Below are 144,179 nucleotides of genomic sequence, written 5' to 3' on the forward strand. Positions count from 1 at the left end.
CCTGCATAGCCAAGACAATCCGAAGAGGCATCAGACTTTGTGACATCAAACTATACTACAAGGATACAGTAAGAAAAGCAGCATGGTGATGGTACCAGAACAGATATATAGACCAATGAAACGGAGCAGAGTCCTCAGAAATAACACCACCACCACACATCTACTGCCACTTGAAATTTGACAAACCTGACAAAAATAAGCAATGGGGAAAGGATTCCCTATTCAATAAATGGTATAGATAAAACTGGCTACCCATATGCAGGGAGCTGAAACTATATGCCTTCCTTACACCTTATATAAAAATTAACTCAAAATGGCTAAAGACTTAAATGTAAGACCTAAAGCCATAAACACACAGAATAAAATCTAGGAAATACCATTCAGGACATAGGCATGGACAAAGACTTCATGACTAAAACATCAAAAGCAATGGCAACAAAAGCCAAAATAGACAAATAGGATCTAATTAAACTTAAGAGCTTCTGCACAGCAAAAGAAACCATCATTAAGGTGAACTGGCAACCAACAGAATGGGAAAAAGTTTTTGCAATCTACCCATCTGACAAAGGGCTAATATCCAGAATCTACAAAAAACTTAAAACAAATTTACAAGAAAAATAAAACATCAAAAAATGGGCACAGGATAAGAACAGGCCCCTTTCAAAGAAGACGATTATGTTGCCAACAAACATATGAAAAAATGATCATCACTGATCATTAGAGAAATGAAAATCAAAACCTGAGTGAGATACCATCTCACACCAGTTAGGGTGGTGATCATTAAAAAATCAGGAGACAACTGATGCTGGAGATGATGTGAAGAAACAGGAACGCTTTTAACACTGTTGGTAGGAGCGTAAATTAGTTCAACCATTGTGGAAGACAGTGCAGCAATGCCTGCAGGCGTCCCCAAACTTTTTCTGAGGGAGCCAGTTCACTGTCCCTCAGACAATTGGAGGGCCGGCACATATTGTGCTCCTCTCACTGACCACCAATAAAAGAGGTGCCCCTTCCTGAAGTGTGGTGGCGGGGGGGGGGGGGGGGCAGATAAATGGCCTCAGGGGACCACATGCGGCCAGTGGGCCATAGTTTGGGGACACCAGGCCTAAAGGATCTAGAACTAGAAATTCCATTTGACCCAGCAATCCCATTACTGGGTATATACCAAAAGGATTATAAATCATCCTACTATAAAGACACATGCAAATATATGTTTATTGTGGCACTGTTCTCAATAGCAAAAACTTGGAACCAACTCAATGCCCATCAATTATAGAATGGATAAAGGAAATGTGGCATATGTACACCATGGAATACTATGCAGCCATAAAAAAGGATGAGTTCATGTCCTTTCCAGGGACAAGGATGAAGCTGGAAACCATTATTCTTAACAAACTAACACAAGAACAGAAAACCAAACACAGCATGTTCTCACTTTTAAGTGTGAGAACACATGGACACAGGGAGGGGAACATCTCATACCTGGGCCTGTCAGGGGGTAGGGGAACAAGGGAAGGCATAGCATTAGGAGAAACACCTAATGTAGATAACAGGTTGATGGGTATAACAAACCACCATGGCACATGTATACCTATGTAACAAACCTGAACATTCTGCACATGTGCCCCAGAACTTAAAGTATAATAAAAGAAAAAATTTTAAAAAACAATTCCAAAAATCTAAATATTCTCAAATTCCATGATACGTTTTTTGCAAATATTGATTATAAATATTATAAATGTCCCATGGTTGACACTGTCTATATACCTGATTAGAGATTAAAAAAATATCGTAGGCTTATATTTTACCAGGTTTTTGTATTCTTTTTTATGAGAAAGTATTTCTAGATTTCTTAGTGCTCATATGTATTTTCTATTGTATGAGAGAAATTACCAGAATAATTCCTAGAATGACTCTGATTATTGTGGTCATGTAAACCAGGAGTCCCCAACATTTTAGCACCAGGGAGCAGTTTCATGGAAGACAATTTTTCTACAGACTGGTGGGGGGGATAGTTTTGGGATGAAACTGTTCCACCTCAGATCATCAGCATTGTTTACTATCATTTCCGTACTGTACTATTGAATACTAGAACGTATTCCTTCTATCTAACTGATTCCTTAGTAATTGTTGTTTCAGAGGTGTTTGGAATTCATTTCTGACATGATTTGGATGTATTTTCCCTTCCAAATCTCATGTTGAAATGTGATCCCCAGTGTTGGAGGTGAGGCCTGGTGGGATATGTTTGGGTCATAGGATCATATCCCTCATAAATGGCTTGATGCCCACCCTATGATAATGAGTTAGTTGTGGCTTTGTTAGTTCATATTTGTTCAGAAAGTCTGGGACTCCACACCCAATGCCTCGCCTCTCACTATGTGATATGCTGGCTTCCTGTCACGTTCCACCATGACTGTAAGCTTTCTGAGGCCTCACTAGAGGCAGATGCTGTCATGATGTTTCTTGTACAGACTGCAGAGTATGAGTCAAATAAACCTCTTTCTTTATAAATTACCCAATCTCAGATATTCATTTATAGCAACAGAGAACACAGAAAATTGGTACCAAGGAGTAGGGCATTGCTATAAACATACCTGAAGATGGGGGAGTGGCTCTGGAGCTAGGCAGAGGCAGAAAGAGTTTGGAGGACTCAAAAGAAGATAGGATGGTGAGTGAATTTGGAATTTCTTAGGTAATGGTTAAATGGTTGTGACCAAAATGGTGACAGAAATATGAATAGTAAAGGAGAGGCTGATGAGTTCTCAGATGAAAATTAGGAGTTTATTGGGAATCGTAGTAAAGATCACCTTTGTTACACCCTAGCAAGCAGCATGGATGCATTATGTCCATGTCCTAGGGATCTGTGGAGGGCTGAACTTAAAAATAATAACTTAGGTTATCTGGTGGAAGAGATATCTAAGCAGCAAATCATTCAAGATGTGATCTGACTGCTTCTAACAACCTACGATCTGATACAAGAGCAAGGAATAACTTAAAGTTGAAATTTATCGTTAAAAGGGAAGCAAAGTTTGAAAGTTTAGAAAATTCACTGCCTGGCTATGTGGTAGAGAAGAAAAGAGCATTTTCCAGAAAGAAATACAAACAGGCTGTGGAGCAACCACTTACTAGAGATATGCACATGACTAAAAGGAAGCCAAGACAAGGGAAAAAAAACCCTCAAAGACGTTTCAGACATTTTTGAGGAAGCCCCTCCCATCCCAGGTTCGGAGGGCTGGGAGGAATAAATAAATTGTTCTGGACATCAGACCTGAAACTCTGCTGCCCTGTGCAGCTTCAGGACATTTCTCTCAGAATCCTGACAGCTCTGGCTTCAATCGTATCTCAAAGATCTCCAGATACAGCTCAGGTCACTGGTCCAGAGGGCAGTAGGCATAATATTGGAGGCTTCCTTGTGTGTTTCATCTGAAGGTGTACAGAATGCAAGAGTGAAAGGGGACTTACTGGTCTCTACCAAGATTTCAGTGGAAGTACCAGAAAGCCTGGGTGCCTACGCAGAAGCCTGCCACGGGGGCGGAGCTATGGCAGAGAACCTCTATTAGAGCAGTGCTCCGGGGAAATATGGGGTTGAAGAGCTCATGCAGAGTCCCCAGTGGGCACTGCCTAGTCAGTCTGTGGGAGCAGACTCTCTGCCCTCCAGACCCCAGAAAGGTAGAAGCACCTGTAGTCAGCACCCTGAGCCTAGAAATGCCACAAGCATTGGACTCCAATCCATGCGAGCAGCTGTAGAGCTGCACACTGCAACAGGATTACGTAGGAGCCTTAAAGTTTGATCTCTGCCCTGCTGCTGGGTTTTGGACTTGTGTGGAGCCTGTTGCTCCTTTCTTCTGGCTGGTTCCTCCCTTTTGGAATGGGAATGTTTAGCCACTTTCTGTACCACCATTGTATCTTAGAAGTAAGTAAACTGTTTTGATTTTACATGCTCATAGGTGGAAGAAACTTGCTTTTAGTCTCAGATGAGATCTTGACTTTTAAGTTAATACTTGAAATGAGTTGAGACTTTTGGGAACAATTGCGAAGGGGTAATTATATTTCACAATGTGGGAATGATACGAGATTTGAGGGGCAGAAGGATAAGGTTTCGCTTTTTGGTCCCGTCCAAATCTCAAGTTAAAATGTTGACGGTGGGGACTAGTGGGAGTTGTTTGCGTCATGAGAGCAGATGCATCACAGATGGCTTTGTGTTCTCATGATAATGAGTTGGAACTGGCTCTGTTTGTTCACATGATAGCTGATGCTTTATAAAAGCCTGAGACCTTCCCCCTCTCTCTTATCCCTACTCTCACCATGTGATACATTGACTCCTGCTTTTCCTTTCACCATGTTTGTAAGCTTCCTGAGGCCTCACCAGAAGGAGATCCTGGCATTATGCTTCTTATAGAGCCTACAGAACTGTGAGCCAAATAAGCCTATTTTCTTTGCAAATTAATCACCCTCAGATATTCCTATATAACAGTGCAAAAGAACTTAATACAATTTGCCTGAATAATGGGATTATAATACAATTGGTTTGAAAGAGGAGGCTGACAGACTGCTTTAGGTATTCCTATCCTATACGTTTTCTGGTAAATTCAAACATAGAAATCTCCTCCTGTGTTGATGTATTTAATGACATAATAGTATGAAACATCTTTTAATCAGGCATCACATACAATGATTTAGGCATCAGGTATCATCATCATCATAATATCACTATTGAACATAACCAAAAGTGCCCTCAATAATTTCAAATCTTATAATAGCAATTTCTTTTTAAAAAGGCAGAAATGATGATTCAATTTCTTATTAGTTTTATATCAATTTTTATGTATTTTATTAATATTTTAAAAGTTATAATTGCCACATAATTATGCATATTTTGGAGGTACAATGTGATGTTTCATTGCATGTATACATTGTATAATGACCACATCAGACTAATTACCACATTCATCACCTTAAACATTTATCATTTCTTTATGATAATAGCATTCAACGTTTTTTATTCTTTCTGTCTTAAAATATACAATACTATGTTATTAACTGTAGTCACTCTACTGAGTAACAGAACACCAGAACTTATTCTTCTTGCCTAACTGTACTTTATCAGAATCTTTTGATGCAAAAACTAGCCACGATTGTTTTCTGATTAATATATTTTGTAGACAACTTTTACAGTATTTTTCATAAATGTATTACTTTCTCTAAACTAAGAATATTGAAACTTCAAGTTTTTAGAAAAACAAAAATTTTTCCCTAAGCAAAAATCTACTTTTGTATCCAATGACAAATGTATGGTGTGACTACTATCCAATACCTATTTATTTTTTGTACTTTTATGTCCCCATTTCTTTTTCTCCACTATACTACATGGTAATATTATCCTGAACATTTATCTTGGCATTCCTTAAAACCAGCACAGTGCTTGATGCTCATGTTATTTATTGAATACCTAAAATATTAAAAACACATATTAACAGTTTTACCAAACTGTTAATGACTCATAGGCAGTATACCATCAAAAGCACTACCCAAGGCAAATAAAGTAGTTACCAGAAATTGGATACTGGTCTTTAATATCCAAGTTAATACTCAATGTAAAATAGTTATTACCTCATAAACCAGAAACACCTCCCATTATTACTGAAGTCCTATGGTGCCTGTATTGGAAGGCTTCAATTATTAACAAAAGTTGCTGCTGAAGAGAGAACAAACAACTTTGCTGGACAAAAATTCAATAACAAATGAGTGACCCAATTGCTAGAATAATTTCCCTAAGGAGAAATAATTTTCATGAAGTTAGCCAAAGAGCTCATGTCTTTTTTATGTGTACCTATATTCCATAGAATATTGATTTCTTTATCAACCCTCAGAGAGCTTGACCTCCTTATAACCATGCACGTGTGCTTCCATCTGAAGTGCCACTGAGAGAGGCTGTTCACTTGAATCATTTTCTCTACTTCTTCTAGGCTCTCCTTGAGAATAAACACACATACATATTTATGGTGTACTTTCATTCATTTTAGGGATCAAAAATAGCTGCCTAATAAAAGCAATGATGTGTTTAATAATGAATAGCAAATCTCAGCATCAGATGCATGCTTTAACCCCTAATCCTTAAGCTTTATGGAAGCGTCCTGATCTAATCATCCTCATAAGGATAAGACATTTAACTTTATGCTGATTGATCTGAATTTAAAAACATAAGAAACATTAAATTTGGATGGCCCTATGATATATTAACTCTGAATTCTGTCATTTTAATTTGTCTCTGAAAGTGTATATCATTCCATATTTTCAAGGAAGTGAGACTTCAAGCCACATTTAGTCAGAAGTATGAACTTGGTAACCTTTATTTTCCGTACCTTGCCTTCATTCTATGGCACCTTTGATTTTCCATGCCCATATCTTCCTACATAAGTTTAGGATGTCATTAAGTTCTCACTTTGGATTTCTTATTCTAGTTTAAGCATTGTATACATCTAATTTATTTTGAACATTGAAAATAAGAAATGTTATATAGTTCACAAAATTATTTAATCTTATACACACAAAGCTTAACGAACAAAATAAACAGGAATGGCTGAATTCAGGCTTCAGGAGCAGACGACTTTTGTTGTTGTTTGTTTGAGTATGCTTCCCTCAAAATATTACATACAATGAGTCATATTTCCCAACAAATGAATGCTTTATGAATATAACTAACTTATCTCTGGTGTTACATTATGCAGTTATAATTCACACATTAACCAAACTTTCCTACAGACATTATTACTTTCTATATGTAGCATTGTCCAGTAAAACTCTATGTATTCACTCTTTGAATGAAAGGAATTTCTTTCTATATTTTTAATTTAATTCACTTTTCTGTAAAATGCAGCCAGGCCATATCAGCCTAAATGAATATACAGCTGATTTTAAATACTGCAAGAATATTTTTGAGGTCTTATAATATAAAATATCAAATTTTAGATAATAGGTGAAATTCAAAGAAAATCCTTACATGTTTTCTCTTATGAAGAAGCTTGATTGATAATTGTTTTCTTAGGTAGAATGTGGTGTCAAATAGTAGAGATGAAAAATTTTGAGAGAGAGGAATATCATTTCTTATTGGAGTGATGACAAATACTTAATGCATAGTGTGACTTCTTATTTGGTCTTCAAAATAAGTAGAATTGAATTGTGCCAAAAGAAGAGAAGGGAAATAATATTACTTTGTAAACCAAAAGTCTGTACAGAGGGAAATAATATTACTTTGTAAACCAAAAGTCTATAAATTATCTGCAAATTCAGTGCAATCCCTATCAAAATTCCAAAGGCATTTTTCATAGTTACAGATAAAACAATCCTAACATTACTATGGAACCAGAAAGATCCCCAGTAGTGAAAATATTCTTGAGAAAAAGAGGACAGTGTCATGAAAACTTGATATCAAGGTATATTACAAAGCTATACCAATTAAAACAGACAGATAGATGAATAAAACAGAATAGACAGCCCAGAAATGAATGCATGCATATATAGTCAAGTAACCTTTAACAAAGGCACCAAGAACATAACGGGAAACGACAGTCACTTTAGTGAGAGATGTTGGGAAAACTAAATGTCCACATGCAAACAAAACTGGATATTTATCTTGTGCCACTTATGAAATTAATTCAAAATGGATAAAAGACTCAATTGTAAGACCTAAAACCATAAACAAAGAGAAACACCTCCTTGACATTGATCTGGGCAATGATATTTGGATACCGCACCAAAAGTACAGTCAACAAAAGTAAAAATAAACAAACAAGACTACATTAAACTGAAAAGCTTCTGCACAGCAGAGAAAACAATTAACAACATAGAAAAGTAAACCAAAAATTGGGAGAAAATATTTGCAAACAATATGTCTGATAAGGGATTAATATCTATGATCTAAAATATATAAGAAATACATACAGTTCAATAGCAATACATAAATAAAAATTAAAACTCAAATAATTTGGTTTAAAAATAGGCAAATTCCCCAAATAGACATGTTTTCAAAGAAGATATACAAATGCCAAATAGATACCTAAAAATTGCTCATTATCACTAATCAGAGAAATGCAAATCAAAGCTTGAATAACATATCACGTCACACCTGTTAGAATGGCTATCATAAAAAATCAAAAGATAACAAATGGTGAGGCTGTACAGAAAAGGGAATCGTTATACATTATTGGTGGAAATGTAAATTGATGTACTCATGAAAACTAATAGAAGTGTTTCTCAAAAGATTAGAAATAAAGCTATCTTGTCATTCAGTTTTTCTACTTTTCAGTATACAAACAAAGAAATCATTATATTAAGAAACATCTCCATGCCCTTGTTCATTTTTCACAATAGCCCAGTTAGGGAAACAAACTGTGTCCATCAATGAATTAATAGATATGGTGAACATTACTCAGCCATTAAAAAAAAATTCTATTTGTGACAACATTATAAACATGAAGGACATTATGCTAAGTGAAATCAACCAGATACTGAAAAAAAAATCATATGACCTCACTTATATGTGAAATCTTACAAAAAATAGGGAATTCAAGAATAAAGAACATAATGAATGTGGGGCTGAAGACAGAGAGAGGTGAACGTTTATGAAATTTTAGTTGAAGATGAATATATTCTGATGATTCAATGTGCAGCATGGTGAGTGACTGTAGTTACTGCCTCTGTATTATATACCTGACATTTGCTATAACAGTAGATCTTAATAATTTTCACCAAAAAACATAAGGAAACCAGGTGAGGTGAATTGACTTGATTGCAGTAACCATTTTACAATGTATGTATGTATTTATCATATCATTTTGTAACCTTTAAATATATACAATTTTTAATTTATCTAATGTGCCTCAATAAGTTGATAATAAATGAAGTGTTGGCCATGAAAAACACCAATAACATTATTTTGTGGGAGTATACCACACTGTGGAACTAAAGTTTAACAGAGAATTGAGAATTAAAGAATGCAGATCACTGAAAGTCATTTATGGAAACTGAGATTTATTTCAAAGGTAATAAAAGTCCTATTTAAATCCAATTTTATACAATTTTAAAAAGAAAATTTACAATATGGTCATTTTCACAAACTTTATCATAAAATGTCCAAGGATGTAGTTGTACTTATTGCAGTGAGACAGGAGGAAAGAGACTAAAAGCCAAGTTAACTATAAAAATAGTGTCCCAGCTGGGCTCAATGACTCATGCCTATAATCCCAGCACTTTGGGAGGCTGAGGCGGGTGGATCATGAGGTCAGGAGTTCAAGACCTGCCTGTCCAAGTTATTGAAACACTGTCTCTATTAAAAATACAAAAATTAGCCAGGCATTGTGGTGGGTGCCTGTAATTCCAGCTACTCGGGAGGCTGAGACAGAGAACTGGTTACACCCAGGAGACAGAGGTTGCAGTGAGCTGAGATCATGCCACTGCACTCCCACCTGGGCAACAGAGCAAGACTCTATCTCAAAAAAAAAAAAAAAAAATAGCGTTCCATGTATTAGTAAGTACTGTGAAGAAAAATACACCTGAATAAAGAAATAGAGAGGAATAAATGGTAGAGAGTAAGTTAGGTGAGCATGGAAAAATTCCTAAATTAGGAGAAAAATATATTCTATGTTGTGTATAAGACAAGAGTTCATTAACTGAGATATAAATTTGAGATTCTTCCAGTATAAACAACAGTTTGAGCCAAGTGACTGGATGAGCTCTCTAAGGGAAAGAACAACTAGAGAATAATGGATTGGAGGCTGGGGACTGAGAAAATACAAGGAGTAGAGTTAAGAAGGAAGACAAAATACAGCCAGTGAATGAAAATGGACTGGAACCTCAGTGAAATTTGAGGAAGATAATCAAAATTGTATTTAAACCAATCAAATTGTTTTTTTTATGTAGAGTGACGAGTTGATTCAATTGGTGTTGACTGATGAATGAACAATGATTATTTTAAATTTCCTTTGGATTTGGCAAGTGCATGGGCAACTGGTAACTGAAATTTGTGAGATGTGTGGTTGATCTGGATTCAAGAAATAATGTGGGATACTCTATAGTAGATCTAATGTAGACAATTTCTCTAGTGACCCTTATTATAAAGGAAAAGATGGTATTTAGCGACTTTTTTGTTCTTTTATTACTATTGCTTTATATACATGATTACAGCATACTTTTATGTTGAGGAAGTTAACTATTACAGAGAAGGGAGAGAAGCACAGCTTAAGGGAAAGATTCTTTAGGAAAACATTCTTAATTAAGTCAGTCTTTTTGTTTTTTAAACTCTACAGTTACAAACTCTGACTCACCCTTTGTCATCAGTGCACTTCTGACATAATTCACTGATTAGATGCAAAGTAATTTATAGGTTTTGTATATATTCCAAAAATGAGTAAATGCATACCTCTGAAAATGGACACGGCTCCATGGTGAGCTAAAGCACACATATAAATAACAATGCAATCCAAATAAATGAAATGTGTCTGTGATAATTTCCATTAAATGTATCTCAGACTTTATATTCCTATTTGTGATCATTCTCATTCTTCTTTCTTTACTATATATAATTCTTTTATCTTCTAAAAAATATTAGAGTTAATGGCAAACTCTGGTGGAGATTTTATAAAAAGGAGAATTACTAGAAACTACTCTTAAGTAAGAACATATCTACAAATATATGTTCAAGGCACACAGAGAGAAATATATGTGATAATTACATTTCTGTCTTTTTCTATTTCTCAAATGTTACCTTCCAGAGTAACTATACTTCTAAATGTTAATAATTTTATCTTTTACCTGAGAGTCTATGAAATGATAACATATTATCAGCTCAATTACAGTCTCTTTTTATGAGATGTTATTGTCTTACTAACTCATTTATTTCATTTTATTTTTAAGAGGTACAATATTATATTATGTTTCAGATTCGTGTTTAAAAACTAAAATTTACCATATTAAATTTTTATAATTTCTTAAGCTAGGTTAATACATTTTCATTTTAAATGATTTCCTGAGAATCATTATCTGACTTTCAGAGACGAAGAATTTCTGTTCTCAAGCTTTCTCTATTTATATTTTACATAATTAAAATGTTCATGCTCAGAGAACAAATTGGACGCCATTATTAAATTAAGCATTATTATGTGTAGAATTGAAAGAAAAGTGTGTACTGCCAATGGGCATTTCAAATTGCTAAATTCTGATAACATTCTAGATACTAAAAACATCCAAAATTAGAGCCAGATAAAAGCAATATATTTTTGGCAAGGGTAACCCAAATTAATGTTTTTATTTGTAAGGACTAAATAAACGTGTTTTATCATAATTGCATTTTATGATAATTGATATCACATTGAAATGATACTCTAGTCAAAACTGAATAAGCCACTCAGAAGTGTTCAGTGAATTGAATGGTTTAGATGATCAATCTCTGAGCAGATATGGAAGCTGTAAGGCAATCACATAAGGAAGCATAGATTTTAAAGTATGTGTGACTAAAGTTTCCCTAAGATATTCTGCTGCTCTACATAACTGACTGACCTGAAATGACTGTAATTTATATTAAACGTTTTAGTATTTCATTCTGCAGATTGGCATGTGACAGAAATGTTTAAGGTGATAAGATCCTACCTACTCTGAGCTTCAGTAAAGCAGGAGAGAAGGGAAATTTTTAATGACTTTTGAAGTATGTTTTTAGCCTGAAGTGGAAAGTCTTTGGGAGTGCAATAATATTTCCAGATCCATTCTATCTATACAAACGGTAGTCTATGTTTATGTGTACCCAACTCATAAATTATACTTTTCTCAAACTGTTAAATACATTCAAAAATGATGTTTCAAACTATTCATTTTTTTCACATCTGTGTCTACTACATAGTATAGAACATTTTCTCTATTATTGCTAAACATTCTACAAAGTAAATATTTCAATATTTTTCTAACACTTTCTCATAGTAAACAACATTCTTAGTGCCAGCTAGCTATGTGAGAAGTATGAACCTAGACATTGTTAAATTATGAGTCCAGTAGAAACAGATTCAAGTGTGCTGTTGCTGTTTTATTGAAAATTATTTGTATATTTTTTCTTTTATTAAATATGATAATGTTTTTATTTTTTTGTTTAGGTCAGTAGTTTGTTTCTCATGAATATTTGACAAGCATCTAATTTCTTCTACTTCTACAGAATTCAGTTAAAACATGCTGTTACGTTAGAAAGAAATTGACATATAGATATTCAGTATAGACTAAGTATTTTCTTAGAAATGAAAACCCCCTAAGAGTGATAGTACTGCAACAATACTGCTAAATAATATAGTCTTGCATCTAAATAATAGTCTTGGGCTTTCCAGAATCCATATGACATATTGATATCCATATAGTTTTATCAGTAAAGGGCACTGTGAGGTTAGTATCCTTATATGAAGAAACACCAGGCAACTTGTTCTCTCTCTCTATCTCTCTCTCTCTCTCTCTCTCTCTCTGTCTCTTTCTAATATGTGAAAACACAGTAATAAACTGACTGTCTGCAAGCCAAGAAGAGAGCCCTCACCAGAACCCAGCCATTCTGGCACCTTGATCTTGGACATACAGCCTTTAGAATGGTGAGTAATATTTAGAAATGTGAGAAACAATTCACTGTTATCTTACTACCCCCACTAAAAAACAGCAGAATCCATCAAGAAAATGTCTCTACTGCAAAATTTTAAAGCATGATAATATCAAGATCTACATTAGAAACATTATATAATAAAACATCTTTCTGTCATCTGACCAAGGAATTAATAGAAAATTTAATGTCATTTACTATTTTTACACTCATAAAAAATTTTTGTATTTCTATGCCTGCTTTATGAAATTATATAATTGTTTAGAAATTTGAGTTTTTGACACAAAGTTACGCCTAATGTTTATTTGGGGGCCATTATAGTTAAGACAATACTTTAATTTTGAAATTCTTTATAGAATAATGAAAACAGCCCAATTATATAACATTCTTGTTATAAAAATACCAAACTTTCTTTTTTTTTTTTTTTTTTTTTTCAAACTTTCTTTATTATATATTTTATTTTACACTTGCCCTGTTGAGGCCACATCTGTATCTGTAAATATTTTTCCTCTACTGTCTTTGACTCCATTTAATTTTTCTTTCAACTTTCCCACGATTAAACAGATATCATTTTCAAGTGATTTTTGCCAAATGAACTCCTCTATTTTTAGTTTTTAAAAGCCAAAGACAAGCTGCAGTTTAAATTTTAATTTTGCACATATGTTCAACATCTGCCTTTTCCCTATTTCAGCTCTAACCCACATGTCAGGACATGAAAGGTAGGAAAACAGTTAGCTTTTTTCTTACACTGACTTCAGTCCTATCAAACTATATTCCACTTCCTCTAGTTTTTTGCCTTAACTCTTGTGACCTTATTCCCTGTTCGTACCTTGCAAATTTCACATCACTTAGCAGCAGGCGATGCCATTTTTCATTACCTCTCTCTGGTTTCTGTTGACTCTTCTCATATGAGAGATGCACACACATAGCAAGGGGAAGTTTTGTTTGCTATAAATGATGGGGTTAATGGATTTGGGTGTGGTCATGTGCTTTACTCCAGCATATATCTGCTTATCCAATAAACATCTAAAATTAAATAACCTCCTATTAAGAACCATTAATAATGTATTTTATAAAATGCATTTTAAGATCAGTTTTTAGTTTATTGATAATATTGATATTTCTTCAGAAAAAATAATGCAACTTTATGATAAGTGAGTATTTACCTATTCTTTCCCTGAATTATACTGCAAAACATCATACTAAGAGACAACCATTTAATGGTCCAATTGCTACTCTAATTTGTAATCTCCTTCCAATAGGGGAAATTTTATGTCTCCTTTCCATTTTTTGTGAATCAGATAGCTAAAATACCCTATGGGGAGCAGTCTGTGATCAGAAACAAAAAATAAGTAATGAAGCCACCACCAAGAGAACAATATGTGTGTATGCAAAATTAAATTGATCCCTCCACTATCAGTTTGTAATTACAGTTATAGAACTATTATGCAAACCAGGCATAACTTTTATCCACTACATACGTGGTTTCATATTTTTACATTAAAATGTCTGACCTATATAAACATCTTCACAATACATTGCATAATGTATAAGCATAGTGTTATCACCTGTCACAATACTGTTTTTTAAGGCCTTCATCTTTTTCTCAACAGTGATTTCAGAGGCCACATTTGTCATATACCAAATTCTATTTGTACTTTCCATGTATTACTGTACTTTTTGTATAATTCCACTGTTAATATCACTATTCAGGCATCAAACTCATGCTGTTTAAATTAAATAAGATTTTTGGTATGTTTTAATATATGAGAGAGTAACTACTCCCTTATTTCTGTCCATTTTCAATGTTTTCATGTCTAATTTTTTCAGTTATTTTCTCGTATAAAATTTTAACTTGGATAGAAAACAATAATTGGCATTTTTGCTTGAATGAAATTAAAGTTACACATAAACTTGCAGATAAATGATTTATTTTTGAAGTTAAGCTATCTTCTAATAATATGGGATAGGCTTCCATTTGTTCAAATCTATTTTGTGTTTTTCAGTAGATTTTTAACTTTTTCTTATGTAGTTCTTAAAGATTTATTGAGTCAGACCTCAACAGCACAAGCAACCAATGCAAAAAAAAAAAAAGACAAATAGGAGCACATCAAGCTAAAAAGCTCCTGCACAGCAAAGAAACAACCAATAAAGTGAACAGATAACTAAGAGAATGAGACAAAATATTTACAAATTATTCAATTGACATAGGATTAATAACCAGAATATACAAATAACTCAAACAATTTAGCAAAAACCAAATAACCAGATTACAAATGGGCAAGGGATCTGAATAGACATTTCTCAAAAGAAGACATACAAATGGCCAACAGATATGAAAAAATGTTCAGTATCACTAATCATCAGAGAAATGCTAATCAAAACAACAATGAGATTTCATCTCAGTCCATTTAAAATTGCTTGTATAAAAAGACAACAATGAGTGTTGGTGACAATATGGAGAAAGAGGACCTCTTACACATAATACATTGCTGATGGGAATATAAATAAGCAGAGTCATTATGGAAAACAGTAAGATGAATCCTCAAAAAACTAAAAATAGTTACCATATGATTTAGCAATCTTACTGTTGAGTATAAATCCAAAAGAAAGAAAATCTATCTATCAAATAAGTATCTACACTCCCATGCTTATTGAAGGACTACTCACAATAGCGAAGATGTGAAGTCAGCCTGTCTATCAATTGAAGAATGTATAAGGAAAATGTGGTAAATATATGCAATGGAATATAATTCAGCCATAAAAAAAAAGGAAATCCTGTCATTTGCAACAACATCAATGGAAGTGGAATGAAATAGGCCAGGCACAGAAAGAAACGTATTTTACATCCTCACTCATATGTGGGACCTAATTATAATAATAATAATCTTATGGAGTTAGTAGGTTAATGATTACCAGAGGATGGAAAGGCCAATGGGAAAGGGAGGATAAAGAAGGGCTTGTCAATAGGTACGAAAATACAGTTAGAATAAGTTCTCATGTCTGGTACCACAAAAGGTGACTATACTTAACAATAATTATTACTGTTAAGTCACAATAATAGTTATAATTGTTAAGTCACAATAATAATTATTGTTAAGTATAGTCACCTTTTGTGGTACCAGACATGAGATCTTATCAAAATAAATAGAGGCATGAATCTGCAGTATTCCCAACACAAAAAATTAAGAAATGATAAATGTTTGATGTGATTAATATTCCAGTTACCTTGATTTGATAATAGCACATTGTATAACTGTATTAAAATATTTCATTACAAATAAAGGTTTTTTGTCAATTTTATTTGTAGATCCTTTATTTTGTTGCCTTCTGAAAAAGTTTTCCCTTTCAATCTTTTCTGTTTATGCTTACATATGTGAAAATCATTGCTTGATATATTAATTACATTATCTGCAGCCTTACAATTGTGTTTTTGTTGAACTCATTAAGCTTCTCTCAAAATTCTTTTATATCTATTTTCCCTTTGTCTTTATTATATGAATTAGTGCTTTTCTCGTTTTGAAATGGGTGCTTAATTTTACCAGTTTTGATAGTTGTGCTAAAGAAAATGTCTTTCAATAATTCATTAATTTTATAATTTTTCTATTTTTAGTATTCAAACATTAATTTCTGCCTTATGTTTCTTATTTCTTTTTTGGGGTGAGGGAGGCTGATTCTCACCTTATTGCCCAAGTTGAAGTGCAGTGGCTCCCCTCTGGGCTCACTGGAACCTCTTCCTACAGGGTTCAAAGGATTCTCCTGCCTCAGCCTCTCTAGTAGCTGGGATTACAGACGTGTGCCAACAAACCCAGCTAATTTTGGAATTTTGGGTAGAGACAGGGTTTTGCCATGTTGGTCCAGCTCATTTGGGAAAACTGGCCTCAAATGATCTATCCACTTCACTTCCCAAAGTGTTGGGATTACAGGGGTGAGCCACTGCACCAGGCCCTATTGTTCTCTTTTCTTGCTTCTACTTTCTTTCATGGTTTGTTTTCTTGTGATTTTCTTTCTTTTATGGTTTGCATAGTCTAAATTTTAATCTGATTTATATCTTAATAGTTTCATTTATTAAATTAATTTCTTAATTTGTTACATTTTTCATTGCATTGCATTTATTTTATATTCGTATAATTTTATATTTAGTTTTAAATGCAAACATAGTAAAGTGTTCAGAATTCAAGTTTTTAATTCAATAAATTACTATAAGCATACATCTCACATGTTGGTTTAAAATATTCCCATCTCTCCACAATTTTTTCCCAAGTTCATTTCTAGTTAATATCATGTCTAAGACTAATTTATTTGCCTTTAACTTTAGAAATTTTTGCCATTTTTTCAATATTTGCTAATGTAAAATCCCCAACAATATTTTCCTTGTTTTTAAGTTACTGTTAGCTTTTACATTTAGATTTATGTGGAGTCACAATTTATGGTTGGTTTTGTTTTCCATGTTTATATATGGAAAACTATATGAAATGATACATGCAATATATTTGGAATATATATGGAAATATAAAATATATATATAATATGTATATAAAATTTTTGTAGAACCATTTGTTGGAAGGACTTTTTTATATCCTAGTGAATGTTCTTTGTCAAAAATTTAAGAAACTGATCATGCATTGTTCTATTTCTGTTCCAGTAATTTATTTATTTGAATGCTAATGCCAAACTGTCTTAATTTCTTTTGATTGCTTTACATATTTTTTTTTTTTCTTTTAAGAGACAGAGTCTCACTCTGTCACCCAGGCTGGAGTGGAGTGCTGGGATCCTGCCTCACTGCAACCTCCACCTCCCAGGTTCAAGCAATTCTCCTGCCTCAGCTTCCTGAGTAGTTGGAACTACAGGTACACACCACAACACGCAGCTAATTAATTGTATTTTAGTAAAGACGGGGTTTCATCACGTTGCCCAGGCTGGTCTTGACACCTGAGCTCAGGCAATCGGCCTGCCTCAGCCTCCCAAAGTATTAGGATTACAGGCATGAGCCACCACACCCGGCCTACAAAAATTCTTAAACTCTAATAATGTAAGTTCTACAAATTTGCTGTTTGTTCATTTTAGGTTATTTATATTTCCATAAACATTTTAGAATCAACTTTTTGAACTGAAAAGCAAACAAACAGCAACAAGCAATAAGCCCTGGTAATTTTGATAGGGGATCAATTGAATCAGGAAATCAATTGAGCAGAATTTATATCTTACCGGTGTTGTGTATTCTTCTCAATGATCATAATAAAGTTTTGCATTTATTTATTTGTTCTATAATTTCTCTAAGCATATTTTGCCAAATGTAGTTAAAATTTGTTTTTCAATGTTTTTACTCTTAAATGTTTTACGTTTTAAATAATATTATACATGGCATTGTTTTCAAAGTTTTATTTATACTTAACATATACAAATGCTGCTATTTTATATCTATCCTGTATTATGTGACTTTCCTAAATTTATTGTTCTTGTAGCTTAAAAAAAAGATTTCCTCTGAATATTCTACACAATCATCTCTTTTAAAAACTATAGTTTGAATTCTTTTTCTTTTCAATCTGTATGCCTACTATTCTTTTTCAATGGCCTATAACATGTAGTAATACTCCCAGTATAATGTTGATTGGATGTGGTAATAATGGACATCTTTGTCTTATTCTTGACGTTAGGAGAAAACGCCTAGTAATTCACCATTAACTATAATGTTACAGTAAGTTTTTATGGATAACTTTTATCAATTTAAGTTCTCTTTTATTTCTAATATGCTGAGTTTATTTATCATAAATGAATTTTCAGTCAGGCAAATGGCTCCTGCCTGTAATATCAGCACTTTGAGAGATCACAGTTGGTGGATTGCTTGAGCTCAGGAGTTTGAGACTAGGCTGGGCAATATGGTAAAATCCTGTCTCTACAAGAAAAATTATACATATGCAAAATGAGCTGGGAGTGGTGGTATGCACCTGTAGTCCCAACTACTTGTGGGGCTGAGGTGGAAGGATCACTTGTGCCAGGGAGGTTCAGGCTGCAGTGAGCTGTATTCACAGCACCGCATTCCAGCCTGGGAGACAAAATGACACTCTGTCTCATACATACATACATACATACATACATACATATGTATATACATACATAGATTTTCAATTTGGTACAGTGCCTTTGCTGAATCTACTGAGATTACCACATGATGCCTGCTTAAATTTATAAACATAATGAAATATATTGATGGATTTTTTTGAATTTTAAATGAACTTTGTACTCCTGGGATTAAAACCATTTAATCACGATTGACTTTTCTTCCTATATATGGCTTAATTTATTTGCTTATATTTTGTTTATATTCATGTCTACACATGAACTCTACTAATCTGTAAAAAATGCTTTAAAATGCTTTTATGTCAGATTTATTCTAGACCTGTAAAATGAGTTGGAAAGTACTTATTCTTTCTTTTTTCCTTCTTATTTTACTTTGATTATTCTTTAAAAATGTCATTTATCTATTAGATATTTAATAATATTCACCAGTAAAGTTATCAGAATCTAGGGTTTATATGGAGGCAAAAGAAAAACACTTACAAATTGAATTTTATTTTATATAAGACGACTTAACTTTCTCTATTTCTTCTTGAGTCCGTTTTGGTAAGCTGAAATTTTAAAGAATTTTTCCAATCCATCTACATTACAAAATATTTAGCATAATTTTAAAAATATTTTCATGTCTTGTTTAATGTCTGGAAGTCCTGTGATTTTTGTTTGCCGTTTTCTTCCTAATGATAGTAATTTTCCCTTCCTTCCTTCCTCCCTCCTCCCTTTTTTCTTTCCTTCCTTCCTCCCTTCCTTCTTTTCTACCTCCCTTCCTTCCTCCCCTTCTTCCTTCTTTCCTCCTTTCTCCCTTTTTACTTTTCCTCCTGCCTTCCTTTCTTCTTTCATTCCTCCCTTTCTTCCTCCCTCTCTCCTTCCTCCCTCCCTCCTTTCCTTTCTTCCTCTCTCCTTCCCTCCCTCCCTCCTTTCTTTCCTTCCTTTCTTCCTTCTTTCCTTCCTTCCTCCTTCCTTCCTTTCTTTTTTTGTCTTTCTGTCCTTTCCTTTTCAGTCCTGATGAGGCTTGAGATTCACTGATTCTTTCAGTTGCTGTTTTGTTCACTACTTTGCCCACTATCCTATGCTTTCACCAGACTTTGTATTTGTGTTCAAGGTTGATAATAGTTATACACACAAATGTTTGCTGATAGAAGCCATTTCACCTTATAAAATGTACATTATCTAGTATGTTTTACATATATTTATAAAATGATTTTTTAAATAATCAATTTTTCTTTTAGATAGAGGTTTGCTCTTGTTGCCCAGGCTGAAGTTCAGTGGTGCGATCTTAGCTCACTGCAACCTCCACCTCCTGGGTTCAAGTGATTCTCCTGCCTCAGCATCCTGAGTTGGGATTACAGGTATGTGCCACCACACCCAGCTAATTTTTTTGTATTTGTAGTGGAAATGGAGTTTCATCATGTTGGCCAGGGTGGCCCCGAACTCCTGACCTCAGGTGATCCACCCGCCTGCACTCTCAAAGTGCTGAGATTACAGGCATGAGCCACTGCACCCAGCCTAAAATTCACAGCTTTTTAAATGCATTCCATAGATTTTTTAGATGCAATGTTCATTTTTTATTTAATTATGTGACTTGTGTTTAAATTTCTCCCTTGACCCTAATATAATTTTGAATTTACAAGTGTTTAAATCTCTTTATTTGATTGTTTGCTTCATTATATTACCTTATGCTAGTATTACATTGAGATAATCCTGTGTTGGACCTTCTACTTATTCGTCATAAAACTGATTCTTCCTTCCTGGATTAGGATAATGTGAGCATTAATGCATGTTAAAAGTATACTTAGAAAAATTTTATTCTCTATTATCAGCACATGAACTTTGATATATATCCAAAATATCTGCTTTATATCTTTTTCCATTTAGCAATTCAATATCCTTAGTTATGTCTGTCACCTAAGCTGTGCAGGAATGTAAGTGCAGTGTTAAATCTCTTATTGTCAATGTGCCTATATTTATTTCTTCTTATATTTAATATATTAAAATATTTAATATTGTGATTTTTCTCCCCCAAATTTGGTGTAATACTAATTAAAACCTCAGCAGATTTCTTTCTGTAGAAAATAGCATACTGGTTTTATGATGTACATGAAAATAAAAGGTTTTGAATAGCCAGAACAAAGTTGAGGGATTGTACAATGTTTTCCAAGACTTTTTGTAAAGCTACACTAATCAAGACAATGTCAATTTGTCATAAACATATAGAAAAATTAAAAGCAGCATAGAAAGTCTTAAATAGGTTCATTTATGCTCAATTAATTTTGACTAAATTACCAAGACAACTAAATGTGGAAGAGTTTTTATTTTTTTTTCAAGAAGTGTTGCTAGGACAATGTAATAAAACCATTGCAACTGCCTTGCACTGCTTGCAGAAATGTAAGATGGTATAATGACTTTAGAAAAGAATCTGGTAGCAAAACTTGGATCTACCATATGGCTCAATTATTTTGCTCCTAGGTATGTACATGAGGTAAATTAAAATATATGACCACACAAAGATTTACACATGAATGTTTATAGCAAGTGGAGACATTTAATTGCACAAAACTAAAAGAAGAAGAAGAAGAAGGAGAAGAAGGAGGAGGAGGAGGAGAAGAAGAAGAAACTTAAATGCTTGTCAAAAGGTTAGTGTTTCAACAATGAAATACCACTTAATAGAAAAGGAAGATGCAATTGACACATGCAACATAGATGAATCTTAAACTGATTATATTTACTAAATGATTTCTGACCAAAACCAAACCAAAACAAAACAAAACCTTACATATTCTATTATTCCATTTATATGAAATTCTAGGTACTATAAACTAAAACATTATGATATAAAGTAACCAGTTACCACCTGGGATGAAGGAGTGTATGAATTATAAAAGAGCATGAGGAAACTCTTACAGGAAATCACTATTATCTTGATTGTAGTAATAATTTCCTAGAATTACACATACATTAAACTCATCAAAATATACATTGTATCTATGGCCAGTTTATTTTATACCAATTACACATTAAAGTATCCACAGACAACGAAGCTTACCTCTAACTTATTTTCTTCCAAGCAACCACTTTTAAGAAGATTGTGGTGCTAAAGTGAAAGGTAAAACACTGCAGCTTCTAACAGAGACTATCTCCATAGCCTTGGGCAGCAAAGTATTTCTTGAGTAAGACAAACAAATTGCTTAACACACAAAAAAAATGCTAATAAATTGACCAGAAGACCTGAAAATATGATAAATATCCTGAAAAAATCAATTCAGATAATAGGAAAATATATTTGCGTAATATCTGGCCAACAAAGATGGTTTTATTCAGATTTAATAGAACCCAAAATATCAATTTATAAAAGACAGAATACTCAATAGCATAATGGAAAAAAGTATTGAACAAGTACTTCAAACAACAGAATATTTTAAGGACTAATAAATTTATGAAAATATTTTCAAACCAATTAAATCATACAATGGAACTGCTTCTCTACGTGAAAAACTAAACATGCAACAGAAAGACTAATAAAAAGACTGAAGGACAAGTATTGGCAAGTGCAGCAGAAACTCTCATATACTGTTGATGAGTACAGATATTGCTACAACTATCATGAAAAAATTGTTTGGAATTTCCTACTGAAGTAAAAATATACATTACCGGCCAGGCGCGGTGGCTCAAGCCTGTAATCCCAGCACTTTGGGAGGCCGAGGCGGGTGGATCATGAGGTCAAGAGATCGAGACCATCCCGGTCAACATGGTGAAACCCTGTCTCTACTAAAAATACAAAAAATGAACTGGGCATGGTGGCACGTGCCTGTAGTCCCAGCTACTCAGGAGGCTGAGGCAGGAGAATTGCCTGAACTCAGGAGGTGGAGGTTGTGGTGAGCCTATATTGTGCCATTGCACTCGAGCCTGGATAACAAGAGTGAAACTCCGTCTCAAAAAAAAAAAAAAAAAAAAAAAAATATATATATATATATATATATATATATATATATATATGCGCATTACCTCTCACCCAATAATTGTACTCCAGAGGTTATACCAAACAGAATTGCAGGTGTATAAAGGACATGTATAGATTCTTCATAACAGGGTTCTTTATGATCTTAAAAACTTGTAACAACCCAAATATTAATAATAGAATAGATATATAAACTATGATCTTTTTATGCAATGCAAAACTGTATACCTGTATGATACAGTATATATGTAAACTACTCATGCGGAACATAGATAAATGTCACAAACATTATTTTGTGCAAAGAAAGCCAGACACAAATAATAAAAGCTGGAATATTCTATTTACTTATATGGAGACATTGCTGGAAAGACTAATACAGATTGTTAAAAGACAGAATTGTGGCTAACACCGTCAATTTAGTTTATTATTATTTTATAATGACTTTATTATATCACATTATTTTTAATTTTAGACTGCAAAAGGACTAATGATAGAGGGAGCTTTATCAGAAAATTTGGATTTTCACCTCTTTGGTTTTAGTTATCTTGATCACTTTGTGATAATTCATTGTACTATATATTTATGTTTTGTGCATTTTCCTCTATGTGCATTATATTCAACATAAAATTAAACTAAAACAATAAACTAACAAATAGAGATGAAACGTGGTTAAAGCAGTACACTAGTTTGGGAGATACCAGGAATAAAGCAAACTGTGAAGCGTTGACCTTTTATGTATTTTTTTTTTTCAACAACAGAGGGAGAAAGAAATCAGAGTAAGAAAATGAGTGAGCAATTTCCAAAAAGAACACAGCACATCTTTTGAGTCATTAAGAAATAAAATAATGCATAGAAAAGTAAACTTGGAGTATTTTGAGCTGAAGTCCCCATGGACTTGAGGAGATTAACTGATTAATCTTTGGGGAAAATACTTCTTGCCCCTCTTTGCAGAGGGAAATAAAACATTAGCATCATGAACTCAAAAAGATTTTTATTAAGAGCACAAGAGCAAGATTTATGAAACCTTTATTTCTGCTTTATCCTTACTCTTCTCTCTAATAGTCACTGACCTCCCTCCCACACCTTTATTTTTTTAATTATTTATACTAGATTACATTCTTCAGTTTCACAGGTGATACGCATGGAGTTCTTTGCTTAAATTGGTGATTGATTGAGTTGTATCATTATATCATATTCAATGTATGCCTTATTCCACATGTAACTACCTGCACCTCCTCCCACAGGCCTTAGTCAATTGCCTTACTTCTAAGCCAGAAAAGCCCTTCTGATGGCTCATGCCATTTAGCAGGTAAAAGCAACATCTGTTTTCTGTGTTGCTGCAGCCACCATAGAACTAGTAGCTCTCATATACAGTGTCAGCTGACAAGCGACCATCTGCTTTTCCCCCAGGGAAACTGCATGCCCAAGCTCTGGCTTCTTCAGGGGATGCCTGGAAGGGCTGCACAACAGAACATGGAAGTGCTAGGAAGGTAATGTCCTGTGGAGTAATTCTGAGCAAGTGAAAGAGAACCTAGGACAATCCAGAAACGGGATGATGCCATAAACATCTCTGGATACATGACACTTCAATTAGAAAGCAGATGTGCTTATTGGGAAGCTGTAGCCAATTAGTTAACACACCACATTAAATTTTCTTTTTCCTGCCTTTTTTTTCCCAATTTTGCAATCCATTTTCCCTGGGATTGCATCCCTCCAATAAGGCATTATCATGTAAGCTTTGGCTTCAAGCATTGTTTTTCTTAAGGAGTCCAAGTTAAATCAATCATTCATGCTATTTTGTTCTAACCTTTTCTCTAAACAATAACAGGGTTAAGGCGTAAAGTTTGTGCTAAAATGGAGACTTTTTTAGAAGCAAATTAATCTATATGGTGATGGAACTCAGACCCTTTGCTCATTATCTCATTAATCATCTGTATTATGTGACTAAGCTAAATGATTCAACCAACTATGAATAAAATGTAAAAAATAAGATAACTGGAAGAAAAAAAATCCTGGTACTTGGCAAGAAATTACTATAGAAAAAAATGCTTGGGTGAATGAACTACATGACTACATTGTTATTCTTGCTGCTGACTTGTTTCCTAGCAGTACGATATTACTGTTAGCCCTATATTAGCACAGAGTCAAACACAATGCATTACATTACATAATGTACTATAGTCCATTGAAGCAAATTTTGCTGGACAAACTTGGGACAAGTCTTAAGTATATGATTTTTACGGTACTGTCTTTTTAAATGTTTTTAGAGCATTAAGAACTGTGCTGACCAAGGCAGACAAAGATGACATAAAGATCAGTAGCAGCTCACTGGCATTAAGTCATTTATCAAATGCTGACAAATCACTGATAATTTGTATTGATTCTCGAGCTGGGCTTAGTGAACTGAAAAGCCAAATCCAAATACACACTGAACTAGAATTGGAAACTTGACTGCCTCTGTAAAATCAAAGCCAAGTTAAGCTGAAACTTTACCTTATTTCTGTACATTCAGCTCCGCATTTTCTGTTAAATTGAATAAAACATTTAGCTTAATTGCTGTAAACTCAAGATAGTTTTTGCTGTTAGGGACCAAAACATTGCCAAGAGTCACAGTGGATTCCAAATTTGTGTTTTTTAATGGAACCTTTCTACCAGGGCCAAAGTTTAATGGCTTGAAACCAGCAAAATTTCACTTGTTTAAATATGGTTTCAAAACTCATCTTTTGAAATTCTTGTTGTTTTTTAAACACATGCTATAAAGTGCTATGTTTAATATTTTACATAACATACTGAAAATAAACACACATTTTATATGCTTTTTGTCAGTAATCTGTTGGTTTGCATGTACATATAAAAGCTCTTAATGTTTTGTATATTGGATTATGCAATATAATGGTGTTGCACAAAATATGTATCCTTGGATTCAATAGTTATAACACAAATCTATAAGAATTAATTATATTCAAATATCAGAGGAAAGTTAAGCTCATAAATTTGCATTTCTTAAATAAAGACACAACAAAAGAACAGAAAACCAAACACCACATGTTCTCATTCATAAATGGGAGCTGAACAATGAGAACACATGGACACAAGGAGGGAAACATCACTACTGGGGCCTATAAGCAGGTGGGGGGTTTGGGGAGGGATAGTATTAGGAGATATACCTGATGTAGATGGCGGGGTGATGGGTGCATCAAACCACCATGGCACATGTGTAAGTCTGTAACAAACCTGGACGTTCTGCACATGGACCCCGGAACTTAAAGTATAATTAAAAAATAAAAAAGAAGTATTTCACATAAACATGAGTCTGAAAGAAAGTGTTTTCTGATTTATTAGGCAGAGCATAAGCTCTCCATAAATACACTTGGTCAGTTTTACACTTACATAGACACTGAGGCATTTGGATTTATGAACTCAGATTTCTGCAGTAAAAGTTCTACTCTAAGTACTATTTGATTGAAGGAGTAAATGATGTGGCTCTCATTGATTATCTTTATACAAAGGGTGAAAATTACTACTTTTCTATCAAATTACTTGTGGGTTTAAATTATTTCTTTAATAAAAAATGGGTATAAACTAATATTTTAATAACAGAAAATGTCTGTCTTTCTGTGGTTTTAATCCCATCAAGAATTTATATCCTTGAAACTTACTGCATTTTAAAAATAATATATTTCTTGAAAACAGGAACATTCCTTCAAAGTGGTAATGTGTGTAGAATTAAGAAAGAATGCACATTGTCATGGAGAATTTGGCCCTTGTAGATCTACCATCTGTCACACAGGGTTTTGGCATGGGTTAAGGAAGAGGCTTTCTTGGGAAAAGGGAAATCACAAGGCCAGGTCAACAACATGAAGATCCCCCAGTCTTCAGTCTCTATTGACTCAGGGATAGAGGTGCCAGGCCAGGCTGACCACTGGATATGGAGTAGTTTTTATGCTTGTGAGAAAGACCCTCTTCCACGGTGAGCTCCCCTTTAATATGTCAGTTGAAGGCAAGAAAATTCACCAATTGGAGGATACACTCACAGCTCAATATCGGGCAGTATTGATTTGGGTGGCAACCATTTATGGGGACTGTCGGGAAGACCAGCTGATCTGCATCTGGGAACTCAGTAGGAGTAGGCCCTTAGAGTTGGTGGTTGGTGATTATAACAATCCCTGGGTTAAAGAGGCCAAAATTATCATGGGAAGCTAAGCTTGGGCAGCAGCACTGAAGTTGAAAGAAGTGAGACCCACCTCTCTTGTCAACTTGTCTAGGCAACTCAAAATTCTCACTTGAGGTCATTTTTCAGAGAATCTTCTTTCTTGCAAAGCATATTTTATCATACTTGATAAACACACTGGAATTTTAAAAAGCTAAACCGACAAAGCTAAGCTCTGGGAAGATTTATTAAGTGCATTTAACTTAATTTATTTTGACTTTGACCTTTACAAAATAGCTGATGATTCAAAACAAGAGGGAAAGAACGTCTAGTACATTTTGAAGTATGATAAGCTTAGCTAGTTGCTTTAAAAATAAAGGGAGATTATGTGTTTTGTAGGAGGAAAAATTGATTTTGTTAGTTTTGTAATCAATGACGTTATTTTGTAAAAATTAAGAAGATGGTTATAAGAAAAATTTTTATAGAGAAATATTTGTTTTTAGAAAAATTTTATATAGTTTTTGCTTTCAGCTTACAAATATTTTAAGGGCATTATTATCCTAAACAATTACTGGTATCTAAGATTTTAAAGAAGATGAAACAGCTATGATATCATTATATTAAAATACCATTCTTGTCAAATCAGAATTTATATCTTCACCACATCTTCCTCAAAATAAAATATGCAATTCATACAGTCAATAGATGAAGAAAATATTTATCTTTGAAATCCAGAATTTAAATAGTTATCTTTGAAAAACAAGAAAAAGAAATGTAATAAGTGTTCAAAATATTAGTAATTTTGCAGTTTTTTATTTGATTTTGCAATGTACCAGTACCTTAGCTTTGAAACAGGTTTTTCACAAGCAATGCAAATGGCTTTAAAAGAAAGTCATCGAGAACAAATTGTTACAGTTTAAGTTTCTAGCTCATTTTTTAGGGAATTACTGCTTATTTGTGTATTTTAATTTTATGAATTCAAACCCTTGAATTATAAATTTATGTAATGATGGAAGAAGCACTCTCTTTGAAATAGGTTTTGTTTTGGCTTGCCTTTAAAAAATTACATGCATAGAGCTGTATACCAGCTCTTGCAAAACAACAGCTGTTTCACTTATGGGCTTCTCTATAAAATCCATGAGAAATGAAAGAGCTGTGACATTTGGGCAGAGTTCAGTCCAAATATATTTACATGACAAGGACTCTTACTTTCTGTTTCTGTTGACACCGACCATGCAGAGGCACAATTTAGTCACATTCCCTAATATAGAATATTTGTGTTTATAGAATATCACAGTCCATGTGTGGTCGGAGCATTTCCATTAACTGAAGCCACATGCCCTACAGCCTGCTGCTTCAATGACTGCCAATATTTTGCAATAAGAACAAAGTTCCAGGTGCATCCACATTACATTACTAATTCTATATCAACCAGATGGAAAAAAATGCAAAAGTCTCCGAATTACCCTTCATATTTGCTATATCTATGACATTTATTCCCTGAGTCTCCAAGTTTACCTCGAGAGACAAATGTATATTTAACATTTCTATCTCAGATGAATATACAAAAGTTTATTCGCTAATGAAAGTAAGTCCAAAATCAGAAACTTACCAATACAACTTAGGGAACTAAGCCAGAAATTAACTGCTTATTTAACTGTGAAATAAAACTTTTCCACACTCTCTGTGGAACTAAAAAGTATCATATTTTCTGGCCAGATATTAATGATTTTTTGAAAAGTAGTTAAAACCCAACACTAAGGATAAAACAAATTTAAAAAACTTAACTTCAGGAAAATAAATGCCTATAGCTTGAAAATCAGACATCTAAAATATTCCTGATAGTGGATTTAAGACCAGTTTTAAAAGAAAGCATACACAGCAGTCCAAACATATTAGAGCTGACGTACAATTTCAAAGCCTGTTATTGGCTAATAAAATAAATTTTGTTTAACAATACATTTAGGAAGGTACAATTATCTAATGGATTCAAATATTCAGAGAGGCTAAGTTTATCTTCCGAGGTCACAAAATTTTTACTCAACGCCCTTTTCTCTTTTCTCACTATCATTATTTTTTCTATCGTTAGCCCTGTCTTTTCGAAAATTTCCCAGACAAGATTCAAAACCAATTTATTTAATTCATTGAAAGATAGATACATCATCCCTGCTAATTTTCAAGAGAAGTAGTTTTATTTTCTATACCTACTTTCTTAAATTAGGATGTTTCAAATGTTGGTTAATTCTCTTTTGATTCACTTTAAGTCACAGGTTACTAAACTGTATGCACTTTACTGGTAAGGACTTAAAACTGGACAATTTTAACAATATTAAAGCTTCTAATACATAAACATTAATTCATTTATGTCTTCTTTAGTTTATTTCATTAATATTTTACAGTTTTCAGTGTACACGTCTTTCACCTCCTTGGTTCGATTTATTTCTAAGTATTAATTGTTTGTGACTATTGTAAATGGGATTGTTCTCTTAAATTTTTTTTCTAGAAAGCTCATTATTATAAGTGTACAGAAATACTACTGATGTGTGGATATTAATTTTGTATACTGAAACTTTACTGAACTTGTTTATCAGTTCTAACAGTTTTTGGGTGGAATATGTAGGCTCTTCTATATATCTAACATCATGTCATATGCAAGCGTACAATTTATTTTTTTTCTTTCTCAAATGGTTGCCTTTTATTTCTTATCTCCTGCCTAATTTCTCTAGAGAGGACTTTCAGTAATATATTGAATAGGAGTGGTGAGAGAAGTCATTTTGTTTTAGATATTTGAGAAAAACCTTTCACTTTTTCTTATTAAGTATGATGTTAGCTGTGGGTTTGTCATATATAGCTTTTATTGTGTTGAGGTACCTTTTTGTACCTAAACCGTTGAGAGTTATCATGAAAGGATGTTGAATTTTGTCAAATTCTTTTTCTGCCTCTAACAAGATGATCATAAGATTTTTGCTTCTCTTTTTTTTAAATGTGGTATATTTGCTGATTTGTGAATTCATAACCATCCTTGCATCCCAGGATAAATATGACTTAATCATGCTGAATGATCCTTTTAATGTGTTGTTGAGTGTGTTTTGCTTGCATATTGTTGAGGATTTACGCAATCATATTCATCACGGATATTGATCTACAGTTTTAACAATTTTTTAGTTTGTTTTTGTGACATCCTTATTTGGATTTGTTATCAGGGAAATGCTGGCTTCATAGAAAGAGTTTGGAAGTATACCCTCCCATTTGATTTTTTTTGGATGAGTCTGAAAAGAATTGGTATTGCTTCTTATTTAAATGCTTGGTAGAATTCAGCATTGACTTCAGATCTGGGCTTTTCTTTGATGGGAGACTTTTCTTGTTGATTTAATCTCTTCACTCATTATTGGTGTGTTCAGATTTTTCATTTATTCATGAATCAGTCTTTGTAATATGTATGTGTCTAGGAATGTATTCACTTTTCCTAGGTTATCCAATTTTTTGTTATATAATTATTCATAATAGTCTTTTATAATCCTTCGTGTCTCTGTGCTGTCACTTGTGATGTCCCCTCTATCCATTCTAGTTCTTTATTTGAATTATCTGTCTAGCTGAAAGTTTTTAAATTTTGTTTACCTTTTTAAAAAATCAAATCTTAGTTTTTTAATCTTTGTACTTTTTTTCTAGTCTCTATTTCATTTATTTCTGCTCTGATCTTCATTATTTATTTTCTTCTGCCAATATTGGACTTAGATTTTTCTTTGTTCTAGTTCCTTGAGGTACAACATTAGGTTATATGCAATCTTTCCTCTTTTTTGATGTAGATATTTATTATTATAAACTTTACTTTTAGAATTGCCATGGCTGGATCTTGTACATTTTGTTATGTTTCCATATTTGTTTGTCTGAAGATATTTTTAAATTTTCTATTTAATATCTTTATTCACTCATTGATTGTTCAGAAACATGTTGTTTATTTCAACTTATTGGAGAATTTTCCAAAATTCCTTCTGTCATTGATTTCTAATTTTATGCTGTTATGGTTAGAAAAGGCATTTGATACAATTATAACCTTCTTACATTTGCTAAGATTTGTATTATGGCCTACCTTATGATCTATCCTAGAGAAAGTTCCATGTGTCCTTGGGAAGAATATGTATTCTGTTGCTGTAGAATGGAATGCTAAGCATATGCCTTAGTTCTATTTAAAGTATTTAACTCCAATGTGTCCTTATTAATTTTCTGTCTGGATGATTTATCCAATACAGAAGGTGGCATACTGAGGTCACCTACTATTAGTGTATTACAATTTACTTCTCCTTTTAGAATCTTTAATACTTACTTTAGATATTCAGATGCTTCACTGTTGAATGCATATATATTTACAATTGTTATATTCTCATTATGAGTTGATCTTTTTAACATTATATAATGACTGCCTTTGTCTCATTCTATAGTTTTTTATTTTTAATTGAAAGTATATTTTCTGTGGTATAAGTATCTGTGATCCCTGTTCTTTTTTGGTTTCTATTTGAATGGAGTATCTTTTTTCCAAATGTCCAATCAAGGGATGACATATTTTTCCATTCTTTTACATTCAGTCCTGGTGTGTCCTTAAAACTGAAGGGCAGCTCTTGCATCTATATTTGTTGGGTCTTTTTATTCATTAGCTTTATGTGTTTTTATTGGACAATTTAATCCATTTAATATTTAATAATTTAAACAATTTATATTCAGGGTAATTGTTGATAGGTAAGAATTTACTACCAGTATTTTGTCAATTGTTTTCTGTTTTATTACATAATTTGTTCTTTATCTCTTGCTGACTTCTTTGTGGTTCAGTGGTTTTCTGTAATACTCTTTTGAATCTGTTTTATTTTTGTTTTGTGTATCTCATGTAGATTTTTGCTTTTTTGTTATAATTATTACAAAGAAGATCTTAAACTTATTATCAGTTGATTTCAAGCTGATAACAACTTAACCATGATTGCATACAAACTTATACTTTTACTCCCTCCTCATTTTATGTTTTTGATATCTAAATTTACATCATTTTATAGTAAGTATCCCTTGATTGATAGACGATGTTAGCTATAGTTGTTAATAATGCTGTTATTGGCCCTCATACTAAATCTAAAAATGCATTACAGTCCTAGAGTATGCTGAATATTTCTTGGTATTATTTATTCTATTGAATTTTCAGTATTCTTAAGTTTTATGTTATTATTTAGTGGCCTTTTTTCAGGTAAAGAACTCTCATTCACACTTCCTGTAAGGGAGACTGACCTAAGTTTTTGTCTCTCTGAGAAAGTTTTCATTTCTACCTCAATTCTGAAAGATAATTTTCTGGGTAGAGTACAATTAGCTGGAAAGTTTCTTTTTTCTTCAGCACTTTGAAGATATCATCTCACTCTCCACTGACTTATAGAGATTTGTTAAGAAATCTGATGATGCTCATGTTGAAATTCCTTTGCATGTCAAGTATTTATCTCTTGCTGTATGCATAATTTTTTAATCTTTGATTTCTGGTTGCTTGATTATATGTCGTGATGAACTACTCTTCAGGTTGAATTTGAATGAGATCTGTGGTCTCCCTCTACCTGGATGTTGGACTATTTCCTCAGATTAGGACATTTTTCATCCATTATTAACTTTCAAAATATGCTTGACAGCCTTTATTCTTCTCTTTTCTTTATTTAATTCCTATCTTGCATAGTTTAGGTTTCTTGAAGGTGTCCCACAATTCCTGTAGGTTTTCTTTATCTTTTTCATTCTTTTTTTTTCTTTTTTCTCCTCTGATTAAGTAATTTAAAATATTCTGTCTTCATGCCCATTAATTATTTCTTTAGCTTGATCAAGCTATTAAAACTTTTTACTGCATTTTAAATTCAGTCTATGTTTTTCATCTCTACAGTTTCTATTTTTTGTTGTTTCTATTTTTTTTCAGCCTGTTCATTTGTGCTCATGTATCATTTTCCAATTATTATTTAAGTAATTACCTTTATACTCTTAGAGTTTACTCAATATTCTTAAGAGAATTATTTTAATATTTTCGTCATTTATCTTATGGATTTCTCTTTCTTTGGAGTCTATTGCTGGAGCTCTGTTAGTTCTTTTGATGGTGGCATTATTTCCCTAGTTTTTGTAATCCTTGTGTCCTTGTGTTGTTGCTGGCAAATTTCTGAAGACAACCTCTTTTCATTGTTTTCAAAGATATTTTTTGGCAGGAATAGACCTCCACTATTCTAGCATATGATTCTGGATGCGCTAGCTAGCAGAGACCCTGAACAGGCAGAGCTTGCTTTTAGTTTCTCTGGCTGGCCTGCTGCCATTGCTCTAAATTTGGGTTCTGCTCATTGGCAAGACCACTGGTTCAGCCCTGAAATCAGATTGAGTTGCTGGATTCACACTGCCACTGTGATCTGGCTAGGTCACAGTGTTTACTCCTTGTTCAGAGAAGGTACCACTATTTGAATTCAGTAATTGTTTAGAGTTGCAGAAGGGACCTCATGGTGAAGTAGATCAAGATGGATGCACTAATTGCTATACTCAATATAAATGCATTGTTGGATTTCTCTTCCCTAATGAAGTTTGGGAGTGGCTTTGAAGTTGCAGCGAGTGCTGGTTTAACTCCTAGGTGAGGCAGAAGTAATGCTTGACTGTTGTCATGATTTAAGGCAGTGGTCGTGTTTCTTCCTGTGTGCGTCCCTGGGCCTGAAATCCTGCTATCTTGGTGTTCTAGCCAGGGAGCATGCCCCAACTTTTCTGAAAGCAATCAGCTGGGCTTTGCGGATGGGCTATGTGATCACAAATGATAGCTCTGATTAAGCACTCCTGCAGGCAAGTAAGTTGAGCTTTTACTAAACTCCGCATGCTGTTCTCTGTGGGTCCCACTTTTTTGTTTCATTTTTATCTGGCCCTAGCTATCTTTCCATTCACTTCCTTCTGTGTTTTTCATTCCCGGTTAGGTGAGAGTGGATTGAGCTTCCTGTCAAGTATCTCAAAATGCGAGGAAAGCTGAGTGTCCACCTTCCCAGTTCTCTTTTTCCACTGTGGAAACCATGGGCCCTAAGGATTCATTCCTCTCTGTGGCACTTTAACAACTGACTGGAGGGGTGGTGCAATGCAGGCGAAGTGACAGTATTTCTCTCAACTTTTCGATGTAAATTTTTATTCAATCCTGTGGAACATACAAGTTTCTCAGGCTCATTCCCATGTTTGAGGTTTTAACCTGGTATTTTTGCCTGTGAATAATTTCAAGTTGATCTTTTATGTCAGAGAGAGTGAACCCTGCTACCTCCTATTCTGCCATCTTGCTGGTGTCACATTAAAAAGCCAACTTTTATAAAAACTTTTTTGTAAGCTAGAATGATGCTAAGTAGTTTACATGTACTACACATTGAGTACTCATATGGTCCATTTTCCAGATAAGAAAACTCGGACAGAAGGTAAAATATTACTAGCCCATATCACAGAGCAAGAATAGCCAGAATTTCAATTTGGGTTCAAATGACTCCATTACTTACTTATACGTATCATCCATGCTCAAGATAAATTGCAAACCTTGTACTGAATAGCCTTCTTCTTGTACCTTCTACCTATTACTATTTGCTATCAAGGATTTGTCGAACTGTAATTTCTGTGGTCATCATTATGTGAATAGCATTTTATATCCTTTGTAGTTTAGAAAATTGTGACATTCAGAAATTATTTCCAAATTACAACTCCTTCCTTTAGCACACCCTTTTGAAAAGCATCATAAACCAATTCACATGATGAGAATTAGCATAGTCACTTCATTTAAATCAAAAATTAAATTTAAGTAATTAAACTAACAATTATAGTTTATTTTCTTATTTCATAAAGAAATATCACACCATCCACATTATACACTGTATTTCTCAAAAATTTTGACAGTTGTAAAGACACACAATCATTAAACTGTGTTTGATAATCTTTCTCTAAAAATTAATAAGTAATGAAACTGAAATATATTTGCTATTGTTAGACTCACATGCTTAGTAAAACTCTTGCTAACCTCGGAATAATGAGTGCACTAGCTAAAGTCATATAGAAAGGTAAAGTTATTGACCTTAAATATTATTATGTCTTACTATAAAATATACCTCTACAGACATGAAAGCAGCTTTTCTCAGCATATTCATCTCAATCTAATATTGTTAGCAAACACAAAATTTTGAGCTTGTAGGTCCTTAAAGTTAAGCAGGTAAGGTTGACTTCAATTTGTTTATGCATTCTAAAACACACAGAAACATCTATTCATAAACAGTAATCGTTCAAATTACAAACAATAAAACGTGTAAACACTGACATTTGGCCAATAGCTTTTCTTTTTCTTCTTTCGTTTTTATGATATACAACTAGAAATGAAGAGGGCAGAGTTTGTACAACTCATAGGAACAGGAGATAGGGAAATACCAGGTAGAAGAGGGCAGTTCCTCGCAAAGGCCCCACCCTCAATCCTGGATCTCATGGCCCTAAATGAGAACAGGAATTCCTGTTTTCATGCCCCAAAAGTTGTCTTTTTTTCTGCCACGCCCCCTATCTTGCACCCATATAAATCCCAAACCCAAAGCTCCAGAGCAGACCAGCAGGCGAGGAGATGAGGACAAAAGCAGACCGAAGGCAGAACAATGCTGCAGAGAAGGAGAGAAGAAAGAGGGACATCTGAGTGAGTCTATTGCTTGTTGCTGTTTATTGGCAAATGTTTTTCAATGCATTTCAAAAATTGGTCCTAGGCTGGGCTCAGTGGCTTATGCCTATAATCCCAGCACTTTTGGGGGCTGCGCGGGTTGCATTACTTGAAGCCGAGAGTTCAAGACCAGCCTATAGTGAGACCCATCTCTAACAATAAATAATAATAGTAAACCACACATGGTGGTGCCTGTCTATATTCCCGGCTACTCAGGAGAGTGAGGTGGGAGGATGGCTTGAACCCAGAAGTCCCAAGTAACTGGTATGTGCCACCAGACCTGGATTTTTTTTTATTTATTTGTAGAGATCAGGTCTCACTATATTGCCTAGACTTGTCTTAAACTTCTGGCCTCAAGTAATCCTTCTGTTTCCACCTCCCAAACTGTGGGGAATACAAGCATTGGCCACTGCATCCAGCTGCCTTTTACTTTTTATGAAAGTTTTTCTATAGATTTCTATGTGGTTAATTTCTTCTCATCTTAAATACCCTTCATAAAAGATGTAATGCATTTCTTTACCTTCCCAAGAGCCAGCGCTTCTTCATCTTCTTCATTTTTTGTTGTTTTTAAATACAATTATAATTAGCTTTGTGATGTTAATTTTTCAATGATTTATCACTGTAAAATATAAAAATGTTATGGTTAGGTCCTATAACTTGATTACAATGTCATCCTATTATCTAGATGAGTCCCTGGAAATGTTAAGAACTCATGACAACGTATTGTGCAACTAATATATTGCATCCCTATACAAGCATTTGCTTAATAGTTCTATTGCTTCACGGTATAGAAATAAATACTTTTTTTGTTATTTTTAGGAAAGAAAATTAAGTACATTGCCATAGAACTGTGTACCAGAGTGACAGCTGTGACATCTTTAATGTAATTTTAAACAATCTTTCCATATTAATAGTGGGTGCTACTACTCTGGATTTATTCAATTCACATATCACATAATTGATATTCACCAAAATATCAATTATGCTCATGAAAAGTTATATACTATGAATTTAGAGAAAGGAAAAAAGCTCCTAGTAAGTACAGTCCTCATCTCAAAGATTATTTTTCTTTAATTGCTTTGATTTCTGATAAAATTTTTGTGTTTAAGCAGTTAAACTGGATTTCTGAGACAGAGTAAGAATTTTCTGATAAAATTTATGAAACAATTTTTCACAATTTCATAGCCTTTCTTTGCCAGTCAACTATACACTTTACATGAGTCAATGGGAGTTGTTTCAGAGTATTGAAACATAATGATTATGGATTTATACTAACAAATGCAGTTAGTGTTTGAATAGCTGGGTATTTTCTAACTGCTGTAATTGCCTTGAGACTAGCATAGTTTGAAGAAGTTATCAGCCATTCAAATTGTTTCATTTGTTTTTGCTGTGCTCCATTTGGCATCATGCAACAAGGTTACACATATTCAACTTGTAAATACGCCGTTTATATCTTCAAGAGAAAAAAAAAAAAACTAACCCCTAATGAAGGGTACCTCTAGGGAGGGAGAAAGAACTAGTGCATGACACATTCGTAAACATGTAGCCTCTACAATACTATACCAATTATATGACTATCTGAATATGTTATTTTTTTCAATATAGCAGGGGAACCTTCGTTTCTTACAAACAAAAGAAAGTAAAGACCTTTGCATTCTCTATTGGCACATATATAAAATGTCTTGGTAATCAGGTATTAAGACAGAATGCTTTCCAACTGAAAGGTAAAATGTGGAATGAATAAGAGCATTATACAAGTGTTCAATTCTTCATTCAATATATTCAGTGTACAATGGACCTATTGACAAAATACTAGATTTTGCTCTGAGATTTTTAAATTATTTTAAATGCAATTCTGTGCCTTATGTATAGTATCATGCTGTTTTTGTTACTATGAATAATGAGAAGCTCAAGATAAATTTATAATTCTATAGGCTTAAGGACATAAGAATAAAATGAGATCTAACAGGGCAGAGCAAAGCACTGTATTGAAAGATGTTCCCAGCCAGAAAAATTACTTCCAGGTGATTTTTATTATCAAATCAAGTCAATACATGAAACAAGATAGCATTACATTACTTCTTTTTAAAAAATAGTTCTCACTAGTTAAGAGGGGCCTATGAAAGTTCACATGTGGTTGAAGGCTACTTTTTTGTATGGGGATGCAAAGCAAGAAATATGTTAGTTTTATTAAATGTGGAAACAAATAGAATAAATACATGGTTCTAAATATTAAAATATATTAACATAGCATGTGCATCTTGGAGTTTGGATTGTAAAGCATGCAATACTTAGTCTTAACATTTTAGAAGTATAATTTTTGAGCTGTTCTCAGTACACTTTAAAACATATAAATATAGATATGGATATATAAAATGCAGACTAGTAAGATTTTGTTTCACTTTGAATAAATGCTTAGTTTAATATAATCTAGGCATTTAATAATGTTTATTCAAAGTGAAACAAAATAGTTTCATATAAACTAAGCATTTAATAATATTTGTTTAATATATATCATCCATATATATATATGGATATATAAAATATCTACTAGTGCAATATAGTAAGATTTTGTTTCACTTTGTATAAACAAGTATTATTAAGTGCTTAGTTATAAAATTAGTTTTGGTTATACATTGATATTTTTGCTAAAATCTCTTCATTGAACAAATATTGAGCATGTTGCAATTGCTATGATAACACTTAGTCCTGGGAATACATCACTGAAAAATAAAGAGACACATGATATCTTGCCATCATAAAGTTTATAATGTAAAAAGGAAAAAAATAATCAGAGCTAATGGTGGCCCACATTTATTAATACACATACCTATTTTCTTGAGTTAGAGAGACATCTCAGTGACGGATCCACCCTTTTCCATGAAATATTTGATTTGTGGCTATGTTCAATTTTAAACTTCCAGGCCATTTGAAAATATTTGACATATATTTCATCATAGCACATACAATTCTATAACACTAAAATTGTTAACACATTTTTCTTTACAGTTGACCTCACATATTTTAGAACAGCACCCATGCTTTAATTATCTTTGTGTTCCAGCATAAAGTTTTAGTATGCTAGATGAATGAATTCCAGAACTCTGATATACAACCTTGGTGTCAATAGTTAACAATACAGTAATGTACATTTCAAACTTTATTAAGAGGATTGACCTCACATTAAGGGTTTTTACCGCAAAATAAAACATGTAAGTACACACAAAGACAAAGTAGACACAAGGAAACTGGAAGGTGTTGGGTATTTTTATTACCTTTATTGTGGTCATAGTATTGAAGTGTTTATATAAATTCAAATTTATCACATTGTGATAAAATATGTGGAGATCAAATATGTGGAGTTCTTCGTATAACAATTATAGTTAAAATAAATAATAAGCTGGTAAAAATCATTACAAAAATTATATTTGTTAATTAGGCATGAGTAAAGCTCGGATAGGACAGTACTAAAGTTCTTTTGTAAAATCATAAAACATAAGATTATGTATTCCACAATTTAAAACAGAATAGCTCCTCCTAAGAGACATACTGTACTCAAAGTTTGGAATAACAGATTTTTAGATGTAAGGAGCCAGATTTTAGAGACATTCAGTGCCTGGTTCAAAATAATAAGCCAAGTTTAGAAATGAGACACCCAACTCCAAATGAGGTGTTCTTCATACTACAACTATTAAGAAAAAATATTCAAATCTGTAAATAAAGGAAAGGGACTGTAAATAGTTATTTCAGTTTTGTGCTGGATATTATCTAGCAGGTCCAAATGGGGATTATCTGATTCTCTACAGGTGTATACCTTCGTTTGATTTTCTATTCATTGATACTATAGCAAAGCAACCAATTCAAATCTAATAGTAATGTAAATAATTCTTGTCTAATAGAAAGGATAAAGGTTATGGTTTATTACTCTGTAGGACATTCACTGGAAATTACTATAATTAAAAATGTATTTCTGGCCGGGCGCGGTGGCTCAAGCCTGTAATCCCAGCACTTTGGGAGGCTGAGGCGGGTGGATCACGAGGTCAAGAGATCGAGACCATCCTGGTCAACATGGTGAAACCCCGTCTCTACTAAAAATACAAAAAGTTAGCTGGGCATGGTGGCGCGTGCCTGTAATCCCAGCTACTCAGGAGGCTGAGACAGGAGAATTGCCTGAACCCAGGAGGCGGAGGTTGCGGTGAGCCGAGATTGCGCCATTGCACTCCAGCCTGGGTAACAAGAGCGAAACTCCGTCTCAAAAAAAAAAAAAATGTATTTCTGGATGCTATGATGCTATTTTGATGTATTTATATGTATTCCAGCTCTTCAAATGATATTTGAACCAGGTTTACCATCTTACTATTCCCCTCATTCATAAGAAAATATATCTTTGAAAAAATGTTTATTTTTTTCTCTCATCAGACTGATGCTTCTAACTTTTCGAAATTTACACTTTGATATCACATTTAATGCTGACTTTGTCCAGGAACTCACCCCTTCCTTCTCTGAGAACTGCTTTTTTCCCCACCACACTCATGTCACTGGGGTAGGGCCACCTTCACAGTCTATTGCTTTCCTGGCCGTAAGTGTAGGCACATGTTGCAGGAATATGTTCCAGTTATAATATTACATGTTATTGGTCTAATCTTGCACATGTTAAATTAAAACAGATCTTTCTTTTTCTTCAAATGTGTTTATTTCCCTGTAAGAGCTCAAAAAAAAGGCCAAGTTGGGTCATAGAGCTAGCCGAGTAAGTATCAAGAATTCCTGCCACATGTTCCTCACCACATTGAGAAGTAGAAAACAGAAAGGGGAGAGAAGAGATTTTGGTGATTTAATTTTCTGGATCAATTTTTGCCCGAAACCATATTATTTCTAGTCTTCTAAAATCAGGAGAAAAAAAAATACACATTTGCTTAAGGGAGTTTGATTTGTTTCTCTATTTCTTACAGCCAAAGAATTATAACTAGACAGTAAAGCAAAGGAAATATTGAAACCTATATTTAGAAAACAAATATACTACATATGAACATAGTTTACATACAGTTATAAAGGCCTAAGCAGGCTGGGCGTGGTTGCTCACGCCTGTAATCCCAGCACTTTGGGAGGGCAAGGTGGGTGTATCACAAGGTCAGTAGTTTGAGACCAGCCTGACCATCATGGTGAAACCCTGTCTCTACTAAAAATACAAAACTTAGCCAGGCGTGGTAGAAGGTGCCTATAATCCCAGCTACTGGGGAGGCTGAGGCAGGAGAATCACTTGAACCCAGGTGTTGGAGGTTGCAGTGAGCTAAGACCACGCCATTGCACTCCAGCCTGGGAGACAGAGTGAGACCCCCCATCTCCAAACAAAGCAAAGCAAAACAAAAGACCTAAACATCATAGTTAATTTATGAGAATTGTCATAATTATAACTCTTTGAAGAAATATTCAAAATGAATATCTTATTACTGATACTATACTAGAATCTCTTCTGTCCAACAATAAAATGACGCATAGTGAGATTGCATTCATATTAATTTAGAGCAAATACTAGAAAATTTTATTGAAAATTTAAAAACCTAATGACAAAAAAATCAGAACAGGTGAGATAATAGTTGACAGCTCAGGAATTTCTATGTTTGCTAAATATTTTAATGTAACTTTGGAAGTAAAATACACCATTTTGAATGAAAGTATACCCAATATATTCATGAAGCATTTCATTTTTGACACCTCAAGATTCTGTATATAGTAAAATGTTGAAGCTTTTGAGGCTATAAAGTACAGAGTTATTTGGGAAATGTTAATAAATAGAGTGCATAATGAAAATAAAAAATGTAACTGTTTAAATTTTTTATGAAGGCGTATTTTGTCCTTTTAAAAGACCATTTTGCTTCTGTTACAAAACATTGGGGAAATGATTATGCTACTATAAAATTGCATATAATACATTTTCTTTCATATGAAAAATGAATTGCAAATTTTACCTGAGTGAAATATTTTAAAATGTCATTTTTTTTCTTTAAAATATGTTGAAGATATTAGAGCTTTCATAACCGATCATAGTGTTTTTATGTGGGCCGCAGCTGAGGTTTTTGTTTTTATTTTTATTTTTTCTCTTGTTACACCAAGTATATATGCTAGAACTGTCTTCTTTACCCTTAACTGGTGCCTAACTTTTGTCAGATACAATCTCATGTAGGCTTTTCTACTTAACAGTAAAGCAGGAAGTAAATCTTGAGTGAATCGTGGCAATCAATGAAATCTTTACAACTGTTGTTCTTTTTCCCATTATTCTCATTATCATGAAACATTTACTTATGGTTTATAAACATACTCCTCTAAAATTTTGACATATAACTTTTATTTTATTATGTTTTTGATTTTTAATTGTTTAAATTTTGTTTATTTATGGAAAAAGAGTCACACTATGTTGCCCAGGCTGGTCTTGAACTCCTGGCCTCAAGCAATTCTCCTGCCTCAGGCGTATATCTTTTAAAGCACCTAAACTGTATTATGGTGATTCAGTTGCATGAAAGACTTTAACCACATTCTGATTTCTGGAGAGCAGAGACAATATATTACTCATCATGTTTTGTCCATGGGGCCATGCACTATGTTATAAAAATATTAAATCTATCTAACTAATTAGTTAATTAATAAAATAGTTCCTCAACCTACTCTTCTCTGAAGAAATGAGTTCTAAACACAGCCAACTTCTAATTGACTTCTGTCAATATTCCTATGTTACACTTAACTCTTTTTCAGGTATACCATCCTATTGGCTATTTATAAGGTATTGCATAAGTTAAATTAAAATGATAATTCTACTACCTCTCAAGAATTTATCTTTTTAACCCATTGCTATTCTGCTATATTTTGTAGAGGTTTTTCAGCTTGCATAAGAAAAACATCTGCAAAATATATGCAGGGTGAAGAGAGAGTAGGTAAATTCACCATTACACTTTGTAGAACCTCTTTCTGAAAGCTTGAGCTGTCAACTGTTAAATTTGTTGGCCAGGCATGGTGGCTTATGCCTGTAATTCTAGCACTTTGGGAGGCCTGGGTGGGTGGATCACCTGAGATCAGGAGTTCGAGACCAGCCTGGCCAACATGGCGAAACCCTGTCTCTACCAATACAAAAATTAGCTAGGCATGGTGATGGGCTCTTATAATCCCAGCTACTCAGGAGACTGAGGTAGGAGAATCACTTGAACCAGAAGGCAGAGGTTGCAGTGAGCCGAGATAGTGCCATTGCACTCCAGCCTGGGCAACAAGAGCAAAACTAGGTCTCAGGAAGAAAAAAAAAAAAGGTTTAGCGGAGATGTGAGATTTTGTTTCATTTCACAGAAGTTAATTTTTGCTTCCTTAATGGATCTTATTTTGTATTATATATTTTTAAAAGTTTATTATAGAATGGAGTAATCAAATAATAAAATTACAGGGATAGTCACTATAAAGATGTAAATATTCATGATACTGTTTGATTCTTTCTCATTACATGTACCTGTGGCACATATATTCACAGATGCACAGGTATGTGTGTGTGTATCTGTGTGTGTATATATAGATATGCCACAGGTACATTTTCTAATTCATGCAGGTTTTTTTTTTTTTTTTTTTTTTTTTCCATTTTGAGACGGAGTTTCGCTCTTGTTACCCAGACTGGAGTGCAATGGCGCGATCTCGGCTCACTGCAACCTCTGCCTCCTGGGTTCAGGCAATTCTCCCGCCTCAGCCTCCTAAGTAGCTGTGATTACAGGCACGCGCCACCATGCCCAGCTAATTTTTTGTATTTTTAGTAGAGACGGGGTTTCTCCATGTTGACCAGGATGGTCTCGATCTCTTGACCTCGTGATCCACCTGCTTCGGCCTCCCAAAGTGCTGGGATTACAGGCTTGAGCCACTGCGGCCGGCGTATTCATGCAGTTTTTACATGTGCATAACATATGGCAACCAATACTCTACATGAGCTCCTATCTTGATTTTTAAATGATCTTCAAGTGTTGCTGCCTTCAATGGGTCAATGATTACAGTATTTGGTAAAACCACACATATAGGCTGTTAATCTCTGTGATTATGAAAGTTTCTTGTATAGTTGTGCATCTTTCTTCCAAAAATTACAAAACTAGATATTACTAAATCCACATCAAATAGGTTGGATTTTTATATTTCAGTGGAAATAGTAACAGTCATATATTTTAAATGAGAGTACATGAAAAACTATAAACTACTGTTCATTCCTAGTGCAGATATATTAGATAATTTAAAGACCCCGAGGAAATCTAACTTTAATCTATCCCCACAAGTGCACAGGACGTTTTTTATAGGTGCTAGGGGAATCAGAGTCAGACGAAGTCCATATATTTACCTGCTCTTTTTAGCAAATAAACAACTGTTAGTATTGAATAGAACTGGCATTACATATAGGCAAGTCAGGGGATCCTTCAAGTGAATTAAATTTACTTAGTTTCATCCAAGTCTATATAAAAAGCTGTCCCTACCTCCTCCCTAGAAAATAAATAAAATAAAATAAAGCAAAAAGTATTTTAGCTACTTAAAGAGAAAGCCTTGGAGCAATTTACTGTATGTAGTGATGGAATAAGCGAGCAATTGAAATCAGTTCTGTTTCTGCCAGTAGGTGTCACTTAACTTCCTGGAAGAATGTCCTTCCTGTAAATTACACATTTGGATTTGAGCTCTATGGTTCCTTTCAGAACTAATATTTATGATTATGTGTCTAGAAATAAGACACAGAAAATAGGCCTAAATGTTTATTTCATTGGATAGACAAATGACATCCCTAGCAAATGTATTCTTCTCAATGGACTCACTCCAGACAGTCTGCAGGTTTTGCACTGGATGTTCTTTCTGTCTGGAACATTTTTTCCTCACATTATCCCTTTTGGCTACTTTTCTCACTACTGTGAAGTCTTTGCCTATTTATCCTCATATAAACTAGGTCCACTTCTGACCATCCTACATAAAATTGTAAACTACCTTCAACCTCTCCTAAACAGTATCTCTATTCCCTTTATCCTACTTTCCTTTTCTTTTTTCATGCGACCTTTCTTCTTTGAATACGCTATATTAGTTACTTACTTATTGGACTCATGTTGAAGTTTCTGTATTCTCTCTGCTAGAGTCCAATCTCTCCAAGGGCAAGAGTCTTCGTTTAAATCACTATGATATACACAGCATTAAATAAACATTTGTGAATTCATGAATATCTTAGCGATAAATACTTGCTGACATTAAACTTTAAAATAATTTGGATACAGAGTATGCATCTTCAAAATAATAAGTCTCTGCTCTCTCAAAGGAGATGGGGAAAACTGTAGAAAATATGTGATGATTTAAACAAATAGAAATGGAGAAAACCGTAATATGCTTATTTTAAATTTTGGAAATATAATACTTTATTCTAAAGAAACCCTGATTAGAAAGTAAGGGGAAAGGGGGGAAAATGGAAAAGATGGAATTTTTAAAAAGCTGTCTCTGTTTTTGTTTTGTTTTGTTTTGTTTTGTTTTTTGTTTTTTGTTTTTTGTTTTTTTTGGTGTGAGGAGAGGACAACAAATCTCAACTATTGAGCACACTCACCCACACTCCCACTCTACCATTCATTGGAGGCTTTGCCTTACCTGAGAAACCTCAGATGCCAAGAAACATAGTTTGAGACATGCCATATTAAGAATAGAATTATTTACTAAAAGCTAGAAGAAAAGTTGAGTGAAGATAATGATGGGATAGTTAGCTAATGTCAGATTTTGAAGAGTTTTAAGTGCATGGCTTGGTAGATTTAGACTTTATTTTAAAAGCATAGGAACCATTACACTCTGTTGATGGAAATGTAAATTAGTGCAACTGTTATGAAAAACAATATGGAGGAGACTTCTTAAAATATTAAATTTATAACAACATTTGAACCACCAATTCCACTAGTGGATATCTATGCAAAGGAAATAAAATCAGTATTCAAAGAAATATCTTCATTCTCATATTTATTGCAGCATTATTTCAAGATATAGAAGGAACCTAAGTATGTCCACCATCAGCTGAATGGATATATAAAATATAATATATATACACAGTGGAATATGACTCAGCCATTACAAAATAATAATATCCTACCATTTGAGACAACAGGGATAAAGCTGAAGAACATTACATTAAGTAAAATCAGCCAGAAACACAAAAATACTGCATAATCTCACTCGCATGTGTAATCTAAAAAGATTGATCTCATAACAATAGAGAGAAGAACATTATGGGTGGGTAAGTGGCAGAAAGAAGAGGGGGGATGTGGGTCAAAGGAAAAATAATTATAATTAGGCAGAAGGAATATATAAAAGTATATTCAGAATAGGCAAAAATATAGAGACCGAAAATAGATTAAGTGATTGCCTGAGTCTGGGAGATGGATGAAAGAGGAGACATGATGATAAGAGAGAAAAATAAGGAATGACTACCAATGATTATAGAGTTTCTTTTTTATGTGATGAAATTATTCTAGAATTGATTGTGGTGATGGCTGTATGACTCTGAGAACATACCAAGAACCACTGAATTATGCACTTTAAATTGATGAATTATGTGACATACATCTCAGTAAAACTTTTTAAGTAAAATAATTACTGAGTTTTTGGAAAAATAGTTAAGAAATAAAAGTGCAGGAAATTAGGGAAGTGATTTTATCAAATCTATTAATCCAAATATTTGTACATTCTAGAATTGTAGGTAGCATTTTAAAATGTTTTCTAAATGAATGAGATATTCATAATTTTTTATAAGATAATTTACTTAGAGATTTTACACTGTGTATCTCTAACTTGTTAATGTGGACTATACAGAGAAAAACCACTCCTTCCCTTACCGAGACTTCCCTAACCACATCTATTGCATGGCTTTATATTAGAGCAGAATATCAAAATATAATCAACAGACTTTCAACTTTATTATATTTCTTATGTCTTAAAGTTATTAAATAAATTAATAAGTAATTTCCAGTGTTTGAACCTTCAAAATCACATTCAACTAGGCTGACATACTAAAGCAACCAGACCGGATTAATATTTCCTTTAGAGCACAAAGACTTGCAGTGAGCTTTTTATATTTACTGACCTTTTTATTAGCTGTTCTAAACATATACAAATGAGCTGTAACATGGCTAAACTACTCATTTTAGCTGTCTTAGTCATCAAGATGGACCACTGAGTGATTGATTCAGTTTCAAAACATTTGTATAGATTGAGTGCTGTGACCAACATGAACCTAAATTACCTATCCTGGCATCCAACCAAAACATCTCTGACAGTTCAATGCAGAGTTAGGCAAATAGAGTCACGCTCATATGCTTTCATTCAAAATGTTGAACCATTATTTTTATTAATAGCCTTTTTAGTACAATATGAGGCCAATTGCACAGGTTGTCATTCAACTCATAAAATTCACAGTATGATAAAATCACCTGACCTTATGCTAAAACAAAAAATGTTAATGATTAACCACAACATGAGAATTTTCTGTAATCTATGTTCAGGTAAAGTAACTGCAAAATGGAATACTGATGAGCAGAATTCCCTTGTTTGAGAGGTCGATTCACTTCACTTTTCTACTCTCTCAATGGTTTATGTAAAACTCAAAACTCTGCTTCTTGTGTAGCTCAAAGGCATATTATTGACTCATACAGCATTTTAATGAAAGTAAAATTTTATATTACAAGTTTTAAAAGATAATGTATTCTAATTTTATTATGACTATTTAATAATGTAAAATGATAGTGTAACAAGTTTCCAGGTATACTATTAATAACAAATTACTTTTATATATGTTGTAAAATACAATATTAGAAAAAAGAGAAACTTAAATTTTCTTAAATAGCATATTAATTACTTTCAAAATAATACAAGCATACTCTCTGAAAAATGAGAAATGCCTAAAATATGTAAAATGAAAGGACTGACTAGATATATACATATAATTTTGATATATTTTTATATTCTATATTATTTTAAATTTATTACAAGGCCACATCACTATGTTTTCCTTTGAAATTAAGCCAGTATGATGACATAATGATTTCCACTGTGAAACATGAAGAGTTTTATAAAACTAAAGGTTTTTAGTAAGGTATACATTGTTTTGAATTAACTTAATAAGCACAATTTTAGTAAACTACTGTATTCAAGAAAAAGCACACGAAATCTGGAAATACGTGGTTTGTTTCTCAATGTCTCAACCATTCTGCTTTTAGATAGCTTAACTTATGCAATCAATTAATAACTGACGAAGGTTTAATGATAAAATCAAATTACATTTGATGCATATATTGTCATGCCAGTAAAATCTCATGATTACTTTAATGTCTCTGAAACTCCACCAGTTTGAATATCTTAGACAATGTTGCAAAACTTTTATATACATAAATGCAATCCCGACCTGCCAAATAGTAAGATCTCAACATTTTCTCTTTGGGGCATTTCTTTGGAATATAGTTCCCAATGTGAAGAGCTGAATTTTATTCATAATTTAGTAAACAGCTCTTGCTTTCACTTTCTTTGCACTCTTACCATTCTTGTCAGCTCCTGCCTGAACTGATAATTTTGTTTCTGAAACTTGCTGCTTAGCTTGTCTGAAGTGGTATTGCATGTTCTGCTGCAATGCTCTCCTGGGAGCTTCCATCTCATTCATCTTTAATGTAAATGTGCAATCCTTGGAGTAGTCTTTCTCTCTGCTGTTGCTGACTAAGGTTTCACATAACTTCCCTGAGTCTCTCTCAATTTAACACCATCTGAACTGCTCCACACTCCAATTAAGAGTTCCTTCATGATGATAATATATTTTGCACATATACTCAATGCTGAAGTTGTTTGCTCTGCCAGTAAGTCTATCATTTCTTCTTAGGGACACTGAACACAGGGTTGATCAACAAAGTGTATTCAGTCACTAGTAAAGGATTCTTGGTTTCACGGCAGAGAGAGCTTCCTCAGCAGGTAGGTGCCCATAATCAGATAGAATCTTTCTCTCGCACTTTTGCTAAGTCTTCTGATCCATGCCAGAGTTCTCAATATAAGTGATTTTGTTTCTTTTATGAAACCTATTATCCTTCCTTGCAACCCTCTTTCCATTGAGGACTTTAGAGTCCATTAGACTCATTAGTCTTATTTATCCATAGTTAAGAAGTAGAGAAAAGCAGGGTAAGATTCATTCCCTTCGGCCATGAAAATCAGAATATGTGACAAGATTTGTATTATTGGTATATTTAAGCTTCAGCTTCAAACCAACCCGTAACCATGATACATTGATTTAAACTATTCCAACTTATCATTTACCGGATGGACACTTTAATCAGGCAGTCTTGATTAGTGCTATAATAAAGTTGCAAGTGAAACACTAAGTGAAATTATTTCCAGCTGTGTGTTAGAGGCAGCGGGAGGAGAGGAGGATGGCGAAAACTTCTTGAAATAATTTCAATGGCAACCAACATTTATTATTTACTTATTGGTAATAAGGTTAAGTAAGATGAAGATAAATGAAATATCTCCCACCCCTCAAGAAAATCCCAAGTTGTAGGATAAAAGGAAAAAGCAATAATACTGCAAAATTATGACAATGATGTATTGCCTAGCCATGTTTTTATGCATTTATAACTTGTATTAGTAGAAAATTAATATATACTACATCTTAAATAAGAATAATAATAAAAAACACAACAATAGTTACTGGAAAGTTAAGTATTAAAATGCAATCTCCTTTCTCTTCCTTTCTCTGTTTCCCTCTGCTTATTACCCTCTCTCCCTTCCTCTCTCGCTTTCTTTAATCCTATTTTTTGTGCCTCTTGGCTATTGAAAGAAATCTAAGAAGTACAAGTTTACTTAAAACAATGAAAAATTTAAGTTTATAAACAAGTTGAGGCTGAGGTTAGAGTAAGGTGACCAGTAATAAAGATAATGGGTTTCCGAAAGAACTAAAGTTCTTTATTATTTATTTTCTCTAAAGAGAAAATAAGTGATTTTGAAAACGTCGGAGAAAGTAGCAATTTCAGAACAGTTAGAAGAGAGACTTTCTGGCAAGATTTACTTTTCATTATACTATAAATTTGTCAGAACCCACAGGAGATATTCAGATAATTCTTATAATGTTTATCAATTATTTCAGGTATAACTTACGTACAATGCAATTTATGCAGAGCTTAAAAGCACAGTTCAATTAAATTTTAACAACCGGCCGGGCGCGGTGGCTCAAGCTTGTAATCCCAGCACTTTAGGAGGCCGAGGCGGGTGGATCACGAGGTCGAGAGATCGAGACCATCCTGGTCAACATGGTGAAACCCCGTCTCTACTAAAAATACAAAAAATTAGCTGGGCATGGTGGCACGTGCCTGTAATCCCAGCTACTCAGGAGGCTGACGCAGGAGAATTGCCTGAACCCGGGAGGCGGAGGTTGCGGTGAGCCGAGATCACGCCATTGCACTCCAGTCTGGGTAACAAGAGCGAAACTCCGTCTCAAAAAAAAAAAAAAAAAAAAAAATTAACAACCGTGTATATATATCCACATGCCTAAAGCCAAAGTCAAGGTACAGGATATTTCCATCAATCACTCAAAAAGATTGTGAAGCTAATTTACAATAAATCCCATAACACTAACAGGCCTCTGGAACCATATCCCCAATACCACACACCAACCATAGCAAAACAGTAATTTACTTTCTATTATTGTTAAGTTAGTCTTTGCCTTTGACAAAATTTTATTTGGATTAAATTATACACCTTTTGCCTTGCTTCTTTACCTGTCTTAAAGATTTTGACATTCATGTAAGTTGTCATATATATCAACAACCCATTACTTTTATTCTTTATTGTTTTTATTTTTTTCACCAATTAAAAGAAAGCTGGAAGAAATAGTTCATTAATTTTTAATTGTGAAATAGTATCTCCACTATGGTTAAGCCACAATTTGTCTATTATAAATTTCTCTTCCAAATATTGATTTTTCTACCTAGTTTCTGTCCATTATGAATCTTTTATGATCTTCCATGTTTAAGTTTTCATATAGTCCTAAGTTTTCATTTCTCTTGGGCAAATACTTTTGAGTGCAGTTGCTGGGTCACATGGTATATTTATGTGCTACATTATGAAAACTGTCAAACCATTTTCCAAAAGATTTGTACCATAAGAATTCCAATTTCAGTATATCTTTACCAATACTTAATATGGTCATAATTTTTTCAGTTTTAGCTAGTACAGAGAATATGTAATGATGTTTCATTGTGGTTCCAGTGGGCATTTATATGAATAGCAATAATTTGTCTCAGCATCTGTAGCATCATGTAGCTTGGGACCATTTGTATAGCTTCCATTTTGTATGTCCAAATGTTTGTCTGTTTTAAAATGCAATCATTTGCCTTCTTATAATTAGTTATGCTTTCAGTAAATAGAACTTTTAAAAATGTTTGCGTGTCAAATATTTTATTCAGTGACTTGTTTTTTATGCTTTTAATCATGTCTTTCAAAAGAACAAAAGTTTTATTATATTTCTGATGAATTTATCACATTTTCAAAATGTCTGATGTTATTATGTCAAATGTAAGAAATTTTTGTCTATCCAAAGATCAAAAAGATTTTAGTATTTCCTTTCTCCTAGTCCTTTTATAAAATGAGGTAAGGTTCTTTGTTTAATTTGGGTTAATTTTTTTTAATGTTTCAAGTAAAATTGAGGTTCACTTATTATAATATTGAATTATTTTAGCACCATTATTTTGTTATATTTTACATTCAGTCTGGTTTTGTAATTAGGGTAATGGTGACTTTATTAAATAGATATAGAACTTTATTTTTTTAGCTCGTGTACGTTTGGTATCATGATTTTCTTAAAAATTTGATAAACATAACCAATGAAGAAATCTGTGCTTATAATTTTTTTTGTAAGATGATGTTAAATAAAATTAAATCTCATACATAGACATGGGATTAGTCAAATTTTGTATTAATTCTTGAATCAATGTTGGTAGTGTGTAACTTTCAAGGAATTTACCTATATTTGTCAAAACTGTTAAATTTATTGGAAAAATATGTTTAATTATTTTTTATTTTAATTATCTGTTAATAGTGTTAACTCTTCTGTCATTTCTGATATTTTAATTTGCATCACGTATTTTTTATTAATATATCAAAATATGTTAGTTTTAGTGATCTTTTCAACCTCTTTTTGTTTCAACTGTTTTTCTATTGTCTATATTCTATTTTACTGAATTCTTTTTCCTACTTATTTTGAGTTGAATTATTTTCCTTTCACTTTATCTTAGGGTTGAATATTAGATAATTCATCTTAGACTTTCTTACTTTTTAAATATACAATTAAACATATATATTTTTTATAAATACTACTTTAGGTGCAGACCCCAATTTTTGGAATGTTCTGTTTTATTTCTATTCAAATTAAAATATTTTTAAAATTTTATTTTACTTCATTTGCTATTGAGAAATGTATTCTTTTATTTTCATGTACTTTAGAATATTTTGGGTATGTTTTTTATTAATTTACTTGTAATATATTTATACTGAGGTCAGAAATCATACTTAGTATAATTTCTATTATTTGACATTTACTGAGAATTGTTAAATTGCCAAGCATATGGTTTACTAGCTATATTTTTTATTTTCTTTATTAGTAGTTGCTCTAGGGTTTACAATGTATCACTAAGCTTCTTAACATCATAGCCTACCTCCAACTAATATTACCACATCATTTACGTCATGAGAACCTTATCACAGGATACCACCTTGTATGTTCATGTCTTTGTACTAGTGTTGACACAATTTTTTTAAAAAACTAGGTTATCAATCCCACTATGTTATATTTGCCTTTAACAGGTAAATATGTATTAAAGAGATTAAAAATCAGCAAACATCTTTTATAATTACTTAAATATTTTCTACATTTGGAGCTATTCATTTCTTAAATGGATGATTTCATTTGATACTGTTCTTGTTTGAGCTAAATTACTTCCTTTTACATATCTTATAGCGCAGGTCTGGTGGAGCTAAGTCCTGTCAAGTTTTGTTTATTTAACAATGCCATTTTTTGCTTATTTTGAAAGCTATTTTAAGGGACTATAGAAACCTAAGTTGACCTTTTTCCCTTTATCTTGGTGAGCCTTATTAACAAAAAACTTTTAATTTTGAAACAATTACAGATTCAAAGGAATTAGCAAAGAAATGAGCATCAAAGCTCTATGCTTCTTCACTCAGTCTCCTCCAGTGTTAACATTTTGCAAATCTATTTTTACAGTATCAAAAATAGGAAAAGGACATTGGCATAATCCACACAGTGTTTTCAAATTTCCCTAGTTATATATTCATTCACTTGTGTGTCTTTTAGTATGTATGTGTGTTTGTATGTAGTTCTATAAAATTGCATTATATGTGTAGCTTCATGTAGCTACTACCACATTCGAGAAAAGAAATTAACCATCTTCAGAATCCTCCCTTATTCTTTTATAGTCATTCCTATCCACTCCACCCTTAACCCATGACAACCATGGATGTTTTTCTACTCCTCTATAGTGATGAGGTTTAATTAATAATATATAAATGGCATTGAACAGTATGTGTTAATTTTGAATTAACTTTCTTCATTTACCCTAATTCCTTTAAGTTGCACCTGTTTTTTGGTTGGTTTCTTTTTGCTGATAAGTAGTATTTTATATGTTTTTACAAGAGTTTGTGGAACCACAGAACTTTAGACAAACTGAGTTTTTCTCTAATCCCTAGGTATATTAAATACGGCATTCTATTATTTTCTGGATACAATATCATTGTTTCTGATGAAAGTATTCCTTATATTTTATTTTCTCTACACAATATGTATTTAAATTTTTTCTGTTATAAAAAATATTATCTTTATCACTGATTTTCTGAAAATACATTATAGTGTCTGTATATGTCCACAGTGTGAAACTCCATGAGCTGAGGCAAAGAAAAAAATGCCGAAAAAGAATGATTACTGGGAAATCATGAAAGAAACAATACCTAGAACTCTTAGAGGATTGTGAATCCTTCAAGTCTATACCTGCCAGAGTGGAAAAACTTAATAAACATTTAGGCCATTTACTACATGCCAGAAAAGTTCACTCTTTATTAATAGAGTAACAATATCACTAGAATATAAATTTCACTCCAGAATTGCACTAGAAAAAGTATGTTTATCCACCTTGGGATTCACAGATTAAATTGGAACTACAGATTTATAGTTTTCATCTAATTTGAAAACTTTGTGCCATTACTTCTGTTAATATGTTAGTCCCTCTTCCATCCTTCCAATTACACATATATTAGAACACTTAATATTTTCCCAAAGTTCACTGATACAGTTAATTGTGTTTTCAGTCTTTTCCTCTTTGTGATTACCTGGGATAATTTTATTGATATATCTTCAAGTTCACTGATATTTACTTTTACTGTGTGTACTCTGCTGATAATTCTTGTCAGCAAAATATTTATTTCAGATATTTGGGATTTTTTTATATTTTGCATTTTTCTTATTTATTTTTGAATTATTTTACATAATTATAATTTTCATGGGTCTGAATCAATGTTTCTGTTGGCTATTTTTGTCCTTTTGATGAATAGTATTTTCCTACCTCTTTGCCTGATTTGGAAATATTATTGTTAAGAGCAGGAGTCACCAATACCCAGGCCACAGACTGTTATTGGTCCTTGGCCTGTTAAGAACCAGGCCACACAAGAGGTGAGCAGAGAGCGTTTGTGCCTGAGCTTTGCCTCCTGTCAGATCAGTGACAGCATGAGATTCTCACAAGAGCTCAAACCCTATTGTGAACTGCACATACAAGGAATGTAGTTTGCATGCTCCTTATGAGAATCTAATGCCTGATGATCTAAGGTAGAACAATTTTATCCAAAAACTTTTCTTGCCCACACCCCTATCCCTGGTACCAAAAAGTTTGGAGACCACTGGTTTAAGGAATAGTATTGATTTTATATTTTCAAAAACTGGATTAAAATAATTTGTAAAGTGCATTTAACTTTGCTCTGGTAGGCAGGCAGGTTATTTACATATCACCTTGAACCTTTTGAAGCTTCTTTCTATGTTATGTGTTAGTGCTGTTTTAGAGTAAAATCCATAGTCCAGAGCTAGCTTTACTCTGCTACTAAGGAATGAAGTTTTCTGGTGTATAATGAATGGCTTAAATGTTTATGACATTGTTTCCTCTGGTTGGTATGAACTTGAGTGATTCACAAGCCTCTAGGAGTTCTAGAAATTATTTGGCCCATGGCTTTTCAATAATTATTATTTTTGGGGCATGTGTTCTTTGCCTGACTTTATACGGTTTCACCCTTTGTATATACAGAATGATATTCAGCCAGAGACAGAAGATGATGCTTTACTGATTTCTGAAGCTTTGTGTGTGCACATGTCTCTTCTCCAGCCCTTTACTCTAAAAATTCTTGTTGAGTCTGCCTCCAAGCAATCTGTTATTTGTCTTTTCACCGTAACAAGACTGCTAGGCTCTGTCTGGTCTCACCTCACTGCTTTGCAGTCTGGAAACAGTTTCTAGGCATACAGCAGGGCTCTCACAGGTCTCACCTAATTTGTTTTCCTTCTATCAGAGATAGATTACAAAATTTTCCAAATGAAAAATTTTGCCATCCAAACCATAGCACTGACCCAAGTGCACAGGACTTGCAGCAGGAAGAGCTATAAGCAGCAATTGTAATAATCCAGATTAAGATGACTGGGTTTTGTAGCATCGCAATAATTGGGAATATGCTTTAAATTATAGTTCTATTTTCAAATCTGATATTCAAAGGTAGGTTTATCTTATTCCAAAATATATGTGGCTTTTGGTTTTTTCCTGTACTTTAGAGTCTCCATATAGTTATCTAACATAGATACAAATAGTATACAAGTTACAAATTGTATACAACAGGTTGCATATAATTTGTTGAGGTAATTAGTTGCTACTTCATGGTAAATTTTAAATTCTCTGACTTCAGCTATTTGTTTCAAATAAAAACAATCAACCTTGACACAGACACACATGTGTGTACATGTAATTTTCAATATTTAAGTTGAGACTGCACTAGAATCAAAGGTCATGGGGCTTTAAATTTTTAATGCAAATAATTATGGGCAAAATGAAAAAGAAAATTAAATGGAAGCAAATTAGATGGGTGATAGGTTATGCTCTTATCAGTGTGGAAGTCAATAAGAGTCTCAAAGCACATCTGAAAGTACATAGAGAGTAAAATATGAAGTAATAAGTAAGTGTTGAGAAAGTAGAGGTAAAAGGTGATGGAAAAAACATTGAACTTAATGCCATAACATCTACAAAGGAAATAAAGTAGCACAAATTGAAAAAAAGAGTTTTGGGCCATTTCTGTAATTTGATTATTCCTTTTAATTAAACTAACCTTGAAAACATATATTCTACATAATTATAGAAAACATTCTGATTTTAATTCAAATCTTCTAATAACAGAAAGTTTAAAAAAAGAATAGAATCATAATATCTGTAATACTGTACAATTTTTTTTTATCCAACAGATTATGGAATAGATGTAGCTGCTGAAAAGGAAGAAGAGTCCACCATGTTCATGTTTCGTTTATCCTCAGCAACCCATCTCAATCATTTTCAACAGAATCATAAAGAACTTAACCAGAATAATGAATAGGAAAAATGTGCTTTCTCTTTTTCGATAATCAAAGAAATATTTTTGGTGAAGTTTTAAGAATGATTCACTTGGTGTACAGAAGACTTTATTTATCTTGATTGCTGAGACATTGGAATTATGTGTGTAGAGTACTGATATATGCAACAACAGTGTATAGTGACAAATATGCAACCGATTCGTTAGTCTTAAGCTGTTTTCTTTCTGTTTTCGATTTCTGATTTTAAAAAATTGGTATACTCATCTTCTGGAATTTTTTTTTTATTATTTTTATCTGTACATCATAATTCTTTACCAAAATTTTGCCCATTATTTTATGGAGTAGCCCTTCCTGCTCTCTCATAGAAGATGGGATGATAGATAGGTCCTGCTGTTTGCAGAGTCAGAACCAAACTATGTAATCTATTTTCTTGGAGTCAGATCTTACAAATGTGGTACATGATTCCATGATTAGCTAATGTAAAATAACATATAAGATATTCTTACTAGATAATATGAAGCGGTAGGGTAATTGAGTGTAGGACATTTATTGTATGAAGAAAAATTCGCATTGCAAAATTCATTTTTCTTCATCAGTTTGCATCTACTACTGTGATTACAGCTAAATTGTTAGTTATATGATAGTATGATTCATTATATTAATTACTCCATTTTCTCCCAATGAATCTGTGTAAATAATTAAAGAGAATTCTTATGTCAAATAACATTAGTGAAGTAATATATCAAACACTTCTTATAGAAAATTAACAAACTCATGTATTAACTGTTTATATACACATTACAAAACGTTTGATAGCATCATTGTTGTAAATAATATTTATATCTATCATGGCTTACTTTGTGGCAAGTATTTTAAAGGGTAATTTACATTATCTTATGTGGCCATATATTTAATTCCCTTAATTGTCTAAACATCCCTATAATAAATACATTTATATAATTTAAGAGTATATATAAATATATTATGTATTATAAATAACATAATGTATATGTACATATTATATGGCCACTGATAAATGGTAAGTGGTAAAGCTGAGAACACAGCTTAGATTTTGCTGAAGGAGGCAGGCATGGTCTTCCGTAAGTGAGTCTACTATATAAATCTACATTTGCAAAATACATTAATGCGGTACTTAAAACTTACATTCCACATTTTTAATACCAAGCCAGCATGTTACTTATTTATAACAAATTTATCAGAACAAGCCATAATATCTTGTGTAACTTTTCAAATTTTTTATTTTATATGATTATACAATAGAACCTTCAGGAAACCTATTGTAATTGATGATACTGTGTTAATGATTTGAGCCTGGACTCAAGCATACCTAAATTTAAACTAGAATTCCTAATCTTATTAACAGTCCAAATTTAGGCAAGTGTCAAACCCACTTATGTCTGTGAAATATGGGTAATAATAATGCATGACCTTGCCAAAATTAAATGTGGTAACAAATCTCAAATAACTGTGAAGTAGTCATTTTTCTTTATTTCTATAGCTAGCTATATGCTTGATAACATAAATTGTAATACATGCATGTAAACATAGTGCTAAATTTAACCAATGAAAATTCTTAATATTTAAGGAACTGTTCTATGATTTATGGGGCATTAACATAATCAAAAATTTTAAAAAGACCTTTTAACATGTACATGAATGGAGGTATTATGCTATAAGCAAATATGAAGACTCAGGATTCTACCAACCACTCCGTAAAAATAAAAATGATTGATGAATCTCATAATTTCAATTTAAAAATTCAGCTGCAAAATATAAGCTTTTCAATTGTCATATTACATCACTCTAATTTATGTAGTTGATGCTCAGTTCTTAGTGACAGACAATTTATCAAGACTCTATATTGACATTTGGTAAATTCAACAAGGGATTCAAAAATGCATTTCAAACTTTAATTTCTTGTGACCATTCTGTTACTCAGAAGTCACAGAAACCTTTAAAAAAATTCTGCTTTAATTTATAAATTCCCACTACTGGGCAATTGAAAATTGTATTAATATATAATGAACATTTAAATACAATCTTACTACACTTCTTGGAAGTACTGATGACCAAATGTCTTTTAAAACTTGAATTTAATTTTCTTTTTTTTTTTTTTTTTTGAGACGGAGTTTCGCTCTTGTTACCCAGGCTGGAGTGCAATGGCGCAATCTCGGCTCACCACAACTTCCGCCTCCCGGGTTCAGGCAATTCTCCTGCCTCAGCCTCCGGAGTAGCTGGGATTGCAGGCACGCGCCACCATGCCCAGCTAATTTTTTGTATTTTTAGGGGTTTCACCGTGTCGACCAGGATGGTCTCGATCTGTTGACCTCGTGATCCACCTGCCTCGGCCTCCCAAAGTGCTGTGATTATAGGCTTGAGCCACCGCGCCCGGCCTTAATTTTAGTTTTTACATAGTCCAAACAAAAAAAAAGTGTCTTAATCATGTTCTGCAGTATCATTCGGTGTTTCTTATAATAAGAACTAAATGTACTTATATAGAACATTTAGAAAAAAATTTTATGTCAAAAATATGCAATGACAATTCTAACACGAAGGTAACTACTACTCACACTTCAATGTGTATCTGTATCTGCAGATCAACTGCAACCAAAAATGAGATATAGTTTATTGTTTCTTAATACTCCCATAAAAAATACTCCTTGGAGAAATGATTGAGTCTGAGATGAAAGCAAAAAAGTATATATAACATGAGCCTGAGAACCTTTTCGTGTCAGATAACACAATTGAAAAAAAAAAAAAAATTGCAATCAGGTAGTATGCCAAAGGACATAAGAAACAATCAGAAAGTCTTTCACGGCCAAAACTGAAATCATTTGAGTATAAAATTGCATTGGTGGTCAGGGGCGGTGGCTGATGCTTCTAATCCTCATTTTGGGAAGCTGAGGCAGGCAGATCACAAAGTCAGGAGATGGAGATGATCCTGGCTAACACGGTGAAACCATGTCTCTACTAAAAATACAAAACAAAATTAGCCAGGCTTGGTGGCACGCACCTGTAGGCCCAGCTACTCAGGAGGCTGAGGCAGGAGTATCGCTTGATCCTGGGAGGCAGAGATTTCAGTGAGCCGAGATAGTGCCACTGCACCCCACCCTGAACAATAGAGTGAGACTCTGTCAAAAAATAAAAATACTTGGGATTATAATCCTAAGTATAAAATAAATACTCATAAATCCACCCTGATACAAATAAATGCTTACATAAAAAAATAAATGGCAAAGACGAGACAAATCCCCAAGGCAGAATATTAAATAATTTATGAAAATTATCTGTTCTAGGAGGCAGAGTATAACTCAGACTCCTTGCATGTAGACTAAGCTTAAAAGTTTTGTTTCACAAAGACTACAATATGGAAAATAGGGAGAAGATTCCCTGTACGATAGAGAATCTTGACAAACACTATCTGAGCCAAGTACTCACATTCATCATTAGTGGTGATGTCATACCAACTGTGGTGGTTAATATTGTTAACTTGATTAGTTTGACACAAAGTATTGTTCCAGGGTCTGTCAGTGAGGATGATGCGAAAGAAATTTTTTTTTCTTTTTTTTTGTGGTGGGGGGGAAGAGAGAAAAAGAGAGAAAGAAAAAAAAAATGAAAGAGAGAAAGGGGAAGAGAAAGAGGGAGAGAGAATGGGAGTCATGTTTTATTGCCCAGGCTAGAATGCAGTCTAAAAATGGGTATTGAAAATCTCTTTTCTGCCAATAATTGTGCTTAACAATGGAGACAGGAAGGAATAAGGGAGGAAAATAACAAACAAGCAGCCAACCAATATTTCATTTAAACCTGTGAAATCCTATGCAATTACTGAGGAGTGATTTACTTCCAATTATGTAGTCACTTTTAGAGTAGGTGTGATGTGGTACTGACAAGAATGTATGTTTTGTGGATTTGGGGTGGAGAATTCTTTAAATGTTTATTAAGTTTACTTGTTCCAGGTCTGAGTTCAAGTCCTGGTTATCCTTGTAAATTTTGTCTCGTTGATCTAATATTGACTTGACAATGGGGTGTTGAAGTCTCCCACTATTATTGTGTGGGAGTCTAAGTCTCTTTATAAGTCATTAAGAACTTGCCGTATGTATCTGGTTGCTCCTGTATTGGGTACGTTTATATTTAGGATAATTAGCTCTTCTTGTTGCATTGATCCTTTTACCATTATGTAATGTCCTTCTTTGCCTCTTTTGATCTTTGTTGCTTTAAAGTCTATTTTATCAGAGGCAAGAATTGCAACTCCTGCTTTTTATTTATTTATTTATTTATTTTAGCTCTCCATTTGGTTGGTAAATCTTCCTCCATCCCTTTGTTTTGAGTCAGTGTGTATCCTTGCATATGAGCTGGGTCTGGATGCAGCATACTGTTGGGTTTTGGCTTTTTATCCAATTTGCCTGTCTGTGTCTTTTGATTGGTACATTTAGTCGATTTAAATTTAGGATTAATAATAATATATGTTAGTTTAATAGTGCCATTTGATGCTAGCTGGCTGTTTTGCCCATTAGTTGATGTAGATTCTTCATTATGTTGATGCTGTTTACCTTTTGGTATATTTTTGGAATGGCTGATACTGGTTGTTCCTTTCTATGTGTAGTGCTTCTCTCAGAAGCTCTTTTAAAGCAGGCCTGGTCGTGATGAAATCTCTCAATACTTGCTTGTTCATAAAAGATTTTATTTTTCCTTCACTTATGAAGCTGAGTTTGACTGGATATGAAATTCTGGATTGAAGGTTCTTTTCTTTAAGGATGTTGAGTATCGGCCCCCACTCTCTTCTGGCTTATAGGGTTTCTGCTGAGAGATCTTCTGTGAGTCTGATAGGCTTCCCTTTGTGGGTAACCCAGCCTTTCTCTCTGGCTGCCCTTAGCATTTTCTCTTTCATTTCAACTCCGGTGAATCTGACAATTATGTGCCTTGGGGTTGCTCTTCTTGAGGAATATCTATGTAGTGTTCTCTGTATTACCTGGAGTTGAATATTGTCCTGCCTTGCTAGGTGAGGAAAATTTTCCTGAATAATGTCCTGAAGAATATTTGCCAGCTTGGATTCATTCTCTTCGTCACATTCAGGTATACCTATCAAACGTAGATTAGGTCTTTCCACATAGTCCCATATTTGTTGGAGTCTTTGTTCATTCCTTTTTATCCTTTTTTTCTCTAATCTTGTCTTCTTTTATTTCATTGAGTTGGTCTTTGACCTCTCATATCCTTTCTTCTGCCTGATCAATTCGACTGTTAAAACTTGTGCATACAAAAAATAAAAATTAAAAGAAAAAAAAACTGTGCATACTTCATGAAGTTCTCATATTTTGTTTTTCAGCTCCGTTAATTCACTTATATTCCTTTCTAAATTGTCTATTCTCGTTAGCATTTCGTCAAACTTTTTCAAGGTTCTTAGTTCCTTTACATTGGGTTAGAACATGTTCTTTTAGCTCACAGAAGTTTCTTATCCACCTTCTGAAGCCTGAGTCTGCCAATTGATCACACTCATTCTCCATCAGGCATTGTTCCCTTGCTGACGAGGCGCTGCAATCCTCTGAAGGAGGAGAGGCATTCTGATTTCGGATGCTTTCAGCCATCTTGCACTGGTTTCTTCCCATTTTTGTGGATTTATCTACCTGTCATCTTTGTAATTGCTGACTTTCAGATTGGGTCTCTGAGTGGACGTCCAGCTTGGTGGTGGTGATGTTATTTCTGTTTTCTTTCGACGGACGCCCCTCCCCCACAGAGCTGGACCTTCTTGGATTCAGCTGTGCTTGCTGTGAAACTCTCAATGGTCAGCGTTTCCAATTGTTTTTGTGGGGGTGGGACCAGCTGAGCTTGATCACCTGGCTGCCCGCCTCCGAGCCGCCTTTTTTTCTTTTCCTAATTGAAGGGTCGATTCTCTCCCAGGTGCCCCAGTTGCCCATTGAAAAGGCCCCGGGATCTACGCAATTTCCCGTGCCGCGACAGCTGAAACAGCTGCAGTGAGATTCGTGGCGTTTTTCTGCCCGGGAATCTCCCAGTCTGGCTCCCAGGTTCAGTCCTCCTTCAGTCACCTGAATGGGTGACTCTGCCTTCCCGAAGCTCCAAATGCCAACTATAAGGGCACCCAGTCTCACGTACTCCGCACTGAGAACCACTGCACCAGGACGCCAGCAAAACAGCCGTGCAGGCCAAAAGAGTCGAGCTGGCGACTCATGGGACACCTCCGCTGGGAATCTCCTGGTCCATAGGCAACAAAAATTCGTCTGGAAGTCTGGCGTCCACTTCCTGTGCCTTCACTGGGAGCTGCAACCCTGCTCCCTGCACCTTCACTGGGAGCTGCAACCCTGAGCTGCTGCTAGTCAGCTATCTTGGATCTCTCTCAATGCCAAAGAAAATTAACACTTGAATCAGTGCACTGGGAGAGGCAGATACACCTTCAGTCTGCATTGCCACCATCTAGTTAGCTGCCAGCACAGCTAGATAAGGTAGGCAGAAGAATCTAGAGGGACTTGATTTGCTGAGTTTTTCAGTCTTCTCCTTTCTCCTGTGCTAGATGCTTCCTGCCTTCAAACCTCAGACTCGAAGTTCTTCAGCTTTTGGACTCTTGGACTTAGACCAGTGGTTTGCCAGGGGCTCTTGGGCCTTTGGCCACAGACTGAAGGCTGCACCGTTGGCTTCCCACCATTTGAAGTTCTGGGACTATAACTGGCTTCCTTGCTCCTCAACTTGCAGACAGCCTATTGTGGGACCTCGCCATGTGATCCTGTGAGTCAATACTCCTTAAAATACTCCTCTTCATATTTACACCTATGCTATTCTGTCCCTTTAGAGAACCCTGACTAATATATGATGGTAGGTGCCTTTGATACCAGCTTATCAAAAGGGCACTTTTTCTCTGTGTTCTTCCTCCCCAAAATCATAACCTCAGACTCATGAGAAAAACATCAGACAAATCCCAATAGAAGGGCATTCTACAATATATTTGACCACCACAACTAAAAACTGTGATGGTCATCAAAAACAAGAAAAGTATGATAAACTGTCACAGCCAAGAGGCACCAAAGAAAAAATGATAAAAAAAATATATATAAAATGGTATTATCTCCAAAATTCTAGAAGAAAAAGGAAAAGACATTGGGTAAAATCTAAGAAAACTGAATAAAATATGGAATATAAATCTTACATTTATATGGTACATTTGTTACCCATGATCGAGTATAAATAATATATTATTTATACTTCTAAAAAGTACCCTTTATTTAATAAAACAAAAATGTTTACAATTATTTCTACAGCAGTAAAGTGTTCATTGAATCTATTTCCTATAATTTATTCAAACATGGCTTATACTAAACATGTGGGTTTATTCTAGCTTTTGTCATTAATTCATCCATTTGAAAAATATGTACTAAGTATTTGATTTAAGCTGTAATAAAATTTGTGACCCTATAAATAAACAGTTAGAAATAAGCCCCTATATAAGCCATACAATAGCATGCTTGCAATTAGAGAGGGACACAGGCAAAAGAAAATTAAGTGAAGAAAAGGCAAGCAAGTAAAAATAAAAGTAGGTATATATTTGGTGGGAGGAGAATGAGGAGCTATTATAAATAACAGCCCCATTGTCTCCAGCCTTACATTCTGATTGCTCTATAGACAAAGTGTTTAGGACTGAAAGAAGAAACATGTCTTAGGATTTTACTGCACTGACCCAGGAAAGAAATGATGGTAACTTTGGGCTTAGATTAGGGTGGTGGCAGAAGATATAATAAGGAAGGACAGGTATCTAAATGTGTTAAAAGATGATGCCAAAATAATCCTTTCATTGTTTAGACGTGTGGGAGAAAAAGAGACATCAAAGACTTTTTTTTTTTTTTTTGCATAAAGATGTGGATATTGATACATAATTTTAAGCATTTTAATACTTTTGATTAATTGTCCATACATTTAGAAACATAAACTCCCGTCAATAAGAGTTTTATCTGTTTCCCCAGAACGAATAGCAAATAATGTTTATTTTTTATTAAAAGAAGTCCAGAAGTAAGTAGACCAGTGCTTTTGTGGACCCTCCATAATTATCAGAAACTCAAGTTCTTTGTACTTTACTGCTTTTTTTATGTTTTTATTTTACTGACTTTAATCCTTAAGGACAAAAAGGGTTGTCCCTGTGTCACATTTTACAGGAAGGAGCAAGGAGGAAAGGACAAAGAGGAAGCACTTTCTAGAGACCTTTGCCACTTATCAACCTTACCCGAAATCTCATATCACAATTGCTTTCATACATTATTTGATAAAACTCTTATCACATGGCCAAACCTAGTTACAAAGGGTCATTAGAAATAGGTCTCTTAATCAATTGCATTGTCATCCATACAAATTAGGAAAGGAAATTTACTAAAGAAGAAAATGTATCCTGAGTAGACATTCAGTAATCTCAGTTCTATTCGGTGACAATGAAAATGTTATATTTATTTAAACTATTTTCAATGTTAAACATCTACTACTGTTTTGTTTTCTTTCACCTCTTTCATATAAAAATTTAATATTTGTCATATATTTAATAGCCATTAGTGTTTATTTACTTCTGGCATTAAAAATGTATGAAAAGTTCTTAATTTACGAGAAGATCTTGAGAGACAAAGAGCAGTAAAAAACAAAACAACTTCCATTCAACTGATGATTATTGGATGGTAGGAGGAAATTTACTTTGTGGCTTGAAAAGAACCAGTTGCAGGTATATTACTGCTCATTTCATGACTTATTTTTTGAAGAACAAAAATATTACTCGATTCAATGTAATGTACAAGAAACTACAAGTTCCCTGTTAAATATTATTCCTGGGATATAAACTAGTATATCTCTAGAAGGACATTAATCAAAGTAATTATATTATCTAGTGAAAGAAAATAACACGTTTCTATGAATTAACTTATTTAAATAGCTGTTACAAAAAATAATGGGTCTCAGGGTTAAAACTAAGGTAAATCACCAAAGAGAAAAGGAGAAGAAAATATGGGAACTGTTCCATAGTAACTCATGTTACGTTTTTTTTCTTATATCCTATTTCTCATCAGAGATTTACATACTTAAACATGGTAGGGTCCTAAGGATACAGAGATATTGAAGATTAATTTTCAATCTTTATCAAAAACATCCTTGCATATAATACATCATAAAATCTTTTAACTTCTAATACTTCAAGTTAAAACCATGTAAAGCATAAATATATTGTTACAGCATTACAAAAATAATAAAATTAAATATTTTTTTCTGAAATAAAAATGTCAGTTTTTTTGTAAGCACCAGGAAACATAGAAAGTGATCCTAAATATGCCTCGTCACTCTCTATGATCATATAATTTTGTTTAACTTCCAGGAGACATGAAAATACCAAGCCATAAAAAAGTATTTTGGCAGGTTTGGCCTTATTAATACAACTAATGTTCTTGAAATCTGCTTTCCTCTTTCTTTGTGGTTATAAGTAAAATTATTTATTAAGACAGTGAAGCTTATTTCTCTCACCTCTTGATGATATTAGGTAAGGAAGAAAAAGGAGAGTCAAATATTTATGAGAATTTTTCATTAATATATAAATAAATCTTTTAAGCCTGTTTTTTAAATCTGTCTCCATAAGGATAGGGTAAAATGTCAGGTGTCTAAACAGGTGCAGACCAAGATACGACAGCCAAAAAATAATGAGAATAAAACAGTGTTATAAGCTCATAACTAGTTGAGAAATTATGCAGTTTGGTCCAGAATTTTCTTGGCTGCCAAATTAAGGCAACAAGCCAACAGAAAGTCAGTTAAATAGCAGAACCTACCTAAGAGGAAGTTATTTTTGGAAACAAAAATTGGAAATAAGCACAGATAAAATAAAGCCTAATCCCATTTTTTTTTTTTTTCAAGATGGAGTTTCACTCTGTTGCCCAGGCTGGATTGAAATGGCGCTATCTGGGCTTACTGCAGCTTCCGCCTCCAGTGTTCAAGCAATTCTCCTGCCTCAGCCTCCCGAGTAGCTGGGATTACAGGTACCTGCCACCACACCTGGCTCATTTTTGTATTTTTAGTAGAGACAGGATTTCACCATGTTGGCCAGGCTAATCTTAAACTGCTAACCTCAGGTGATTTACCCACCTTGGCCTCCAAAAGTGCTGAGATTACAGGTGAGAGCCATCACACCTGGCCTCCACATTTCAATATGTAGGATATTTTGGGGAGTTGGGGGGAAGACAGTAATGTTAAAATTAGTGAATGACAATCTCATTTAATGGTATTCAATTATGAGGTCAAAAGTTAGAGATACATGTCTGTAGAAGTTAAATATGTACCCTGTGGTTGACTTTAGGTTTTGTGAGCCAGAAAGTGAAATACTTAGTGCTTTTCTGCTCCACTGTCTCATAGACTCAGAAATATCCACAACCCCTACTTAATGTGTTTTACATTTTTCAGAGGATCATTTTCAATCAAAGGGAAAATTCAGAATATCATAACAGTGGCAATACCATAAATCTTAAATAATAATTTGTTTTCTCTAATTTGTAGAAATCTATTGATTTAGTACTTTGTGCATCAAAGTTCCTCATTATTTAATGTATTTTTATGTATCGATACAGGATTTAAAGTCATATGTAGAAAGATTCTAAGAGTGGTATTCTCTTTGGACAAAAGGGAACCTTAAATGATAAATTTTCAAATTATGTCTATAGAATGCCGCACGTTTTCATCCTGTTCATAGCCTAGGCAGCAACCAAGAAGAGGTGATTGATGTTTGTTTTGTTTGTTTGTTTGTTTGTTTGTTTTTTGGAGGCACTGTATTCAATGACCAGACTGACTTACTAAAGTGTCTGGGCCAAAAGGAGGTGAAGTAAATAGAATAAGAAATCTTTTTGAGTCAATTTGAGAAGGATATTCCACTGTGCAGCAATAGAAAATGCCTGTAGATGATTGGGAAGATTGGCTGAATATTTTAACTATCAGTCTACTGTTGAATTCTTCTGTGATAAAAGAATACCATTGTTGTACTTGAATTGTTAATAACAAAATTGATAGCACTGTTAACAAAGTAGAAAAAATTGATACAGATTAATTTCAAGGGCCTCACTTTGAAATTGGGGTGATTTGGTTGAACTGGAAAAGTAGTATATGACCTGACAAAGCATCAACTGTGGTATGATTTGATACAAACTCTGAGCCATGGTCAAAGTCTGATGTGGTCCGTCTTCAAATATGAAGCAGACAGGGGCACCACCCAATGCCATGAGTCCTCTTCCACTGGGAAACAATCTAATAAATTTTTGATGGGAGACATAAGTCTGGCATACAGTGGTAGCTTAGTTTATGATGGTGAATATGATTCAGAGATCTGCTTGATGGTGAATCTGGTCCATAATGGTAGCAGTCTGAGGAGTGTAGGCTTGATTAACACCTTGACTCTAGTAAGTCTCATTAGCAAATGGTCTTTCGCCATGGACATTTACATGAGTGACCTTAATATTTTCATAAGCAGTCATAACTTTTCCCCACATTTCATGGTCTCAAAAGATGTTTTTAATTTGCCTGGATTTTATTTTTCCAAGTGGCACACCAAACAGGGAAGCAATTGAAAACAGCCTAACAATCAAAAGAAAAATATAACAAGGTTCATCTATGTAAATACTGGCCAGACCAGTGAGAATGGCCTGGAGTTCTGCCCAATGAGTGGAGCAACACATCTGTCTGTAGTTTGTATGGCTTAAAAACAGCAGTCTCAGCAGTCCAGTGGATATTATTGGCCCTCAGCTTAATCAAACCATCAGTGTAGTCTCAGGCATTTAGGGAAACCTCTATAAATCTAGGGGCTCAGTGAGTCCACAGCTTTTCCTTAGGCAAAGAAGTAAGTGATAGTTTTTCCTAAATTAAGTGTTGTTACTGTTACTATATAATGCCAAGTTACTGGAGCCAAGTGAGCTATATTCTTGAATACACCATGTGTGTTTTACAAAGTGAGGCTGCTTGGACCCTTTTCTCTCTTTTTTTTTTTTAATTGCATTTTAGGTTTTGGGGTACATGTGAAGAACATGCAAGATTGTTGCATAGGTACACACATGGCAGTGTGGTTTGCTGTCTTCCATCCCCTCACCTGTATCTGTCATTTCTCCCCATGCTATCTCTTCCCACCTCCCCACCCCCCCGTCCCTCCCCCATTTCCCCCCAACGGAACCCAGTGTGTAGTGCTCCCCTCCCTGTGTCCATGTGTTCAACACCCGTCTATGAGTGAGAATATACGGTGTTTGATTTTCTGCTCTTGTGTCAGTTTGCTGAGAATGATGGTTTCCAGGTTCATCCATGTCCCTACAAAGGACGTGAACTCATCGTTTTTGATGGCTGCGTAATATTCCATGGTGTATATGTACCACATTTTCCCTATCCAGACTATCATCGTTGGGCATTTGGGTTGGTTCCAGGTCTTTGCTATTGTAAACAGTGCTGCAATGAACATTCGTGTGCACGTGGCTTGGGCCCTTTTCATGTCATTAAGCCTGAGTTTACTCACCCAACAAACAGAATATTATTTTAACTGGTGTAACTAGTAACTGAGAAAGGGAATCTCATTAAATCTGATGTCACTAATAACTGTGTCTGGGAGGTGATGAGGCTTTGCATTTTCTTTCATTTAGAGTGGCTGACAGCACAGCCTGCACAGCTCAACCAGAACTCCAGGTGCCCTGGCAGAGGCACCCCTTGATAGACAGGCCAATGACAAAAATAATTATCTACAGAGACATGTAGCTCAAACGGGTCATTAGAAATGTGGGTCCACAAAAGCACTAGCATTTCTTTATGTTTGTTGTCCCCTTATTTGGAGTCTTTCCTCTGGCAATTATGAGCTTTCAGAGTACAGACATGATACATATCAATACCTATAAGAATGTAGCAACGGACGTCACAGCAATAGTACATTAAATTGATCTACTGCATCATAAGATTACTTTAGCTTCCCTTCTCCACTGTGATCACTACTCAAATCCTATTTGTCAAATTTAGGCATCTCTTTCTCCCACAGGATCAGGTAGGATGGTTAATGGGATGCTTATAATTTGTTAATGTCATAAAAGTTTGCGTCCATTTCTTGTGTTTGAGGTTTTCCAAAAAATGTTCAGCTGTTACATATGGGTTTTGGTCCCTTAGGTGATAGAAATAGCTTATTCCTAGATATAATTACTTATCTTCATAAAGTATCTCTGTTTAGGGTACAGGTGTATGGAAGAATCAATGGGAAAGAGGAATAGAGGAGCCCTATTCCATTCATCATGAATGTTTTGTTGTTGTTTTGGGTTTTTTGTTTATTTGTTTTTATTGTGTTAAAGTACACGTAACATAAAATTCCATATTGAGCAATCACGGCTTTGTATTTGCTTTTGGGTTTAGTGTGGCTGCCAGCACAGCTCAAGCAACTATACTTGTAATGGTTTGGTCTTCATAAAACTCTACATCTTTATTGATAACGCAGTTTATTTCAGCTTTTGGGTTCCATGACCCAACAACTACAATCATACTGCTTTCAGCAGGAGGCATAGATATTGATGCCACTGTGTCATAACATCTATTCTTCCTTCTGTCCACAACAGTAAAAACAACCAAAGTGCCATTCAGTAGGCTTCCTTCTGAGGAATTAAGTCAACTTCTCTTCCTGGGTCCACAAGGGGTGTGGTTTCAAAGGCAAGAACTTCCCAGCACTGTCCCTCCATCCACCTCCCCAACCAGGAAACTAGAGTTATTTGTCTAACTTTCCTGCACATGGCTAGGTAAAATTCCGTGTGAGCTTCCTTGGTTCAGAAAGCCCACCAAAAACCCTGGAAGGAAGGGCTCTATTGTGGGCCCAAGCAACCAATCTGGGATCAGCCTCAAAGATCAATCACTCCAGGGGAAGTGTGAAAGAACTTCTCTCATTGGACAAGAACATGAATGGGGCAGGAATAACTTCAAAGTTAAAACTCCACTGCCCCTTACCTGTGCAGACTCCTTCTCTTGATCCCCTCCCACTTCAACATGGGAGCTGTCTTTCCCTCTCTACGTGTGCAGATTTCCCTCTCTAGGATCCCCTCCCACAACAGCATGGGAGCTCTCTCTATTTCTCTCTGCCTAATAAATTGCTCTCTAGAAAACTTTTTGGGTTCATGACATTTATATAAAAATGGTAAGCCCACCGCACCTCCAAGGTCTCTTTCCCCATTCCTGGACGGGAAGGCCCAGAACCTGGAACACCTGGTTATACTTCTATCCTACTTTATTCTGTTCATTCTCTAAAATTCATTAACTGATGAGAGAGTGGGGATTCCTTACTACCACCACACATTACCACATAGGCAAGAGTATTTTCTACAAGACCCCAGCAATTCTTTTTGTATCTCCTAAAATGGCACTCATGCTTTTTATCCAACAATCTATATTTCTGTCAACATGTCATCCCCATTGACCAAATATCCAAGAGCTGTGAAGCGTTTAAGATTTTACTCGCAAGCTAACACAGTTACCCTGTCACAGTTGGATGTGTGTGATATGAGACACTTAGATCAGAAACCATAATATTTTACTATTCACAGAAACAATATTAGCTAAAGCATCATTGTTTTTACTCCTGTTTTGTAAGTCCGGTTCCCACAGAGTGATGCAAAGAGGGTTAGGTGATGCCTATACATGCAGTGAGTTTCATTGCAGAAGAGGAACTCTAAGTTTAGGAAATCTGACTTTTGGGATTAATAGAAAATAAGTATTCCTGACCTTTGTTCTGGAAGAAAGGGACATATATCTTTGTTATACTAAACAGTAAGCAAATTTGTTTTTGGTTTGGAGTAAGAAAATTTATATATTTTTTAGATGGCCTACTATATAAACATCCTTGGAAAGAGTCTAGAACAAAGTCATCCACAACTTCTGCTTGTAAGAAGTGTTGAAACATAGAAATCCATAGAAATTTTTTTTCTCCAAACAGAAATAAAGATGCATTAAGATAATCAAAAGCTTACAGAATGCATTGCCAAAATAGATACTTTTAGACCAAATTAAATTAAACGTAGCTACTTTGACCATTTGACACCTGACAAAGGACATTGTAAGCTCTTAGAAAGTGGTGAGGTCTGAGATAAATTTCAACTGAAACTAAGTCTCCATATTTTTTAATCTTCAGCAATTGTCTATGAAATGTTTTTATTATATTGAGAGTGTGTGTGTGTGTGTGTGTGTGTGTGTGTGTGTGTGTGTGTGTGTTTTGAGAAAGTGTCTTATTTTGTCATCCAGGCTGGAGTACAGTGGCATGATCACCGGCTCCCTGCAGCCTGTACCTCACAGGCTCAATTGATGCTCCCACCTCAGCCTCAAATTTTGTGTTTTGATAGAAAGTAATAAAGAATAGCTATGAATTATAAAGAGTAAATTATCAAACATCATGTCAAATACAAGGTGACATTAATAATACTAATTTTTATTTTCTAAAACTCAAAGTATAAAATTTGTTAAATTTACTTGTTTTATTTCACTTTTAACATTCCATTTTCTCACGTAAAAAATATATGTGCAGATTCGTTTTTAAAATAGCATGTTTATAGTTAAATGAATATTAGATCTTACTTTTTACAACAGATATTCATGCTAATTTTCCAACTGGGATAAAACCAAATTTTTCTTATCGTTGTATAACAGGGGTCCCCAACCCTTAGGGCACTGTCTGAAACCAGTCCATGGCCTGTGAGGAACCGGGCTGCACAGCAGGTGTTGAGTGGAGAGCTTCATTTGTATTTACAGCTGCTCCCAGTTACTCCCATTACTGCCTAAGCTCTGCCTCCTGTCAGATCAGCCTTGGAATTAGATTCTCATAGGAGTGTAAACCCTGTGATGAAATGCACATACAAGGAATCTGGGTTTTCTGCTCCTTAGGAGAATCTAATGCCTGATAATGTGTCATTGTCTCCCATTACCCCCAGATGGGACCATCTAGTTGGAGGAAAACAAGCTTTGGGCTCCCCCCAATTCTTCATTATGGTGCTTTGTATAATTATTTCATTACATGGTGCAGAATAATAATAGAAATAAAGTCCACAATAAATGTAATGTGATTGAATCATCCCTAAATCACCCTTCCAAACACTGGTCCATAGAAAAATGTTCTATGAAACTGGTATCTGGTGCCAAAATTGTTGGGGACTGCTGTTACATAAGATGCAATTCTCAGGCTGATTTAATTAGCTAGAAGTTTATTGTTACATAACAAATGATATCCTGCAAAGATCATAAGAATTATACCCTATTTTTCATAATTACATAATATTCATTATCATGCTATTTCCCTTTTAAATTAATTGAACTTATTAAAGGTAATTATTTGCTATGTAATAGTGTTTGCAGTTGTATTATAGACTATTTCTTATTCAAATATTATGATTTGATATAGCAATATGCTATTATTTAATAGCTTAAATTGCTCTCAGTAAAATGGGTTGAAGTGAAAAGTTTCATTTTCTGCTAAAGATTAAAATGAAAATAATGGTAGATTGTAATTGCCAAAATTCAGAATCAACCAAGATGTCCTTTAATAGGTGAATGTGGAACATCCATAGAATGACGTATTTATTTAGCAATAAAGAAATGAACTATCAAATCCCAAAAAGACAAGAACTTTAAATGCATATTCCTAAGCCAGAAAATCATTTAGCAACTCAAGAAAGCTATTATGACTCCAAGTATAGGGCATTTTGGAAAAGGGAAAACTATAGTGACAGTAGCAAAGACATTAGTGGGCGTCATGGGTTTGAGGAGTGGGAAGGTTATGCACAGGAGATTCTTAGAGCAGTGTAACTATTCTATATCACATCATATTAGTATATACATGCTATTATACATTTGTCAAAACCCGGAGAATATACAATGCTGAGTGAACTTTCAGGTAAATTATGGGTTTTAGTTAATAATAATGTATCTATATCAGTTCATCATTGGTAGCCAGTCATAATTTAACAATCAATATATAACAAATCAAAAAGCACAACACTAATGAAAGATGATAATCATAGAGAAAACCTTGGGGAATATGAGATGGAGTATGGCAGCTCTGTATTTTCCACTTCTTTTTCCTATAAACCTAAAACTGCACAATATATAAAGTCTATTAATGAAAAAAGTAGTGAAGAAAAACCTTGAGTCTTCACTGAGTTACTCACTCTTTCCTACAATATGGGCAAATTCAGTATATTGGAGAATATTGTTGACAGGTATGATGAAATAGAAATTTCTTTGGCTACAAAATATTCTCATAAAAATCCATTTGACTGAAAATTTATTTTTGGAATATATACTTCATTAGAAGTTTCTAAACTTTCTTCAATTTCTGAGGACCTATGCTAATATAGCCATCCAAAAGGCAGATACTTTACTGGAAGTAATAAATGACTTTTAAACTGATTAAAATAATAAAACACATTAGATGTGGTTCAATGATGGCACTGGCTTCCTTTCTCTGTAATGTCAGCTTTATCTTTTTGCCAACTTTCCCATGATGGCAAATAAAAACATTAGTTGCACATTCATCTGTATACCTTAAACTCACAGTTCTCTTCAAATTTAAAAATATATTTTATAATTTACTTATCTTTCTTCTATGTTTTCTTTGATTACATTTGTCTTTTATTTGAAGAACCTGTTCTTGGTCTTAGCTATCAGTTCTACAAAAAGGGAGATTTAATTTTCTCATTGTAAATTTTCTTTATCTTTTTACATCCCCACCCAGGTAGTAAGCATAATACTCAATACGGTAATTTTTAAAACCTCAGCTTTCTCCCTTCACACCCAAGTAAGGCCCTAGTGTCTTCTATTTGTTTTCTTTGTGTCTATATGTACTCAATGCTCTCACTAAGAGAACATGAGATGTTTTGTTTTCTGCCCCTGTGTTACTTCACTTAGAATAACGGTTTCTAGTTTCATCCATGTTGCTGGAAATGACACAATATATTCTATTTTAATGGCTGCATGTTATTGATAGCAGTGGTGGTTCATCTGCAAATGTCACTTACATGCTGCTGGCTGCAGTTGGCAGGAGCTGGAAACAGGTGAAGTCCCACCCCCTGTCAAGTTAGAGGGGCGGGATTCCCACCCTTCTGGGCAGCTGCAGATGGTCAGTCATTGCTATGGACCCGGCCACCTTTGCATTCTCAGAGGCTCAGAGGGCCCCCCTGTCCTTGCAAGCTCAGAAGTGCCACTCTCACTTCCTGGCCTCTCTCCACTCCCTGCACAAACTCCAATTTTGGAAGGCAGCTATGCTCACCACTAAACCACCAATTTCCCATTCCTAGTGTTCAGGACAGTGCTGACACACCAGCCCCCTGCTGCTTGAGCCCCCTCCAGACTTGGAGCACCAAGGAGCACAGGAGGAAGGCTGAAGTGGGACTGAAGGTGGTTAGGTGTGAGCCTCCAGGCAGTCCTCCACACAAACAGCCTAGGCACCATGGGGCACTATAGATGGCACATTAATGGTGGCAGGAGGCAGACAAGCTCCTGGGAAGAAAGGGGCAGGTGCCCAGTGAAACCCTACCTGCAGGCCAGGGATGACCTGAGGCCTTGAGGCCAGGGTGCCAATTCTGCACACCACAGTGAGAACCGGTGCTTTTTGCAATCCTGCCCATGGCTCCCCATAGACAAATCAGCATGCACTTCCTCTCCTCTGAAGCCCATAAAAATCCTGGACTCAGCCCCACTCCAATAGACAACAGAAAGACCTGTCTGCAGAGAGAAGCTCCCTATTTTGAGTGTCTTCTCTGCTTAGAGCTGAGCGGATGATTGGATGATCTGATAGCAGAGAGGAGCTATTGACCATGGGTCTCCTGGGAGCTGTTCTGTTGTTCAATAAAGCATCTCTTTGCCTTGCTCACCCTCCACTTGTCCATATACATCATTCTTAAACATGGGACAAGAAGTCAGGACCCACTTAATAGCAGGGCTGGAAGAGCAGTAACAAAAGCAGGGCTGAAGCATGTCCCTTGCCTGCCATTTGCAGGCAACAACAATGAAAAGAGAGAGAGAGTGAGAGAGAGAGAGAGAAGCTCTGCAACCCTTTAGGGAGCCCAGACCTAGGAGCTCCCCAAGCCAGGGCTGTGACACCCTGTTTGGGGCTTTGCAGTTCCTGGCATTTCCAAGCTTCTGGGTGCCACTGTGTTTCCTGGTGCCACCCATGAAAGCTGCTTGCAGAACCCCTGGTTGCTCTGCAGCCTCACAGGGAGCTGGGACCTCTGCTAGTACCTGGAGATGCCTACCCTGCTGCAGCTGGTGTGCCTGGCTGTGTGCAGTGGCTGGACCGCATGCTCACTTGTTCACCCATCACTCACTTCTCTGTCCCTAGCTAGCCTTTGGCAGGCATGGTATCCAGGCCAGTAGCATGAACCAAGTGCAGCCTGCCAAGTTGAGTAGACAAAACAAGCCCAGCAAGCCTGAGTAAAACTTGGACAAAGATGCCACCAGCCACAGAAGTTTCTAGTCAGAAAAGTGACACTGCAAGAATCCCGTAATGGTATTCCATGGTGTATACATATCACACTTTCTTTATCCGATCTACCATTTATGGGAATTTAGGTTGATTCCATTTCTTTGCTATTGTGCATAGTGCTGCAATGAACATGCATATAGATTTGTCTTCATGCTAGGATGATTTATAATCCTTTACATATATACCCAATAATGGAATTGCTAAGTCAAAAGCATTTTCTTCTTTGAGTTCTTTGAGAAATTACCAAACTGCTTTCCACAATGGGTGAACCAATTTATATTCCAACCAGTAGTGTAAAACCATTCCCTTGTCTCTGCAACCTTGCCAGCATCTACTTTTGTTTGATTTTTTTAATAATGGCCAGTCTGACTTGTATGAGATAGTATCTCACTGTGGTTTTGATTTGCATTTCTCTAATGATTAGTGATGTTTAGCCATTTTTAATATGCATGTTTGCTAATGTATGTCTTCTTTTGAAAAGTGTCTGTTAATATACTTTGTCCACTTTTTAATGGGACTATTTGTTTTATTCTTATAAATTTTTTTTTTATACAGAGAGATATTCTAGATACTACATCTCTGCTAGATGTGCAGTTTAAATATTTTCTTCCACTCTATAGGATTACTGTTTACTCTATTGATAGTTTCATTTTCTGTGCAGAAGCTCTTTAATTAAGTCCCCTTTGTCAGTTTCTATTTTTGTTGTGTTTGCTTTTAGTGTCTTTGTTATAAAATATTTGCCAAATCCTATATTCAGAATGGTATTTCCTAGATTATCTTTCAGGTTTTTAATAGCCTTAAGGTTACATTTAAGTTTTTAACCCACTTTGAGTTGATTACTGTATGTAGTGTAAGGAAGGGGTCCGGTTTCCATTGTCTGCATATGGCTAGCCAGTTAGCTCAGCTCCACTGATGGAGTAGGGAGTCATTTGCATATTTACTTTTATGTCAGTTTTGTCAAAGATCAAATAATTGGAGGTTTGCAGCAGCATTGTTTCTAGGCTCTCCATTCTGTTCCATTGGTTATATGTCTGTTTTTGTACCACTACCATACTGTTTTGGTTACTACTGTCTTGTAGTATAGTTAGAAGTTGGGTAACATAATGCCTCCAGCTTTGTTCTTTTTGCTTAGGATTTCCTTGGCAATTCAAACTATTTTTGGTTATATATGAACTTTAGAAATTCCTTTCTGATTTTGTGAAGAATATCATTGCTAGTTTGAGAATAATAGCATTTAATCTGAAAATTGCTTTGAGCAGAATGGTCACTTAAATATAACATTGATTCTTTATAGTCATGAGAATGAAATGTTTTTCCATTTGTTTGTGTAAACTTTAATTTCTTATAGCAGTGTTTTGTAATTATCATTATAGAGATCTTTCACCTCTCTGGTAGCTGTATTCTTAGGTATTTTATTCTGTTTGTGGTTATCCAGAATGGGACTGTATTCTTGATTTAGCTCTCAACTTGGAAGTTGTTGATGTGTAGATATGCTACCAGTTTCTGCACATTGACTTTTTATCCTGAAGTTTTGCTGAAATTGTTTATCAGGTCAAAGTGCTTTGGGGCAAATACTATGAGATGTCTGCAAAAAGGGATAACTTGATTTCCTTTCTTCGTATTTGGATAGATCTTATTTATTTCCCTTGCTTGTAGCTCTGGCCAGGACTTCCAGTGCTATGTTGGTTAAGAGTGATGAGAAAGGGCATATTTGTCTTGTTCTGGTTTTCAAGGGAAATGGTTCCAGCTTTTGCTCATTCAGTATAATTTTGGCTATGGGTTTGTCATAGATGGCTCTTATTATTTCGAAGTAGGTGCCTTTAATGCCTAGTTTGTTAGGGATTTTTAATAAGAAGGGAAGTTTAATTATATTAAAAGTTTTTTCCACATCTATTGAGATGATCTTTTTTTTTGTCTTTAGTTCTGTTTATGTGATGAATCACATTTATTGATTTGTGTATACTGGACCGATTTTGCATATCAGGGACAAAGCCTACTTTTTCCTGGTATATTAACTTTCTGATGCGCTGCTGGATTCAGTTTGCTAATATTTTGTTGAATTAGTTGTATTTCTGCATCTATGTTGATAAAGGATATTGGCCTGAAGTTTGTGTTGTTGTTACATCTCTGACTGTTTTGGTATCATGATGATGCTGGCCTCATAGAATGAGTTGGGTTTCATAGAATTCTCGGTTTTTTTTGGAATAGTTTCAGTAGGAATGGCACCAGGTCTTCTTTATACATCTGGTAGAACTCAGCTGTAAATCCATCTGTCCTAGATTTATTCTGGTTGGTAGGCTTTTTATTACTATTATTATTTTGCAAATCACTATTAGTCTGTTCAGGGATTCAGTTTCTTTTTGGTTCATTATTGGGAGGTTCTGTTTTTCCTGAACTTTATCCATTTCTTCTGAAACTTCTCTGGGTGCATAGAAGTATTCATAATAGTTTCTGGGTTTTTAAAATTATTATTTCTATGAGATCAATGTCAGTGTTCCCTTTGCTATTTCTGATTGTATTTATTTGGATCTTCTCTTTTTCTAGCTAGAGGTTTATCTTATTTATTCATTCACGAAACAATTTGTGGATTCATTGATCTTTTATTATGTTTTGTTTATGTACCTCAATTTCCTTCATTTCAGCTGTGATATTAGTAATTTTTTCTTCTTCTAGCTTTAGGGTTTATTTGCTCCTGTTTCTCTAGTTTGTCTGGATGTGATGTTAGGTTGTTAGTTTTAGATCTTTCTAACATTTTGATGTTGGCATATGGCACTGAATCCAGCAACACATCAAAAGTGTCCTCTTAAGACTAATTGTGTCCTAGAGAGTCTGATATCTTATGTCTTTGTTCTCATTTGTTTCAAAGAATATGTTGATTTCTGCCTTAAATTCATTGTTTACCCTAAGGTCATTTAGAATCAAGTTGCTTAACTTCTATACAATTGTATGATTTTGAGTGATTTTCTTAGTGTTAATTTTTATTTTTTTATTATGCTGTGGTCTGAGAATGTGATTGGAATGGTTTAGGGTTTTCTTTTATTTTTTTCCTGAGGATTCTTTTATGTCCAATTGTCTGGGTGATTTCAGAATATTTGCCATATGGTGATGAAAAGAATTTATAATCTTTGGTTGGAAAGCTCTGTAGATGTCTATTATATCCATTTGGTCAAGTGTTGAGTTCAGGTTCTGACTATCTTTTTTTAAAATTGTACTTTGGCCTTTGGGGTACATATACACATCCTGCAACTTGCAGGATTGTTGCATAGGTACATACATGCCATGGTGGTTTGCTGTCTCCATCTCCTCCCATTCCCCCATCACCTACATCAGGCATTTCTCCCAGTGTTATCCCTCCTGATCCTCCCCACCCCACCACTCTCCCCTTCCCTCCACTCCCCCACCTAGCCCATTGAGTGTTGTTCCTTTCCCTGTGCCCAAGTGTTCTCTATTTTCTGCCTCAATGATGTATCTAACAATGTAAGTAAAATGTTGAAGTCTCCCACTGTTACTGTGTGAAAATCTAAATCTCTTTGTAGATCTTTGCGTTCGTCGGGGTTCCTTAGAGGGACAGAACTAACAGGACAGATGTATATATAAAGGGGAATTTATTAAGGAGTATTGACTCACATGATCACAAAGTGAGGTCCCACAATAGGCCATCAGAAAGCTGAGGAACAAGAAAGTCAGCCTGAGTCCCAAAACTTCATAAGTAGGGAAGCCAACAGTGCAGCCTCTGTCTGTTGTGGAAGGTCCAAGAGTGGCAGAAAACGTCCAGCACAAGAGTAAGAAGGAGGTCAGAAGTCTCATTCAGCAAGTCTGCTCTTTTCATTCCTGCTTTTATGCCAGCAGCTGATTAGATGGTGCCCAACCAGACTGAGGGTGGGTCTGCCTCTCCCTGTCTACTGACTCAAATGTTAATCTCCTTTGCCAACACCCTCACAAACACACCCAGAAACAATTATTTGCATCCTTCAAAACAATCAAATTGACATTCAATATTAACGATGAGAGTTTCTAAGAACTTGTTTTATAAATCTGGGTGCTGCTGTGTTGGGGCTTCTTTTTGAATTGAATCCTTTACCATGTGTAATGCTCTTGTCTTTTTTGAACCTGGTTGATTTTAAGTCTGTGTTGTCTGAGATAAAAATAGTGACCCTTGATTTTTTTCTGTTTTTGTTGTTTGCTTTTTCTTTATCTGCTTGGTAGATTTTTCTCCATCCCTTTACTTTGAGCTTATGAGTGTCATTGTTTGGGCTGTAGGCTTCTTGAAGAGAGTCTATCATTGGCTTTGGTCCTTTATCCAGCATGCTACTCTGTGCCTTTTAATTGTGGCATTTAGGCCATTTACTTTCAAGGTTAATATTGTTATAACTGAATTTGATCTTGTTCTTGTGCTGTTAGCTGGTTATAATGCACACTTTTTGTGTGGTTGCTTTACAGAGTCAATAGTTTGTGTGCTGAAGCATGTTTTGTAGTGGCTGGCAGCAGCCTTTCTTTTCCATATTTGCCACTCATTTTAAGGCCCCTTGTAAGGCATGTCTGGTGGTAGTGGACTCCTTTAGTATTTGCTTGTCTAAAATGAATCTCATTTCTCCTTCACTTTTGAAGCTTAAAATTTAGCTTCATATGAAATTATTGGTTGAAAATTCTTTTTTGTAAGAATATTGAGTATAGTCTCCCAGTCTCTTCTGGTTTCTTGCATTTCTGCTGAACATTTTGCTGTTAGCCTGAAGAAGTTCCCTTTGAAGTTTACCTGCCCCTTCTCTCTAGCTGGCTTTAACATTTTTTTTCATTTATTTTGACCTTGGAGAGTCTGATGATTACGTGTCTTGAGAATGTTTTTTATTTTTTCTGTTTAGTGTCCCTCAGGGCTTCTCTGCATTTCCTGAATTTGAATGTTGGCCTCTCTAGCAAATTTGGAGAAATTTTCATGGATGATATCCGGAAATATGTTTTCCAAGTAACTTATTTTCTCCACATCCCTTTCAGGGAAGCCAATGAGTCATAGATTTGGTCTCTTTATATAATTCCATATTTCTCAGATGTTTTGTTCATTTTTTTTTTCTTGTCTGAATGAATTAGTTTACAGAGCCCATATTGTAGCTCTGAGATTCTTTCCTCGGCTTGGGGTATTCTGCTACAATACTTGAAATTATATTATGAAATTCTTGTAATGTGGTTTCTACACTCTATAAGATGAGGTTGGTTATTTCTTATCGTGGCCATTTTGTCTATCAGCCCGTATACCTTTCTACTGTAATCCTTGGATTCCATGTCAACTTTCTCTTGAATCTCAGTGACATTTATTCCTATCCATATTTGGAATTCTATTCCTGTCATTTCTGTCATTTAAACCTGATTAAGTATCCATGCTGGGGAACTGGTGCAGTCAGTTGAAGGGAAAAAAAAAACACTTCACTTTTCTGAGTTGCCAGGGTTCTTGTGCTGGTTCTTTCTCTTCTCTGTGGGCTGATGTAGCTTTGACGGTGTCGTAATTTGAATACAGTCAGTTGGCATTCTTTATGCATGTTTTAAGAATACTGAGCTTTGAGCAGGATCTTTATCGGTAGCTGAGTTCTTGTCCTTGGTTTCTCAGAGGAGTATATTAGCAAAGTATTTTCGGTGTTGAAGCTTGGGCTGGAATCCAGTACATGGTGCTTCAGCATATTGGCCAGAAGGTAGGCTCTAGCTCACGCATGTGGCTTCTCTGTATTTCTTCTTGATTGCAGCCACACTCCCTCTCAATTCTCTGAAAGTGTGGGCTCCTTTTCCACTCAAGAGCTGGCTTCAGATCTCAGCTTGGCACTCCTGGGCTGCACATCATTACCCTGGGGCAAACTCAGGCCTTATGTTCCTTCCCAGCTTGGAGGCAGCAGGGAAAGAAACCTTGGCAGTGGCTGTGGCAGATGGTGTTTCACTTGTCTCTTCGGGCTCCACGCCAGAAAAATATAGAGCCACTGCCAGTCAGTGCATTTGGACTGGGATGGAGTGACTGCACTGATGGCTCAAGCTGGGGGACCTTGCTTGGTGATGAGTGAGGTGGGGGGTGGGGTGCTTACTGGGGGACTGACTGGCCTCTTCTCCTTAGGGTAGCTGTGACTTGCTGGATATGTGGTTAAAGCACCCAGGGGCTTTGCTGCTTTCCCGGTCTGAGGGCAGCAAGGGCAGTACCACTGCAGCAGCAGAAAGGCTACTGGCTGCCTTTGAGAGCCCCACTTCCGAAAAAGGCAGAGCTGCTGTTACTAGGAATGTTCAGCTAGGGGGTGTGGGGGGCAGCTGTGCTGCTGGCACTGGTGGTCTGAGGTGGGACCCCGTTGCTGAAAAGAATTGGGTTTTGGATCACAGGAAGGAGAGACTGGGCTACTCTCTGTGTGGTGACTGTGCCATGCTAGCGGTGCAAGTAAAGCCCACAGGCCCTTTGTTTCTTCTCCAGGTCAAGAGCAGCAGGGCAGAACCAGAGGCAGTGCCAGAGGAGGGATCAGTTGCCTCTGGGAGCCCATCCCCCAGGAAACAGAACTATTAGCAGTGAAAATATTCACCTAGGGTAGAGAACTGTTCTGCTGTCCCAAGCCACCAGCCCTGCTTGCTAAAGAGTGGGGGGCAGGAGGCTCATAAGGAAGAGAGACTGGGCTCCTTTTCACATGGTGGCTGCAGCATGCTGGAGGTTCTAATGGACCTCGATCAGGCCTACGTTTTTTTCTTGCAGCCCAAGGGCAGTAAGGGAGGTACCGCTCCAGCTGCAATGACAAAGGAGCTAAGGATTGTCTCTAGGATTTCATCTTCAGTGCAATGCAGAGCCACCACCAACTAAAATGTTCAGGAGGGGATAAGGTGATTGCAAAAGGGCCCAGATCAAGAGTCACTGCCCAGTGAAAAGTAGTGGATGTAGGGATGCTTGTCTGCTTTTCCATAGGTGGCTGTGCTGTGCTGGGGGGTCTGCATCAGGTCCCCCTCTACTTGCTGCCTCTTGAGCCTCAAGGGAGGGCAATGAGAGGGAACACTATGGGGAAGCAAAAATGGTGGCCTACTTGCCCCAAGATCTTTTCTGCAGAAAAGCAGAGTTGCTATCAGCCTGAGAGCCAAGGTAAGGAGTTGCTGAGGTCCCAGGTTAGTAATCCCTGCCCAGCGAGGAGTAATAGGAATGGTCAACTGCATGGGAAAGAGTCTGGTTGTGTACCTAGGGTTGCGGGACCGGATGGGGCTCAGCTCCCTCCCGTATTTGACATGCCTGAGGATCTTGGCCTCTCTTTGTCCCCAAAATAGGGAAGGGGACTGGTGGCGCAGTGAGCTTACAGTTCAAGTAAATATTGGACCCAAAGAGTTTAGAAGAAAGCGATTTATTAGACAGAGAGAGAGATAAACCTCCCATGCTGCTGTGGGAGGGAAATTCAAAGGGGACAGGTGCACAGTTAGGAAAAAAACAGCTCCCAGTTGTTGTGGGAGGGTATCCCAGAAAGGGAAATCCTCGCAGGTAAGGGGCAGTGGAGTTTTAACCTTGAAGATATTCCCGCCCCATTCATGTTCTTGTCCAATGAGAGGAGTTCTTTCAAACTTGCTCTGGCATGATTGATCTTCAACTCATGCTGGACTGGCTGTCTGGCCCAGAACAGAGGCCCTTCCTCCCAGACCTTTTCCTGTGCTTTTTAAAACAAAGGAGCCCACTGGAAATTTTACCTAGCCTGCATGCAGAAAAGTTAGACAAAGAACTTCAGGTTCCGGGATGGGGAGGTGGATAGAGGCATGGTGCTGGGAAGTTCTTGCCTTTGAAACCACGCCCCTTGTGAATCCGGGAAGACAGGTTTTTTCCTTTAACACAGTCCCTCAGTTGCTTTTCTGTAAGGTGGCTGCGCTTTTCTAGGGTTCCGTGATAGTTCCTAATTACTTCCTACACTACAGAGCCTGAAGACAACAGGATGGGGCTTGCAAAGCAGCGGAGAATGGTGGCTGCCTCTGCCTCTGTGAGCTCTGTCCCAGGGAAGCAAAGAGTTGCTGTCAGCCTGAGAGCCCAAGCAGTGGATGGCTAAGTTCCCAGGTCAGGAGGCCCTGCCCAGTAAGAAGTAGGTGGCTGCACTGTGTAGGGGGTCTAGAATAGTTCCTAATCACTGAGCACCCTCCTGAACCTGAGGGTAGCTAGAGGGAGGCTTGCAGAGCAGCAAAAATGGTGGCCCGCCTCTCCCTCTGAGAGTTCCATCCCAGGGAAGTACAGAGCTGTTCGTGGGCCAAGAACTCGCATGGTTGAGGTGACCTGAGGTATCCAAGCCAGAGAACTTTATGCTACAAAGCGCTGCAGAGGCCTTCAGTCCATCGCTGCTCAGCCCCATGGATTTGGCCCCTTTCCTAGGGGAGTAGGAGGGAGTCTGGTCTCCCATGTCACTTGAGCTGCAGTTGCTGGTGCCAGGGTGCCTGGAGGCTCTCAGGAGCCATGTATGCCTCAGCAGTAGCTCTTCCTGTACTCCATGTCACTCTCTGTGTCAGTCTGGAGGCCCCTGTGGTGGAGCCCATGGATGCATCCCTCCCGACTCCAGGGATGCAGAGGTCTGTGGCAGCAGTTTGGTTCCCTGAAGAGTCTCACTCACTGTTTCTGTGTTGTGGGCAGACATTCCCTGCCCCACACCTCTTCTAGGCGACAGTTGTCCTGTCTTGCTCTTCTCTGTTTACCATCAGTCACACTGTTTCCCTGATGAATCATAATGTCTCCACATGTCTGTTACAGTTGAAGAACTAGTGTCCACTCATCACTCTTTCTTTTCTCTGTGAGAGCCAAGCACACAAGCTGCTTCTAGTCAGCCATCTTGACCTGACATTTGCTATTTTCTGGTTTACATAAGGCAGTCCTTATTCATGCTGCTTAAATAACTGAGTACTTTTCTTCTTTCCTTAAAGTTTCAGTATTAGTTTCTAGCAATACTTTATTCATGATATAAGAAAGTTATAAAAGTGTTACTCTAGAAATTCAGTAAAATATTTTACGGTACCGATTATGAGCAATATTTTTAGGTGGTGCATGATTCTTAAGAAAATGCATTTCTCATTGTTAGGTACAAGGTTATAACAATGCACAGTTATTTATGAAAATAATTCAAGTTCTTTAATTTCTTAATGATTTACTTTTGCCTCCTTGACCTATCACAGTATTATGGTAATGCATGACATTTTAATACTACTCATGGGTTTTCCCATATTTCTGACAATGCTTTCTTTTTAGGGAATAATGCTGTATAATTCTCTGTGTAGTGTTTCAACAAGTCTTATGGTTCTACCTTGTATCAATATGCAATTAACTTTTTTGTACAATTATTTTTATTTTGGTAATATCTAACATGAGACCTACTTTCTTAAATTTCGAGATACACAATACAGTATTTTTAACTAGAACAATGTCATACAGCAGAGCTCTAGAAATTATTCATGTTGGATAACTTAAACTTTATAGCCTTTGAGTATCAATGCCCCACACCCTCCTCCCTACAGCCCCTGGCAATCACCATTCTACAGTCTATTCTTTACCTCTGTGAGAGTTTGTCTACTTTGGATAGCTCGTATAAGTGGAATCAGGCTGTATGTGTCATTCTACAAATACTTGTTTCACTTAGAATAATGTCCTCCAGGTGTTTACATGTTGTTGTATATAGAAGGATTTCCTTCTTTACTCAGGTTAAATAAAATTTTACACACACACACACACACACACACACACACACACACATATATCTGGAATATTATTCGAACTCAGTGAAGAATGGATAAAGAAAATGTGATTCTTATCCATTCAGACGTTGATGGACATTTAGGTTGTTTCTGTGTCTTGTCCATTATGAATAATGCTGCAATGATCATGGGAGTGCATGTTTTGAAATGATTTCAATTCTTTTGAAAATATATGTAGAAGTGTGATTGCTGGATGAATAATAGCTTTATTTTAATTTTTTGAAGAACCTCCATACTTATTTTCTATAGCAGCTGTATCGTTCACATTCTCATCAATAGTATTCAAAGGCTTCTAACTTCTTCACAACCCTTGCCCACCCTTATCTTAAAAAAAATAGCCATTCTAACAGCTGTGAGGTGATATATCATTGTGTTTTGATTATCGTTTCCCTTGTAATTACTGATGATGAGGAACTTTTCATATACTTGTTGACCATTTGTCTTCTTTGGAGAAATAACTATTCAGATCATTTGTCTACTTTTAATGATTTGATTTTCTTTTTCTGTTGAGCTGTAAGAGTTTATGTGTTTTGCATATTAATGACTTATTAGATATACGGTTTGCAAATATTTTGTCCCACTTACTAGGTTGCCTTTTCACTCTTTTTATTGCTGCTTTTGCTGTACACAAGCTTTTTAGTTTGCTGTTGACATACTCATTTATTTTTAATTTTGTTTTTTGGTGACATATCAAAGAAACTATGCCAAGACCAATATCATGAAGCTTTTTCCCTGTGTTGTTTTCTAGGAGCTTTATAGTTTTAGGTTTTACTAATATGTACTCAGAAAACCATACAGCATTGATGAAATAAAGAAGAGAAAAGCAAATGGAGAGACACAAAGTGTTCATAGATTAGAAGATTTGACATGGTCAAAACACCTAAATTACCCAAAGCAATCTTCAGACTCAATAAAATCTCTCTCTTAACCCAATGTCATTTTCACAGAAACAGAAAAAAAATACTAAATATTACATGGAACTACAAAGTACCTTAACATCCAAAGTAGTCTTAAGAAAGAACAGCAAAGTTCGAGGTATCACACTGCTGAATTTCAAAATATATTACAAAGCTATCGTAATTATAATAGCATGGCAATAGAATAGAATAGAGAGCCCAGAAAGAAGCCCGTGCATATACAGTCAACTGGTCTTCAGTTAGGGTGCCAAGAACACAAAATGGAGAAGAGATGGTCTTTTCAATAAATGCCCTTGAGAAAACTAAATCTCCTCATGCAAAAGAATGAAATTAGACTCTTATATTACATTATACACAAAAGCAAAGTCAAAAGAGATTACAGATTTGGACACAGCTTTTCTGAGCCTTAATTTTCTCATGGATACAATTTTTTTATCATTGCAATGTGGGTTTGGATAGTAGAAAGTGTATACAAAGCCATAAATACATTTACTGTGTATATATATTATGTCAGGCAGTGCTTTGGGAAATAATAAACTAGAAGGAAGGATAAAGAGGATGTCTAAGAGATGACAGTATGCTATTTTATAATGTTGGTCAGGCAGTATATCTACAATTGTACAACATTTGAGAAGAAGCCAGAAAGAAACAAGAGAAGTAATGGATGTATGCTTCTAATATGGGTTCTGTTGTATTGTGGGAATTCAATGTTTGACACTTACTTATGTGCTATAGATTTCACTAATATTATTATCTCTATATTTAATTTAATAACTGATTTATTTTTGTTAGTATAATTTTATAATTTCTTAGTTACTTAGCTTTTTATTTCTGGAGTTTAATTTTTTTCAACCTAGCTGGGAAAATACGGAAAAGTGGGGAGTAAAGAGAAGTGATTATATATTTTATTGAAGCAAATAAATGTGCGTGTGTATGTGTATATATATATATTTACATACACATATATACATATATACATATACATAAATACATATATACATACACACATATATATACATATATATATATATATATATATATAGAGAGAGAGAGAGAGAGAGAGAGAGAGAGAGAGCGCAACTGCCAGAGACAGAAACAGAAGAAGACAGAGCAACATCTATCCTACGAATTTCCTAATACAGTTCCTAATACAGTGGAACATCTTAAGTATTTATTTCATAAATGCCATGAAACAAAAATCTCAGAATGAAGATAGAACAATATGGAAAAATTCTAGGAAATGATTTTAGGGAACTTATGAATGAACCTGGTGCATATTACATTCTGCCATGAGGTTTATATTAAAATGACATTTATTTTTATCATTTTGAGAATCACTTAAAAATCTCAGTTAAAGCAAAAATTATTAGTAATCCCATCACCAAGAGATAATCATGGTTACTATTTTACTCTACTTATTTTCTTCTGTTTTTCTTTCTTTGCCTTCTAAGAATGTACCTAGCACAGTGCCATTCACTTTGTCATTACTGGACAATTTTACTTTTATAATTCATTATTTTTATGGAATATAAATTTGTATTTCCCCAAAATTCATGTTAAAATCCTAAATCTCAATAGGATGCTTTTAGGAGAGAGAGTCTTTGAGTGGTAATTATGTGTAAAGGATAGAGCTCTCATGATTGAACTTGTGTTCTCATATCAGAGGCACAAGAGAGTTTGTTTCCTCTCTGCTTTCTGCCGTGGGAGAGTATAAGAAGACCACCACCTTGTGCATATCAGGAGGTAGCTCTTCAACAGGGATCAAATCTTCTAGCATCTAGATTTTGGACTTCCCAGCTTCCAAAACTATGAGAAATAAATGTTTGTTGCTTAAGCCAACAAGTTATGGTAATTTTTCATAACAGCTGGAACTAAAACTATTATTATTATTGAGACAGTCTTTTTCTGTCACCCAGGCTGGAGTGCAGTGGCACATTCTCAGATCACTGCAACCTTTGCCTGCCAGGTTGAAGCGATTCTCCTACCTCAGCCTCTCGAGTAGCTAGGATTGCAGACATGTGCCACCATGCCCTACTAATTTTTTTTTCATATTTTTAGTGGAGATGGGGTTTCACCATGTTGGTCAGGTTGGTCTTGAACTCCTGACCTCAGATAATCTACGAGCAGCCTAAACCTTCCAAAGTGCTGGGATTACAAGCGTAAGCCACCATGCCCAGCCAAACTAAGACAATTATTAAAGCCACTAAAACATCTGTAGGGCAGAGAATCTTTGTAAGATTAACAGGTTTTTTATTCTTCATCTGTTTCATTATTGAATTCAACAAAAATAACAAATGCAGAAGTATATATACCTAGATAGAAATCTGTTTTCAGAAATGGGAATTTATGTATACCATCTGGTTACATTATTACGGGAATGTATTTCTAGATAAAAATTTTAAATATGACAACTAGCTGGGCACAGTGGCTTACTTCTGTAAACCCAGCACTTTGGGAGAGTGAGGCATGTGAATCACTTGAGCCCAGGAGTTCAAGACCAGCCTGGGAACCACAGCGAAACTCTATCTCTACAGAAAATACAAAACTTAGCGGGTCATAGTGGCATATTCTTGCAGTCCCAGCTACCCAGGAAACTGAGGGTGGGTGATCACTTGAGCCTGGGAAGTTGAGGCTGCAGTGAGCCATGATTGTGCCACTGTATTCCAGCCTGGGTGACAGAGTGAGACTCTGTCTTCAAATAAATAAACAGATAAATAAACAACCAAAAAAGCGTGGGAGAATTATTTTTGGAGACACATTCATTAATGAACAAAGCTTTCAATTCAGTTATTCACTAATAATCTTCAGCCTTTTGAATGACAATGTGTATAGGCTCAAATGTGCATATAAAATATTAAAAAGTGCTTAGTAGTTTACATGATTTTCCTTTATTTTATAGACCTCTCTTTAATTTGCGTAGAATTTAATTCTACACAATAGATAGCATACAAGTTTATATGATAAATTGTTGTCTTCTCTTAGGAAAGTTTAATATCTAATGATAGCAAAGAAATACCTTTACCACTCAGAAGATAGCTCGATTTTCCAAGATCTTACCTCTTACCTCCTTTCCACACCTCAGTTATCCAACTGTGTTGATGTATTCAGACCTAGGATATTTTGCTGTTCAAAGAATGTTTTCCTTGATTAATAAGCCCATAGTATAAACAAAATCTGCTAACAAACCCTCTAACTTGGTGACGCACAACCTGCAATTTCTCCTCTGTGCATCTGGTCGGAGATTGGTTTGGGGCTTTGTAAAGGGAAGTCGAGGGACGGCCTTCCTGTCTAGAACATGTCACTTACACCTGAGATGTGTTCTCTGTGATTTTTCATCTGAATGTCAGTGTAAACAAGATTTCTTCACACTAACCAGATAGACCACCAAAACCTCCAAGCATTGCTGAAGTTCTAGTCAATCTGCCATCAGCAGAAATTGATAAGCCTCATTTAGTTTCATCCTGTGCATGTGCATCAGTAGGAAAAGTGCTTGTGGGGAATGGCTCAAGTGACTTCTTTTTCATTCTGCACAGCTCCATGCCCTCCATGGCCTTGCATCTTAATTACCAGTCACTTCAGCAGCCCTGGAGTTCTCCAATTTCTGACTCTTCATCTCAGCAGAACCGCTGCACTCTGGCCCCTAGTTCCCTGTTCCAAGGTCTAGAAATTAGCCCAGTGAGAGAGCATGAGAGATCACAGGACTCACCTTTAGACTTTCCCTTTCCACATATTTTTACTCTTATACTGCCTTTTGTGCAATTTGCTTAAAAATCAGTCATCTCATTTTTTTTTTCAATTTTATATTTGTGGTAGGAGAGCTTATTCTCAACAAGTTATTTCTTATTCAGTGGCATTAGTGAGTTTAAAATTTTTAAGTTGCTGCAAGATATTATTCCCAGAATTATAACTATATAGAAAAATTTTAAAATACGGTATTCTACTTGAAGTCTCTTATTTCCCAGTGAGCTATATTTTGGAATTTTAGAGGTGGGAGAAGACTTTCCAACTCAGTTAATCTTTATACAAATTAACATGCAGAAAACTCATATTGATGTTGCCCATAGTTGTCTTACATAAAAATATCCTCTTTAAAAGTGTATAAATAGATTTGAAAATGAATATTTATTCACAGTCTTACTATTTTAGCTTCATATCTGAGGGACAATTTGATATATAAGGTATAATGTTGGAATCAGGGAATTAGAATCATATATTTTAAATGAAATAAAAGAATGACATTATTTAGTTTAAAAAATTATTTCAAGCCAGGGTCAGTGGTAGGCACCTGTAGTTCCAGTTATTCAGGAGACTGAGACAGGAGTATCCCTTGACCCCAGGAATTTAAGGCTATAGCATGCTATGATGGTGCCTAAAAGTTGCCCCTGGACTCCAGCTGGGCAGCATAGTAAGACTCTCATCTCTTAAAGAAGAAGAAAAAAATTACTTTAAAATGTGAAGTTTTCTATGAAATGAAAGACTTTCTGCTTTTTTCAAGACATGCAAATGTTGTGATATCAAAGAAACAATAACATTTAATTTCTCTGGAAAAATGTTTGTTACTTAATATTTTCGCAGATGGAATATTCAGACTAGGCTCTGAATCTATTTTATGTACAAATTGAATGCCTTTTACACTTATATAGAATTAAAGACAAATATAAAAATATTCTAACTGCCTTTCTGTCTTGAAACTCGAAGCACTTCTGGCTTAAAGAAGGAAAAGTATGTCAAGGGGGTGCTAGACAGTAACCTTAAACATTAATAATTTTAAGTTTATAGAGTTATGCATACATTAATAGAAAATTATACACATAAAATTAATGAGCTTCTGTGTCAAGAGAGGAAAAGTATTTGCGATTATTATCCTTTGTTTACCTGTAAATACATGTTTCAGAGACAGACTCTGAGCCTCTCCTTTATTCCTTTACTTATTGGAGAGTAGAATCACTCTTTCTTTAATTAATTCACAGTGTAACTACCTCATCTGTTGGTTGATAAGTCTGGAATTTGAAATTATTACCTTCAATTCAAGCAAAGTTGCCTTCATATTCCAGAATACATATGTGTATGTTTAGCTGAAATAATGGATTAAATATATCAGTCAGTTAATTTATCATGGATTTGACTAAACAACTACATAAGTGAAATCAATCTAAAATTCATCAAATAGAGCCATGTTTCAGTTTTGTGGATAAAAGCCTAAATGTGAAGGCTTTTGCTCCCTACCAAAATAATCTGTAGTCTGTCGATAATCCCAAACCTCATAAATTTGTGGCACTGCTGGATGTGCCCTGCTGGATGCTCCTGTTAACTATAGAAGATCATTCTATTTTGCAATGGCACAATTAGTATCTCGTATGTGAAAACTAGAAATCTCCTCTTCTATAACCAGACCCTACACTTGTCCTAATTATTCCAAACTCCTTGCATTAATTTCTAGCCTAATTTCCTCCCTGGACCTATGACTTGATTCTAATCAAAACATATGAGAAAACTGATGAGGTGTCACTCCTGTAATTATGCTATGTAAGACTGTCATGTCTGTCTTTCTGGAAGACTGTCTCCTTTGCTGGCTTTGATGAAGAAAGTGGTCATGTTGGGGAAGGTTACATAGCGAAGAACTGAGAGTAGTCTCCAGCCAACTAAGAAGCAGAACTAAGGGTGACCTTTAGCTAACAGCCAGGAAGAAAGTGAGGCTACAGTCTGACAGCCGATAAGGAATTTAATGCTGCCAACAACCGTATCATCTTGGAAGTGGATCCATCTCCAGTTCAGCCTTCACATGAGAACCCACACCTGACTGACAAAATTGTAGCTTTGTAAAGGAGCCACCTAAATGGTGCTAAGACTCCACAAATTGGAAAACTATGAGATAATAAATGTGTGCTTTTTAAAGCTGCTTAGTATGCTAAGTGGGAGGTGATGTTATGAAACAATATATAATACAACAAACATTCAAAAATGCTCTACAATTTGATAGTGATTTATCTTACCAAATACATTTCTCAATATTGCCCTTTACCTAAATTTAGGAAAATGAATACAGTCAGTCCTACTACACTACTGTGTTTAACCAAAAATGTATTCAGTCCTGATTGATTTATTATTGAACAATTTGAGTATAAAATGAATTTTTTGTTTCTGTATCTCTAATTTCATTTGCAAAAAAATACTAGATACAGAAAAGCACAACCAACTGAATTCAGTTACATAGAAATACTTTATAAGATGCATACAAACTCATCTCATGATGACAATGAGCCCTGCCAAACCACAGCTGTTATAAAAATATTTAGTAGGTTTTTATCTTACTTTTAAGTACTTGTCCTTTTTCCCCGCTTCACAATGACTAGCTGTGCTGTTTTCAACAGCCACCTGGCCCTATGGGCTCCAGCTTCCTCTCAGGCTTTTCTGCATTTTCCTTTTCTTCTCTGATACTTTTCTTCCTTCACCTCTCTCTCTCACTTTTGTTTGGTTTTCTTTCTCTTTTACATCAGGAGCCGGTTGGGCAGGTCAGAAGGAACAGAAAGCTCACGTTTGCAAGAGAATTTCACATCTTTCTTCAAAGTAAAATGCCAAATGTATTGTAGTATTTATGTTTCTTGGCCTTTTAACATGCATAAAACTGTGCTAACCTTTTAAATTGACTCTTTTCTTTTAGTGTCAGTGACAAAGTTTTTCAGTGAGAAGGCCCTAAAGGCATTTTCCCATAAGCTCTTTGGATTTACAGTGTGATTTTGCAAAGCATAGTATGTTTTAGGAATGTATGTATCACATTATAGCAAAATTGGTTCTAGAGATCTCAACAGATTTCTAATTACTTCATACATTCCCTACATTTTCATGCCTCTGTATCTTTGCATTCATGTTATTGGCTAAACCCTGAATGATTTCAAACTGCATACATAGAAACTCAATCTAATCTCTAGACTTATCTCTTCTTCCAAGAAGCCTGTTATTATCTTCAAATGTAAATGATTTTTCTCTCATTTAAACACCATTGAACTTTGTCTTTTTCTTCCTTATTTTTCCTATGGCTATTTGTTCTTGTTTTATGTTTTCTGGTAAAATATCAAAATGCTTGTGGGCAGAACCTGCTTCTTTTAGCAAGTGTATTATAAAGCATTCTGACTCATATATTTTAAGTTTTAAAAAACTTTTGAAAGCAGACTATGCAAAAGGAATTAAATCCACTGCATATGAACACATACTCTCTTATGATGATTTTCATCAGAAAGGAGGAATGTTCTATTTTATCAAGATGAATTACTGTGAGAGGACTATAACCAATATTTTCTTTTCTATGAAGCGGTAATTTTGATATTGGTGCTATACACCAATACTAGCTAATAGAAACTTCTGGAATGATAAATATATTCTTTATCTGTGCTGTTTAATTTCATAGCCGCTAGATATTTGTGAGTTTTAAAGGTTTAAAGTGTCGCAATTGTAACTGACTAAATTTATAACTTTATTCAGTTTGCAGGGAAGGCCGGCCACTCCACCCTAATCTTATTATGCAAATGGGCTTTCCACTTGGCCAGCTCCATGTTATCTGCTCCTTACTGTACAAATGGCTGGCGAAGAGAAGGGAATATGGAGGCACTATTTTGAACATGCCTAGTGCCATGAAAGCTTCCAGCTTGTTTGAATATGTTTGCAGTTCAATTTTACAGGCTACTCTTTGTTAGAAAACAAAATTATTTGGGGGCTGCTTTTCGTTGAAAGGAAAACCTTACAAAGGACTCCCGTAACTTCACTATCTGCCTAAGTAATTTCTTCTTAACTCCTGTATCACTGATATGACGTCAATAAATCTCATGTCATGTGATAAAGAAAAAAGAGAAAAAATATATATTATTTTAGTACAAGTGTATACAGGCACAAACACATTTTTAACAATGTAAGGAAATACTCATGACATTTACAGTCCTCATTTCTGCAACTCTTCACGCGGTTGTAGCTGGTATTGATGACTACCTTCTTCTATTACCCATTCTGTATTCCCTTTTCCTTCAGAAAGCACCTCAGCAGGTCCTGCTTTTTCCTCTGGTGGAATGACCTAACCAGGCGTCCCCAAACTACGGCTCGCGGGCCGCATGCGGCCTCCTGAGGCCATTTATCTGGCCCCCCGCCGCACTTCAGGAAGGGGCACCTCTTTCATTGGTGGTCAGTGAGAGGAGCACAGTATGTGGCGACCCTCCAACGGTCTGAGGGAGAGTGAACTGGCCCCCTGTGTAAAAAGTTTGGGGATGTCTGACCTAAACCCTTATTCCTGAAAGATCTGGGCCATTTGTAGTCCTGCCTGGATTGGGTTGCTGCAGTTTCCCATTGACCTTAATCACAGGACATGATAATACTGAAAGACTCCCTAAGGCATCTCTTGTATTCCATGCATACTCTTCCTTATCTACACTGTGGAGTAGAAGACCGATTTCATCTTGATAGTTGGGTCAGTCACCCCAGCAAACACTAACTCCTTCCTTAGCCTATTGACTTAGAAGTAGGAGGAGCCTAAGGTGGCAGGTGGCAATCTCAGCCTCCAGTTTAATGGAATCATTGTTGTGTTTCTTGTTGGCATAATTCCTCCCTCTGGAACTAAGACCTATAAGCCAACAGAACACAATGTCTGAACAGGAAGCAATAATTGTGCTAGTGGGTCAAATAGAGGTAATGTCGAGTGGTGCCACTTACATATCCACCACTTGAATTCCTGGCTATGGGAGTAACAGTACCATGCATTGATGCTGATTCAGGAAATGCAGGACCTTCTGAAGAACTTTGTCCCAGACTTGCAAAGTATTGTCACCTAGTTGTGGTTGAAATTGTGACTTCAAAAGGCCATTTTGCCATACTATCAATCCAGCTGCTTCAGGATAATGGTGAACATAGTAAGATCAGTAAATTTAATGAGTATGAGTCCACTGTCACACTTCTTTAGCCATAAAATGAGTCCCTTGATCAGAGGAGATGCTGTGTAGAATACCATGATGGTGAATAAGGCATTCCAAGAGTCCATGGATGGTAGTCTTGGCAGAAGCATTGCATGTAGGATAGACACCCATATCCAGAGTAAGTGTCTATTAACAGTGAGGACAAACTACTGCCTTTTTCATGATGAAAGAGGTCCAGTATAATCAACCTGCCACCAAGTAGCTGGCTGATCACCCCAAAAAACAGTGCCATATTGAAGGATCAGTGTTGGTCTCTGCTGCTTGCAGAGACTGGGTACTCCATGGTGGTCATAGCCAGGACAGCCTTAGATACAAATAATAGCATTATTAAAAATAACAGCATAAATGAACTGAATTCTAATCATATAAAAGGCAGGGTACAATTAGATCTTTATGCAACATCATGAGTCTTTCCTATAGTCCTTTATATTGACGTATTATTGTTTTCTATCATACGTACATTAGGAAATACCAGTTAACAATCTAATCTCAGATTATCTGACCCCAGACAGACAAAATACCCCAATGTATAAAACTACTTATCTTTTGAATGAGGAGTGAGACTTTTATACATATATAACTGTGCAAATATATATATGTAGGATTTTCCACTAGTATATGTGTGTAACGAGATACTCATTTCCAAATAATCAAATATTTGTTGAATAACAAATTTATCCGGTATTCTTCTAATTAATCCCGCAAATATTTACAAACCAGCCTTAACATCGTGTGAATTCTAGATTGTTTTGCTGTGTAAGAGGATTATTCTTAGAATCAAGAGACCACTTTCTGATAATAATTTTCCATGTGAGTTACAATAAGCTATTACATCTTTCATTGGTTTTGTTTCTTCTTTTTATTTCATCAATTTTCATTTATTGATTTGAACCATATTTTTAAGAAAAAGGATATATTCCATTAGCTAGTTCTATGTCATACATTTGAGAATCACCAATTATCAGTTTACATAACAAATATGTAATTGATAATGGCAGCAGGTTTGTATAATACATATAAAATAATTTTAACATATTATCTTAATATATCTGAATTTTTAAAAACTTAAATTTATAGCTCATATCTTTGCTACTGAAACAGGAGGGATTCTCTCTAGGTCTTGCTTTCTGCACAGAAAGCCAAACACTGATACAAGGAGTATTGTCAGGGAATGATGCTTCAATCTGGTGCTGTAGCCAAGGAGATGTGAAATCATTCCCAAATTCTTCTCTCTGAAACATTAAAATGATTGGTTTTATATAGTAAGTAAGAAAAATTACCATGTGGGGGAAAACAGGAATTAGGGAGAGGTAAGGGAGAGGAGTTTGTCAACAGGAAGCAGGTGGCCAATTAGGCAGTTATTATGGGGGGAGTTAACTGGCATCTCATTGTCCATATGTGGTAATCTGGTAAGGCTCAGCCCCTTGATATTATCCAAGAGCCCTGATGGTTGTTTTCCTGAGAAATAAATTCAGATGATACAAATATGGCTTTCTCAGGAATCAAGACTGAGAGGGCCAATTTCTATCTTTATTCAAAAGAAACCATAAACATCAGTTCTATGAGACAACAGGGACAGTTTTATCTTCATAACTTCTCGACAAAGAAATAAAACCTACTGAGAGGAGGCAGGGAGGGGCTGGTTAGGAAGATAGTGAGGAGTGTCTTGGAAGAGGGACAATGCCTATGTGAACACACTTGCACCCCCTTTGTTATGTAGCTCGCAGGAGGAAATATGTTTAAGAATTTACTCATAACAAGATGCATACTCACAAGGGACCCACACAGGCACAGTCAAGTACTGAGGGCATCCTAAAATGACCCTGAACTCATTATGATGCCATTAGCATTGTGGTGTTAGCACCCCACTCATGGATTTCATCTAGGCACTCATGGGTAACAACCAAGATAGAGTTACTAAACAACCCCAGGCATACACAGATGCAACACCCAGGGGAAACCCAGGCAGAAACCACAGAAGACTTAATTATTTCAGCCACATAAAAAACCCAGAACTCAGCCCCATTTTTGGCAACTTTCTTTGGGTCCCCTGTCACTGATGAGAGCTTTTCTGTCAATTAATTAAAGCTCCACTCCTTCTTACTTTTTAATATCTGTATGCCTTATTCTTCTTGGCTTTGGGACAAGATCCCAGACCTCACTAAACTAAGGAGTAAGGAGACTGCAACACTACTTTCACAGAAGCCATGACCTATGTACCTAAATGTGCACTTGTAATTTCTCTTCTAACACTAAAACCTAGAAGATAACTACATTAATTTTATTTCATATATAATTCACAGTTGCACATACAAATACATAAATATAGCGTAAAATTATGTAAAATATATATGCTTCATTTGAGCTTTTAAAAACCTGAGATGACTTATTTAGCAACCTGATAAATACTAAATCACTGAAAAATTATTTTAGAGTAAATAAATAACTTGATGCACATTTTTATAGAATCCATTTACTTTACATTCCATTTACATTTACATTTTGTGACACTGTAAATGATGACTCTAAGTTTAATTGTAAAATCCATTTGAGATTTTTTAAAGTTTTTTGATATTATATTAAATGGTTAAGCAAATTAAAGTTTGGCAATTTAATTTGACTATAAAAATAAGCTTGTTAAAGTAATCCATAGGTAACATAATTCAACTAAATAAGAAACAGGTTATAAGTTTTTATATATTCAGTTTAATTAAAGTTCATTTAATAAAAAGCTTCATCATCATAATACTGAAATTATTACTAAAAAATAGTCAAGTATCTCTCAATTTTTTATTTATCTTTCATATAGTTCAGCATTTGTGCATACAGCAGGACCCAGACCAAACCCCTGCAATTTTGGAAACAAATAATTGAGTTTAAAATCTAATATCAATTTTCTGAACTCAGCCTCTGTCTGGGGCCTGTCTGGGTGTGGCGGAGTTAGGGGAGGGATAGCATTAGAAGAAATACCTAATATAGATGACGGGGTGATGGACGCAGAAAACCACCATGGCACATGTATACTTATGTAACAAACCTACACGTTCTGCACATGTACTCCAGAACTTTAAGTACAATAAAAAAGATAATTTATTAAAATTATGTAATGCACACTATATAAGCCTGCTGCTACATGTAAAGCATTTTTACATGTACAAGCATTTTACATTTAGTTAAGTATTTTTAAATGTAAGCATTTTTACATTATGGTTAAGAATTTTCATATCCATTCAAATTAAAATCTTTAGTTTGAACCTAGAAAGTAGTCTTATAGTTCTATCTTTTTATAGTAGCTGAACTTAAAACTACTCTCTGTTCTCAGAGATATCACATTCTCATCAGTAGATTCTACAGGATGGCATATTTGACTGTAGTTATATCCATTCTTTGTTGTCTTCAAAGTGAACCTTATTTCATGTAGTTCTGAAAAGGAGAAGAGATACTTATATCTAACTTGAAGGCTTATTGAAGAATCCTTTCAATTACCTATGCCTGTCTTCATTAAGAAAATACAAGATAATTTGATTCTAGGTAATAAATTATTGCTTACTGGAAAGAACTCCATACAAATTAGTTTTGAAAATTTAAGCAGCCTGCTTTTCTCACCTTGTGGGAGATGAAGAATTATCAATTCATAGCTTTGTATTTACCTTGATTATGAAAACCAAGAGTCAGAAATAGCATCACTGAAAACATTGTTCATAATGATGTGTAAAACTTCTTTAAGGAACTTCTTTCTCAGTTCACCAGTTCACTTAATTTTTATAGTGTAAAATAATGTTTTCAACTAAAAATATTAACTAAAGAAAAATTCAATCACCATATCTTTGTGATTCACTGACAGACAACTATAAAGAAAAAGGACAAGGGCAGTTATATAAATTCAAGTAATAGTATTTGCAAGATTACTGTTACATTCAATCATGCATACATAAGATAGAATGATTTTGTATATCCCTTATAATAACTACTTAAAATCTACCTCTCCAGCCTTATTATGATCAAAAATGGCATCATCTTCATATATAAAATAGCAGCTAGAATCAAAATATCCAATTACTATATGAACAATAAAAAATAAGAATAAGAGAAATAAAACTACTCTTACATAAAAAAAAAAATGTAACCTTTCCTTAGTTTGCACGTTGTGAATAAGTCAGAGGAGCTTCACACAGAACAATACTTTGCAACGAATAGGTAAGGAAAGGAAATTTATCACAGAAGCTAAGCACCCTTGTTCAGCAGCCAGAATGCCTGAGCTGCATTCCAGACCCACCAGTTGTGTGATTCTGAGCTATAACCTAAGCTGTTCCATGACTAAATTTCTCCATATAGATAAGGATAATAATTTTCCCTGTTGCTTAACGTATAATGAGGTTTCTATGAGACAGTGCATATGAAATGTTTAGAAAAGTGTCTTCAAATAGGTAATAATCAATAAGACTTGCTTTATTAATTTGCATGATTGAATGAATAAAAATCTTAAAGGACTTTGACCACATAATGTTTTTCACATTGGTAATGGGAAAATATCCATTTACCACACTTTAACATGCATAATGATCATTTGAGGACTTTTTTTTTAAACATATTTGGTTATGTTTACATAGTTATTGTAACACTGAGAAATATCGAACTTTGTCTCTCAAAAATAGTGACTGGATAAGGTATAACTGTAAGCTGTATAAACAACCTTCTGCCTTCCACGGAAAGACACACTGCAGCTCATTAATGGGTCATTGGAAGGAAGATATGCACTAGAAAGTAGAACTGGATTTCTCAGTATAAAAACAATTGCAATCTGACTGTGGAGATCCAGTTTTGTTTCTTGTGATCTATATGTGAAAAATACTAACTTCTTAAAGAGACACCATCAGTGTCCTCCATTACTTTGGTAAATTCATAACAAACAGGATATTCTTAGTTACTACAAATGTTGCTATTACTCTGTTCTTTTCAATATAAACTAAATTGCTGTTTTCTAGAGGGAACATCAAAGAATGTCAGTTTTTAAAATTCATTCATTCAACTCAGTTGAGTAGGAAATAATAGAATATTGCTGCCAGAACGCCTTTTGGATTTAAATTTGTATCACCTTTTCTCTGTTGAAACAAACAGTATGTCATGCTATAATTTCAAAAATGTCAAGCAGAAACATGCTTTTCACAGTCTAATTGTGTGAACAGTCCTGCATTTTCTATGGGAATACAGAGAATCTGTCATTATGCAATTTTATTATCAATTAGTTTGTGCTATATAAGAATTACAAAATCTGCAATGAATATAATCCCATTTGTCCAGTAAAATTTTGCCTCTTACATTCAAGTTTTTAAGAAAATGAGCATACTATTGATAATAAGTGAAACAAATTATATTTACATTGACTAAAGCTGAAGGAGTATCTAAATCTCTAAACCTAAATGTATATGTTTTACATTTTTCAACTAAGTTAATTAAAATATTTTTCTCCATATTCCAATGAGTAAAGAATGAGCATTTCAGAAGGCTTTAGAATAAAAAGTTGAGCTTGACATCAGAGTGAAAAGTAGTGACATTGTATTATTAGATTAGTTAATAGTATTATTAGAATTTAGACACTATGTTTCATGCACCATTAAATCTTAATTCCTTGTTAAACATATGGTCTTGATTTTATTCAGACAGAAACTACAGTGGTGTCTGCCAAATATTCACAACTTTAACTGCAGAATAAGAACCATATTTCCATATAAACTGTGATCTCTAGGAAATAAATATATAGGGATCCATTTATCGCCAAAACAAGCACCATTATTTAATAAACTTTTTGGCAGCTTAGAGGTAGGCATTATTATTATTATTATATTGTTCTTTAGATTCTGGTGTGCATGTGCAGATCATGCAAGATTGTTGCATAGGTACATTCATAGAAATGTGATTTGCTGCCTCGATCAACCCATCACCTATACCTGACATTTCTCCCCACATTATCCCTCCCCACCCTCTTGCCCACTATCCTTCCTCTAGCCCCTCCCAATGGACCCCAGTGTGTGATGCTCCCCTCTTTGTGTCTACATGTTCTCATTGTTCAACACCTGCTGATGAGTGAGAACATGTGGTGTTTGATTTTCTGTTCTTGTGTCAGATTGCTGAGAATGTTTTCCAGGTTCATCCATGTCCCTACAAAGGATATGAACTCATCGTTATTTATGGATGCATAGTATTCCATGGTGTATATGTGCCACATTTTCTTTGTCCAGTCTATCATTGATGGGCATTTGGGTTGGTCCCAAGTCTTTGCTATTGCAAACAGTGCTGCAGTGAACACGCAGGTGCATGTGTCTTTAAAATACAATAATGTATAGTCTGTTGGGTATATACCCAGTAATGGGATTGCTGGGTCCAGTGGAATTTCTATCTCTAGATCCTTGAGGAATTGCCACACTGTCTTCCACAATGGTTGAACCAAATTACACTTCTACTAACAGTGTGAAAGTATTCCTATTTCTCCATATCCTCTCCAGCATCTGTTGTCTCCAGATTTTTTAATGATCGCCATTCTAACTGGCGTGAGATCTCAGTGTGGTTTTGATTTGTATTTCTTTAATAACCAGTGATGATGAGCATTTTTTTCATATTTGTTGGCTACATATATGTCTTCTTTTGAAAAGTGTCTGTTCATATCCTTCTCCCACTTTTGGATGGGTGTATTTGTCTTTTTCTTGTGAATCTGTTTTAGCTCTTTGTAGATTCTGAATATTAGCCCTTTGTCAGATGGGTAGATTACAAAATTTTTTCCCATTCTATTGGTTGCCAGTTCACTCTAATCATTGTTTCTTTTGCTACACGGAAGCTCTGGAGTTTAATTAGATCCCATTTGTCTATTTTGTCTTCTGTTGCCATTGCTTTTGGTGTTTTAATCATGAAGTCCTTACCTATGCCTATGTCCTGAATTGATTTGCCTAGGTTTTCTTCTAGGGTTTTTATGGTGTTAGGTCTTATATTTAAGTCTTTAATCCATCTGAAGTTAATTTCAGTGTAAGGTGTCAGGAAGGGATCCAGTTTCTGCTTTCTGCACATTGCTAGCCAATTTTCCCAACACCATTTATTATACAGGGAATCCTTTCCCCATTGCTTGTTTTCATTAGATTTGTCAAATATTAGATGGGTGTAGATACGTGATGCTGCTCCAGAGGACTCTGTTCTTTTCCATTGTTATGTCTCTGTTTTGATACCTGTACCATGCTGTTTTGATTACCGTTGCCTTGCAGTGTAGCTTGAAGTCTGTCAGCATGACACCTTCAGCTTTGTTCTTTTTGCTTAGGATTGTCTTGGCTTTGCAGACTCTTTTATGCTTCCATATGAAGTTTGAGTGTTTTTTTCCAGAAGTTCATTGGTAGTTTGATGGAGATAGTGTTAAATCTATAAATTACTTTGGGCAGTATGGCCATTTTTACAATATTGATTCTTCCTAACCATGAACATGTAATATTTTTTCATCTGTTTGTGTTTTCTCTTATTACGTTGAGCAGTAGTTTGTAGTTCTCCTTGAAGAGGTCATTTACCTCCTTTGTTAGTTGTATTCCTAGGTATTTTATTCTCCTTGTAACAATTGTGAATGGGAGTTCACTCTTGATTTGGATCTCTGTTTGTCTGTTATTGATATATAGGAATGCTTGTGATTTCTACACATTGATTTTGTATCCTGAGATTTTGCTGAAGTTGCTTATCATCTTAAATAGAGTTTTGGCAGAGATGATGGAGTCTTCTAAATATACAATCTTCTTGCAAATAGAGACAATTTGACTTCCTCCTTTTCTAATTGAATACCATTTATTTATTTTTCTTGCCTGATTGCTCTCACTAAAACTTGCAATACTATATTAAGTAATAGTGATGAGAGAGGGCAGCCTTGTCTAGTGCCAGATTTCAAAGGGAATGCTTCCAGTTTTTGCCCATTCAGTATGATATTGGCAGTAGGTTTGTCATAAATTGCTTTTTTTATTTTGTGATATGTTCCATCGATACCTAGTTTATTGAAAGTTTTTAGCATAAATGGCTGCTGAATTTTGTTGCAGGCCTTCTCTGCTTCTATTGAGATAATCATGTGATTTTTGTCTTTGATTCTATGTGTGTAGTGGATATGTTTATGAACTTGTGTATGTTGAACCAGCCTTACATCCCTGGGATGAAGCCTACCTGATCGTGGTGGATAAGCTTTTTGATGTGCTGTTGTGATCAGTTTGCCAGTACTCTATTGAAGACTTTTGCATCTATGTTCATCATGAATATTGGCCTGAAGTTTTCTTTTTTTGTTGAGTCTCTGCTAGGTTTTGGTATCAGGATGATATTTGTCTCATAAAATGAGTTAGGGAGGATTCCCTTTTTTTTTTTTTTTTTTGTATTATTTAGAATAGTTTCAGAAGGAATGGTACCAGCACCTCTTTGTACATCTGGTGGAATTCAGCTGTGAAGCCATCTGGAACTGGATATTTTTTGGTTGGTAAGGTATTAATTGCTGCCTCAACTTCAGCCCTTGATATTGGTCTATTCAGGGTTTCAACTTCTTCCTGGTTTAGTCTTGGAAGGGTGCAAGTGTCCAAGAATTTATGAATTTCTTTCAGGTTTACTGGTTTATGTACATAGAATTGTTTGTAGTAATCTCTGATGGTAGCTTGTATTTCTGTGGGATCGGTGGTGATAGACCCTTTATGGTTTTTTATTGCATCCATTTGATTCTTCTCTCTTTTCTTTTTTATTGATCTGGCTAGCAGTCCATCTATTTTGCTGATCTTTTCAAAAAACATGCTCCTCAATTTATTGATTTTTTTAAGGCTTTTTTGTGTCTCTATCTCCTTCAGTTCCACTCTGATCTTAGTTATTTCTTGTCTTCTGCTAGCTTTTGAGTTTTTCTGATCTTCCTCCTCTAGCTCTTTCAATTTTGATGATAGCATGTTGATTTTAGATCTCTCCTTGCTTCTCATATGGGCATTTACTGCTATAAATTTCCCTCTAGACACTGCTTTGAATGTGTCCCGGAGATGGTGGTACATTGTGTCCTCTTTCTCGTTGGTTTCAAATAACATCTTTGTTTCTGCCTTCATTTCATTATTTTTAAGGAATTATTTTTCCTACAGTGCATTTATTTACTTAATAAAAATACTAAATTAATACATTATTTAATATTTGTTTTCAAATTTTTTAATGATTGTCTTTTAATTAGATATAAAGATACAATGGAGAGGTACAATTTGCTTCTAGACTAAAATAAAACTCTTTCATGAAAAAGAACATCAGAGAACTTTGAAGAAAGAATAAAGTTTGGAGAAAAAAAGAACAGTGAACCACAAGAGACTCTTATAGAAATACCACATGTGAATAATCAACAAGCAGGAATCTAAATAGGGAAGATAGAGATTTTAGCACAGTGATACAAGCTACATAAAAAAGCTGCTGTCGTGATTAATACATTAACTATTTCCGTAACAGAAAGGTTTAACATAACTGGCTGTTTTAGGCACCAACTTTATAGTAAGAGCTGCTTACATGTGAAACAAAGCATTATACAAATTATGAGTGGATTTTTATCAGTAGGAACCAAGACATAACCTCCCAGTAAGAGTGCATATCACTCTTGAATTTATGACCAGAGTTTTTCACATGTGTTTATAAAGTTATTAATAATTGTTAAGGGCTATTGAAATGCATCAATATTCCAAGAATAACTAGTTAAATGGATAACTATATGTAATAATATTTAAATGCATAGACGTTTGAGTGTGAATAATAATCTCAATGTCTTTGCAACTTCTGATTCTATTACTTTAGGAGAGATACTTTGTTGAGCACGCGTTTTCATCTATGAAATAAATATTTCCTATATGGATACGCAGGATTAATTCAATTAATAAACCTAAAGCTGCTATTAATAACATGTTTTTTAATAAACTGACAGATATTATTATAAAGTGCAATAGGTAATTTAGTGTAAAATACTTAGATAATAAAGTAAGACATGCTTTGTGTGTTGCCATCTCTTAATATCAATCCCAATAACCTGTCTTTATTGTGTAGACATAACCTTTATGTATTAAAGGCAAATATACAAACATTGGACTTTAACTTATGGGGTCTTTGATTAATACCACCAAGCATTAATTTAGAAAAACAAAATGTCATGCACCAAAGAATGAATAATGTGATGAAAATATTGAGATACTCCTGCTGATTCAAATCCCATCAAAAAATAATCTTCTCATAATCATTATGAATCAGCTTTTCAAAACAAACCTGGAGGGCATTATGCTAAGTAAAATAAGCCAGAAACAGAAAGGCTTGTACTGATACTGCATGACCTTACTTATCTGCTGCTTATGGTTCTCTGGAAAGACAGAACAAATAGGATGGATGAATGGATAGACAGAAAGAAAGAAACATGAAAGAGAGTCAGAGAAAAAGAGAGAGAGAGAGAGGGAGGGAGGGAGAAAGAGAGAGCAGGCGGGGAGATAGAGAGAGGATAGGTCAGAGGGAATATGTTAGGGAAATGCGCTCACAGGATTCTGAAGAATGAGGATCCTGTGATGGATTATGTGGGAGCTGGGAAACCAGATAGGCTGGTGGCATGGTTCCATCCAAATCTAAAGGCCTGAGAATCAGGAAAGCTGATGGGGTCATGCTCAAACTGAGGCTGAAATCCCAAGGGCCCAGTGATCCACTAGCACAAGTCCTGGAGCCTAAAAGCCAGAGAATGTGGAGTTCAAACATCCAAGGGCAGGAGAAGAAAGATGTAGTGGCTCCAAAAGAGAAAATTATGATTCACTTTTCCCAGTACTTTTTGTTCCACCAGGGACCCCAGCAAACTGAATGGCACTTGCTCACATTGAGGGTGAATCAGTTCACAGACTCACATGCTCTTCTGAAAACACTCTCTCAGACACACACAGAAATTAAGCATTTACCAGCTATCAAGCTCCCCTTTGTTTCTACCATGTTGACAGCTAAAAACCGTCTTTAATGTAATGGCTGGCACATAGTACATACAAGTAGGTGCTTATTAAACTTGTAAATTTGATCTTCAAGGAATTTTACAGTGGTTCTAATTTCAGTTCATCTATGGAAACCTATGATGTACTTCAGTGGAAAGCAGATTATGGTTCTAGGCCAAATTACCTTCTAGTCATTTTAATAAATAATTTATTAGAATATAGCCATGCTCATTCATTTATTCTTATGCTATGGGGCAGAGTTGAGTAGGTGCAGCAGGAGTAATATGGTAAACAGTGCCTAAAATATGTACTCTCTGAATGTTTACAGAAAAAGTTTTCCAACTCTTTCTCAAAGTTACCAATAAAATTTATGCTTTTACACCAACACACACTTTTTTAGATAGTGCTTCATTTTTTTCACATCATATAGTATTTATTAATGCTATGCATTTATCAAACATATTGCATGATGCCTTATAGTGGTTTTTATTGTTTATTTTTTCATTATTAAGTTCTGGGATACATGTGCAAAATGTGCAGGTTTGTTACACAGGCAAACACATGCCATGGTGGTTTGCTACACCCATCAATCCATCATCTACATTAGATATTTCTCCTAATGCTATCCCTCCCCTAACCCCACCGCCCCCCCAATACATCCCCGTATGTGATGTTCCCCTCCCTGTGTCCACGTGTTCTCATTGTCCAACTCCCACTTCTGAATGAGAACATGTGGTGTTTGGTTTTCTGTTCCTATGTTAGTCTGCTGAGAGTGATGGTTTCCAGCTTCATTCAGGTCCTGGAAAAGACAGGAAATCACCCTTCTTTTATAGCTGCGTAGTATTCTATGGTGTATATGTGCGACATTTTACAAGAAAAAAACAACATCATCAAAAAGTGGGTGAAGGATAAAAAGACACTTCTCAAAAGAAGACATTTATGCAGCCAACAAACATGGAGAAAAAAAACCTCATCATCACTGGTCTGAGTATTCTGTAAATACTCAGAACATATGATCATGCTAATAAATGAGAAAGCTGAGGTTCACTGAGTTTAGGTGAATTATCAGAGGATACAAGATTTAGTTATTGAAGGCCACAGACTAGATCCTGGGTCTTAAGTTTCTTAAGCCACTGAAAAGTCTACTATCCATCCATTGTTCCGAGATTCCCACTACAATACTTAGGGGAAATTCCACACTGATAAAATTAAATTTAAATCTCACCTTCCCATCTAAATCTTATGAAATTCTCAAGTATTTATACAAATATTACATGTAGTTTATATTCTTGCTGTGACCTAACAATTACCAACCTCTTCATTTAAACTCTGGATCTATCTGTATCATCAGCACAAAGATATTGATCTAACAGTTAACATCCTCTCTCTTGCTTTCATTTTTTATTATTTTATGGGAATGTTTGAAGCATTCCTATGAGCATACAAACATGCTGAGACATATTCCAGTTTTTTAAATTAAATATGTCTGTATATCTCTACAGTATCATTTCCTTTCTCTGTAGCCCTTTATAGCAAAATTTCTCTTAATTCTATATAAACACACCAACTCTGATCATTTTACTTCCTATTTTGTCTTAGACCCACTTCAATCAGGCATGTACCTCCAAATCTGTTAATATTTTCTATTGTTAATGGCTTTTATTTTATCAAATCAAAAGAACAATTCCCAGTCCTTACTGTATTCAGCCATACAACATTCAGCATTGATCATTTCCTTTTTATTGGTATGTGTTTTACTTAATGTACAGTACACAATACTGGTTTTTCCCATATCATTATATGTTTCTCCTAACTTATTATATGTTATTTTCATTTATTTTGCTGAATTAGTTTCTCCTTCCTAATTAGTAAATGATAGAATTTTTGAGAACTAAGTCTTCAGAGCTTTTCTTCATAAAAATTCCTGGTTATGTAATGTAACCCAGTTTCATGGCTTTAAATATTACCAGTAGCCTTTGAGTTTTATTGAGAGTCTTCACTACAGAGGACAATAATAAAATAATGCTTGAAGAAAAAGAAAATAATTCATATAAATCATAGCAAGAGAAGCCTTGTCACAAACGTATGCCCTGTCAATCGCATATTAAGTATCTTCATTTTGATGTTAATAAGCAAATCCAATCTGTATCTTCCCTAATATTTTCTAGCTCAGTAATTAGCATCACTTACTTGGACTTCAAAATGCCAGAAAAGATCATGATGCTTAAATTGTCTCTTTCTCTCACATTTAACCTCTATCCAAGAAGCTCTTGTCAGCTGTACTTAGAATCTACATCCTTAATACAGTCACAACTCTATAATTGTTATGTTATAATATTCGTCCAAGCTAACATCCTTTTTACAATAGTCTGAGAAATTTATTTTATTTTTCTTACTTAAAACAAGTTAACTTTAAACAAGATCACATTACTTTTAGCTTAAAAACTTCCCATGGATTATTCTCACCCTGAAAAACATAAATAAAATCTTACATGATCAGCTCTCTGGTCAACAGCCTAAACGTATTTTATTTTGGCTTGTTATTTTTGCTCCACTGACACTGGTCTTTTGTTTTCTCAAAATACCATATGCATTCCTATCTTAGGGTATTGCCCTTTTCTGTTCCACCAACTGGAAAACTCATGCCCTAGAGATCCTTGTCAAGGATCTTGTTCATGTCATTCAGATCTTTGCTAATTTTCAATGTCTCAGAAATTTCTTCCTTAACTATCTTTTCTGGAATTAGTGCCATCTACCATTCTTAAATTTTATACTCTGCTTTAGTTTGGCCTTCATAGCACTTAAGACTTTCTGACATAATAGATGCAGTGAGTTATTGTTCTATTGTTTAGCTTCCCTTCATATGCAAAGTGATATTCTTGCCCTATTCACTGCTATGTTGTCAATACTTGGAACAGCACAGAATAGCTTTTTGGGAAAATGTTGACAAAATAAATAAAAACTTCCTTCTCCTGACAGAAACAGATTAACAAGTCCTGGGGAGAATTCTGATCACATTGTAATCAATATTAAATACAACACTGTCTCATATCAGTTGTTTTAAAACTTCAAATTTAGAAACAGCCAAGCTTTAATTCTTTAGAGAGAACCTGATACTGGCTAAACAAAAATGCACACGTATTTTCAGTGTCTATTATAAAATAGAGCAGTTTTTATTTTACAAGGTTAATTTGACAGCACAGTGAGTCAGATATTTGTTTGTTACAAATAATTAGATTTGTTTTGTGAACAAAAGTGAATCTGAAAGAGCCAATCATTCACGGTGGATTTTAAGTGGCTAAATGGGCCTGAATTTCAAATAGAGCCAAGTCACTATTTGCTGACTAACGATCATACATGAGCTCTGAGTCTTGAAACTCCACACTTCTGTTTAACTTTGGGACTTTTTAGAGCTCACCTTAACTAGCCAATTAGGGCTCAGCTTTATCAACCAATCAGAACTCAGCAAGTTTGAATTTTTGTTTTTGTTTTTGTTTTAACTTGTGTAAACAAACCTGATTGACAATCTGAGCAATAACTTTTGCTGTTAAACTCAAAGATTTCCATTGTTTTCTCAAAGACGCTTCATAATACACCAAAGGCTATGTCTCCCTAATTTACAAACTGACCACAGGAATAGTGTCTTTTCTCCAGATTCCTTTTTATAGGACATTTGTTCAAAGCTCTATTTTAGCATTAATAGCATGAGTTTAGAATGGCTACATTGCTCATTTACATCGATAAAATAATTTTGTAAGAAGCTATGTGCTTTGTAGGACATAAATTCTTTGCCCTAAATACCCCATTGCTTTTCATTTTCTTTGTACATATTTATGCAAACTGGATATTTTGGTAATATAAAATCCTTTGTTAATTTGACATGTTCTTTCTGATTCATCATAGTAATTTTCCTTTTTAATGTTTTATGTACTTATAAGAGACAGGATGCCAAGGTGTGAAATCCCTCTAAGCTTTCTTCTGCAGAACCTATTATGTATGCTACCAGTGCCAGTAAATACTGTTTAAAATAATAGTTGAATTATTGGAATCAGAAAACTATGAACTCATTTTTAAGACCACTCAGGAGAAAAGTAGGTCAACATGTTTTATTTCACTTTTATATATAATTTTTAGTTCTTATCCATTGAAGTAGTGAAAATGAAGGCTCTTGTAAATATGTGATAATCCATATCCTCCAGATTCACTTTTACCACTTAAAATTATCTACTAACACTAAATAAAGTGATACTTAGGGTTGTTCAAGTTGAATTATATGATTGTATAAATTCATCTATTTCTTAGAAGCCTAAAAACTATTTTACAAGTTTTAGTTCCATATATCCAAGTACTTGCTAAAATATATTCTTGGATAGTTTGCTGTACCTTCAGAGCTCAACATGCTTAATTTAGATTCATCTTGAATCCCCGTGGAAAGACTCTCCATCTTTTCTACTTTGGGGAATGATTATATTTCTCTAGTCAATCACATTCAAAATTATGAATATTTTTCAAACTCTCTCTTCGTCTTAATAGCTAATATTTTGCCAAGCAATGTAAAATATTTGAAATACATTTATTAGCTGTGCTTTGTTTTCTATTCTCATGGTGACTTTTCCGATCCAAGTCCTTATTTCCTTATTTCTACACTAATGCTAAAGCCTCTAATTGTTTCCTTGCCTCTAGCTTTCCTCCAATCCTCCCTGCACATTACTAAAAAATTAATATCCCTAAAGGTTAGGTTTTTATTCTCTAATTCCTTAATTAGAAGCATATGATGAATAAAATTCAGGCTATTTATTCTGACATTAAACTGTGTTCATATTTTTAACTTGTTTTCTTCTGAGTTTTATTTGCCACCAACTGCAATTAAGAAACAATGCTACCCAGCTCAGTATGCTGTTACAAGTATCTTAGGGCCTATTTTAAACCACCTATATTTAGTAGAATTTTTTCAGTGATTATTGCAACTACAAATTAACCCTCCATGAATACGTATAAGTATTATCCATTAAGATTTAACATTCTTAACATTTGGAATTTTTACTATATCTTAGTATTTCACAATTAGCTATCAAAGTCCTTTGTATACATTTGGAAACTGTTAGAGGAGTTAAAATAATATATCAGTGATATGAAGATTTGCTTTTAAATATTTTGAGAAGATTCAATTTTGAACAAAGAATGGATTTCACTTGTTATTGATATACATTGTGGATTTGTCAAAATTATTAGATAATAGTTATTATTTAATAATTATTAATTATGTGGTAATATTGTCAATCATTATGAAATGTTTTCTGAATTATGCCCGCATTAAAGTGTAGAAGAGAATTTACAATGTTAGAATTATTAATAGACAATGAAAATTAAGTTATTAAAACTTACCTCATACCACATCTCAATCATATGTATACCTGGTAAATTACTATTTCTAACCATCATGTTTACATGCATATAGTTCTGGGGAAATGTAGCCCAGTAAAATAGGTCACATAAATATAAACTAAGACTATTAAAGTTTTAGATTTAAATTTATCAATTGCTTTTTTCAAATAAAATGCTACATGGGTCATTTCTAACATCATTTTAAAATGAATTTTAGAATAAAGTTGAAAGTATTTAAAATACGTATTTAAAATACAATAAAATTATTTCTGTTTAAGATACATTATTAATTTAATGTGAAGTTTGTGGATATCGTCTAGAAAATAAATGCAAAGTATTTTATTTAAAATATTATATTACATACATATCATCTGGATTTTATCATAAGTCTGGGATTTTTATAGCAAGCAAACTTTCTTAAAAATACAGATACAGTTGCTTAGTGATTCTTAGTGGCCTGAAGATAATTTAATATATTTTGATAAATGATCATTATTTAACTCTTGAATACTATAAAAAAGGATTAGATTATCTTCTCTTAGCATACATGAGAGTATTTATTAGGTGATAACAGCATGCGTTTCCTTCAAAAGTGTGGAAAATTGCCAGTGCTTTGAGAAACAGAACATTTTAGTTTCATAAGAACAAGGAGTGTATGTTCTGTGGCCTCTTTGGTAAACAAGCCCCAAACACAATGCATAATGTCTAGCAAATATTAAATACTCATTGAAATATTAAATGAATGACTACCAAAATACCCAAATGACACTCAAAAAATGATAATTTATGTAAATGGAGGGAATAAATAATTGTCTTAGGTGGGCTTGGTTTAAATGCTTATATTACCAGAGAGAAACTCCTTTTTTCTGCTTTTAATATAAAGTTTTAAGTCCATTATCTTAAACTGTCTAAGGTTATTACAACTCTCCTTTCTAATTACGTTATTCATTTCATCACCTTTACTATGACCAACTGAATCTCTTTTCCCTATCATATCCTATGGTACTCGCTATTACCTTTTACTTGATACTTTTCTGTTTTGTTTTAGTGTTTGTTTTTTTCTTGCTTCAAGATACATGACCAAATTGCAGTTGTCTTTGGGTGGATTCATGTGAATGAGTTCTCACTCTTTTCCTCTGGTACAGAAACTTTTAATGTTTGAGCTTGAGGCTGCTCTGTTAGCTTGGGTTTCTGAGTAAGTTTCTGTGCTGATTCGAAATGACAAATAATGTAAGAAAAAATATAAACCCTCATTGTTTAAGCCCCCATGATTTCAAGCCTGTACTTTATTGCATCATAAGCCAGCTAATGCAGTCTTACATCCCCCTAAACAAATAATGGTAATATTCTGGAAAGTAATTAGAATCTCATTTTCTTCACTCATTCATAAATCTATTTTATCAATTAATATTGATTAAACATATATATATATATATATATATATATATATATATATATATATATATCTTCCAGGAGTTATTCCTGGCACCATAAAATGAGGGTGGGAATTATTAACTTTTTATTTCCTCCTTTAAGCTCCAATCTATATGACAGGTTGTCACATTTTAGATATTTAAAAAAAAATGTTTTAGGTTGAGCATGGTGGCTCATGCCTGTAATCCCAGCAATTTGGGAGCCCAAGATGGGTGAATCCCTTGAGCTCAGAAGTTTCTGAATCAGCTTGGGCAACAGGATAAAACCTCATCTCAATCAAAAATACAAAAAAAAAATCGCCAGCATGGTGGTGTGCACCTGTAAACCTAACTACTTGGGAGGCCAAAGTGGGAGGATAATTTGAGCCTGGGAGCTGAAATCACATCACTACACTCGCACTTGAGTGACAGAGGGAGACCCCATATCAAAAAAAAAAAAAAGTTTTGTATGAATGGAAAAGAAATGTAGTTAGGGATGCCGGATGGAGCATACATTAATGAAAATGACTATAGAAATAGAAATAAAAATAAAATTATCATTACTCTTTGATAATTATTGTGAGAATGATTATTTTAGCAAGCATTTATCAAGCATCTTTGGTGTATAAAGATGTTCTTTACCTTAATTATCCTAAAAACTCCAGTAAACAATAATTATGGTTTAAGTTATTCATCAATAATTTAAAAGTGAAAATGAAAAGATATGTTACTTGTCAAATATTATAATTTATATAATATATACAGACCTACTGTTTCCAAACTTATGCTGTTTCCATTTTGCCAAGACATCATTTCATTTAAAAAATAATAAAAGGATGATATAATTGAGGGCCGGGCGCGGTGGCTCAAGCCTGTAATCCCAGCACTTTGGGAGGCCGAGGCGGGTGGATCACAAGGTCAAGAGATCGAGACCATCCTGGTCAACATGGTGAAACCCCGTCTCTACTAAAAATACAAAAAATTAGCTGGGCATGGTGGTGCGTGCCTGTAATCCCAGCTACTCAGGAGGCTGAGGCAGGAGAATTGCCTGAACCCAGGAGGCGGAGGTTGCAGTGACGGTGAGCTGAGATCGCGCCATTGCACTCCAGCCTGGATAACAAGAGCGAAACTCCATCTCAAAAAAAAAAAAAAAAGGATGATATAATTGCAGTACATCTTTTAGAATATTTATAGTCATTTCTAAGGAAGACTTTTTAATGTATACTAGAATATCACCATTACCATTAATAGCTAGTATAAACTTTTTGCTCAATTACAGAAAAAAATGCTTTAGATAACTTCTCACTATTTGTTCACGTTTTGGTGGGTATCATATTAAAATGGTATTTTAAGAAACAAGAAAAAGCATAGCATTCTACCATAAATATAGATATACTATACATTATATAACAATATTCATTGTTAGAATACTCGAACTATGATAGGAATGCAAATTACAGGAGAAGGAAAAAAATCAACACGAATGATGGAAAGGGAAGTCTTGTCACTAATCTATGACCTGTCTGTCAATGAGCTATTCAACCAAACAGAATTCAAGGAAACCTCAGAATCAAGGGTCTCAACTCAAATATGTTTTCATAAAGGCATTGTAGTGCACAGGACAATTGAACTAGGTACAGAAGGCTCTTCAGATTTCACTATGATTAGTCAGATGCTGATTCCATGTTTATTGTAACAACTAAGTTTGTTCAACTTAGTGTTTCCTGCCAGTCTGGTTCTAGCTCTACAGAGAAATTTAAAGTCCTATTCAGAAAAAAAGGAAAGAAAAGGATTCTCAGGTTTTTCATCTGCAGAAGTGTTATAAATAGGAGAGAGCAGATAGATTCACTGTAGAGAGGAGGAGAGTGGTAGCAAAAAGATAAATATGATCAACAAAATTAAGAGTAGACAGTTCTAGTTTCCAGAATTCATGGGGCTAAGGCAGGAAGATCACTTGAGCAAGGAGTTTGAGGCTGTAGTGACCTGTGGTCATGCCACCGTGCTCCAGCATGGGTAACAGAGCAAGACCCTGTCTCTAAATAAAGTCAGCTGTTATAAATTTATTTAAAGTACTCCATAAAACCATATCTGAAAACGCTGATAGTACGATAATGTCTTTTCAAACAGAATATAAATTAAAAGATCGAAATTATTTTTAAAAGTCTCGAGTTGAAATACAAGCACTAAAAGGAAAAATCACTGCCGTGGGGCTCAGTGACATATTTAAGCTGCAAGAACAATCAGTAAATTTGAAGAGAAGTCAATTGAAATAATCCAGTATAAATTACAGACAGAAAAAGTAAAGAAAAATGAATAAACCCCCGAAATGTGTGGAACATCATTAGATCATCAGTGTACCAACCTCTAGAGAAAGTTCAGGGGGTAAGGAAAGAAAGAAAGATTCAGAAGAAATATGTGAAGAAAAGTGACTGAAAATGTTCAAATTTTAATTAAAAACTTTACACATTTAAGAAATTCAATACACTCCAAATTGGAAAAATACAGGGATGAACAGTAAAAACTTTATAATCAAATGATTAAAAGATAGAGAGAAAACTTTGAAAGCAGCAAGACACGGGCATCTCACCATTGAGAAGCTATCTTCAGCAAATCAATGGCTGACTTCTCATCAGAAGATGTGAAAGGCAGAGGACAGTGCTGTAATATGTTCAAAGTTCTGAAATAAAAAGACTTTTGGCAGGGTGTGGTGGCTCACGCCTGTAATCCCAATACTTTGGGAGGGCTAGGCAGGCAGTTTACCTGAGGTCACAAGTTCGAGACCAGTGAGACCAACTTAGATAAACCCCATCTCTATTAAAAATATAAAATTACCAGGATGTGGTGGCACATGCCTGTAATCCCAACTACTTGGGAGGCTGAGGCAGGAGAATCTCTGGAATCAGGGAGGTAGAGGTTGCTGTGAGCCAAGATCATGCCATTACACTCCAGCCAGGACAACAGCAGCATAATTCTGTCTCAAAAAAAAACAAAACAAAACAAAACAAAAAGACTTTGAAGAAAGAATCTTATATACAGCTATACTATTTAACAGAATATGTGATACTCAGTAATTCATAAAGAACAGAAATGTATTTCTCATGGTTTTATAGTCTGGGAAGATCAAAGCACCAGCAAGTTTGTAGTCTCGCAGAAATCCAGTCTCTGTTTCCAAGATGGCGCTTTGAATGCTTTGTCCTTCTGAAGAGAGGAACAACACACCCTTACATAGTGGAAGGTGGAAGGGCAAAAAGGGGGCCAAATTGTCTTCATCAAAGCTCTTTATAGTTGCATTAATCTATTAATATAGAGCAGATCCCTCATGGCCTAGATGGCTCCCAAAAGACTCCACCCCGACACTGTTAACATTAGTGATTAGTTTCAACGTGAAGTCTGGAAGGAAAAGCAAATCACAGCAGTATTCAGTACATGTCTTTCTCAGTGGGTAGCTTAGTTCTTGGCATTTTTCTAAGGGTAAACACGAGGTTGTAGATCATGCTGTTGGCCTCATAAATTTCTATCAGTGGAAGGAAACCCATGGGAAATAATGAAATAGGATAACTTTATGCTCCAAGGAAGGCTTTATTAATGGAACTAAACATACCGGATCTTATGTCAAGGGTCATATATTTTCCCAGAGAGCACAAGCCAGCGAGAAGGTAAATGAAGGCACGCTAATCACACAGAAATAAACAATCCAGTGAAGCACATAAGGTGCCTCTCAGAATTCAATTAGCATTAATATGCTGTTTCTACTTTAAATTAACAGCATCTGTGCAGGAGACAGAATACGGTTTTAGAGAGCTAAGGCAAATTGCTAGGGGGAACCCATCTGAGGATGATGTGTTAAGATCTTTAATAATGAGTGAAAGTTTCTGATAGATTTTCTTGAGTCAGCTGCATAGGCAGCATTACCTGTTCATATATAACCCCCTTGAATCAAATCCTGCTTGTTGGGTCAGAATGTCATGTCTAATCATATTACCCAAAATGAGCCAGTATACATTTATTTTCCTTCTGACTAAGCTCTGCTGGGACACAAGATTTACCAACCATCTCCAAAATTGCCCCAGGAGGGTCCTGGTTGCTACCAAGGATCTATGTCAATATCTAAAAGTAGTGAAGGAAATGGATAGATGAAGCACATTGACCAGTAAGGATGGGAATAAAAGGCCATCATAGAAGGGAAGGGACACCCAAATTTGTGTCTCTCCAAACGTGATTGACATGAACCATACAAATTGTCCTTCTACCTACTTTGTTTTTTCCAAAAAAAAAAAAGTGATATTATCTAGAGATGTGGGATAACATTAATTTCCTGGTTTATGAATATCATCCAGAGCAGGAGGGTGGTCATGAGATATATCAACATTTTAAGTGTACGAAGCTTCAGGTCTAGTTACTTAGCCCTAAAGATGTCATTGTTGTAATAGCTTGTGAAATTCTTTCTTGAGCAAACATCTCAACACTCAACTGTTCTCAGTGAAAATATGAGCAGAGTCTACAAAAGGTTCTCACTAAATGAGAGGTCGGTCTTATTAGTCTGAGGAAGAAGAGTACCCAGAGTAGCTTTATTGCTTCCTGAATTATTTCCAGATCTTCTTGCTGCAGGAGCCCATATTCAGCCTGTCTGGTGATTGGTGAAGATACTGCAGTAAAACTACTAGGTGAAGAATGTTCTATTTGTCTAAATATATTAGAGTATTTTTAGAGAAAGACAGAGAAACCACATTAATATATTTTTTCTATATATGCACATTTGTGATTACACCTGTGTGTTTAATTTATGTTAGGCACAATAATGGTAATAATTAATAGAATAATCATATAGATAAACTGTAATAAAATTTGTGTGAATGTATCTCCCTCTTTCTCTCAAAATACTATATTTTCTGACTGTCATTCGATGTGGTTAACTGAACTGCCAAAAGCAAAACCACTACGGCAATTCTACAGGCAAATATCTACTTGTTTACTAGAAATTAAACATGGTGACTAATTACTCTAAAATAGAAAAAATAATACTGTTTATAAGAGTTATAAGGTATAACACTAGCACTCACAGCAGGACTCTGGGCTTTACATTGTTCACATTTGCAGGGAGTTGTTCAAAGAACCATTTGATTCCTAAGAACTGAAGTCTCAAAATCATTTCATTTGAAAAATTGTTCAGAAGGTGTTATGGTTAATATTAGGTGTCAAGTTGATTGGATGGAAGGGTGCTTAGATAGCTGGTAAAGCATTTTTTCTGGTTGTGTCTGTGAGGCTGTTGCCAGAGGAGACTGACATTTGAGTCAGTGGACTGAGACAAAGACCTACCCTCAATGTGGGAGGGCACCATCCAATCCGCTGTCATCTGGCTAGAACAAGGCAATGGGAAGAAGGTGGGATAAGTTGGTTTGCTGAGTTTTCTGGCTTTCACCTTTCTCCTGTGCTGGATGCTTCCCTTCATTCCTCAGGCCCTTGGACATCAGACTCCAGGTTCTTCGGCCTTTGCATTCTTGAACTTACATCAGTGATTTGCCAGAGGCTCACTGGCTTTCAGCCACAGACTGAAAACCATGCTGTGGCTTCCCTGCTTTTGAGGTTTTTGAACTTGAACTGAACCACTCCTGGCTTCTTTCTTCCCCATCTTGCAGATGGCCTATCATGGTGCTTTGCTTTGTGATCCTGCCAGCCAATTCTCCCTAATAAACTCCCTTTCATATATACATATATCCTATTAGTCTGTCCCTGTGGAGAACCCTGACGAATACACAAGGAATTGAAGTAAACTTTGCCACTGAGTTGATGCTTTTACTCTGACATAACAGAAGTCTGTATACTATCAAAACTTTGCACATATACAGTTGTTTATAGCCTCTATTTATTTGTATGTTAATGCGAATTTTCTTTCCAGTAAGAGTTCACCAGCTGCCAGAGCTCATCAACCTTTAACCACTTTTTTGATTTTTAAGTTATTTAAAAATTGACTATTAGTAGAAAATGAAGAGTGGGGTGAAGTGTAACAGTATGTATCAGAAGTGGCCAAAATCCAAGGCTGGGTCACAATAGTTGTTAAGTAGGGACCCAGGTCTAATTAGAATAGAGAGAGGACAAGTCTCAGGTCAGAAGACCAGTTTGCTAGCCAATGATACCTCTGTCTGTAGCCTCACTAGAATATTAATTTGATTATTACATCTTTCTCACTCCCAGTGTAATGATTATCTCTATGAACTGAGACCTTCCCACTTCATAGAGATAATTATAAGAAAAGAAGTTGTTTTTCTCTCCAGTAAAAAGTAAATTTTCTTTAGGTATACATCTACCAAAAGTTTCAGTTCAGAATGAAAGCTTCAATGAAACAATATGTTTTGTATTATTAAAGCAACAAACAATATTTTTAAGAGTAAGCATCACTTTAAAGGCCTAAAGTGGCAAGCCCCAAGTTTTTAAATGTATCACTTTTCTTATACCTGAGGAGAGACATTTAAAGCTCTTCAAACTGACTTTTTCCACCAGAAGGAAAATCTAAGCTGCTAAAACTTAAGTTCTGGTAGAAATTTAAATTTGTTTCTGAATCGTTAGCTCTTTTATTGGATATAATTTTAAAGTCACGGTAGCTTTATTTTTTAAATAAAGGTTTTCATTATATTTTTATTGAATAAAACATGGCAAATGTTCTTCAAATAAACTATAGAAAAATGGAATTCTACCATTTTTAGTTATGTACAGTATCATTAGTGTGTTTCTCTTTCTTTTTTCTTAGAAAGTGAAATTTCCCAATTATTTGTAAATATCATGAGTTTAAAGCATATGAACTTAACAAATAAGCATATTTGTTTCCTAGATCCTCTTGGCATATGAGTTTTAAATGCCAAAACTTAGGAAAAAATGACTTCTGTTCAGTTCCTACCTGGAAGGGTGAACCAAGCTGTAATAGACAATACACACTCTGCAGACAGTGATAAAAGTACAATTATAAATGAATCAGTAAAAGTTTCTCTACTGTTTATAACTTTCCAAAATTTAAAACCTTAACTCATAAGATAAAGTCCCTATATTTATGGATTAAGAGTAAATGAATTTGCTTATTTATTGAAATTAGGCATGTGTTCCATGAGGAAAATCTGCTAACACTGTTCCTTGAGTAAAACAAAGTTTTAAATTGCACATTTTACAGGTGATTTCATATGGCCCTGTTCTCAAGTTCCTTTCCATGCAAGCCACACTAAGCTACATGTCGCTCTGCACTGAAACTGAACCTTTGTGTCTGAGCTCTGTCAGTTTGAAATATCTATACACAACATATTTTTCTAGACATGGAATATTTCTATGAATTCCTCTAGAGTCCAGGATTTTTCACTTCTTATGTGAAATCTTTCTTGATAATAGATTCAGAGATTATCCTTCATTTCTGCAGTTTTATCTAATGGAGATATCCTTGTGTCTCCATATGAATCTCCTAGGATCTTTTACTTATACAATTTCAGCCAACTAAGATAATGCAAAAAAACCCATAAAACAAGAAATTTTTTAAAAAAATTAATTCTTGTTAAAATCGTAGTGGCTCACTCCAGTAATTCCAGCACTTTGATAGGCTGAGTAGAAGGATTACTTGAGGACAGGAATAGAGACCATCTTAGACAACATAGTGAGATCTTGTCTCTACAGAAAAATCATTAAAAAAAAAAAAAAAGAAAAGAAAAAAAAAACCAGATGTGGTGGCATGTGCCTATAATTCTAGCTACTCTGGAGGCCAAGGCAACAGAATCATCTGGGCCTAGGAAGTTGCAGCGAACCATGCCATTGCACTCCAGCCTGAGCAACAGCACAATACCCTACCTTTAAATAATAATAAATTAAAAATGTATATATTTCTCGAGGCAAAGAATTGGAGGCAATGTTATGATCTACATTGATTAGCAATGTCTGAATTTCATAAATCTTTTTAGTGTAATTTCCCATGCAACAGACTATATATAATACAAATTCATTTTAATCAATAAACTTGCTTTTTCAATCTCTCTATTCAGTGTTTTAGTTAAAATTCCTGGGATTAATAAAAAATACTAGAGGCTGAAATACTTTCTCAAAATGCTAGACTGGAAATTTTGTTATGACACTATAATTTTCCCTGAAAAACATAGGTAATAAAAAATAGCTTAATGTTTATGTACGAAAAGTACAATTTCTTATTGCAAACAATGTTTTTGACATACTTCAACTTTAATGATTTAAGAGAAAGTGAATAAAATTAAAATCAGCTTTCAAAACTTGAACTAGAATGTCTCTACTATAATTTTCAAAAACAATACATGATTATCTTATTCTGAAAATGGTATGTGCCTAAATCAAGAAGTTTAGGAAATATGTTAGAACTTTCCATTGAATTTTACCTGAAATTTTCATGCAGCTAATGGATATTCTGAGTATTACAATGATGCCATTCTCACATAGGTCATTTTGCAACTGCTAATTGCCTCTTCTAATTCATTCATTCTCTGCTGTCTTTCAAAGATTAGCTTTGTTTCCTGTGGGAGACATTATTCCCAGAGACAATGCTCAATTTTACAGTCTCCCTGATTATTAGTAATGTCTGTGGGAGATGTAGCTAAAAACAACATATATAATAGTCATTTCTGATTTCTGCGCAGAGATTCTAGAAAATTCTTAGGTCAAATAAGTAAATTCAAAGTGGTAACACCTCCAGGTGCAGCAGAAAATGCAAATTATCTCTAGAAACAAAACACAAGTAGTTTCATCAGTTTGAATTTAGTTAAGTATAAGATAAACACAAAACAAGCAGCAAAAAGCAATGCAAAATACAAACACAAAAAGGTGCGAGCTTCATCAGAAAAAAATTAAAATTGGTCCTTCAGAAACATCAAGTATTAGAATCACAAATAAAATATGAATTACCACATACGGATTATCTGGATAAGTAAAATGGCATTAAAAGTTGACCAAGGAACATAATGCTATTAGCATGACCAGGCAGATTTTTAGAATCTTTTAGAAATAAAAATAGTAGGAATATCACTGAAAACTTATATAGCAAAATGGCACAGCCAAAGCAAAAGTTTATAATTTTGAAAATACTTTGGAATATGTTACCCATAATGCAACATGGAAAGACAAGATGATAGAAACAAAGAAGACTTAAAGTTAAATGCCAGACGATAAGAAAAAAATAGTTTTGTTAATAAAAAAATCTTATAATTAGCCCAATTATTTTTTAAATGTAAAGGACTGGCCTAAGACTCTAACCTGGGGAAACCTAAAGCCAAAGGAATCTGAGTGGAGCGCCCTTGCCTGATGTCAGAGAAAACAAATCTGTTTTAAAAGTGCCTACATTTCCCAAATTTGGAGGAAGATGATAGGCTAGATTTTCATAGCTAATATGTGAATCCACAGAAGGCAGCTGAACTGGGTTCTTTATGGAAAAATATTACAAGAAACTGACTCGATGGGCATGGTAACCCCATGAGACAGATGAGTCATTAGAAACCAAGGGGACAAAAAGGAAGTTATAAGTAAAAGGCTGAGAATTTATCACCATGTGAAGTGAACTTATAATGAGAAATTCTCAATGGAGTAAGAGAGTGTCTAAGGAACCTCAAGAAAGAACAAGCCAAAGATCATATATAATCACAACATTCAAAAAGCTACTAACAAGAAACTAAGGTCAAAAATGTACTGTCTTTCTTTTTATGTCCTCTCTCCGTTAGCGCTACAACTCTCAAGAGACCTCAGAGAGCCATAGTAAGTGAAGGAAAATGTGAACCATAGTCACCTTTCCCACTGCAGATTTTTCAGCTTTAAGATAAACCTGAATTGGGAAAATGTGTAAGTTATAAAACAGCTTGGAGCCATGTGATTGTTATATTGGACTAGACTTTTAATAATTAAAAATAACATGAATAATTTTTTTCACAAGGGACAAAGGCTGATAACAATTAGAGAATAAGAATCAATTGCTTTATTCCTGTACCTTAACTAGTTAATCTAGTTTAATAAACTGGTTATAGTGCACATAATCTGTATCATGTTGGATTCCTGTAGGTAGCTGGCAGGAGCACACACACAGTGTCAAGGGCAAAGGAGGACAAAGTGTGCAACCTAAACATTTATCCAAACTTTTATTTATCCTATTGAAAATTATCTCAATCATTTATTTAGTGTATGACTACAATATTTCTGCATTAATTCACATATTCTGATTAACAGAAAATTATGAGCATTTTTTCGTCAATCATTTCAACTATTTGCTCCAAACTTTATCCTAACCAAATAAAAATAGCTATTATTTAACATGAATAATACTAGTTATTTCTTCAAATCACTTTCAGAAATTTTCTGAACTATTTCAACAATTCAGAATTTCTATTTACAGAAAGATTTCGATTACCTTTTTTTCTAGCTATTGAACTGTTACATGTATGGTAGAAAAACTAGCACAGAAAAGCAAAAAGTTGTAATGTCTTAGTGGTTGTAATTTTACCAACCAGAAATAAGCCATGATAAAAGTCTTGTAATAAATTTTCCTCAAGCTTGGAATGTATTTTCTTATGTAATGATATGATACTGCTTATCTTTTTTATCTAAACAATATATTGACATTTTCTCATTGTTATAGATAATATTCAGCATGATTTTATACTAGTTTTACAGCATTCTGTTATATTGGTCCATTACAATTATTTAACCAAATCATTTTTGGCCACTTAGGTTTTTTTCACTTGTTCGCATATATAAATTCAAATATAAGGAATGACTTCATTATACATCTCTGAAAATTCTGTTTAAGAATTAAAAGTATTATGGCTCAGCAAAGGCTAGTACTCAGGCTTTAAGATTTGTAAGTAATGTCTGAAGGGTGTGCTTCTTTCCAAATCCCTAAATCGACTTGTACTACACAGCTATCACAGTGATATGCAAGTCAAAACTACTGCACAGAATATTTGAGAATATGGAAGTCTTTCTGAAATAAAGTAATTTACATCTTTAAGACTCCTATCTAGTAACCACAGCTATGTTAGTAATTCTCAGCTATGTTAGTTCAGTTTTGCTTTTAGACAAGACAATACAATGGAAAACAACAGATTTTTAAAAAGCTGAATTCTAAGCAAAACACTGAAATATGCCAGTTTTCTTCATTTTGCATGACACAGAAATAGTTCTTTGTTATCCTAATTAAAATGGTTACTTTAATAGTCGTTAACCAGTTTTTTTAAAGATATCTTTTTCCTTCATTTAAAATTATTTAAATGCAATTTTCTCTGAAACATACAACTTTATAAGATTCTGTTCCACATTTCTACACTTAGCTATTTTTTTCTTCACTCAAATTTAATTCCAGCAACTCATAAAAGTGGCAATGTAAATGCTTTCCATTGATTTAGTATCTTGAAATAGAATTTTTAGGCTACCTCTTTTACCAACTGAAACTTAAACAAATCCATTCATATTTTATGTCTTTCTACATAGTCTGTTCTTACACAACACTATATCAATATTCCTAAAGATACTTTTAGCATTTCATCATTAGCAAATATAAACAAAGTAATTATTGTAGGGTTAGTGTCATAAGTAAAATTAGTTCTTTTTAGTTCAGCCGCATTGCAAGCCAGTGTTACAGCAGACAGTATTTTGGTGTAGTCGTTCTCAAAATTATTAGGCTATGTAAGGAAAAACTTGTTGAAACCCCGATTATGAGCCCCCATTCTATAGTTTCAGATTCAATTAATCTTGATGCAGCTTGAGAATATGCATTTAAAACAATTTCCCACTTGATGCAAATGCTACTGTTCTAGTGACTATGCTTTCTAGTTCTCAGGAATATGAACTAAGGTGTCATGTTACGTAGACTTCAAAGAGAAACCAATAATGATACTATCTATAAAGTCCTTCGAAATAGTGAGTAAACTTCAATCTCAATTATCTATTTTTTTATTTAGTGAATACCTATCAATTAAGCAAATAAAAAAATATTTAATTCTCAATAGAGAAAATTCTTTACTATTCAGTATTCAACTTTTCAAATTTGACTAATTTGGAAACCAGGGATTTAATAAAAATTATCTTATTGAATTGTAAAGAATGGGTTGTGTTAATTTTTTTTTTTTCTTTTGAGAAGGAGTTTCGCTCTTGTTACCCAGGCTGGAGTGCAATGGCGCGATCTCGGCTCACCGCAACCTCCACCTCCTGGGTTCAGGCAATTCTCCTGCCTCAGCCTCCTGAGTAGCTGGGACTACAGGCACGTGCCACCATGCCCAGCTCATTTTTTGTGTTTTTAGTAGAGACAGGGTGTTTCACCATGTTGACCAGGATGGTCTCGATCTCTCGACCTCGTGATCTGCCCGTCTTGGCCTCCTAAAGTGCTGGGATTATAGGCTTGAGCCACTGCGCCCAGCCTGTGTTAATATTTTTAAATATAGATTGTATTAATATTTAGCCAATATAAATTTTTAAGTCATCTAAAGGTCCAGATTCTGGCTATACAGCTTATTAGTTGGTTAATGAACAAGTCATTTCAGCTTTCAGAGCTTCATATTTCTTACCTGTAACAGGAATAATGATATAATAGCAGGAATGATACATTGCAGTGATTTATATCACTTTATATGTTTTATAAATCATATAGAAATATATAATATGAAAATGCATATTATTTTATTTAACATAATGTATGTACTAGAAAGAGTGTCTATGTAATGGGTTGTCCTAAGGAAAAATATATTTACATATGTAAAACTCTGAAAACAGTGGCTTTAATTTGTAAGGTGGGTAGAGAGAATGATCTTAACAGAGGAAAGAGTTATAAGGATAAAAAAATCAAACTTTTATTCAAGAGTATGCTTTATGATTTTATTATTTAAAGTTCAAAACCAAGCAAAGTGAATATATGATATTAAAATGTATATCATGGTAATTTTTGAGGAGATGGAGTGGGTAGTGCTTTAGAGTAGCATGACATGACTTTATTCTATTACCCAACATGGCTAGAGGTTACAGTTTATATTTTTATGATAATTCATTGAGCTATTTAGTTACAACTGATGCACTTTTCTGTATGAAAATATTTTAAAACATATTTGTTAATGTTATAAATCTTTGGCATTGTAAAATAATTTTAGACTTCAATTACAAATGTCTTAATTGGCATCTTCACGTCTTTGCTCCAAACACAAGTGTTCACAAACTACTTTTGTTATACTGTCCTTCTTGTTTCATCAATCAACACAACAAATCTGATCTGTCTTGTATTTGCTGTCTCTATTGGTGACTCTGTTATCAACCAGTTGTCCATATCTAAAAACGTAGGTATCCTCTATTCTATTCTCTCTCTCATCCCCATATTTAATTAAACATGAAGTTCTCTTGATACTTAACTATCTCTCAAATCATTTTATAGTTTGTTTTCTGTCTTGATCTCCAAACTATAACATTTTGCTTTCTGCCTTCCATTAGCAGACCAAAATCAGAAACAATACACTACTTAAATTTCCATTAATGTGCCTTTACATATATTATTTCTTTCTCTATTCCTTTGCCTCTTTTTTTTTTCTACCTGATGAATTTTATTTAACTTCCAATTCTAGTTCAAGCGTCATTTCCTCTACATTCCACATACAAAGAAAATTAATAGGATTTTTTTCTGCTATCTTTGGGGCTTCCACATACTTTTCAAAAATGCAGCAGTGGAGGATAATTGCATTTTTAGTTCCTCCATGATCTGCTTTTCCTTGACATCTACTTTCTCTTACCATGGATATATTGAAAATTGGGAAGTCATAATGCATCTTCTTCATTACTACCACCTTAAAAAAGCACATTCCTGTAGGCTAAAACTGGCTTCAACATAATACTCTCCTTTACTTTATTAACACTACATGTTCAGGGTTAAAGGCAGTATCACAATCTTTATGCAGTTCATAAACACATGTATACATTAATATATTTTCCCACTTATTTTCTGCTTGTTGATAACACCATGTTTGATTATAAGCTATAACCTGACATTTTGCAAACAAATTCCAGATAGATTATTGGGGAATCTTCTCTGAATTCAGATGGAAGTATGATATTTTTTTCTATGAGTACCATTATTTCTTATAATTAATGAAAAATTCTGAGATACATTTTCTTTCTTATAATATGAGGTCCAGTGTATCACTTGGTCAGAAATAATAAGTCAGAACTTCAGTAAATCCCTACAAATATCTGATGGTTTGAATTTAATTGTTAAAAAGTGATGCAAGTCTTTTACCTTCTTTCCTTCCTGTTAAAATAATATCTTACATTTGTGTGTTGGAATTTAGAGTTGTCAAATGTTTCCACCTATATTGTGATTTTTCCCTCCTCTAAAACATAATCACATTAAAAACTGTTGCCAAAGGTGAACATAAACTGCTAGAAAAGACTTTATTAAATTTAATGATGATTTTTCCTCTATCTTGGGAACCTCTTAAAAAGTACTGTAATTCCTGAGGACTTACCACTCCTTCTGAAAACGTTGAGTGTCATAACATAGGAGAAGGAAGCCATATCATGTCAACAAAACTCTCCACAATTCAATTTTCTGCCTCACTCATTTTCACTGATTGAATTAAGGAAAACACAGTTAATAGTATTTGTCAACTTTGGGGTTGGTTTTGACTTCTGCCTTGAATCTGGTTTGTTTTCCTGTAGGAGCAAACTTGAAAAAAAAAATCCTTCATTGGATGCAAAACTATGTTTAGGAACCTTATTTCTTATTAAAATTGATTATCTCTAATCTTAAATTTTCTCTAGTAACACCAAGCTAACCTCTGTTTCTCATAACTCTATGAATAAAACATTTGAGTTTCTGTGATTTCCAACTTGCTTGCTCTTTCCTTTCTAATTTATTTTAGTGGATCAACTAAAGACATCACTGTGATATCATACAATTATTTTTACATTATTTTCACTGACTGTTTCACTGTTAATAAACTTTTTTTTTTTTTCATTTGATTTTCTCTTCTTTTCCCCTTGGCTTCTCTTATATCACTGGTTCAAATGGAAACTTTTTTTTTTTAATCCATAACTGCAACACAGTCACCTTTATAGCTTACCATCCCTTAAGACTATTTCCATTTTCACTTTCTTTTTTTCATACCCACCTCCAGCAATCCTGGCAAGACTCAAAGAAGAGCTTGTCGTTTGGGATAAACTAGTTTAATGCAATCGGGGTAGTTTTTCTAGAACATTCTCTCACAGTCAGAGGTTGAAAAAATAAAAATAACTTGCTAGAGAAAGGAGATTAATCTTTTGTCAGTGTATTAATTACCTAATGTTTCTTAACAATGTTATCTCAACTTCAGGTGCTTAAAATGAGCCACATGTGTTACCTTGCATTTCTGTGGGTTGGGATTCCAGCTTTGGCTTACCTAGGTTCTTTGCTTCAGGATCTCACACAACCGCAGTTAAGATGTCAGTCAAAGTTGGATTCTTACCTGAACCTTGACTTTAGAAAAGAGTTGCAATCAGGCAAGAGAAAGAAATAAAGTTATTCAAATAGGAAGATGGGAAGTCAAATTATCTCTGTTTGCAGATGACATGATTTTACAGTTAGTAAACCCCATTGTCTCAGTCCAAAGTCTCCTTAAGCTGATAAGCAACTTTAGTAAATGTAAGATTTATTGCTGAAGTAAAATGAGGAAACTGAGGCAAGTATAAGAAAATGAGAAGCTAATTTATTCAGCTCCCGGGCAAGGTTCTGTGGTCCAGGGAGGGGCCAAAGAAGTCGCACCCAGCTGTTTAGGTCATGGGGTTTTATGGGGAGGGAAGGCGATTGATTGGCTATTGGGGAAACAAAGCAAAGGCAATTTTATTGGCTGTCAGGAAGCAGGAAATGCCTGGAACTAGTTACCATTGGTAGGTGGGAGAGACCTTGGGTGAGTGGGCCTTGATTGGCTGTTGGGGAAACAAAGTGAAGGCAATTTTATTGGCTATTAAGAAGCAGGAAATACATGGAGCTAGTGGTCATGAGTAGATGAGTGGGACCTTGGGTAAGAGGGCCTTTTGGGGGCATACAGAGCACACTGCTACTGGGCAGGGTCTGATGAGACTTCTTTAAAAAATTTTCCTGCAGGGTTTATCAACAGCGGGCTGGGGGCTGAATGCATAATTTAGTGCTGAGTGTGGGCTTGGGTCTGGTATGCAGAGGCGGGAAGCCGTGCGGCAAGGCCAGATAATGAGCTTGGGTGATGACGTAGTTATCAGACACGGAGAGAGATGGATGTGTCCATTTAACCCTCTGCGAGGCAGCCGGCCTTACAGTAAAGTCTCAGGATAAAAAATCAATTTGCAAAAATCACAAGCATTCCTGTACACCAATAACAGACAAACAGAGAGCCAAATCATGAGTGAACTCCCATTCACAATTGCTACAAAGACAATAAAATACCTAAGAATACAACTTACAAGGGATGTGAAGGACCTCTTTAAGGAGAGCTACAAACCACTGCTCAAGGAAATAAGAGAAGACACAAATGGAAAAACATTCCATGTCCATGAAGAATCAATATCGTGAAAATGGCCATATTGTCCAAAGTAATTTATAGATTCAGCGCTATCCCCATCAAGCTACCATTGACTTCTTTCACAGAATTAGAAAATCTGCTTTAAATTTCATATGGAACAAAAAAACACCAGCATAGCCAAGACAATCTTAAGAAAATAGAACAAGGCTGGAGGCCTCATGGTACCTGACTTCAAACTATACTAAAAGTCTACAGTAACCATAACCTCATGGTACTGGAACCAAAACAGATACATAGAGCAATGGAACAGGACAGAGACCTCAGAAATAATGCCACACATTTCTAACCATCTGATCTTTGACAGACCTGACAAAGCAAGCAATGGGGAAAGGATTACCTATTTAATCAATGGTGTTCAGAAAACTGGTTAGCCATATGTAGAAAACTGAAATAGGACTGCTTCCTTACACTTTATGCAAAAATTAACTCAAGATGGATTAAAGACTTAAATTTAAAGCCTAAAACAACAACAACAACAACAACAACAACAACAAAAAACCCTAGAAGAAAACTTAGGCAATACCATTCAGGACATAGGGGTGAGCAAAGACTTCATGACTAAACATCAAAAGCAATGGCAACAAAAGCCAAAATTGACAAATGGGATCTAATTAAAGTAAACAGCTTCTGCACAGCAAAAAGAACTATTAACAGAATGAACAGGCAAACTGCAGAATGGGGAAATTTCTGCAATCTGTCCATCTGACAAAGGGCTAATATCCAGAATCTACAAAGAATGTAAACAAATTTGCAAGGAAAAAAAAAACCATCAAATAGTGGGCAAAGAATATGAACAGACACTTCTCAAAAGAAGAAAACTATGCAGCCAAGAAACATATGAAAAAAAGTTCATCATCACTGGTCATTAGAGAAATGCAAATCAAAACCACATTGAGTTACCATCTCACACCAGTTAGAATGGCAGTCATTAAAAAATCAGGAAACAACAGATGCTTGAGAGGGTGTGGAGAAATAGGAATGTTTTTACACTGTTGGTGGGCGTGTAAATTAGTTCAACCATTGTGGAAGACACTGTGGCGATTCCTCAAGGACCTAGAAATAGAAATTCCATTTGATCCAGCAATCCCATTACTGAGTATATATCCAAAGGATTATAAATCGACACATGCACACACATACTTGTTGTGGCACTGTTCACAATAGCAAAGACTTGGAACCAACCCAAATGCCCATCAAGGATAGACTGGATAAAGAAAATGTGACATGTATACACCACAGAATGCTGTGCAGCCATAAAAAAGGATAAGTACATATCCTTTGCAGGGACATGGATGAAGCTGGAAACCATCATTCTCAGCAAACTAACTCAAGAATAGAAAACCAAACATTGTACGTTCTCACTCATAAGTGGGAGTTGAACAATGAGAACACATGGACACAGGGGAGCAGCACAAACCGGGGCCTTTTTTGCGGGGTGGTGGCTAGGGAAAGGATAGCATTAGGAGAAATAACTAATGTAGATGATGGGTTGATGGATGCAGAAAACCACCATGGCACATATATACCTATGTAACAAACCTGCACGTTCTGCACATGTATCCCAGAAACTAATGTATATGTTTTTAAAAAAATAGACTTAAAGGGTATTCAAATAGGAAAGAGAAAGAAAGGGAAGAAAGGAAGGAATGAAGGAAGGAAGGAAAGGAGAAAAGAGAAAGAGGAAGGATGGAAGGAAGGAAGGAAAGAAAGAAAAGAGTTAATACTTGCTGAGAAAGATACCTTTCTTCTGGGCTATTGAACAGGGGCACCCTCTCACCTTTGTCATATTCTATAGATTAGAGGCAATTCATGAGTCCTATTAACACCCAAGGATAGGGATCTCACAAACGTATGAACAGCAGGAGGTAGAGATTGGAGAGGTTACTTTGAGATTATCTACCACAATGGATAATCTAATGGTTATTAGATTCTGGATATTAGAGTTTTTTGTTTTGTTTTTTTTTTATTATTATTATTTTGTTTTTATTGTTATTGCTGTTGTTTTAAATTTTTTTCCTTCTTGAATTTGTTCATATTTCTGGTGGGAAGAATAGTGACTAACAGAAGAAATCTGAAATTCAGGGCCAATACCTACCTATATGGATAGGGACTTGCTCATTTTGCATCCATAGATTTCAGAACATAAGAGGTTTTATAAGCTTGAAGGCACAGCACTGTTTTGGTGCTTCATAGCTTAAAGGGCAAGAGAGAGTGAACCAATTCCTGATGTTTATATACAAGGGAACAAAACATTAGATGAAGAGTGATTTTGGGCTTGCTAGGCATTTGAGAAGACAGTGCTAAATATTAATATATCCAGAAGGAGACAGAATATTTATTTATGCCTGTAGCTTTAAGAAAAACACAGATGCCTTTAGGAAATCCTTCAGCACAGGATTTGTGTAAAAGCGAATGTCAAAAACATATTTATACCACAAAAAAGCTCCCAGATACAGAGTTCACCTGTTTAATTAGATGAAAACCAAAGACACTTTATTTATACAGTACTGCTAGTACTGTAGCCAGTGTCCTCAGCATGGACACAGAGTAGGTAATGACATCAGCAGAGCAAAAAATGGCCTCAACAAGTCAGGCAGGGTAATTTTTCTACTAATGAATCGTCACCCATTTAAGAAGTGTCTTTATTACCGTCATTGCAATAATCCATCTAAGGTTTGAGAGTCAGGTAGGAGGAATCATGAAAAGAGAGAAAACACTTGAAATAATGAAAGATAAGAGTGTAAGTTAATGACGATGATTATATTTCATCGCAGAGTTGCCAAATACAATTCTAATAAATATATTAGTTTAAAATCACTGTACTGGTGATATTAGTATATAATATCAAATTGTATTTATGCAATTATGCAATTTAATTATTAACCACCATTTAAATATCATTATATATTAATGATATTAAGATTGTATATCAATATTAATGATATTAAATTGTATATCAATTAATATTGATATTGATATACAATTCAATATCATTAGTATATAATGCTATTAATATATAATGATTTAATAATGTTAAATTGCATTTAATTAATGATATTAAATTCCCCAGTACTTAACAGAAATCAATCCTAGATCATTTTAAGAAATGATACATGAATTTTTTAAAATAAAGTAATCTTCATAGTGACTCATATTTGAGTAATGCTTTTTGATCAATTCTTATACAAATCTATGACTTTTGAATGGATCAGAGCAAGTCCTTTTGGTCATTCATCAGTCTTCTCCATTTTAAATGCAATAAATATGCTGTAGAAATTTCTCTTTTGGTAACCCTTTTCACCAAAGGTCCATGCTTATGGATGAGGCACATTCACTTGACTCTTCACTCTATATATTTATGGCTGCTGTCATATCACTAAATACACTGTTATAGCTTTTCTTTACTCCAGAGTAGAGAGTGATTAATAAGTTATTATAAATGTCCTTATTATATTCAGCCTTATTTCATATTTCTATAATCATCCTGGAAATCTCATGAATAGCAATGAAGTTGATTGCTCTAAATAGGAAGCTGTCATCTGCAGTAACAACAAAATTTTAAATAGGTGAAGACACTTTACTCCTACCCTGCTTAATAATATTAACACCAATGCAGATACTCACTGAAAGAAAAAGAAAATCCCATATTTGTTGAATTGAATTGCATTCCTTCCAATGCTTCTTTTAAACATGCTAATATATTTCTTCCGTTTACAAGAGTGCTCTTTCAGATCCTAGCACTTATCAAAGGCATTCTTTATTAATAACTTATTTTTAATTGACAAATAATTATGTTTATCTCTGGGGTACAATGTGATGTTCTGATCTATGTGTTCAGTATAAAGATTTATTCAAGCTAATAAACGTATTTATCACTTCACCAATGATCATTTTTTTGTGGTGAGGACATTAAAAATCTTTTTTCTTAGTCATTTTGAATTATATAATACATTTTGATTAACCGTGGTCACCATGAACTGCAACAGATCACTAAAATTATTTCTTCAGTCTATTTGAAATTTTGTACTCTTTGATCGACATTACTTTCTACATTCCTCACCCCCTGCCCTGGCCCTGGCCCCAGACTCCAGTATCTGCTTTTCCACTCTGTTTTTATGAGACCTACTTTTTTAGAGTCCACATGTAAGTGTGATCACACAGTATTTGTCTGTGACTAGGTTATTTCACTTATCATAATGTTCTTCAGATCCATGTTGGCATGAATGACAATTTTCATATTTTAATGCTGTATAGTATGTCATTGTGTATCTGTGCCACATATTCTTTATTTTGTTATCTGTTTTATTTCAACATTTCATATATATATATATATATTTCAAATATATCTGAGTATTTAGGCTGAGTCCATATTTTGGCTATTGCAAACAATGCTGAGATAAACATGAGAGTACAGATATTTTTTCTGCACACACCATGTTCATTTTTTTTTTTTTGGACATATACTCGGGGGGTTGACGAATCATAGGGCAATTTTATTTTTAGTTTTTGAAACCTCCATTCTATTTTTTGAAATTGTTCTACCAATTTACAGTTCCATCAGCAGTTAACAAGTCCTTGCCAACTTGTTTTCATTCATCTTTTTGATCATAGCCATTCTAACAGATGTGAGATGATATCTCATTATCTCATTGTGGTTTAGATTTGTACTGCTCTAATTACTAGAAATGTTGAAAGGTATTCTTATTGCCCTTCAAGACACTAAAGAATTTCCTCTGAGTTGCCTTTAGTTATTCTGGTGATTTATCTGCTTTTTCTGTGTTTGCATTTTTTTTTTCTCAATGCCTTCTCTTTTTTATGTCTTTGGTTAGAAGAGAATCAACACGTAAGCTATACTGTTACTAGGTAGATTAACTTTCTGCTCATTCTGTCTTTCCCACGTTTTCAGACACTGAAATTTCACACTTCCAGCTCTTGACACGTTACCACTTGCTTTCAGGTTCATTGCTATGTTATGTGCCTATAGCTGCTTCAGGAAAATGAATCCCAGGCTCTGCAGTACAGATTTTGCTGACTTCTTTTTTCTCAACTTTTTCTCCTCACTTCTTTTTTACTCTCTCTTTTCAAAATTATCTTTTTCTCAATATCCCAATTTAAGTATTTTTTTATTTCTATCATTTATCTTCTATGTCCTTTCTCTCACAGTTGGTAGTTTTCCACCTAAGTCTTTCCAACAAGTAACAGTACAGTTTCTTCCATTATTTCATACTAGGATGATTTAGGTCTAAGAAAAGTTAGTTAATTTATAATGTGTCTAGAAAAGTTATTTAATTTATAATGCATCTTAACTACCAGGACCAGGTGCAAATCATAAATTTTGAAATCCTCAGCTTCATTCAATTTCAATTTATCAGTTCTACTTCCTCCTTCATTATACTTCACAGCACTCCTGTGAGAAAGCTGAATTACAAGCAATAAGAGGGCCATTTTCCAGACAGAGGAGTTGAAACAAAGTAGTTAATTGACCTGTGAGTGGAGAAACCACAGAGAACATAATATTCAATCAAGCAAACCACACCATCATAGCAGGCCAGAATGAGTCTTGATTAATGAAAAAAATGTATTAAATTTCATAGCAATAGCTTCATTAATTCATAAAAAAGTGAAGATTTTTGAAATGTTTAAGAATATAAAATACTGGCAAGAAATTATATTCAATTATTCATCATTTACAGTTATTTAAACTATAATATAGTTTTGTCAATACAAGTTCTGTTAGGCCTGCTTTAAGTATTTGGGATACAAATACAGGTTCATATCCAAGTTGCTGCTAAGCAAGAAGACATTAAGCAATTTAATATTACCAAACACATATTAACACAATTTTTAAGTTAATACAGTTTAAATAAGTGCATACATCACTGAATATATTATTTTAATTATACAAGTGCATGCTATTCAAATACAATGAGACAGATTAATGTTGGCCTGTTTTTAATATGTATTATAGAATTATAATATTTTATTTGGGTTCTGATAAAGACCATATAGCAAAGCAAGGTGCCGTCAAAGGTACATATATGTGTCCGTTTTCTATAAAACAAATCACTGATAGGGATTCTTTTCATTATCACTGTTCTAAGTAATCCACTTACTAGAATTAATTTGTGTCAACTAAAAATAATTAATTATATAAAGTAATTCTAGTACCTCCCTGTGCTTGCTCCTTCAACGCTCCACACTGATCCCAGATTATGGCCCTGTAGTTTGTGATTGATTTAATGTCTCACAAATAAAACCATTTAACAACTGATTGTCACATGCCAAATAAAATGAAACTGGTAAGCAGAATATAGAAGCCCCATCACAATCTGTTTTCACACTGTTCCTTCCTCAACTACTGTTAAAATACAATACACCTTAACAGAACAAGAAAAACACCTTCAGCTTTTATAGTGTGATACATTTATTTAGCTTCATATATATAATAAGGAGTAGGAACAATGGACATTTCCATTCCTTAACAAAGTGTGAATGCATTTTTAAAGTAGTGGTATCTACTTAAAAAGTATATTTCCCAATTTCTTCAAAATTGTACTAATCCTTGTAAATTCAGTTCACATTATAACAAAAATATTTTTTCGAATGACTATCCTAAATGCCTAAAATTATAACCATTACTTAGTACTTACGATAAATCTTTGTCAGTCACACATAAAAATACCTATGACCTGCTTAAGTAATTTTTTTATGTATTTTATAACATAGTTTAACATAATTGTCCATCTCTTATATTCACTTCTCCAAAGTTTATTCCTTTTTATACCAGAAACAGTCTACTTACACTGGAAGAAAGTCTTAGTAATTGTTACGGTCACTAATCTCATAACTATCAAATTTATTTCTGCACTGAGGGACAGTTCAAGTTAACTTATTCTTCTAATGTAAAAGAACTGGACACTGAAAACTACAAACTAACACTAAAAGACATTAAACCTGATGTAAATAATGGGAGAAATATACTGTGTTTATGATCAGAAGACTTATTAAACCTGATGTAAATAATTGGACAAATACACTATGTTTATGATCAAAAGACTTAAAATATCAGTCCTTCCAAAATTAATCTATCACATCAGTAAAATCACAGTCAAAATTCAAGCAGGCTTTTCTATAGAAATCAGCAAACTGATTCTAATAACCATAGATAAATTTGAAAAACCTAGAAGGACCAAAGCAAATATGAAAAATAAGAAATAGGAGTACCAATATTTTCTTATTTTGATTTTACATTTTAAAAGAGGGTGTTTTGGCATGATTATAGTGAATAAATCGAAAAACAACAAACAAGGCTGGGCGTGGTGGCTTAAACCTGTAATCCCAGCACTTTGGGAGGCCGAGGCGGGTGGATCACGAGGTCAAGAGATCGAGATCATCCTGGTCAACATGGTGAAACCCCATCTCTACTAAAAATGCAAAAAAATTAGCTAGGTATGGTGGCACGTGCCTGTAATCCCAGCTACTCAGGAGGCTAATTACTGGAATTTTAATGTATGGGGACACTAAGGGATAATATAAATCTCTCTGAAATTATAAAAGTTGTATGAAGTATCTGTATTTGGCTTTAAAAATCTGCCTTCTAAATTGTTTTATGACCGTTATTAATATTACTCTTACTATCCATTTAACATGCAAAACAATCAAGATCTATTGTATTGAGTTGTAGTTTTCATAAAGGATAATCACTTTATTCAAATTGGCAAGTACTCAATGGATTAAAAGACATTTGCTAAACCTCATGGACATTTTGCTAGATTTAGCTCATAGATATTAGAGATAGCATCCTATGGAACTCTTAAATTAAATATCTATTGTTTTATAAATTATTGATTATGGGCTAGATGAGGTTTATCACCATGAATTCAGTTTCATTGACATACTTGCTCAAATGATTTTTTTTAGTGCTCAGAGACATGGACATAAAAAACTAGAAAGACAAACATAAATTTATGGCTGTGTTTTTCTTAGCAGGTTTGAGTAAGGACAAGGAGATAATACAGGTTGGGGACACTCACACCACCAAAATTAAATGTATGTTCTTTGGGTTTACATCTACACAGAGAAGAAATTAAATACAAGAAGGGTGCTTTACATTGAGAGAAAATCAAGGGATCAACTAAGTGAGGTTTATATAATAAGAGTTCATATAATAAGTGTAATTGGAGGTTGCTAATAAAGCAGCATAGACACAGTTTAGAGATGAAGCAACTGCTGGTGATATTATGCAGAGAATAATATAGCTGTGTATTTAAGTAGCTGAAATAAAGTACAACAGTAATGTTTTGGATTTGAGAAGGTCAGAAAATGAAATTTACTATGCTGTCGAAGCCTCTATAAGGTATGCAAATCAATAGGGATAGTGTTAGATGTTATGACTTTAGATAGAGAAGCATAATTATTCCACAAATTGAAATCTTCCACATATATGAAATATTTTTTTCAAACACAACAAAAATGACATCACCAAATTTCATATAAAATAAATGAGAAAAGAAGGTTTTTCAAGAATATGAAATATAGAAGTCATATTCTATAAGCCAAATCAGCCTATACGCTTATTTAAAAATGTAGGCAGAAAAAGGAGTAGTAACTATGACACAAAAGAATAAAATAGGAAAAATTAAAGATGAGAGTACAGTAGAGAATGTATAGAATGAAAAAAAAGTTTAAGTTTTCTGAAGTAATGAAAACATCGGCTTTGAGCTTGCTTCTACTAGACTAGGGCAAAGGGAATTTTCTTCCCTCCCACTTCTAAAGTTTTGATGATTTTAGCCTATAAAACAAATGGGAAATAAACAAATTAGTAGGAAAAAAAAACATACAATTTTTTTTTTTTTTTTTTTTTTTTTTTTGAGACAGAGTGTCACTCTGTCACCCACGCTGGAGTACATTGGTATGATCATGGCTCAGTGCATTCTCAACCTCTCAGGTTCAAGTGATCCTCCTGCCTCAGTCCTCAGTCTCCTGAGTATCTGGAACTACAGGAATGTCACCACACCTATCACTGTTTTCTGTTTTCTTTCTTTCTTTTGTTCTCTCTTTCTCTCTCTTTTTCTTTCTTTTTTCTTTCTCTTTTCCTTTTTTTTTCCCCTCCCTCCCTCCCTCCTTCCCTCCCTCCCTTCCTCCCTCCCTCCCTTCCTCCCTTCCTCCCTTCCTTCCTTCCTTTCTTCCTTCCTTCCTTCCATTAGAAACATGGTCTCACTGTGTTGCCAAAGCTTGTCTCAAACTCCTTGGCACAAGTGATCCTCCTACACGGGCCTTCCAAAATGCTTGGATTACAGGTGTGAGTCACCATGCCTGCCCTATCCAAGTTAATTAATGTACACATAGACATGAGAGTTGCACAAATTTGAGACTCATAAAATGGCTAAATGACTGAAGTTTTTATATCAAAAAAAAAAAAAAGAAAAAAAAGAAAAAAGTCTCTGAACTTGAAAACAACCAGAGAGTGGTAGAAGGAAAGCTATGGTAAGCAAAATTTATCTTGTTGAAAGATAAAATCTACTAAGTAGCAGCTCTCAGAAAGAACAGGTGGTAAATCCATGGTAAAACTTTGTAGCCAGATTTTTAAAGTGTCAGATTTGTAGTATGTTTTTACTCTGAGTTAATCTCTCTGAGATCCGAATGAGTCAGATAAGCAGAGAGAAGGCTCAGAAAAAGCATTTGCATTACCGTTTAATTGACTTATGAAAATTTCATCTACAGATGTAAATCACCCCCACAATGAAAAGGATTTTAGAGCTCTTCTTGTGTATAGGGGACCTCTCAATAGCCATCTTGAAAAATCCCAAGGAAGTATATTTTGGGGTGGCATATTTTGGTTTTCTTCACCATAATTCCAAAGTCATATTCTATAAGCCAAATCAACCTATACACTTATTTAATAGTATTTTAAAGACTTCTAAAGGTCTCAGGATAACATCTAAACTCTTTCATCTCCTTAGTATGATATAAAATGCTATTCTTTGAATAATTTTCAATATGCAGTATGCTAACACACTGCATAATCTGATCATATCAAAACTATTGCTTCTGTTGTGTTTTTGATGGAATGTGTATATTCTTCTTCTTCTTGAACAATTTTCGCCCAGGCTGTAAGTTTTAGCTTTTGTTTCTTCTGTGAAGCTCATTCAGTAATTTCTTGGTTAGAGATACAATTATCCATGAATCTCTTATGTTTGCTATTGTCTATAAATTAATATTTATTCAGGTTGACTTAAATTCCAGATAAATAACAATTCAATTTCTGGAGATATTCAAGGGTAGTATGTATAAAAATATTTCCCTTTCTCTTTCTGTGAAATTTTTCTTAAAATCTAGGGTAGCAAAGATAATGCTTCTCCCCAGAAAGAGGATAGGCAAGTTTTCCAGAAGTCCTTTATAAGGTTTAGGGTTTCCCAAACTAAGTGATCCTTGGTTTCAACACAAACCCATTTCCACCCATTTCTGTTTCTGCCTTGCCTGAATGGAACCTGGTAGCTAGAAAAATCAATGCAAGCCAAAAACTGATGCTTCCTGCTGTGCCTTAAGTAAGAGTAATAAATTAGTTAAATCCATATCTAGGCACCCTGTCCCTCATAAGTCAAGATATGGAACTGTGACAAGATTTTATATATGTAAGACTTCAAAAATTTTATGAAAAATAGAATTAAAAGATACAAGTAAAAATATGTTTCTCAACTCACTTACCTCTATCAAGTTCAAAACACTTTTGTAATTAATGATACCAACTATTTAGTCTGTAACTAAAGTACTGAGAGTTTTGGGAATTTGATCATGTCGATGAAGTCTTTTTACACTAACCGAAGAAAAATGAATGCCATTTAAATATTTTTTAAGATTAGAAAACAAAAATGAATTCAGAATGAATGCAATTAGGACTTTAAACCAGATGTCGATTTTCTATCAAAACTCTGCAAAATTGCCCTTATTTCATGATAGGAATGAGAAACAATTTGATTGTGTTGAAGACTCTGGTGAATCTTTTCCAGGCAGTTTTCTACTAAAACTTTGGCTAAATTTCTCAAAGATTTCTCATACTAAACAGACATTATGTTATTTAGCCACGCAGAAAGACAACAAGCAAAATGCCTTGAGCATCCACCATAATGATTGCCACGACTGTTTGTCTGGACTGGTTTATTTTGCTTTGACCGGCCCTTTTCAACTTCAAGGTATCCATTGCTGACAATGATTGGGCTTTATCTTCATGATCACACTGGGTTTTTGTTTGTTTGTTTTATTTATTTTTTATTATTTTTTATTGCATTTTAGGTTTGGGGGTACATGTGAAGAACATGCAAGATTGTTGCATAGGTACACACATGGCAGTGTGATTTGCTGCCTTCCTCCCCTTCACCTGTATCTGGCATTTCTCCCCATGCTCTCTCTCTCCACCTCCCCACGGCCCCGTCCCTCCCCCATTTCCCCACAGCGGACCCCGGTGTGTAGTGCTCCCCTCCCTGTGTCCATGTGTTCTCATTGTTCAACACCCACCTATGAGTGAGAACATGTGGTGTTTGATTTTCTGCTCTTGTGTTAGTTTGCTGAGAATGATGGTTTCCAGGTTCATCCATGTCCCTACAAAGGACACCAACTCATCATTTTTGATGGCTGCATAATATTCCATGGTGTATATGTACCACATTTTCCCTGTCCAGTCTATCATTGATGGGCATTTGGGTTGGTTCCAGGTCTTTGCTATTGTAAACAATGCTGCAATGAACATTCATGTGCATGTGTCCTTATAGTAGAATGATTTATAATCCTTTGGTTGAACTAATTTACACTCCCATCAACAGTGTAAAAGTGTTCCTATTTCTCCACATCCTCTCCAGCATCTGTTGTCTCCAGATTTTTTAATGATCACCATTCTAACTGGTGTGAAATGCTATCTCAATGTAGTTTTGATTTGCATTTCTCTAATGACCAGTGATGATGAGCATTTTTTCATATGTTTGTTGGCCTCCTGTATGTCTTCTTTTGTAAAGTGTCTGTTCATATCCTTTGCCCACTTCTGAATGGGCTTGTTTGTTTTTTTCTTGTAGATCTGTTTTAGTTCTTTGTAAATTCTGGTTAAAGCTGTTTCATCTCCTGTTACAATTATCCCAAGAAATGCTTTAAGATGTTGACCCTAATTTTAAAATTTTAATTGAAACCTAGGCTTTTGTCTACAGCTGATCTGGGTGCACAATTGTTTTGGAACCTATTGAGTGGAAGCTTTGCTCAACTTCAGTTTTTCAGTCAGTCCTGTGGAAGCTGAACTGATATAAATGTCTCTGATGTTGGCTATTGTTTCTGCTGTCAGTCATTAGTCCTCTTCAACTAGGGCACAAACAAGATTTTTTTCCCCCCACAAATAGATGTAGATGGTCTGCTGTTTCAGGTTTCATCTTCAACATCATTTCGATCCTTCTTAAAGCAATTTATCTATTTGTAAATGGTTGATTTCCTTGGAGCATGGTCTGCATCAAGTTTCCATGCAGCTGCAATGATATTACCATTCTTCCCCTTAACTTTACTTATTAATGGTTTTTGCTTTAATTTTAGTAATTTTCATTTCTCTGATAGGGGATCTTTTCAGACCAGTGTCTTATTCTTCTTAGTGTTTCAAACTAGATTCTATTCAGAATGTAATAACAAATTCATTTTGGTGCACAAAAATAATCCATGCATGTTTCATATGCACATGTTTATTGAACTTTTTGAATACCCCTCTCTCTATTTCTATTGCTCTCTCGATCTCTCAATATATATTTATAGATAAATACACATATATTCAAATATTAGATAAATATATATTGAGAAAGAGAGACAGAGCAAGATACAGAGACAGAGAGATAGCCAGAGAGAGAGAGAACTGGAGAACCTTGACTAAAGGTCTGTACTAGTCCATTCTTGCATTGCTATAAATAAATACCTGAGACTGGATAATTTATCAGGAAAACAGGTTTAATTGGCTGATGATTCTGCAGGCTGTACAAGAAGCATGCCAGCTTCTTTCTCTGGGGAGATCTCGGGAAACTTACAATCATGGTGGAAGGTAAAAGAGAAACAGGCATGTCTTACATGGCTGGAGCAGGAGGAAGAAAGAGAGGGGAGAGGTGCTACACACTTTTAAACAATGAGTTCTTGTGAAAATTCACATACAGTACCAAGTGGGAGATGATGCTGAATCATTTATGACAATTCTGTCCCCATGATCCAGCCACCTCCCACCAGGCCCTACCTCCAACACTGGGGATTCTATTTCAGCCTAAGATTTGAGTGGGGACACAGATCCCAACCATATAAAGATCCAAAAATTATTTAGGACAAAATGACAATAGGATCAAAATCAAGTATTTTTGGAGTGAGATTCAAGACCACATTGGTCCAACTCCAAATTTGTGATATCGTTGCTTCTCCCTCTTACTAAGGTGTTGAAGTTATTGCTAGGTGCCAAAATCTCTAAAATATCAGCAAGAGATGGAATGCTAAGATAAATGTAAGAATGTTTTCAAGTTTATTTAGAATTTATTTATAGCAAGCAAGGTTTGTACTAATAAAAGTAATAATGTTGATTAAGAATTTTCCAATTAGCTAATAAAATGAGGCTATATTATTCACTTCCTTATTCATAAAATTTTCAGTATCAAGGTCTTCAAAGGCTTAAAATATGAATCAATTTCAAAGTTTCAGATATATAGGCATCACATAGTCACTTCACAAAAATATTAGTAACCCCCAGTGTGTTTTTGAGATTTTTACAGAAATATCATGTAGAAATAGAATGAATCTATCATCAGTGTGCATGTGTAGTCTACTAACATGTTAAAATGCTATTTTTATAGGACTAGGTAAGATTGCACTTTTTCTCCAACATCTACAAAAAAATTAAAGCAAAGAATAGATAATAATGCTATTTTCACAGTTTACATCATTCTAGTTTCATATTTCTGTGTTCACAGATGGTTGCTTTATATATCTGGATGTGAAATTTAGTAAGAATGAATTCCAAGGTAACAGAAGGGGTTGTCATTAACATTTCAAACAGTTGTTAAGTTGCCTAAAGGTACTTTTCCTAATATTTTCACAATCAGTTTTGCCCTCTAGCTTTTATCACTAGGATTGAAAATAAACTAATTCCAAAGGTGATAATTAAGACACTCAGGCTTAGTTTGTATATCTGTATGTATGTATGTGTATATATATATATATATATTATTTTTTTCTAAAGACTGTGAAAGGTAAGTTCATTTCACTTGAAAGATTCTCTGAATTTTTTTGGAGAGGAGAGCTTAGGGAATGAAGTTTCTAGAGTGGCATATAATAAAAAGTTTAAGTTACAATATATTATCTCTGTAAAAATGGTCATATTTTATCACTGTTTATAATTTGTAATTATATATGGTACTTTGAAAGAATTGGTCATGGTGATCTCCAAGACATTTTGCTGTAGATAACAATACTTTCAACCATTTGCTCAGTTCCTCAGTAAATGAATATTTACAAAAGTAAATGTGTATATGTTTAAATTTCTTGCCTTGCTTACTGCATAAATGAAAGAGAAGCAAATATGTAATGATCTATCTATAACTGCTGCTAAAAAATACTTTTGGGGAATGTATAAGGGGGAATTATGGGTGCCCAATTA

This window comes from Saimiri boliviensis, chromosome 2, assembly GCF_048565385.1.
Source record: "Saimiri boliviensis isolate mSaiBol1 chromosome 2, mSaiBol1.pri, whole genome shotgun sequence".
Classification (NCBI taxonomy): Eukaryota; Metazoa; Chordata; class Mammalia; order Primates; family Cebidae; genus Saimiri; species Saimiri boliviensis.